General features: G+C 38.5%; 1 protein-coding gene and 2 long non-coding RNA genes across 5 annotated transcripts; 1 reads left to right on the top strand and 2 right to left on the bottom strand.

Moving 5' to 3' along the window:
- Positions 1-20,480: 20,480 nt before the first annotated feature.
- On the bottom strand, positions 20,481-25,272 carry Tmem229a (transmembrane protein 229A). Its single transcript, XM_021231832.2, has one exon. The coding sequence runs from the start codon at positions 25,084-25,086 to the stop codon at positions 23,977-23,979; it is 1,110 nt and encodes a 369-aa protein (XP_021087491.1). The 5' UTR covers positions 25,087-25,272; the 3' UTR covers positions 20,481-23,976.
- Positions 25,273-45,631: 20,359 nt separating this feature from the next.
- LOC121133008 lies at positions 45,632-47,141 on the top strand. Its single transcript, XR_005869728.1, has 2 exons — positions 45,632-45,675; positions 46,802-47,141. It is a non-coding gene; the product is annotated as an uncharacterized LOC121133008 (long non-coding RNA).
- A 7,869-nt stretch (positions 47,142-55,010) lies between these two features.
- On the bottom strand, positions 55,011-94,061 carry LOC121133014. 3 transcript variants are annotated; one of them, XR_005869742.1, is made up of 4 exons: positions 94,022-94,061; positions 92,887-93,047; positions 92,411-92,653; positions 89,251-90,546 (listed from the first exon to the last, which is right to left on the bottom strand). It is a non-coding gene; the product is annotated as an uncharacterized LOC121133014 (long non-coding RNA). The 3 variants fall into 3 exon arrangements; XR_005869741.1 differs by lacking the exons at positions 89,251-90,546; positions 94,022-94,061 and adding an exon at positions 55,011-64,031 and having other exon boundaries at positions 92,887-94,011; XR_005869740.1 differs by lacking the exon at positions 94,022-94,061 and having other exon boundaries at positions 89,249-90,546; positions 92,887-94,011.
- Between the last annotated feature and the right edge of the window lie 50,118 nt (positions 94,062-144,179).

Raw genomic sequence — 144,179 nt, 5'->3', positions numbered from 1 at the left:
ATTATTTTAAGAGTCATGTATTTACTAACAGGTTTTGAATTTGTATTCTCACTGGATGTCATGCCACGCAAAGTCACTGAACGAGACAGAAAAGGATCCTGATGCTCACAGATACTCTCTAGGAGACATAAAGATAGCTGAGGCTGCACAGTCACTCACTTCCGTCTATCTTAATAACACAAAGCTCATTCAAAATGATTAACATTTTCCATAAGATGAACTACATTTGAACTAACTATAATGTAAATTTACAGAGTCTGGGAGATGAAATGAAACTGATACTAAAGATAAAATAATATATAACTAGAATTGTACGTGTGGATCTCTGTATGTCCTATCTATGTATATTACATGTTTCTATACATATAATCAGTTACTTCATTTACCCACTCAGTATAATGAATAGATATTAGTGGCTACTTATGTTAGGTTCTCATTGTATACTTGACATGATCAGTATTTAAGATGAAATAGTTATTTTTAAAAATATTTCTCCCCATGGCCATGGTGACATCCAGGTCTGCCAAAGACCATGTCTGTGTCTGTAACCATATCTATAGCAGCCAGAGTCTGTGTTGATATCTGTGGCTCATGTTATCACCGAGCAAATGCCCAGGGTCTGGGCCTCCACCTGAGACGATGTTTGTATCCAAAAACCATACTGCTTCCAGGGCCATACTGCTCTGGTTGGCCTGTGCTGCCACCCAGGGCTATGGTGACACCTGAACAGGGACATCTGCATGTCTGCATCCATGGTCCTACTGCAGCCAGGTCAATGTTGATATCCATGGCCCATTTTGCCACCAAAGCTCACACTGATGCCCAGGGTCTGGGTTGCCGCTTATGCTGGTTTCCAAAGGTCACACTGCTTCTGGGGGGACACACTGATCTGAGGGGCCTGTGCTGCCACCCAAAACCATGGTGACATCTGGGGCCATGTTGCTGCCAAGGGTCATGTCTGGGTCTGTGATCCTGCTTCAGCTGGGATCTGTGTTGATGTTCATGGCCCATTTTACCACTAGGGGCCATGTGAACTATTTGTGTTGAAATCTGAGAGCCACACGGAGCCAGCCCTAACCCTTGCTGGTTCTGGGAGATCTCGCCCTGCCCCTCACTGGCCACTCCAGCTGAAGAGCTGACCATACGGTCATAGGAGAACTGGCCCTGCACTCAGGAGAGCTGGCTCCACCCCTCAACTGAGGAAGTCTGTCCCAGGCAGGCTTGAACTTACCAACTCAGGTACCACCCAGGCACACATCCAGGGCTTTGAGTTGGCTCACCCCAAAATCTACCCCATCTGGGAGTTGCTGAAGCACACAAAGGGACTGGTCCTGTGGAACCATAGCCACAGGATCGCCATGACTTAGGGTAATAGCAGAGTATTTGAGAGTGGTCCTAGTAAGGGTGTAGTATTGATGCTGTACCAGAAACCAGAGGCCTTGAACCATCCCAACAATTCATTGCAAGTGAAGCCACATACTATGTGACATACTGCAGCTTCCAGTGCCACTAAGATGGATGAAGAGATGATGTAGCAAATAATTTTATACTTTTAAATTTTCTTTTGGGGGGCATTGCAAGGATGAAGAGGGGATAAGGATGGAACAGGAAATGAGTGGGATTGGGGTTCATGATGTAAAGTTCCCAAAGAACCAAAAACAATTGTTTTAAAAATATTTCTTATTTTTATTTTATGAGCATAAGCATGTTGCTTACATATCTGTGTATACATGTTCCCACAGGAGCCAGAACAAAGCATTAGATCCTTTGGAACTGGAGTTCTAGAGCGCTACAAGCTGTCCTGTTGGTTCTGGGAACTGAACCCAGGTCCTCTGCAAAAGCAGCCAGTTCTGAGAAATCTCTCCAGCCCTGAAATGTTTATTTTAGATGACAGTTTGTAAAGTTTCAGTCTGTGGTCTGTTGATCTGGTTGGGTTTTGATCTGTGGTAAGTATGCTCAGTAGAGTGCTGGCGGGGGTAGATAGAGTTTTACAACAAGGACATAGAAAGAAAGCCTCTGGAAGTGGTTAGGGTTCCAATAACTATTTCAAGGGAATGACTCTAACAACTAGAAGATCTTCTGAGAAGCTCTATCCTTTCCCTAGTTCCATCAATCCTAACATCAACCCCCACCAGCTTTTGGGAGACACTTACATCTAGACTATAGCTTACTATAGAAACGGTGTGAGTGTCTCAGTCCTTGACGTCAAGGGGAAGGTAGAGCAGCAGAGAAGGCAGGAAACAATCATCTATTTGTCTTCCCACACACAATGGCATTTATGAATAGCCCATCTGTGGATTGGTCTGTTAGTCTATTAAAAACTACAAAAGAATAACTGAGTTGACCAGGGGAAGGTTTAATGGATGAGTTAGGGTTAATTAGGTGAAGAGACAGCGGTCATGTCAAGCTGGCTGCAGGTATAAGAGTGCCATGAAGATGGTAATGAGATGGGTGGATGGGTGGGAAAGGGAGCTGCTTGTCTACAGTGGGGGAAATTGTTGGGTGAGCCGGTAACAACACTGCCAAGCTCGCCTGATGAACTTTGCCTTCAGCACTAAACCTTCCCCAAACTTCAATTAGTATTTTTATTAGAAGATGTTTAGTAATTATAATAATTTGAAGGCTTTTTCAGTATAAAGATTAAACACAAAGCCTCTGCACATGCTCAGTGAGTGCTGTAATAATAACTCTCAAACTCACCCTACTCTTTCTTGTTCATTCTTTTGAGACAGGTTGTCAGTAGGTTCCTCAACTGATCTTTCAAAAGACAGGATAGCTGGTGGGAAGAAAGTGTCTTCAGGGTCCATATCCTCCCCAGGCACCGTTTAAGACCTGAATAACAACAGGCCAGCTCTGATTGAGACAAAGAGCTTGACCAGTGGCCAGTGATACCCCTGCTAGCAGGAAATCAGAGAACAAAACATTTAGATGGATGCATATTTCAAACATTGTAATGGGAACTCTTCAAGTTGGTTATATTTTACTCTCAAATGCCTGGCTAGATTACAGTTAAACCAGCAAGGATTTCTCCAGAACAGAGAAAGCCCACAGAATGTTTGTGGCTGACTGTGACCTTAAGATGAGCTGCTGACCTGGGCTCAAAACTTGTGTGACTTAACAGTAAACAAAAAATTGTAGATGCTCTGAAATTATTCTTTCCTGGCTACAAAGCTGGGATGGATATGACATGAAGTCTGATTCTCACATATGAAGATATCAAAACACTAATAAACTAAATGTAAATCCTAGAAGAAAATGTAAGCTAAGCACAAGAATTCAATTGGCTCTTCCTTTTTCAACCAAGGCTAACAGGAAGGTTATTTAGTTATCATGCCTTCCTGGTCTGGTTGTCTCCTGAATTCTAGGCCACCAGCAGCAGCTCTCAGTGGACTACAAGGCCAAACCAAGTGCTATTAGGATTAAACATTTCCTCTTTGGTTGGCCCATGGTGGTGGAGCCAAAGGATGAAGACAGGAAATTTTCTGCAAATAAGAAAAGGCCATGGAACCTCATTCTTTTGTCCTAGTGTGCTCAACCTGTCCTACAAAGTGTCCCTTTCGTTTGTACTCTTACACATGTGTATATTTTTGGTGTAATGAAGAGGAGACTACTTGGGAAGAAGAGAGTGAGCACGGGTGTGAGATATAGAAATAGGACACCGTGATGTGGTAATGGGATACATGCATTATATACACTGTTCAAAATAAAAAGTAATTATTTTAAAAAGAATAAAAATGAAGTTCAATTTTTTTCTCTCTTCCCTTCATCTCCCTCACAGGGGTAGATGCTGAGATCTCTAGCTTGTCTACCTTATTGCTGTTCTTTAAGCATACACACACACACACACACACACACACACACACACACACACACAAACACACATGCATGCACGTGCACACACACACAAACACACACACACACACACAGGCACAGTCCTTAATTTCCCTTTACATTTATTTTTCACTTCTTCTGTCAGTGAAACCAAGAACCTGCAGAAGGTATTCTGTGACTTCTATGACAATGTCTACCCTTTTATTTTTGCAAGTAATACTGGCTTTCTTTCCATAGTAGTAATTATTAATTTTTTGTGTCTATTTTAATTTTTAAATTTAAATTAGAAACGAGTTTGCTTCACATGTCAATCCTAGCTCCCTTTCCCTCTCCCTCTCCTCCTCCCATGCCCTCCCACCAACCTCCCATCATCCCTTCCTCAATCTCTACTCCTTTCCCCAGGGAAGGTGTGGCCCTCCATGGGGGTGTCCATAGTCTGTCATTTCATCCAGGGCAGGGCCTAGGCCCTCCCATAAAAGTCCAGGCTGAGAGAGCATCTTTCATTGTGGGATGGGCACCCAAAGTCCATTTGTATGCCAGGGATAAATACTGATCTACTACCCAAGGCTCCATAAATTGCCTAGGCCTCCTCACTGACACCCACATTTAGGAGGTAATTTTTTCTAAGGATTAATTCACTTACAATAAAGTGAATTTTCAGTTTTTATAATAAATGTGATTATACACAGTTATATACTTCATAAAAACCGTGGAGGTGACTATGACATGGCATAAGTCTGAGAAATGTTATACTAAGCCAGTGTTTGGCAAATGATGGCTCTTGGTACACTTTTGCTTTATAAATACAGTCAGTGGAACATACCACACCCAGTCCCTGATGACTATCTATGGCTGCTCTCCCCTACAGTGGCATAGTAGAACAGTCCAGACAGAGATGGAACAGCCCTACAGAGTGACCCTTTTAGAATTATTTTGTGACCTATTTAAAGGGCTGTGCTAACACATCTAAAATGAAACTTTAATATCATTATAATGAGTCTATAAGACATTATTGTATGACTTTTCCTCAAGGACTTGAGGAAATGCCTACTCATTCCAGATAGGGCACTAACAACAGACCAAAGAGAAAATTTCATTTAAATCTAGCTTGGTGAAACTATGAGGTTATTTAGGGTTACAGAAGTGTGTGTGCAGGGTTACTTGCAGGAACATGAATAACTTGTGGTCATCTACACCATGTAATAAACCTCTGTGTGTGTGTGTGTTGTGTGTGTGTGTGTGTGTGTGCGTGTGTATTTGCTGATAGGCCCAGTCTTGTATGCCTAGGTAATCAGAGCTGCTGATGCTGATACTTAAAGAGGGCAAGGGCTGTGTGGTGACCAGAGGACAGAGGTCTCCAACAAGCATGGATACATTCACCTGTCAGACTTGTTCTATACTGTTGCTTTTTCTACTTTCAGAGTGATTGAGTGCCTTCTAAAGCTCGGGAGCATCCCAGGACAGCAAAGGCTTGAGGCTATGTGAGAACACTGGGCCATTATGAGAGTTTCTTTGTTTACTGTTTGACAGGATAGAGTCTGTCTTCTCAAATTCTGTTTGATCATAAACACCAGGCACAGTGAAAGGGACAGATGAGTTACTCAGTCCCCGAAGCTCCACTAAAGAGTAAACCTTGCGCTTCAAAAGATCCTGGAGAAAGAGGGAAAGCCGATAGCCTTCTATTTTCAACAAGAATAGAGAAAGGGCTGCTGGGAATGTTCATCTTATGGGAGCATCTGCATAGGAGGAGCAGGTCTCATCTATTTTTCAAAGTTCTGTCTTACTCATTTTTCCTCTTCCGTTTAACAAATATATTCTGGCCTTATTCTCCACAGTTGGTATTCCCATAGTGAAGCAGGGTTCTACTCACCTGTGTGTGTCCTCTGAACAGATGCTTTCTCATTAGCGTTGAGTCCATGCTGTGACCAAAACACTCTTTCCAAATGTGGCACATTTGTTGTCTTATAATTGAGAAAGGATGCTAGGCAGGAAGAAAGAAAATGAAATGGGCCATTTGGAGCCCTTTGCTTCCCAGGCACATTAGAGACTTATGAATATATGTTTGTATCTTCTGGCACAAATGACTTGATCAATGTTTTGTAGAATCATTTTTGATTTGGATAGGAAGTATCTCCACCTTTTGGGACATATAAATATTAACATGTTGACTTCCTCAGATGAAAATATGGTTGGTAATTGATAATACCCTGTTTACATGGCAGGATCAGTAGCTGATAATTGCCTTTTGATAGAGGCAGCATGCACTTCCGTTCATCAGACAATGCCAGGGACCTACTGCATTAAGGGAATTATGTTTGACAACCTCAAAAGGACGACGGTAAGCTGAAAGGTGAAAAAATGTTATGCTTAAAACAAAACAATTAAATGGAAGGGATAACTGTCATTGTTCTTCTTTACTTTGTTTTCCTTTTATTGAAAAATTTATTCTATGGCTCCCCCTTAACTTCTTCCAGATCCTCCCCACTTCCCCACCTATCCAAATTTACATCCCTTCTTCCTCTCATTAGAACACAAACACACATCTAAAATCACCATCATTGTCATCATCACTATAATTACCACTAATAATAATATAAGGAAAAATAAAAACAAACCAGAATAGGAGAATACATGCAAACAAACAAAATGTAGCTATCCTTTTAATCAGATTTGTACACAAATACCTGCAAATTCTCCCTCAGAGCATGTGCTGGAAGACTTGACTTTGTCTGCTGGCTTCCTAAGTTCTTACTGAGAAACATACCTCCCTTCATGCCTGTCTTCTTTCTCCTGGCATAGGCCAAACTTCTCAGCCACTCATCTCAAGTTCAAGGCACACTCCTCTCTGAAATCCCAGTGGCTGCAGCTACTCACAGTTTTCCACTGCTGAGCCTGCCCACTTTGTCAGAAAGTATACTTTCTTCTCTGTGCATCTCTCTCAGCCTGGAAGCTGTGGAGAATCTCAGCTAACCCACTCTGCCATTTTCTAGCTATGGCCCCAATAGAACAATCCTTGCATTTCCCGTTTTGCCCATTCTTAAATTCTTTTTTTTTGAAACCGACAATCTGCATAAGGGATCCTATATCTTCCAATTACACATGGCCTCTTGAGGTAGGTTCCCTTCTTGTCTCTAGTCTACAAAAGAGGACACTGGGATCACAGAGAAATTTAGTAATGTACTAAAAATCACATCAATAAATAGCAGAATCAAGATTTGAATTCAGAGCTTTTCTATAGCTATTTTTAATTTCTTTCTTTATTTCCTTCCTTCCCCCTCCTCTCCCTCCCTCTCTCTCCCTCCCTCCCCCCTCTCTCTGCCTTTCTCTCTCTTGTTCTTTCTTGCTTCTTTCTTTTTTGATTTGAAATAAAGGAGGCAAGAGAGAGTTAGACAGAAATACAGACAGACCCAGAGAGTGGAACAGAGGGAGAGAGTGTGAACATGCCACAGAATACATGTGAAAGTCAGAAGACCTGCAGTAATCCAGTCTACCATGTGGGCTCTGTGGGTTAAACTCAGGTCAGTCTTAGCAGCAAGCACCTTTACTGAATGAACCATTTCATTGTCCAGAGCTATATTTCAATCAGTCTACTTGCTTGTCTCTTCTGATCTTGATGTCACAGTCAGGTGACAGGGTATATATAACCATATCTTGTGTTTAAGGTCATGCTTGTATGGAGTGAATGTTCTCAGCTCCCATTCCTGGAGAAAACACAGATCTCAGCAGGAACTGCAACTAGAGAGCCTGGCTTCAGATAGGCTGGAGAACTTGGCCTCACATAGGCTGGAAAATGTATTCTTGTCTCACAACTTGACTTCTTTTCTCCAGGCCAGAACATTAGGAAGGAAGAGCTAAGAAGACAGCTATAGACTGAAGTTTCTGTCCCACCTGGTCACCACAGCCGTTCAGTTCCAAAAAAACGCTCAGGAGCTTATATTAATTACAAGCTAGTTGGCCTATTGCTCAGGCTCTTTACTATCTAGCTCTTACAACTTAAATTAACCCATACTTCTTACCTGTGTTTAGCCATGTGGCTTGATACCTTTTTTCAGTGAGGCATTCTCATCTTCCTTATTCTGTGTCTGACTGGTGTCTCACTCTCTGCCTTCTTCCCAGTATTCTCCTAGTCTGGTAGCCCCACCTATACTTCCTGCCAGGTTACTGGCCAATCAGCATGCTATTAACCCAATACCAGTGACAAGTCTTTACAGTGTACAAGAGCGTTATCCCAAATCAGACAGCAATTACCTTTCAAAATTGAAAGACTTGGAAATTTTAATTAAATTATTTTACAATGTGCTTGTCTCTGAACAATGATAAGCATTCAACTGATACAAAGTGATCAGAGGAACCCAAAACTAATACAAAAAAGAGTTATGTATACTAAGCACATATTATTATCAATTAGGTAATATAATGACATATTTTCATATGATAGTATTTTTATTTAAATAAGTATGTCTTTTATCTTTGAGATCACAGGTAAGAGAAACAAAATGTTTATAAACAGCTGTAAGTGTCCGTTCAGTAGAAGATAGTTATACTACTAAAGCCTTCCTTCTTGCTTATTTGCATTTCCATAGGCTATGGCTAGATGAGTTTTTCATACTTGTTTGGTGTGTAGAAGCAGGAAATGTGCCAGGACCCATCTTTGTCAGAACGCCCATGTAGACCAGAAAGTAAAGCACTGGAAGCCAGAGCATTTCAGACAGAAAACTAACAATTTACTAGGGAACTGTGACCATTAAACTTAGATCTTTACTTGGCGCCATTGTACCCACCTAGGAGTGTCCTTAACCTAGCCCTGCTCATAGTATTTTGCTGCAAGCTGCAATTAGAAGTGGTGTCCTACCTTGTTTGCTAAAAATACATACTTTGAAAGCTATCCTCCAGCTTGAGGGAGGTGAAAGGGGTGGGAATAGGGTGGGGGGGAGTGGAGGGAACGGCCTCAGGTTTTGGAAGTTGCTATGACCAGTGACAAATCTACTTATTTCCTCTTGAGGAAAGTTGAAATTGCCCAGAGCTAATTTTGTTTCAAGCTGTTTAATTTGCTATCGCCAATAGTTTCTTTGTGATCTCCATTAGTTTATAAATTGGTGTGATAACATTAGGACTGCAGTGCTAATTAAATTTTTGTTTTTTACACAGCTGCTTTTTCTTTTCAGGAGTGGGCCAAGGAAGGCTCGCTACCCCTAACTCATCTCCTAATGCTATTGATTTGAGGATTAGGATTTTGCCACATTGCTGTTTCAGGGCTGAAGGAAGGCAAACATGCAGACATAGGGAGACACACAGAGGCAAGGGAAGACAGCCATGTGACATAGACACTGGAGTGGCACAGCTCCAAACCAAAGAATATCAAAGGCTGCTGGGTAATACCAGACGCTAGCAAAAGCAGAGAAGAACTGGCCCCTTCAGGCTTTAGAAAGTGTAGAAATGGTTACAATTTGAGGCCAGCACTTCTAGCTTCTTGAACCATAAGATTATAAACATATGCTGCTTTAAGCACACAGTTTATGGCCCTTGGTTAACAGAGCCCTAGAAAGTAAATGCATGGGGTATATAACTGTGTAGATTAGTATAGTAGACACTGGACTGTTCCATTTTAAGTTAGCTAAATTAATATATGTTAGGATGTAGTCAACCAGGCACACTAGCCACAGGGCAGATGTCCAATCACCACATAGGGTCAGTGGATATTAAAGGGTTCAGACATAGAGCATTTCTCATTGCAGTATATTCTATGGACACGACTGGAATGAAGTTGACTTTTAAATTATTTACCAACATCTACCTGGTATGGCGAATGAGCCTGCGTTAGTTACATTTCTGTCATTTGACAGATACTGAAGAAAAATAGAATTGAAGGAGGAAAGATTCATTTTAGTTCATGGTCTCTATGGTTTCAGTTTACACTTGATGGATTCCACTGCTTGGGCACATGACCAAAGCAGAATATCCTTCTGGGAGGAGGCAGGGTTGCTAGGAAACAGAGAATGTAGAAGGAGATGAGGATAGAATACCCCCTTCCAGAAACCACCTCCTTTTACCCACTTCTTCTAACCTCCCAAGTTTGTAGGCTGCTGGCCTGTGAACCTGTAACAGTGATCATACCCCCTTGGGTGTGGCTTCAGGAAGACAAAAGGTAAGCTTGAGGCATGGTTTTTCTTCCCTGGGGCTTTCTGGTGGGTCAGCCAATCTGGTAGGAAGGGAAGGGAAACACCCCTGCAGTTCTTTGTATTTTTCTGTGTAATTGTTCCCCAATAAACATCCTTTTATTTTTGGTTTAGTGAAGTCATTACAACCTTGCCTTCACAAATCTCTGCCTTTGAAGTAGACCATCACATCATCAGTCTATCAATGGATGAGTCCACTGATGATTTAGAGCCTGTGTGAATAGATTACCTTCCAACCCCACTGTAATGCAGTTGCACTGGGACCCAGGACTTCCATGCATGAGCATTTCTGGGGCTTTTAGAATCAAACCATAACAGGTCTCTCCTGGAAACCAAACTCAATTGTTTCAGAGCAGTCATTTCGAATCATTGATTTCCAACCCAGACCTTTCCTATTCCTAGATATTTTTATTTACTTCCTTAAATAATTTTGAAGTAGCAAGTGACCTAACAAAATTCCTTGCAGTGGAGATACCCATCTTACCCAATGATATAATTTAGGTGGCAAAGGTTTTTAATATCGGAAATGTTTATCCTCATAAAATCTCTCTAGCTGCTTCAGTGGAAAATTTGCACTGAAATCATTATTTAGTGTTGGGGGCGTAGTAGCTTTCATACAAACTGTAATCTGTTCCTTTATGGTTGGAGGAGGGAAAGGAACACACTAAATAGTAGTTTCCTACTGATTTAACCTATCTGAATTATTCATAGCTTTTAAGGTAATGTAAAGGAATCTGAATTAAAAAATCTTCCAGGGCCTGTGAGATGGCACACCTGGAGGGGACTTTTGTGCAAGGTCTGACAACTTGACTCTGGTCTTCTAATCCCACAAGGTGGCAGGAGAGAACTGACTCCTGAGAGGTGTTCATAGCACTCTGTGGCATGTGTATGCCTGCACAGACAGGCAGAAAGACAGATACATTAAATAAAAACAAACATTTTTGGCTGGTGATTCCAAAGACCATGCTATCTGTTTTTTGACCCCAAGGTGAAGCCTCACACTGCTAAGTGCATTGGGAATTATTTAGAGATACCTGGACACATCATTAGATATTCATGTTTCTGAAAGGGCAATAAATAGCCTATAAACTTAATGGAAATATAGCAACCCATTTATAATACATTGGGAATTGATTTTGTGCTCTTGAGTACCACTGGTAAAATATTTTGAACCCTTCTGATACTTAATCATTGGGAGGCAACAGAATAGCTCTGACTGCAGTATCCTCAATGCCTGACTCAGCCCTCAGAAAGGCTAGGAGACAGTGTGCCTCTGATCACATTTCCCTGAGAGATAATTTCCTGAGCAACAAAGTACACTTAGAAATAATAATAGAATTAGCAAGGGAGTGGTTTGGAGTCTGTGAAAAAAAGGTTAAAGTTAGGCATGAGCAAAACAAAGCTCATCTATGGAGAGAATTGAAAAATTGGTGACAACTAGGTTATAAAATGATGAAAGGACAGGACAAAGGAATTCTTCTTCTAGGGACACTGCTCTTTTTTATCTAATGACACAGTCTTGAACCTTCTGACAGACAGAGATAATGATGCCTTGAAATATGCTAGAATGAATTGTGGTTCCTGTCCCCTCCTATCTGTGTGATACATAATGTTGCCATTTAGTCATCTATGAGAGTAATTACAATAAGAACTATCATCACGCCTGGTCAACAGCGTAAGTGTTATTGACTAAATATATGAAATCATGAGCTCCAACCGTCAGTGTGACTGAATGTGGAGACAAAATCTTTACAGAAATATTCAAGTTAAGTGAGCTCATGAGGGAAATGGTCTGATATAGAGGGGTTAGTGTTGCTATGAGTTATGACAGAGCATAATCTCATGAACTTTCGAATGAGGTAGTGAGAGGATTGCCATTGGCAAGCCAGGAAACGAGCTCTGCCAGCCACTAGCCCTCTTATCCCTTAATCTGGGGCTTTGAGAAAATCCTTCTCTGTTGTTTCAAGTAACCAGCCCATGGTATTTTGTTATGACAGCATCAGGTAACAAATGCTATAAAGTAAAAGGGAAGTACTGTTATGCTTTGAATATGAGGTATCCTCCCCAGTCTCATGGGTTGGTGTCTTAGTTACCAGATGGGAGTGCAACTGTTAGAGGTTCTTGGAACTAATTATTTTTTTTGTAATTTTTTCGTTCATATACTATATCCTCACAACAGTTTCCCCTACCCTCTCTCCTCCCAGTCCCTCATGCCTACCTTCCCTCTCCCCCATATCCACTCCTTCCCCTTTTCCCTTCAGGAACAGGCCAGCCTCCCAGGGAAATCAAACAAACATGGCATACAGTTTTGGAATAAGACTAGACACTTCCTCTCATATTAAGGCTGGGTGAGGCAACCTAGTAGGATGAAAAGGAGTTGTTAGGGGTTCCACAAGAACATCAAGTAGCACAGCGATAACATACCTTCAGCGGACCTAGGTCAGACCCATACAGGGTCCCTGTCAGTTCAGTCTGTGTGAGCCCTTAAGAACCCTGGCTATTTGATTCTGTGGGTCATGTTCTTATGGTGTCCTTGACCCCTCGGGCTCCTACAATCCTTCTTCTCTGTCTTCCAGAGGGTTCCCTGAGCTCCTCCTAATGGTTGGCTGTGGGTTCCTGCATCTGTTCTCATCAGTTGTTGGATGATGCTTTTCTGATGACGACTGTGCCAGGCTCTGGTCTACAAGTATAGCAGAATATCATTATGAATCATTTCATTCCTTTTTGCTTTTCTGGACATGTTTGGTTTTATTCTGGGTCTCTGAGCTATCCAGCATCTGGTTCCTGCCCTCCAGACAGGGTTGCTCAGGTGTGGGAACCTTCTTAAGTCATGGGTCCTGGAGCTTTTAAGATGCAGAAGAAACTGTAAGAAGCTGTCACTGGATAGGTCCAGGAGTCTAGTTTGACAGTGGACCCATCATGCCCCCTTTTTGCTTCTTGTCCTCTGATTCTGTTTCATATGTTCCTCCTGTCATGACCACAAGGTACCACAATAGTATGTGGTCAAGCCATCATAGACCGAACTTTTGGAAAATATTAGTCTACATATACCTTTCCTGTCTTAATGTTTGGCATTTTGGTGACAGATATACAGAGTAACCAACACAACACCCAACACCTAGGCTTGCTTTTTTTTTCTTTTGCCAAGAACAATCCTATATTGGTTTCATAGTAGGCACTCAATAAATATTTTCTGAATAAGTGATTAAAAAACACAAAAACATCAGTTATTGTGTAAATCTTTAAATTCTTTGTGTGGGTCAAACGTTTCATTGGTTGCTTAATTGAATATAAGTAGGGCAAAATGCAGACTCAGGACAGGGCCAGCTTCTCATTCTTCTGCCTGTGTTCCCTGTGTTCTTTTGACCTTTCCTTTCCCCTCCATCTGATGATGACATTAGAGAACACAGCTTGCAATCCTTATTGCTAGAGTATAAATCCTTGTTTTATCACTGTGGCCTTTGCAGAAATAACTTCTCTGGTGTCCCAGCTTGATACATATAATGGGGTCTTTCTCTTCAGGCAACCAGGAGAATTGAATAAAGAGGCAAGTACCATCCTTGAAAGACAAGCTCTGGGCTCCCATTAGAGCCAGTAGTTATCAGTTGTTCCTGTGTTTTAATCATGAAGCTTTGCATTCTCTTCCTTTTTGAATTTTCAGCTTCTAGGCTTACAAGCAGTTTTTCTCACAAGAATGCATGCTTATGTAGATCTCTCCCTACACTTGAACAATCCTCCCAATTTGGAATATAACAATTCTTTCTTAACTTGATATCAGCTAGTTTCTAATCCCTTCCTTTATACTGAAGGTTACTCATGTTATTGTTGTCACTCACTCAGCTATATTCCTCAAAATATTTAACTCAAACATACTCCCATCTGTTGTGGCTTGGATATAGCATATCCCCACATGCTTATGTGTTTAGCTTTTGGTTGCCAGTGGGTGGACTTTGGAGAGGTGGTTGGATCATGAGGGCTACAAGGTTATAGTTGGACTTTGAAGATCCCCTATGGAAAGGCTCACCCTCCTTGGGGAGCAGAAAGGGGACTGGATAAGGGGCTGGTGGGGACCAGGGGAGGAGGAGAGGGAGAGAGAACTGAGATTGACACATAAAACAAGCTTGTTTCTAATTTAAATAAAAAAAAGAAAAAAGAGAGATAAAGGAGCTTACAGAAGTATGGCCTTGAAAGGTCTTATCCATGGGGTCTCTAAAATCATTGTGGATTCTGACAGCTGTGAAGTGACTATCTTTCTTCTCCTCAGACTCCAGATGCCTTGATGCTCTTTCCATCCTAGGATTGGAGCAATGGAGCCCACTCTCCACCGTCTGAAGCCTCTGAAACCATTAGTAAAAATAAACATGTTCTCCTGGTAAATTATTTTCTCAAATATTTTGTCACAAAAATGAAAAATTGATTAACACACTATCTCTATCTGCAACTTACTTTTCTGAATATCATGAAATAAAATAATGATAGATTCTGTTATTTTATTTTTTAAGATGAACTTTACAATGCTGAGTAAATATCGTTCTCTTCTTCCTGTGGCATTAATGTTTTTATCCTCCTAACTTCATCCTAAGACCAGATTGATGGCTGTGTGGAAAGCATGGGACTGACCCAGACCTCCTGAATGTGGGTGTCAGTGAGGAGGCCTAGGTAATCTATGGCACCTTGGGTAGTATTTATCTCTGGTGTACAAATAGACTTTGAGTGCCCATCCCACAATGAGGGATGTTCTCTTAGCCTGAACTCGTGGAGGGAGGGCCTAGGCCTTGCCCTGAATAAAATGACAGACTCTGGAGATCCACCATGGAGGATCACCCTCCCTGGGGATCAGAGTGGAGATTGGGTGGGGGACTGGGAGGGTTGATGGGGAGGCGGGGAGAGGAGGGAGAGGGAGCTGGAATTGATATGTGAAACAAGATTGTTTCTTACTTAAATTAAAAAAAGGAAAACAACAACAACAGAAAAAGAAGTGAAGATCATTAACGTGTGAGGAAATCACAAGGAAGGAGTTCCCTGAGATATTAGAGTTTGACTCAGAAAGTTTTTACCTCTGTCATTATCTTGAGGTATTTTTCCCTAGTAGTTTTAATGTATCATGTCGCACATTAAGTTATGTGACTCACTCTGAGTGCATTTTTGCTCAGCATGAGAAATATGAATCTAGTTTCATTCTTCTATATTTAGGTCCCAGCACTATTTGTTACAGAGGCTGCCTTTTCTCCAAATTATGTTTTGACACCATTGGCAAGAATCAGTTGACTACAAATGAATGTGTTTACTTCTGAGAACTTTATTCTGTTCCATTTGACTACAAGTGTTTTCATGCCAATAATTACTGTTTTTTTTTGTTGTTATAGCTTTGTTATATGTTTTAAAATTGGATTGAGCAATGCCTCCACTATTGTTCTTTTAGATCAAGATTGCTTTAACTATTCAGAGTCATTAACATTTCCATATAAATTTTAGGATTTCCTTTCCCTAATTTTTCCCAAAATATCATTGGTATTTTTTATGTGGATGACATTGAATCTGTAGACTGATTTTGCTTATAAGGTCATTGTAACAACACCAATTCTGTTAATCTGTGAACATAGGAGCTCTGTCTTCTAGTATTTTTCAATTTCTTCCATTAGTGTTTTGTAAGTTAAGAAGATATTTATGAATATCAACTTGACAACTGCTAGACTTGCGATGTTAATTTTGTGTCTACTTGATTGACAACAAGATGCGTGCATATGTAGCCAACCATTACTCCAGCTCTTTCAGCAAGGCTGTTGGCGAATGATCTTACCATTTAAACTGACCAAATGAGGAGCATGTATTGCAATCTGTAGAGCTGATAGGCCCCATTCAATTAGTGAAAGCCCTGAACACAGTTAAGAGACTGACAACCAGAATGCATTCCTCTTAGTTCTTTCAAACATCGAGGAAATTATTTTCTTGTCTTCAGACTCAAACTGAGACATCAGCTATTCTTGAATTTCAGGCTTGAAGGCCTTTGAGCTATTATCCCGCCATTAGTTCTCCTGATCTTGCTCTGAGACCTTTGGCCAGCTCACTGACTCTGTGATCATAGGATTTGAGTTTTTATAATACATATCCTGCCTACCTCCTGGCCTCTTTTCTCCCTCCTCTCTCCTTCCCTCCCTCACTTCCTCTGTGTGTGCCTCCCTCTGTTTTTGTCTTCCTTTCAGTTTCCATACACACATACATATATATTGCCTACATATTTACACACATTAAAACACCTTGTATGCATGGTTCCCCTCTGTATTTTCTATTGGTTTTGTTTTTCTGGATAGCACTACATAATACAATGTATCAATACTATTTAGAGTTCAAATAGCAAGACATGAATAAAATTCACAAACGAAAACCATATGCCATTCCCAGTACTAAACATTTAATAAATTAAAACATTTTATTTTCATTTCATTTTCAAAATATTCAAAACTTACCAAAATCCAGAAAATCATTTTAAAAAGCAACAATAGTCTAGAGATCTCAAGGAAAAAAAACAATCAAATGGGCTTTTGTGGAAGAGTCATATAGTCAAACACACCAGCCAACTATAATAGTTCCGGTGCACATCATCTTTTAAATCCACAAGTTGGAAAAATATTTTAAAACATAATTTGGATTTCTTGATTATATTATCAATTACAAATGCCTCATGATATAGATAAACTGTATTAGCAAAGTGGCAGAGCCTTGTGCTTAAAAAAGGTACTAAGCAGAAAAGGGAAGAACCCATGAAATTAAGCTACTCTCCTTCCCCCAGGCACAAATGAATTCTTGTGTATATCCATAGATAATGAAATTGAAGCAATATTTTATCATATGGGGATATTCTTAATTCCTGCTATCCAGTATTGAAACAATCAATATCACCCTACCTCCACTGACTGATCGATAGGATTTGAGGTACGCCACCATGAGAGTCCTCTTAGGAACTTTCTAGTAAACAAAGTCATGAGGTTGGGGCAGGTGGTTTGACAACAAAGGTCTGAGTAGATTCAATGATCTCTTTTATTGATTGTGGTCAAGAAGATGGCAGGTGGTCATGTGTCCTAAAGATCTGGGTGAGTTTATGGTATTGGCAGGCAAGCTAGATGATCTCTTGTCTCCTCAAGATTTATAGTTCTATGATGTTTAGTTTATAATTAATTGTGGTTTCTTTACCTGAACATTGTGGAGAAACTTCAAATGCTCTACTATTAAAACTACTGTAGCTTGGCTCAATAACCTGATTACTATACAAAATTAGAAAAATATAACTGGTGGATAGTAACATAATAAAATATTTGTTATACAACAAACCAGGGCATGCAGTGTTTTGTGAATGTAACATAATTTTAGAATGTAAATTTTATATTTTAAATATTTAGACTGATCTTTATGAAAACTTTTTAGCCATAAAAATAACACAGTTGTGTCTCCAAGGCTCTTGAATACCACCCTTTGCAACATTGTCTTCTATTACTGCTCTTACTATTCTGTGTTCCTATTTCATTTGTTGGCTGTGAAAATCACCATGATGAACAAGTACAATGACAGATTTTGTTGAACTCTACATCTTAAGAACTTGAAATATGAATTCTAGTTCTGTTGTACTCCAATTAACTCAGTTAATTTTTCTTCTTGTCTATTCATTGTTTCTAATAAAAAGTTAACAACAAAATAATTTTCCTTGATTAATGTACAAGAGAAAATTTCATTCAATTCTTGTCTCTGAAAGTAATGAGGGTATAAAAAATAGGCTGTGATCTTTATTTTTCACAATCAAACCATTATTGTTCTTTCCCCATAGTGGTTTTTCAAGATACTTGAAATTCAGAATTTCATATTCTAGAGGACTGTTTATCTATACCACAGTATTTAATGAAATGTGGTACAATACAGCATGTGTCTACATTATAAAGTGATCAAATACGTAGTTAGATTTTCTTAATACATAAAGTACATTATTATTATTCTCTCATATATTACATCCTAACCACAGTTTTCCTTCTCTTCCCTCCTCTCAGCCTCTCTCCCTACCTACCCTTCCCCCTAGATCCACCCCTACCCCATTTACCCTCAGAAAAAAGCAGGTCTCCCAAGGACATCAACCAAACGCAGCATAGCAAGTCACAATAAGACCAGGCACATACCAACACATTAAGGCTGGAAGAGGCACTCTAGTATGAGGAAAACAGTCCCATAAGTAGGCAAAAGAGTAAGCAACACACCCTATTCCCACTGTTAGGAGTCCCACAAGAACACCAAGCTACTCAGTCATAATATATATACAGGGGACCTAGGGCAGCCTCTATAGGCTCCTTGATCTCTGTGGGCTCCCATGGGTCCCTGTCAATTGATTCTGTGGACCGTGTTCTCTTGGTGTCCCTGACCATTCTGGTCCTCAATTTTTAGGTGGTCATATTGGTTTATGGCATATTTCAACAGTATTTGGCTAGCCACTTGTTACTTTGATATCTCTGGTCTCTTTATCCCTGTGTTTGTTTGGGGCAGGGGATGCATACATAGGGGTAAGCATAAGTTTAGAAGAGAAGGCCAGGGAAGGATATCGAGTGTCTTGGTCAATCATTTTCTACCTTATTCCTGTGAGACAAGGTCTATGACTAAATCTGAGCCTGAGTCTGGGGCCCAGCAAGTCCCAGTGAGTGAGCTTGCAGGAGGACATGGCCATACCCAACTTTGTATGTGGGTACTGGGATCCACACTGAAGTCCTCATTCTTGCCTGGAAAGAACTCTTACTTACTGACCTACATCTCTGTCTAGTTAAATTCCTTTCTATAGTACAGCTTGGTAAGTTAACAGAATTTCACCAGGTGATATCCTGTGGTCCAGTACAGTACCTAGTCAAATCTTTCCCTAGTTTTAACCATGTAGAGACTTCAGGGACTCAGGCCGGGTTCCTGAATTTAAGCTACTATCATACTTGTAGCCATGGTGTTTTTAATTTCTGAAATAATTATGATCCTGAAAGACCTCTGTCATTTAAAATAGTAAAGTCATAAGAACAGGAAGAAAATTAAGCAGGAAATATTCAAAGAAGAAAAAGGAATTCCATGATTACCTCCCCCAAAACAAAACAACAACAACAAATAAAACCACCCCCAAACAAACAAACCAAAAACCCCCAAAACAAAAACAACAACAACAAAATTCAAAACCAAAGAACTCTGTGGAATGGATGGCAAGCTACCTACTGTCTCCTAATGGCTTGGAAGCCTGGTGCCTTTAATGTCTGAGCATGCACTTGGTGACTGTGTGGGTAGCAGTGCTCCCTTCCATTTAGTCTTTGTGACACAATACAATGAAAACTGGAGTAGTAAGTTAAGGAATCATCCCTCAGAATCCATAATTCCTGCTGGGGTGAAAGACCCAATGCTCTAAGTGGTATAGTTCATGCAAAGTGTAAATGTCCTTGGTCATAGTAAACATGTGCTCATTTCCAGCTCGGGAAACTGTTTCAACAGAAGTTTTACAGTTTTAGGAAACTTTAGAGGTATGAAGAAAATTAACCATTTCTGTATATGAAGGACGAGTCCTCCCTACTCACCTCCCTCTCTGGTAATCTTGAAAAGATCATTTTAAAATTAGGGAAAATATTATCCATGTCTTTTATTTTCCCTACATTGTGAGAAAGTGTTTTCACCCGAAAGCTTTCTCTTTGCACATCACAGAGTGTTTTGCAATCTGGGTTGCTTGTGACTGGAATCAACTGCCTGTGTGATGACTTGTAGCCGCAGTGTAAAAACTAGAATGATGCCAAGTCTAATGAATGGATTCATTAGACACAGAGACAATTGCTACTTTTGTTCCTTCCTCTGCCACCAACTCTGAGTAGGGAAAACAAAAGGTCCTGAGAACACAACCGAAAGCATCCTTTACTGTCTTATGGCATGACAAAATAGGTGTTTATGTGTTTGAAGGAGAGAGATAAGGGGATGATAGACAATGTTTCTTCGGTTGTCCTTGTTTTTTTTAAATTCCCTTTGGTAAAGGACTTAGCTCTAGTAAGCACTGTTAGAGTTAGTGTTTTCAAAATTAATTGAAATGGTAGAGTTGTAATGCTTTTTAACATACCTAAACACTGGCTTTATTACAGTGTCAGATATTTTGGTACCATGGCTTACCACTAAGTGTGTCATGAATACAGCCTGTGTTCAGATATATAGATGCTTTATGAACCTCCTTCAAAATGGAAGTCAAAGTTGTCCACCAAATTTCTTCAACATCCTTCCTAAACAGAACCAGGTCTGCCAAACTGACAGCCTATTTCAAAACAATAAAAAATTGTTTTTTAAATATGTGTTGGGACTATCCAATTAACAGTTTTTCTGAAAGAACAAAAAGAAAAAAACCCTTATCTTCCTATACTTAGTATGTTGCTTGGTTGCAGTATGAACTGTCAATTAACGGAACAGAAATAATCAAGAACACCAAATGATGGAAATGTTTGAACTAACACAATGTTAGCAACTTTATTGGCAGTTTTTCTTCGATATTTGGACTTCTGTATTCATTGTTCACATGAAAATTCAAGAGCTTATACTCCTCTTTAGATTCACAGAAATCAATAGAACTCACTTAAGATTTCAAGTACTTCTAAAAAGAAATCTCAGCATTGCATATGTTAAGCACACTTGCTACTTTTAGGCTTTTCTACAAGAACATCTTTTCTTCAGTAGAACTCAGAATACATGTCTTTGTAAGAACAGTGTTATTTTTTTTAAAACAAGATATCATTATGTGCTCTAGGGTGACTTCAAATTTGCAATCCTCCTGCCTCAGCATCTTTAGTATTAGGATTACAGTTGTGTGCCAGCACACTGGGCTACAAACTTTCTTTCTTTGGGGCTGGTTAGTCCTCACAACAACACCTGCTCTAAATATAATGTTTAGTGTATAGTGGTGATTAATGTATCTGCACATTCATAGCTTGTGATAATGATATACCTTGCATATTAGCCTATTATTCTTACATTTTTTGTTGCAAAATTATCTTATAGGAGTCTATAGGAAGAACTTCCTTTCAGAGCACTGCTTAAATATAAAGGCATTATCTACGGAGTAAAAGAAGGCTGATTGTCAGTTATATATCCTGCTTATATTCATTCGCTATGTCTGTGCATCTCTAACAGTCGAGTGAAGAACAGTCCAGACAATATTCCTACCATGGAGTCCAGTAGACTGAGGCATAATCAAGCTGCTTTTAAGAACAGCCTGGAGTCCTGTATCCACCAACTCAAATATAAACGCTCAAAAGCTGTATAACTCCGGTAGTTATTGAATTCATTTGGGCTTTAGTTTTATTGTCTTCATCTAGAAAAGCAAGGGTTGTTGCAAGTTAAGCAAATATATGCACATATATAAATACACACTTAAAATATATACTGAATGTATATTCACTTAAGGCATAGTATGTAAGAATGTGTTCTTAATTTGTTATCTGTATAATAAATATACATAAACACTTTAGAGAAGTTTTGTCAGAGAGAAAATGCTACTTAAAATATTAACTACCATACTGTCTTAGAATTTCTGCCCCTAAACTACTACTAATAACAAAGTTAAATGATTTGGTGGTTCTTTTATCCTGAAGGGTCAAAGATCACAGCAAAATGCCTCCTTTAAGAAGTGGGGCAAACGCAAATCGAGAAGCCCTGAATTACCAGCCAGGCTAATCACTTCCTGTATACACAGCTAGCACTTTGTAGAATTAACAGGGAGACTGGTTATTTTATTTTATTTTTTTGGAATGATGGGCTGTTACGTGCTAGGGACAGGACTGATGATAGTTATAGCTCCTGCTGCTCATCATCTATTACTGAAACAATGACCTTGAAGAAACAACTAAGCAAGCAAGCAGAGTACAGTTTCATAGAATCAAAACAGTCAATTTCCAGCTCTGTAAGGACACAGATTTGTCTATGGGTTCATACCATGTATACACAGTTCTGGGTAGTGCCTACTAATTCCTGGAGGCTGGGTAACTATTTGTTGGATAAGTCTAATGAGTGAAAAACCTTACTCTATTCCCTTAATGAGGATAGTATTAAAAGGAGAATGAAATGGTATTTGTTCCAGGACTTTGAAACTGGAGATTAGGCTCCTCCATGGCTCTGATACATCATATACTGGAGGTGAGTGGCGACAATTTATGAAGCATTTCAGAAGCCACAGAGCTGACTGGACATTCACAGGAATGTCAGCTGTGTGGTGGTGCCACAATTAACTCAGAGTCCCGTGCATGTGTCACAGATACATTACAGGCACCTTGTCTTGCATCTTTCTAGCTTTTCTATCTTTGCTTACATATTTTCCCCTCAAGCACAGTTCGGGAGCCTTTGAGCTGTTACAGAATGTCACCAAGAACTTAAGAGAAACCTTTGGCAAACATAGAGCTTCCTTCCAAGCCTTTAGTGATGCAAATAATTAGTTTGTCCACATCCATGTTACAGTGGAGCTGACTATATGACATTATTTATAATTTAGCTCACAACTCCAGGTGATGGAGGATGGATGCATGGATAGTGTTACTAGGATTGTGACAGACATCAAGTCTAACTACACATTCTTTTCTATTCTCCTAGCAAACTTTTTTTTGAAATAGAAAACATCGCCCTTTTACAGCACAGGCAATTGGACCATTCAAACTCATTAATACGCATTCTAAGTTTTCCTACTCTTCTTTTAAGCTGAGAGGTTATTAGTCATCGTTGGCCGAGCCACACTCCATTCTACTCTCACTTCTAAATACAATAAACCAGCAACCACCCTCAGAGTACATTATTAATCAATTAGATATAATTTCTTAGAATGGCTTCCATCATCTCATTTAACTTTGGAGCTTTTAGACATTAATTAATCATAAGCTGTCAAAAAGCTACCATGCATTTATATGGTGCATTACTACATCGGGCCTGACCCCAGATTCTGAGCCTGAAAGAAAAAAAGAAAAGAAAAGAAAAGGGAAGTGAGAGAAATATGGTGAAAACACATCCGTAAATAGAGAAAACAATTAGGCCTAATGTACTTGGAGGGAGAATTCAGATTCAATTTATTCCAAGGTACTGTTTCTATATTTGAAGCTCTATGTAGAAAAGGGTTCCTTAGACTTAGAACACCATTGAAGGTGATAAAGTTTCACTAGATCCTGGGACATATGGAGTAAACATTTAAGTTATTGCACAGTTACTAAGGTGTGGATAACACAAGTTCTGGTTAACGTTAACACAAATAGTGTTTAAGGCTAGTCAACTCTGGAAAGCAATCGTTTCCAAGATGATGACCAAATGTCTTAATACAGTGCCACCTGCTGGAGTTGACAAAAAAGACTCCTCGTGTCAAAACATGTTCCTGGGACGTTTCACACTTGCCAGCTTCCTCTCACGTGTATACAAACTAGACAGAGGCACTTTAAGAGCGTGAACTGGCGTTTCTAATGTACACACAAGACATGGAGTTTCAGCTGCCATTGAAAAAAATGGCAAGAACGTAAAATGAAATTGCATTCAAAGGAAAGTAAACAGCTCATTAAGTCAGGAACTTATAAAAATCACTGTTCTCCGATCTGAAAACTTTCATAGAAGAAAAGAAAAATAAGTAGTTCTTGCTCTTCGAGGTTCAGTTGAGTATTACCGGTTTCTGATATAGTACAGTTAAGGTACAGTGGTTTAGTGGTTTGACCTCGAAAAGGTTTAAGTTATTGATGAGTTAAATATTTTGAGTTAGTTTTGAGTAACATTTCAAACTATTCAACTTTGCAGATAGTTTCCAAGAGGTCTGGAAAAACTAAAACGTCAAGTAAAACAAATTGGAAGAGTTTAGTAAAGTGTATAAAAATTAAAAAGGCTGAAAACAAAACCACTTCGTTTTAAATGTGTAAAAATAAATTGCATCCATTTGTCAGGTTCTTTCTTTCCTCCCCCCGCCCCCCCCCCAGTCTTAGTTCGTTGGGACATACTGCACCCGCCACAACACGTTGGAAAGTAGGTCTTGGTACACACTAAGGAATAGCCAACCAGGCAAATACATCAAAGTGATGAGGCCCATGAAATTGAGGGGATAGTGAGAATAGTCCCAAGAACAGGCCCCACACATGCGAAGTCCCAGACCCCAGGACAACTCCCAAGCATAGATAAAGATCACATAGATGGGCACCCGCTTCCAGGTGCCCCAGCCGCGTCTGTAGTGCAGGTGAAAGTAGAGTTTTTCCACCACAAAACTACAACTGCCGTACATGAAGAAGGACCAGAGCGACGTGTGCCCACTGCTGGTCCCGTCCCCCTGCCCCAGAACATTGAAGAAGAAGGTGAAGAAGATCTCATCTAAGAAACCATGCATTCCGAAGAAAAGGAAGCGGAAGAGGTCTGGCAGTCCCTGGCTAGGGACTCCTTCTTTGCCCCTGGGGCCGCAGGGTCCTTGTCGCCGTCCACCAGCCTCTAAAAGGACTGGGGCGTCCGGGGCTGCCGGTAGCGTGTCCCTGGTTTGCTGCTGACGCTGCCGCGGGTACCGCAGACGCAGGAAGCGCTTCAGGAACACTTGGCCGTGGTAGAGCGCCAGGACGTACTGCAGCGCTAGGTCGAGCGCCCCCGGCGCCACTGCGCCCCCCGGCCCGCCACCGAGGCCGAGCAGCAGCGCCTGGCCCGCCAGGGTCTGCAGCCCCACGTGTGCCCAGGGGTAGAGCAGGAAGTTGAAAAGGAAGGCGCTGGGGCAGCGTGGCCGCTGCTTGTAGAGCTGCTCCAGGGCGAAGTGGGTGAGCGAGTGCAAGAGGCAGCGGTAGGGGGACGAGAAGCCCAGCATCCGCAGATCCAGGCTGCGGGCGAAGCGCCTGGCGGAGGACACCAGCACGTCCAGGGTGATGCCGTGCATCCCGTAGAAGTAGAGGCGCATCCAGGCGGGCAGTGCGCCGCGCTCGGCCGGAGCTTCAGCAGCGGACAGCGGCTCGGGGCAGCTCGTCGCTGCCTCGCTGCCCAACCCGCCGGGAGCCCCGGGGCTCTGGGTCGCGCCGCCCCTCCGCGATGGCCCCTCACAAGTCACATCGCTGCCCGCCATGGGCTACTCGGGCTCCCGGGGCCGAGCGGCCGAGCTCCGCACCTTCTTCCCGGCCGCCGATCGTTCCCCGGGGGCGCGCAGGTAGCTCGGTCCGGATCAAGGTCTCCTGGCGCTTGGGGGACTCGCGGGTCGCCGGGGACACTAAAAGTCACCCTGTTGTGACCCTACCGCGCCCTTCTTTCCAGTCCAGGGCGAGGTGCTGCCCTCCCGTTCCCGCGATCACCGTGCGCGGCCTAAGGAGTGGCACGGCCAGCCAAGGGGAGGCGACGCCGCCGGTGCTGCGGAGAAGAGATCCGAGGTTGGTGGCAGCCCCATCCCCTCCAGGGCTCAGCCCCGCCGCCTCTGCCGCAGGCTCCGGCAGCGTTACGCGAGCGGAGAAGGCCCTTCCCCCGGCCCTTCCCATACCCCTCTCCGCCCTGCTCGACCTCTCCCGCCTCCCAGGGCCCCCGCCCCGCCCAGCCTTCCGTGCCAGGGTTTACAGGGGTCGGTTCCGAAAGGCCCTGCGCGCATCCAGGTCCGCCCAGGCCATCTCTGCACGCCCCCGGCGAATGCTGCAAGGGGGCTCCAGCTGGGTTGGTGGCGGGAGTGGAGAACCCCCTAACAGGTGTGAAGGCGAACTCTGAGGCATTCCCGGTATCGTGGAAACCAGGGCCAGGCCTTGGCTGGCGGAGACAAATGGCCAGGTGCCACCAGTCGGAGGCCGGGCCCAGGACCAAACTGTGGTGCTGTATATTTAATGTCCTTATGCAAAGCCAGCTGCGTCCTGGTCACAGCGTGTTAACAGGAGACTCCAAGCCTGCCAGCTCCCAGCAGCCTGCATCTGAATGCTGCCCCCAGGCTGGATCCTCTTTGCCTCAATTACTCAGGTTCAAACCCAGCAGAATAAGAGTAAAATAAAATAAAATAAAAATAAAGAAGAAGAAGAAGAAGAAGAAGAAGAAGAAGAAGAAGAAGAAGAAGAAGAAGAAGAAGAAGAAGAAGAAGAAGAAGAAGAAGACTTAAGGTCAGTGCTGCTGAGTTGTGCTCTCTGGCTACAGCAGGATGGAGGTCCCCTCAACAGTGTGCTTGGTGCCACAGGCACAGACAGACCAGGGTTGGGTTTTTCTTCTAAAAGAACGAGGTCATCTCAGAAATACATAGTGAAATAGAGAGCCAACCATTTTCTTTTTCTGATTTTATTTTTCTGACCCTCCCTTCCTGCTTCTTCCTTCTGAACTCCTACCCTCCCTCATCCCCCTCCCTGGCTGCTCTCCCTCTTCTCTCCTCCTACTCTGTCCCCTCTCTGTCTTCTCTCGGGTAGGGAGGGATCTTTGAAGTAAATTATTGCATTAACGACCCCCTCTCCCATTTCATGTCTAAGCAGAAAGTAATTTTGTTCCGTCAGGAGTTCAGGTCTTTCCTGGATAAAACACTTCATGGAACTGTTTTTCGTCTGGAGAACACGCACCCTCTGGTAGGTCGTTTGCTTGGGAAGCAATCCTGTTCTTGTCCTTTCCTGCTGCTCATTTCAACCATTTAAGCTACTGTCTGTGACAGCCACCATGCCTGTGAGTTAGCTAAGAGAGCCAGATGAGAACAAATACTGCTCTAGCGATGACAATCAGCCCTTGTCCATAGCTAAAGGAAGGCATTTTCTCCCAGCATGGCTAGCGAGTTGTTTCTTCTGCTGACTTTGAAATCACAATAAGGACAAAAGCCTGAGGCAGGAGACTCAAGGCTGCTGTGGGCCTGGAACAGAACTACTAGGTACCCAAATTCCTGAACACCCAGAGGGAGAGGAAAAGTGCCTTAAGAAGCACTTTCTCTTTAAAAGATGGATAATCTGGTTGGAAGGCTAGAAAAGAACCTGCCAGGCATGATGGTACATGCCATCCAAGCACCCAGGAAGCTGAAGAAGTTCATGCCAACTGGGACTACATAGTGAGAACCCCTCCACTGAAAAGAAAAACAGAAACAAGCAAAACACAGCAAAAGCAACAGCAACAACAAAAGCAAACAAAAAGACTGAAGTGTTGTGAGTCTGTTATACTTATGATAAATATTAATGATAAATACTATGATTGCCTAGTACTACATACAAAGGTAAAATTGCTTTTGACTTACTTTTTTCAATATATTTTTTATTTAAATTAGAAACATGCATGCTTCACAAGTTGATCCCAGCTCCCTCTCCCTCCCCTCCTCCCTGCCCCTCTGTCAGGCCCCCAACCCCACACCATTCCCCATGGAGGGTGAGGCCCTCCGTGGGGGATCTCCAGAGTCTGTCACTTCATCAGGGGAGGGCGTAGGCCAAGAGAGCATCCCTCCATGTGGAATGGGCTTCCTACACAATGGTAAACACTGCTCTACTACCCAAGGCCCCAGATATTGCCAAGGCCTCCTCACTGACACCACATTCAGGAGGTCTGGATCAGTCCCATGTTGGCCTCTCAGCTATTAGACTTGGGTCTAAGAGCTCCCCCTTGTCATTGTACCTCCAAACAATCTCTCCTTAACATCACCATTGCTATCCAGTCAAGAGAAAGAACTCCATCCCAACAACAATATATCTCCACCCATTCAGGTGTGGTAGGTTAAACTTAGATTGTTTTAAAATAGTAAATTAAACTTCAGAGGTGTATGTCTTCTCTTCTAGCATTTCCAAAGACTGCAAAGAGAACGTGCAAAATATGTAGGGAAGTCTTTTGTAATAAAAACCTGAACATCTAAGAGTGCATATGTTTTAGAGACAGGGTCTGACTTTGACCTCGTAATCCTGGGTCAGCCTTCTAAATGCTGAGATTACTGTCATGTGACAGCAATTCTCATTCTAATATTTTGTTTCTACCATATAAAAATAATCTCGTTTTGTATGCTATTTGTATTCAGTAGAGTATCAGTATAATAAGGTATATGTAAACTTTACATGCATATATGTACATATAGTTTATGCTAATTTTTAAATGAAAAGTATATAGTAAAAAGCTGGGAGCTCACTATCGTCCAGTAGTGTGGCATTCTGACAAGTGAGTGAGAATTCTGAAAAATCTCATTATTCTCAGCCTCTCTCTGAAACTTTCCCATTTTCCTTAAAGTGATACAACACACCCAAAAGCAGATGCACATGTTTCTTTCATATTTTCATTGTGGTCTCTATTGTGATACCTTAGAACATACTCACTTTAAAACTGAAAAAAGAAGCCAATATGCATGGGAGAAAGTACAAGAAAATTAAAAGTATACTGCTTTTAGCTCTTTTAATTCAGTGTCTCCTTAAAAAAATAAGTTTTGAATAATCAGCTCAGAGTATTATTCCCTGTAATACAAGACTGGGCAATTTTATTCTACTTTATTTTCTTTTTTTAAATTTAAATTAAAAACAATATTATTTTATATACCAATCCTAGTTCCTTCTCCCTCTTGTCCTCCCATGCCTCCCACCAACTCTCCATCCATGTCCCAGGAAGGTTGAGGCCTCCCATGGGGATCACCAAAGTCTGTCACATCATCTGGTACTGGGCCTAGGCCCTCCCCCATGTATCCAGGCTGAGGGAGTATCCCTCCATAGGGAATGGGCTCCCAAAATCCATTTGTGCACTAGGGATAAATACTTGTTTCACTGGAGACTGGGTAGTTTTAAAGAAAAGAAGTTTATGTAACTCACGGGTCTTGAGGTTCAAGACCTGTGCACTGGATTTTGCTGGTCTCTGTCAATGTCTTATGACCGGGAACATAACAATGGTAGAAGTGTATGCGGAAGAGATCCTACAGTGAGACATGAAGCCGGAGGGACTGATGGGTCAGGCTTTCTTATAATGATTACTCCTTTAAGGAAAGCCCCTGGGAAGAGCCGAGGACCTTCTGATGAGATGCTCTCCCCTCACCATTCCATCACCCTGTAATCCGCGTACACTGGGGAGCAGTCCCCCAGTGTGAAACTTCGACCACCACAGCGATGATGGCAACTTCTGTTTCTGCTTTATTTTCTTGTTTAGTTGTTTTAAACATCTCATTGCTATATTTGCAAAAACATTTCTTCTTATTTTGAAACCACAGAATGAATTTAATGACCCATGACAATTTTATAATTAAAATCCGCACATCAGTGTCTCTATGAATGTAAAATGCTTCAAAGCACGTACGTACGTGCGTGCGTGCCTGCGTGCATGCATGTGTGTGTGTGTGTGTGTGTGTGTGTGTGTGTGTGTGTGTGTGTGTGTGTGTGTGGTGTTTCAGCCTTTCTTCATGCCAGGAGACAAAGCTGCCAAATAAAATTGTAAACTCAACATGTTCTTGGAGATGGTGACATGTTTATGAAGGGAATGCAATGGAAGAATCAGAAAGCTACAATGAAATAACATCAGCTTGAAATTGCTTGGGTGCAGGGACAGCTGCTCAAAGAACACTTTAAGGGGCTCAACTCCTTGAAAAGGCATTCATGCCAGAGACTGGATATCCCAGAAACCTGGGAAAGAATCAAACACAACTGGTCTAAAAAAATTAATGAAATGATTCCTAATGCTATTCTGCTATACTCACAGGTCAGTGCCTTGTCCAGTTGCAGTTAGAGAGGCTTTCTCCGGCAGCAGATGGGAATTAGTGCATAGACCCATGGCCAGACGAGAGAGAGAGAGAGAGAGAGAGAGAGAGAGAGAGAGAGAGAGAGAGAGAGAGAGAGAGAGAGACAGAGAGAGAGACAGAGAGAGACAAAGACAGAGACACAGAGAGAGATGGAGAGAGACAGAGAGAGAGAGAGAGAGAGAGAGAGAGACAGAGAGAGAGAGAGACAGAGACAGAGACAGGGAGAGAGAGTCTAAATTGGAGATCTCCTTTGGGTCCCCTCAGCTTGGGGAATCCTGTGGAAGAGGAAGAGGAAAGACTGTAGGAGTCAGAGAGGATGGAGGACACCAGGAGAACATAGCCCACTAAATCAAATAAGCAGGGCGCATGTTGACTCACAGAGACTAAAGCAGAGCGCAGGTCTGCATGGGTCTGAACCAGGTCCTCTGAGCATGTGATGTGTTGCAGCTATTGACTTGCTGTTTTTTATGGGCTCCTTACAGTGGGAGAATATGTCTCTGACTGTTTTTGCCTGCTCTTGGGACTCTTTTCCTACTTTTGGTTGCCTTGTCCAGCTTCAGTGTGAGAAGGCGTTTGCCTTGTCTGAACGTATTTTGTTTTGCCATGTTTGATTGTTGTCTCTTGAAGGCCTGCTCTTTTCTGATGGAAGATGGAGGAGAAGTAGATATGCGGTAGGGGGCAGTGGTGGGGAGCTGAGAGGAGTAGAGGGAGGGGAAACTGTCCTTGAGATATATTACATGATGGAAGAAAATTTAATAATAACACTAATAATGATAATAATAATGAATGCTTCAATGTATTGCTCTTTGGTAGCTGGTACTGGCTTCTTTGAATTTAAGGGTTAAGAAAGTATCTGAGTAAGCATGTCTGTGCAAGTATAATAGTTGGGACTGGTCAGCTTGACTATAAAATTATGCAAACCCTATAACTAGATTAGTCAATGTGACCAAAAAGCAAAATGAGAATAAATAGAAGGCCTTGATACTTCAGAGGCTGTGATCTCTGGTGATTTGCTGCCCAATGGCCACAGGTTTCAAGGCTATTGTCATCTTTCAGATTACCATGCAGGGTTTCATTGCACTTTGGGAGATCCAAAGGAGAGTGCTTCAAGAACAAACAGTTGAAGAAAGTCCAAAGGAAGTCGAATATGCTAAAATACGCTGAAGGATATTTGGCTTACAGCTAACTCTCTCTATAACTATAGGCTCCCTATCCACAGTGAATTGTGACATCATCTGACCTATACATGTTTTGTAAGTTACTCTTGTAACACGTACCTGAGTCTCAGCCAACTACACAAGTGTGTGAGTTCTGCCAAGCCTCCTGACTTTGGTTTCTTTCCTTCCTTCCTTCCTTCCTTCCTTCCTTCCTTCCTTCCTTCCTTCCTTCCTATCTTCTTTCCTCTTCCTCCTCATTCCTCTTTTTCTTCTGTGCTGGGGATTGAACTCAGGAACTCAAACATATTGGGAAAACATGACCGCTGAGCCTCATCCCAGTCTCATGGTTCCATTTTTATTATCCATGTCATTATTGATTTAATAAAACATTTCCTTTTATTTGGATACTGTCCTTTGTGTTCTGCCCTGAGAGCCACAACTGGTACTAAAGTCAAGGAACAAGATGAGCCATGTTCCTTGTACTAGGTCCCCTGTGGGTGCTGAGACCCAGTGAATCTGGAAGGATCTTTGGGAAGATCATCTTAAGACATCTCAGAGGTCTAGTGAAAATAAAAATTTTATTCTGCTTTAAAAAATATAATTTATAATAACTAGTTTTGCTTTTCATTAGCAATTCAAGGTAATTGCTAAAAAGTAAGCAAAATAATTAAATATAAATACATAGGCAATGATATTGAGCACTTGAAGTTTACAAATCCTTTTCGGTAACTTAGAATATTAAAGAAAAGAAATTAGTTAAAAGCACTAAAACAATAATCCTCAATCATAAGTTTTACCTGCTTCAGATTCTGAATATGATATTGGGAAGGTAAATACATTTAGATCTGTTAATAAGTGTTAAAGTTATTATTAAAAACTTTATGTCTAGAAATGTTGTACACACAATGTTAGGGCACAATTGCTTAGGGTTGAAATTGTTATCAGTGAATAGTAATGAAATGAAAAACAGAGGAACTGTCATGTAAGAGAAACAAAGCATGTTTTATAGAAGCTTATGAATATCAGGATATTCTTTTTTTGTTTTTGTTGTGGGAACTAAAATGAGGTTTTGCTCTGAAGTAGAAAAAATCACATGCTCTCATGTGACTGAGAAGGACATCAATGGATGGCAGCTGAAGGCTGTGAAGCCCTTTGAGCAACCTGTAGGGAATGATTCCTACAAATTATTTATGTTGTGACTGTAAAAATTGAGTCTTGATAATGGATGTCAGATGATACATAGAGTTTTATCCTGTGTTGAAATGAGGCTAACATTTTCCTGGAAAATAATTGATTTGGTCTTAATACTTCTCAGTTCCTTTCATAAAAAACAAACAAACAAACAAACAAACAAAAAACCAAAAAACAACACATTTCTGAGTAGTTGGTCTATAGAACTTCTTTCTGTGTTTTATCTATTTTTTGTGTGTTTTATGCTCTTATGCTTTCTTACATAGGAAAACTTACCTGTCTCATTAAAAGAGATGGTTTTCCAACTTTATGACTTATCTGGGATTTCGTCTTAAATATTGGGTTTTATTTCATAGTCTGTGATATTACTTTTATAGACTTGATAAACCTTCTAAATTGAAATCCTTCTGAACTTTAAATTTAGAACTTCAGAGAGTTCAAGGAAGTCCAAAAGATATATATTATTTTATTTTTTACATAGTAAAGATTACCAAATGAAATATTATATTGGAATTTTATCTTCAGTCATATTTGTATAGATATGTTATTAATTTAGGGACCAAAATTTTCATGAGATTCCTAGAAGATTAAGGTATATTGGCATAATACTACTCATCATAACTCTGGCTGTTAAATTATATGTGCCATAGAAATAAAGAAAATGCTCACTGATCTTTAACTATGACTGTGTTAAGTCTTCTCTACAGTTAAATTCCTTTATTTTAATGCTTTTCTGGAAGTTTTGGAAACATTATTATCACAAACCATGGTGTCTTAAAGGAGGCTTATGAAAAGAATGTAAGAACCATAACAGGTGTAGGTTTGTGGTAAACTAGAATGGGTAAGAATTTCTGCAAACTCTAATGGAGAGAAAGAATTCAAGAACACTAGAAGGACTAACAGGGAAGAAGTATGTGTTTCTGTTTGTTGTTTATGGTTACTGTTGCTTGCCTTTTTTGGGCTCTGGCTCACACCCAGGTCTTTGTTCATGATTAATGAATGTTCTGCTATTGAGTTAAATTCCTGGCTCCTTTCACAGGTTTTTCTTTACCTGAGATGTTCCTAACTGTTTTAAGATTTTTCTAGGATTAGAGAAACATTTAAAAAATTTTTAAGTTATCCATAGTTCATTAGATTGTGGTTTTGATGAGTGTTTTTTGTTTTTTTGTTTTTGTTTAGTTTTACGGGCCACACTGAACAGGATTCTGAACCTCTTCTGGTCCTCTCTAATTCATTCCTTTCATCTTTCTAAGTATAAGTAGGACAAACTGCTCTATTTCTGAAGCCATACAGACCAAAGCTGGGCAGCTTCAATATCAAGACAGGTGCATAGGCTCCACAGAGTTCAAGAAAATGACTGATTCGCTAAACAATGCAAAGGCTGTTTGCATTGAAATATGAAAATGAAGCAACTTGTGTCAGCCATATCAAAGGAATATAAAAGCTGCCAAGTCATCAAGAAAGGGCTCACAAAAGTCTTTTTATTATATTTATTTTATTCAAGAATCATATCCTGGTACAAAGGGCAATGTAACCATAACAAATAATACTTATGCAAGGACATCTGCCCAACAACTGTCTGTTTGCCTTCAGACTGGTACCACCCTTGCAAAATACCCTTTTTGAAATAGTTCTTGTGATCCTACACATTTCTGACTTCAATATCTCCATATCTCAATATCTTTGGAAATACCCCTTATTTACTATGAAACTAACATCCCCATTTTTAATTGCATTCTATACACAAGTATATTTACTTCAAGAAAAATCTCAGTTGTTATTTATATGGTCATCAAAGACATTTCATTCTGTAGCTTGGGATGTGACATTTCTGGGTTCATGGTGTGAGCAGCTTGTCCTAAAGCCACACAGCCGAGACTCTATCAGATGAGACCTTTTCACTTGCTCCCTGTACTTGGCCGATGGCTTGCTCTTCTTGGCAGTTGCTGCCTTAGCTGTAGAATTTCAGCATCAGTAGCTTCTGCAGACAATGAGCCAACTGTCACTCCCTGCTTTAGATCAAGCTTTTAAGTCATGACCCATCTGGGATTATCTAACTGCATGGGGATGGGGCACAGAATGTCAACAGTGAAAGGTTTCTGAAACATGCCACAGCCAAAAATAAATTCAAGCTCAGACGTGAAATGAATCCAAGTTATTTCTGGCAATGCTTTCCCATGTTGTATCACAACATCACAACAGCTCTGCAGCCTTTGTTCTGGAGACATAACATGCTCTTGACACTGTGCTTGTCACCATGTCACATAAGATCAACAAATGCTACCTGAAATGCCGTGACATCCTGGAGTCTTTGGATGTTATTGGTAACAGTTTGTTTTTCTGTACATTCAGGGTGTTATTATGCTTAGTTATGGAAAATGAGGGCTTTCGATATTTTCCTGCCCCCATGTAATTACTTAGCATGTAATTGCTATGCCTTTGGACTGTGATATGTTAGAACTTTTGATTTTAAAGTTGGTGTTTGAACTGCTGGTTCGAGTTCCATAAAAGAAAGAAAAAGGAATCATTAAATTAGTTTGGATTTGAAATTAGGATAGAATTTTAAAATACTTCTGAAATGTCTATACACTCACTTTTGCATGTTGTGCTATGTATTTATGGGTTCCATTATTGATGACTATAAAATCAAAATATCAATCAATTATGAAAAATGTGAAGAAACTCAATGTCTTACAGTAGCAAATATTCACCCAAGTTTTAACTTTTTACATAAAATAAATGAGAATATTTTCACAAGTATGATTTCTTCTTTAATAATTATATTTATTCCAGAAATTATTTTCAAACAAATTTTCCATTGATTCACTGTCACTAGATACCTGATTTCTATACCTACTTTATATACTTGTATACCCTGGGTCACAAAATAATTCCTCAGGTGGGAAGGGATTAATAAGTTCTGTTTTATATAGCCTGCAATCTTGTCTGGACCAAAAAGCAGTGGCTTCTGCCACTTTACATTGATAAATATATTAGGTATCTATATTAGGAGTAAAGTTGCAAAATAACATAGTATATTTAGTTAAATAAAGTTGTTTGGCCCATTCTTCAATTTATTCAATTTTAGTTCACTAGGGGACCATGGGTAAGGAACATAGTCCAAACTCTCAGTATTAGATTTGATCACCGTTATAACAGTGTTTCTCTCATTTACCATATACTCAAAATCAGCGTTAGTGTCTGCATGCAGCCCTCGGGTGATCTCTCTGACTGTAAAGATAAAAACTCAAAGCTAGAAATGGAATGAAATTTTTTCTATTTTGGCTTTAACTTTTTACCCTTTCTACACTGACTGATTTTGGATTGCTTACCTAAAGTTAAGCCATTGACTAATTTTTTCCCCAAAAAGCTAATATCAAAGACATGCAGTATTATGAGAAACTATACACCTGTGAGTGACATTTTAGATTGGAAACTCTAAAGGAGAGGAGCTGAGAGCAGTGTTAAGTCTTCATCTTGAGTCTATCCAAAAGGGAAGGCAATGTCCAACAAATTATGGGAGACAATGCTTTAGACTATGTTTCTGCACTGGGATCCAACAGATCAGAATTAAAATAGAGTCACACATGCCCAGTAGTGCATAATCAAACTGAAAATTTTAGGAAGCAAGTAGAGTCCCAAAAGAAAGTTCTATCTGCTTTAAGCCACTACTAAAACAACAACTACTACTACTAATACTACTACTACTACCGCCACTATTACCGCTACCATCACCACCAACAACAATAACAACAATAACAATAACCTGGAGAAACCTGGTGCCCAGCAGTGGCTTTAGCTGTTGTTTCCACCTACGCCTTGTTCCCTTGGAGCAGTCTTACAAATCCCACTATTAAACTATTACTGCTCAGAGCTGGGACCAAGTAAGTTCATTAATGATGTGGGATATGAATTTTGCTGGGAGTGTCCCCAAATGGAAAGAGAGCCCTAAAAAACCATGACCCAACGTGTAAGGCCTACCAAAAGGTGGTGTTGGTGACATAAAGGCTGGTTGGGGTTAGTCAAGGTTGCTCAAAAGCTGCCATTGAACATATTTTTAAGCTTGCCCTAAAGGTGTATGTGGTGAACTGTAACCCACTTTTGTAACAAGTAGGCAGTTCTTAGCTCATCACAAGTGGCCATTTGTTCAAACCATGCTCAAATCGAAGAGACCCAAGCAGTAACCATCCTCCCTGTCCCTGTAGCCCATTTCCATTTTCTCTATGTCACTTCCCCTTTTCTCTGGCTATAAATATAACATGGCCATGTGGTGGGACAGGATTCTATACCATTTTTGGTCTGGACAGTTTCCAAATCTCAAATTGCTACAAAACCCAATTAAGATCTACAGAAGTTAAACTTGTTGGAAATTTGTTTTTAAACAGTTCTGGCAATCTTAAAAAGACACTGAGTCAGTGGTGACTCTTTAGGTCCCTTCAAGGACAAAGAGGTGTCCTCTCAGCCCTTAAGGTTTCTGAGTTCCTCTGGGACTACACTGAACTCTTTTTGCATTGAACCTACCAATTATTGCTTTTTTTTCTCCGTTTAAATTCTATTTATTTACTTAATTTTTGCATGTATATTGTGTGTGTATGCATATTCATGTGTTTAGGCACGTGTGGTGGCAGAGGTTGATGCCAGGAGTTTCTCACAGTTGCACTTACTTTATTTATTGAGACATGACCTCTTACTTGAATACAGCGTTAACTGATTCAGCCAGTCTAGCTAGCTGTCCAGCATTGCTTATTAATTACAAGAGGGTTGACAAGTCCTACAGGCTTGTAATACAGGTTTGGGGATCAGAAGTTTGGTCCTCAGTCCTAAAATTCCTGTGTTTTACCCACTGAACCCTCTTCTCAGCTTATGTTACTGGTTTCCTAGTTAGTTTGTATTGGACTGGGACAGCTGACTTGAGACTGATGTGTTAGTTTATGTTGTAAGGGGATGTTAATCTACTGGTTTGGTAGTGGCGGACAGTTCATTGACAAAACCATAGATTAAAGGGAAATGGAGAGGAACTGCGATCAGAGGTTGTTGTTGTGAGACATCAGGCCACAGAGGCAAAAGTATGTGGCTCTTTTCTTTTTTTGTAACTCTCGGAGAAGGAAGGCCTCAAGCTCTGTCTGAGTCAAAGCCCAGCAGTCAATGGTGATTCACTGTATGAAACAACATCAGCTATGCTGCTTAAGAGGACCTCACAGCCAAAGCGACAGCTTGTGGGCAGAGGATAGCTTGAGGAAGCCATGTATATCCCCGAGATTGCACCCAGGTCCTCAGGCGTGGCAGCAAGTGCCTTTCCCCACTGAACCGTTTCACTGACTCCTACACCTCCTTCTAATGTCATGCTTAGTGCAGAGTCACACTGATACATGTATTGCCTCAGTTTCTCTGGTCTCACGCTTCCTCTATGAGCTTCTTATGTCTTTCTATTGTCAGTGTCAATTTCCAGCCTTTTCTCCTGTTTTGGGAAGTTTTTAGAGCATCCTTTCCTCCCTACGAGATGCTGTCTCAGCTGAAGTTATTTGCTCAGCTCTCACGGTAGGTTTCTATCTACTCAGAAAGCACTTTTGATTTTGTTTTTAAAGGTAGGAAAGTGCTCTGGGAGAAGTTCCTTAATCAGCTTCTTCTTGAGTGCTATACTATCCAGATTAGCATCTTTCTTTTTCCAAATCTATGTCTGTCAGCCCCTGGCCTTGAGTTGCTAGGACCACTTGGCCCTCCCAGCTTATCCACTGTAAGTTTCTAGGGAAGCATACAATTTTGAACAACACTTCTTTTCCTAAGTCAATAAACGATTTACCTGCTAACAGAAATTTATCAAAGACAAACCACACCATGCATTAAATGACACTACTTACTGAATATTTACCATTTATATATTTCATACTTCCTTCTCTCTGGAACCCAATGTCAAAATAAGTCATTCATAAACACCTTATAGCCAATAAGCTAAATAAAGTTGTGAGCCACTTCCAAGCAGACAAAACTCATTTGTGCTGTCCTGTACTTCATATTCAAGCCACCCTGAATAAGCTGTGGTTTGCAGATTCAATTTAAAAAGTTACCAGCTCTGTTTCTTGTTCCTCTGTGGGGTAATAATGTAACAACTCATCACCCCTCCCACATTACTTCCATTAATTAACACTCAGTTCATTTTAATCAACAGTCTTTATAGTCATTTCGAGTATTTTCATTACACATTTAGGATTTATTTACAATTTTGTAAATGACTATGTATTGATTGGGGATGTCACTGTTTAGGCCCAAATAAATACACTGGGCCTTATATTAGTTGTAAACTGTTTGGCCGATGGCTTAGGCTTCATATTGCCTAGCTCTGTCTTAATTATTAACTCATAACTACTAATCTATGCATCTTTACAATGTTTTGTTCTATACATTTCTGCTGCTGTGACTAAACAAAGACCTGAGTTAATAATTGAAAAGAGGTTTGATTGTGCTCATGGCATCAATGATTTTGGTCCACAGTCATTTGCTGGGCTTGTGGGAAAGTAGAACGTTATGGCCAGGAGAAATTTCCCTTCTGTCCTTTGAACATTCACTGGAGTAAATGACCAAAGAAAGATTGCATAGGAAAAGCCATGCAAATATATTACATGTAAGAAAACAATGAGTCTGACCATTGTAAAGCAATTTAAAAACTCACATTTTTGCTAGGAATAGGGCAGAGTGGGGAATGTAGATTTTGATGGATTGCAGATGAAGAGAGAGTGGTGGGGGTGAACGCTTCTAGAGACTGAAAACAGCCTGTAAAAGCATTCTCTTTGAAATCGAATCCAAGAATCAGACATTATCTTACAACGGAGTCCACCCAAATCCGGTAACATGCTTCTTTTCTGAAACAGATGATGATATGTCATGGTGAGGATGGAAGACACTTGTGTGGTCTGCGGCATTCTGGCCAGAATGTGAATAAAAGAAGTCCGGAGAAAGCCTCTCTCTTCCCTGGGGTGGGCAGAAGCAACGAGTACTTTCAGGGACCCTAACTCTGTTGTTGCTTTAAAAATCATTTAACTTCATTTAAGTAAAGTTCTGCTCTGAGCTGAAGGTGAATCTGGGTCCAGCATGGATCTCTTTCTCACTAGGATTGTAGTTTAAGCTGAAGTGTTCATTTTTAATCATTGAAAACAAGATGATACATTTTGGCTGCTGATATGTATAGTGCTGTAGGCGTGGAGAGCTGGAGAGATCTGATTTGATGCCAGCACATGAGGATTGCCAGGTCTTCTCCACATAAATAAGAACCCAACAGCCAACTTCCCTGATATACACAGTAAGCCAGGATATGGACTGGCTGATGTTCATCTTTATTTGGTCCCTTGTCTCTTGTCACTTCTGCTATGGAGATGAATAGGGAGTCTGTGGGGATGAGTAAAGATCTACTTGTTCCTTCCGATAGAGCTGAACTGACAAACTGAACATCTGTGCTCTCTTGCACAACTGTGTCTCGTCTACTCTGAAGGTTGACTTTATGGCAAAATGCAAGGGCTTTAGCTTGACAGTGACATTCAGAAGATGACCCACTTTCCCATGTTCACTTCTTCTATTTTCACAACCCTTTTTTTGGATTTCTCCTGCTTCGGAAACTCTAATCCGTTCTCTACAACATATTCACCTTGCCCTGACCCGCCTGACTTGCTCCATTTGCCTAAAGTTGTTGATGCGTCACTTTTGTGAGTTCCCCACTTGCTCCTTTTTAAATTTTTTATGTTTTTGTTTTTTTTTTGAGGCAGAGTTTCTCTGTATTGTTTTGGAGGCTGTCCTGGAACTCGCTCTGTAGACTGGGCTGGCCTCAAACTCACAGAGATCGGCCTGCCTCTGCCTCCCAAGTGCTGGGATTAAAGGCATGTGCCACCAAAGCTCCCACTTGCTCCTTTTATGCTACTCTGGACTTTTCAAAAGAGAGAGCCATATTGGGGCCTCATTTGAATCACAAGTATAAACATAGGATGTCATCTTTGGAAGCTCATATTAATTTAAATGAGCTGCTGATAGGATAGTTCTTGGATTTCTTTCATATGTAAATACAATATAATATTGACATGAAAAATATCTCATATATTTTTTTTACCCTCCACATTTTACTTTAATAATCAGGCTGCAGATGGACTTTCATTTCTTCACACTGTCCTCTAGGGGAAAAAGTACGTCTTTCCTTCTCAGACCAGGAATACACCTTTCATATAGAAACCTTACTCCTACACATGATTTTGTGTAAGAAAACTGTGAGTCCCATAGAAAGGAAGGAGGGAAAGGAAACGTGTGTGTGTGTGTGTGTGTGTGTGTGTGTGTGTTTATGTAATGCATATATAAGCAGAACTGGACGCTTGCTCCTTTCTTCCTAACCACGTTTGTGGCAAGCACAGTGTGGAGTCTTTCTCACTAAGTCTGGACTTTATAATAGAATTCTATTCATCGAAGTGATCCAGACACTGCTGATCAAAATGAATCCTCATTTGAGTATGTGTATGGGCAGGTAAATGTAAAGCATGAAAATTTGCATATAAACATTTTCTTATGATTGGGATAAATGTTTAAGAAATTCTTTTATTTGTGAATAGATCCACACAGTAGAGTTCTCTGAGATCACGATTCTGCTAATAAATTAAATGTATGCTTTGCGTTACACACACCTGCCTGTGAAGAATATGCATGATGGTATGGTAGGTAATTTGATTAACCTTGTTGGATTAAGAAGTACCTAGGGGATTAAGTAGCCACACCTTTGGGTGTGTCTGTGAAGTTGTTTCTAGATGGATTTGCATGAAGAAAGAAGACCCACCCTGAATGTGACTGACTGCATCCTATGGGCTTTGTTCCTGAACAAAATACAAATAGGAAGCCAATGAAGCAACAGTATTTTGTTTCTCTGCATCCAGATCTGCCCATGTGTGAGGAAACCCCCAATCCCCACCCCTTCCCTACTGTGGTGGACACCTTCCCTATGATGGTGGATTGTATTCCTTTAAACTGGGAACCAAAATAAATCTTACTTCCTTTAAGTTAGTCTGTTTCAAATATTTGGTCATGGCACTAAGACAGTTAACTAATCCATTATGCGACACAAATTTTGTTCCTTTTTGGGTTTATGATTAAACACTACAGAATCAGAATAATTGGCAAATGAGCAGGTTAGAATTTATGTGGCATTCATGAGTTTTGGGACTTCAATATTGAGTTTCAGTAAAAATGTCAGCCTAAAAACCATATACTTCATGTCAAGGATCCAAGACTCGTTAATACTTCTTCTATGTGGATCCAGCTTATTTTTTATATTATTTATATTATTTATAGTTGACAAAATGCTTCCACGTTCATTATTCCATTAGTTCCAAATCTGCCTCTGATATGTCTCTCATCTACAATCTGTCCCTTCTGACAATATTATTTGTATTAGCATTGTTATTCTTAGAATTATTATCTCCAATTTAGTCCTATACATAATCCCACCTCTTCCAATTTCATGTACAAGTTTATTTGTACCTTGTTTCACTTAATTTATGTAGAAATCATCCCAGATATGAACATAAAGACCTCACCTTTGCTTAAAAACCGGTATTGCACCATTTGTATGAATTATTATTTGTCCAAATAGGCTCCTACTAATGAAGACTTACATAGTTTTGAATCTTTTGGCATAGTAAAAAAAAGTTACAATTAGAAATCCTTGAACATAAATCACTCACCTGTATGGAAATATATCTTCAGGGTAAATGTCAAGACTGTTAGGTAAAAGGGTGTATATACTTGAAAGTTGTCCTCATAGCGTATTGCTTGTACCTACTTGCATTCTCATCAGCAATTCTGAAGTGACCTGCTTCAGTACACCTTTCCAATGGCAGTTCCTTAGACTTTTTCATATTTATGAATATGATACTATGAAACACAATCTTTCACTATAGTTTTAATCTCCAATTATTGTTTTAGGAGTGAAGTGGTAGGATGAGATGGGACATTGTATCTTACAGAGAGCTATTTCCTTCTCATACTCTGGGAAGTATTTGCATCTATTCCTTTCCAATGAACCAACAATCTTTTATAACATACTGGGAGTAGTTCCTATTTGTTACAGAAAATTGTTCTTTGTGTGTGTTGCTTTTGAATCTTAACTTCATGACCCTGCCACTCTACCAAACAAATAAAACATCATTTCCAATTGATTTATGGATCACTTACATTATTTATTAGCATGTAAAGATACTTCTTTTTGTTTTTCTTTCTTCTAATTAGTTTATAATATTGATGAACTCAATATCCCATTATCTTTCCTTTTCTTTTTAAAGAATTGCAACGTGTTCACCAAAAATAAACCAGTCTCTCTGAGTGACCTGCCTTTCAAAAGGCATTTCCTTTTCTTGGAACATTTTTCCAGACTATCTGGGAAGAAATGAGCATGTCCTGATATACCTTCTAGATTTTCAGTGGCTCCAATCTCTTGAATCTAAGCTCTTTGGACCCCAGATTTCTTTTTTCTTTTTGAGTGCTTGTGACAGCCAGTTGTATTCCTTACGTTTGTTCTCTTCAACCTTAACCCGAAGCAATTTCTTGCTCTGAACTCATTTCTTGGGTTGGTGTGCCCATGCCTGTTTGCTAGTTTTCTAGGACTGTCCTTTTAAAAGCAAAAACTAGAAACCACCACTCTTTCCCCTCTTTCCCATGACCTCCTGTCCACAGATGAATTTTGGTGGATTATGGAAAACCAAACACAAATTCCAAACCCATAAAGGACAGATTGTAATTGAGAAACTCTTTGTTTTCATGCTATTCATCTGGCTTTTGAGCAATAGCACAAAACTTTCTTTGTCTCTTGAAAACAGAAAGAACCTCTTAACTCACCATGTATTTAAATCTGCAGAAATGCAATGGGTGAGCTAAATCATGAATCCTTGCTTGGGATAAAGGTGATGCTCCGAGCAACTCTTTCTCAAGGCACGTACACTGCTAAATTTGCAACTATGAATGGACTCAGGTAAAAGTTTGAGAGGAAGTTTTACAAGTTCAAAGATTTACGGTGAGAATAATAATGTAAGGAGCTGGAAATAAAAGGGCTATAGATCTGAGATTAGATTTAGCCTGCAAAAGAAAAATTGCCAGAGTAATTTCAAGGTAACAAAATAAGGAACCCTGTGAAAGAAGCCTGTACAGGATAAGGACAAATTCAGGTTAGAAAGAAGAAGGCATTTCACTTGAATATGCTCCCCATTCAAAAGTAAAACTGTAGAGTTTTTCTTATTTTAATAATAAATTAGGAAAACTCAGACTGGTGTTTCAAATGTGAAGGATTGCTTTGGGGCTAGCAGAGGGTTAGATGGTGAGGTGGTTTTAAAAGATAATGGCCCCCAAAGTGAGTGGCAGTATTAGGAGGTGTGGCCTTGTTAGAGAAAGTGTGTCATTGTGAGGGCGGCCTTTGAGGTCTCTTTTCTCAAGCTTCTCTCAGTGTCACAGTCAGTCTACTTCCTGTTGCTTCTCAGTATCACAGTCAGTCTACTTCCTGTTGCTTCTCAGTATCACAGTCAGTCTACTTCCTGTTGCTTCTCAGTATCACAGTCAGTCTACTTCCTGTTGCTTCTCAGTATCACAGTCAGTCTACTTCCTGTTGCTTCTAAGTCAAGATGTAAGGACCCTCAGCTTTGGCACCACATCGGCCTGCATGCTCCCATGCCCCCTGCCATGATGATAATGGACTGAACCTCTGAAACTCTAAGAGAGCCTCCTCAATGAACTGTTTTCTTTATAGAATTGCCTGGTTATGGTGTTCCTTCACGGCAATAAAAACCTAACTAAGACAGTTGCTTTCTTAGAGTCTAGCCATCCTATGGCCGGGTGCATCAGACTGCATCCCAACATCATTGATTTCTGCGGATAGTTTAGCAGAGGGTTAGATAGATGACTATGGATAGTATTTCCTCCTGGTTGCCAGACTCGTATCTCCACAAACCAGACACTAGGAGAGGAAAGCTGACAAAATTTTGTGGGCATGACAATAGAGAGAAAAGTAGCTTACCATGACACCCAGTTGAGGCTTCTGAGAAATACAGAATCAAGAACTCCAGCTAGAGAATCCCAGCACAGTTAACAACTGCTTAAGTCCTTTCTCCTTAGGAGCTACAAGCCTGCAGTTTTCTAGGAATCTCAATAAAAACCTCATTTAGTGGGGGAGTAGGAAGTGTGCTAAATCCACCATGCAACCATATTGATTTTGGTTTTTCCCTTATTGGATTGTATTTTATTCCAGGCATCTTTGGAATTTACCTTGCACAATTTCTTATCAAGAATGAGATAGCAAAGGACGCAGTCAACAAGACAAAAAGGCAGTCCACAGAATGGGAAAAGATATCCACTAACCCCACATCTGACTGAGGGCTAATCTCTAAAATTTACAAAGAACTCAAGAAGCAAGTCTCCAAAACACCAAAGGATACAATTAAAAGGTGGAGTACAGAACTAAATAGAGAATTCTCAATAGAGGAGGCTAAAATGGCCAAGAGACACTTAAGAAAGTGCTCAACATCCTTAGCCATCTGGGAAATGCAAATCAAAACAACTCTGAGATACCATCTTATTCCTGTCAGAATGGCTAAAACCAAAAACAATGAAGACAATTTATGCTGGAGAGGATGTGGAGAGAGGGGACCACTCCTCCACTGCTGGTGGGAGTGCCAACTCATACAGCCACTTTGGAAAGCAGTATGGAGATTCCTCAGGAAAATGGGAATTAATCTACCACAAGACCCAGCAATTCCACTCTTAGGCATATATCCAAATGAGGCAAATTCATACAACAAGGGCATCTGCTCCACTATGTTCATAGCAGCATTATTTGTAATAGCCAGAACCTGGAAGCAACCTAGATGCCCCTCAACTGAAGAGTGGATAGAGAAAATGTGGTACATTTACACAATGGAGTATTACTCAGCAGAAAAAACATTGGAATCTTGAAATTCGCAGGTAAATGGATAGCACTGGAAGAAACCATCCTGCGTGAGGTAACCCAGTCACAAAAAGACAAACATGGTATGTACTCACTCATATATGGATTTTAGACATGGATCAGGATAGTGCCAGTCTGCACTTCCACTGATAGAGAGTCTGGGAAACAGCAAAAGCCCTAAAAGTTATGCATAGTACCCAAGACAAGAGGAATGAGGCTAGATCCTCTGAACAGATGGGGAACATGGCGAGTGGTGTGGGTAGTGGGAGCTGGGAAGAAGAGAGGGGGAGAAGACGAAGAGAGAGTAGGTCATGGGGAAACAGGAAGGTTGAGTGGGGGGGGTAAAATAGGGGGATGAGGGAATCATAGGTTAGAAGACAGATCAGGCACCAGTGTGACCTCTAGTGATCTAAAGGGGATGACACCAATTGGCAAGCTAAGCAATAGTGGAGGATCACCTCGAATGCCCATTCCTGATAATGAACTTGATGTCTGTAACCATCTGGGAGCCTTCATCCAGTGACTGATGGAAGCAGAGGCAAACACCCACAGTTAAGCATTGAACTGAACCCAAGGAACCCAGTGACAGAGAGAGAGGAGTGATGAGCAAATTGGCAAAGAATGGGCTGGCAAAACCAGCAGAGACAGCTGATCTGAACAGGGGAGAGCTCTTGGACCCCAGATCGACAGCGGGGAGGCCAGCATGGGGCTGATCCAGAACCCCTGAATGTGAGTGTCAGTGAGAAGGCCTGGGAAACCTATGGGGCCCTGAGCAGTGGATCAGTGTTTATCCCTGGAATACAAACAGTCATCGTGTGCCCATAGCACAAAGAGGGATGCTCTTTCAACCTGGACTCTTAGGGGAGTGCCGGGACCCTATCCTGAGTGAAATGACAGACTCTAGATATCACCTATGTGGAAGGAATTGGCAATAGGGTGAGAGGCTGGAGGGGGCATGGGGGGTGCGGGAGGAGGGGAGGGAAAGGGAACTGGGATTGACATGTAAAACAAGCTATTTAAAATAAAAATAAAAAAATTAAAAAAGAGTGAGATATATATATAGATAGATAGAGGGAGGGAGGGAGGGGGTATTTCTTAATTGCTACACATTTTATGAGACACATATCCACTAGGTTGGGCCTTACCTTATTCTGAGGTAAGTGTCTTTAATATAGGTTTAAGCCTATATTAAAGTGTTTAATAAAACCATCAACTTTGTTTCAATATGCTGACTAGTCCTGAAATTCTTCACATTGAAATCAGGAATCCTAGTTTGGCCTGAGGTTCCCTAAAAGTCTAGGGAAACTTTGTAGGACCAATCTGGGAGCATTTAGTTTCTGGAATTCATGTCTTATCTGGGTTTGCTATAGCATACTACTTACACTTTAGAGTATAGGACTAAGGTCAATTGTGTCTTTTTCTTTCTTTCTTTTTCTTGAGACCACATTTTGGAAATCGCACTTCCTCTCCTAGCCTGTTGGAGCTAGCAACTTCTGCTACTGCATGGAAAGTGCTTTGCATAGAACTGTCATTAAATGACAACTCTCATGACTATTAACAATGCAAAATCAGATTCATATACCTAGTGCCATGGCAGCTGTTTTCCTCTGTGTCTTTCACAGACTGTGTCAACACAACAGTTTTAAGACACAAATCAATCATTTTTCATTTCATGTCTTTCATTTACCTGTTCACAGAGCACAGGCTTGGCCTTCTGCATTCGTACGCAACAGCTTCACTAGAGCTTTTTTCTCATATGCCATTTTATTTTCATTTCTAAATTTATTTTAAGTCTTTTATTATTTTGAGAATTTCATGAATAACCATTGTATTTATATCATTTTTACTCTGTCAGAACATGGTTCAGGAACGGACTTGCGTGAGATTTCTGAGTGCTTGGAAGAAAACTCCCAAGAAACGAAGACAAAGAGTCTTGTGACATCATTTTCTTCAAAAGAATGGATTTGTTCTTGCATAATACTTTCATAATCTTCCCAGATATAGCAGATAGCAGTGAGTTTCCTTCTGACTATTCGTTACAGCTATCTACTGTTATCTGTTAATATGCCTCAGTGGAATAATGCGTCTGCCACATACAGCTTGCCCTTGTGATTGCATACTTTACTCAGGTGATCTTTCTTAACTCTTAGAGTGTGAATTGTCTGATGCTCTGAATAAAGTTGGCTATTGCATGAGACTTTGGTCCCCTTCATTTACAGGCTCCATTCTGCCAGGTCCCACCCCCTCTAAAGCAGGAAACATGACTTCTCTCTCTCTCTTAACACTGCAACTCCTCCCATGTCTTGTCTCAAATCTCTGTCAAATTAATGACTTCATCATTATTATTATTACAGACACACACACACACACACACACCTCATACCACATTTACTTACATTCATACACACAGAGATATGTAACCTACTGAGTCCATTTAGTGTTGGTCACATGTACAGTTACTCAGGGCTGACCACTTGGGATTGTAAATGCCTTTGGGTTTGGCTATCGAGAAAACTGTTTCTCCCTCTCACAACAGCCATGCATTAATAGCTAATGGTGGGTCTTTGTGGTATTTCCTCTTTCTACTTTTGCCTGTCAACTGGTGGAGTCATTATGCAGGTCTTATTTAGGTAACCACATTGTTATGATTTCAGCGGTGTAACTTCCCTGGCATTGTCTCCATCAGACATCCAAGTTCTCTGGCTCTTACAATTTTTCCATTCCCCCTTCAATTACTTTCCTTGAATCTTAGGTGAGGGCTTGTAGAATTACCATTTGGGATTGGACACCAATGATTAGTTGTTCTATACATTTTCTTCTACAAATGAAGGAATTCTGAAGAGGTGTGGAAGCTGCCCTTATCTGTGTGTACAAGGGTAAATGTTTACAATAAAGTTAGGGATTATATTAGCTGATGAAAATGGCTATAGTAGGCTCTCCTCTAGGGTCTATGACTCCTCCAGTCACATGTACCTGGCTTGTCTTCTAGTATTGGTCATAAATTCTCACCTATTAAGCAAGTCTTACGTCTAATTACACAGCTGTTGGTTACTCCCAACTATAAAACTACTATTATTGCACCATTGGGAATTTCTTGCCAGGCTGGTCTTTGCATTTCATAAGCTTTTTACAGCAGGGTGGGACATTTGTTTGCCTTTCTCCCTCGGAGATTTGCCCAGAAATGTCAGATATCATGAGGACTAGTTCTCAGGGAGGAGGCTTCTATGTCAGATTCAGCTAGATTCGTTCAAGTTCTGTGTCTGAAATGTGCAGTGTCTTCAACAAAAGGGACTTACCTCCAAGTTCTGGGAGACAACCAAGAGAAAGGAGATAGCCTGTATTGGGTAGTCTTTTGAACTATCTGGCCAACACTTGGAAGGGAGATTTTCTATGTATTACACTAGAGTCTATGAGTCTATAGATCTTTGGGTGGCGCCTTTGTTATTATCCCATGTGATATAATCATATTTAAACTGTGTGTGTGTGTGTGTGCATATCTTTTATGTAAGCTTATTCGATTCCCTATGGCTTTGTCAAATGTCCTTAGTGTTAGTTATCTCTCCTTCCTCCCATCCTCTGTATATGACCCTCCCATTTTAATATTTAGTTGAAGCCCACCCCACCACGTTCCCCTTCATAGAATCTGTGTCTTATCATCTTCCTCTCCAGAGATCCTTCTCTACCTCTCTACCCGTGGTCCCTATCCATTTTCCTGGCTTCTTTATTCTGTTGGAGTAATGTCCTTCCATTGATGCTTTTGCTCTTCATTATTTCTCATCAGTTTATTTACACTTCAATATGTCTTTCACTGTAATACTCCATGTTAAAAAGCTAACATGGAAGAAGGAAAAGCTCAGGGGGCTTCAGCTCCACACAAAGAACTACAGGAGACTGAGGAATGCTGAGAGCTAGAGAAATTGTCTCTCCTAGGGAGGAGCATATCAACTGGTTATCCAATAACAGATAGTCCTGAAATTTACATACAAGTAACATTAGACAGGCTAACCTGGTTGTATTTACATATTTAGGAACATGTAGGCACACATACACACACACACGTTTGTAACAACAATTAACAAAAAAGGAGGCCATGAATTTGAAAGATAAAGAGTACATGGGAGAGTTTGGAGGGAGGAAAGGGGAAATGATGCGATCTATTATAGTCTCAAAAGTAAAAATAAAAATTAAAAAGATGACTTAGTCACCATAGTGTTGGAAATTGTTTTTCTGATAAATTTGATTTATTTTAATTTTTATTTAAATTAAAATAATCTTATGTTACATACCAATCCCAGTTTCCTTTCCCTCCAGTCCTCCCACTCCCCTCAGCATCTCCTTCATTTCACCCCCTCCATGCACTCCTCAGAGAGGATGAGGCTTCCTATGAGGTAATCATCAAAGTCTGATACATCATTTGCTGAAGGATCAAGGCCCTCCCCCCTGCATCTAGGCTGAGAAAGTATACCTCTGTAGGAAATGGGCTTCAAAAAGCTAGTTCATGTACTAGGGATAAATACTGGTTCCACTGCCAGTGACCCCATAGACTGCCCAAGCACCACAACTGACACCCATGTTCAGGCAGCCTGGTTCAGTCTTATGCAGGTTCCCCAGATGTCAGAATGGAGTTCATGAGCTCCCACTTGCTCAGGTCAGCTGTTTCTGTGGGTTTCTCCAGCATGGTCTTGACCCCTTTACTCATCACTCCTCCCTCTCTGCAACTGGATGCCAGGAGTTCAACAACTCAGTGCTTGGCTGTGAATCTCTGCTTCTGCTTCCATAACCTATTAGATGAAGGCTCTATGATGGCATTTAAGGTAGTCATCAATCTCATTATAGGGGAAGGGCATTTAAGGTACCCTCATCACTTTTGCTCAGATTCTTAGTTGGGGTCATCCTTATGGATTCCTGGACATTTCCCTAGTGCCAGGTTTCTTGTTAACCACATAATGGCTCCTTCTATAAAGGTATCTCTTTCCTTGCTCTCCTTCTCTGTCTTTTCCCTAACTGGACATTCCTGATGCCTCATATTCTCCTCCCCTTCTCCCTTCCTTCCTCTCCCATGTTCCCAATTTACTCAGGAGGTCTTGTCCCTTTCCCATTCTTTGGGGTACCATGTATGTCTCTCTAAGGGTCCTCCTTGATTCTTAGCTTCTCTGTGGTGTGGATTGTAGGCTGGTAATCCTTTGCTCTATGTCTAATATCCATATATGAGTGAGTAATACCATGTTTGTCTTTCTGTGTCAGGGTTATCTCACTCAGGATAGTTTCCTCTAGTTCCATCCATCTGCCTTCGAATTTCAAGATGTCATTGTTTTTTGCCGCTGAGTAGTACTTCATATGTTAGCCATCAAGGGGCTGCAAATCAAAACAACTCTGAGATACCATCTTACACCTGACAGAATGGCTAAAATCAAAAACACTAATGAAAGATTATGCTGGAGAGGATGTGGAATAGGGAGCAATCCTCCATTGTTGGTCGGAATGCAAACTTGTGTAACAACTTTGGATATCAGTATGGAGGCTTCTTAGGAAAATGAGAATCAATCTGCCTCAAGAGCCAGCAATTCCACTTTTGGGCATATACCCAAAGCATGCACACTTGTGCCACAAGGATGTCTGTTCCAAGCAGCATTATTTGTAATAGCCAGAACCTGGAAGTAACCAAGATGACCCTCAACTGAAGAATGGAAAGAGAAAAATATAGTGTTGTGATTTGTAAGTCAAAATTCTTCTATTTCCTGTTGTTATATGATGTCAGCTGAATTCCAGTCCAGGGAAAGTCTTAAATAGACACATGCTTTGTTGGGAAGGATAAATGGTGTTATATATGTTGACAGGAAGGAAGAAAAAGAAAAGGAATAGGAGAAGTGAGGAAAAGATTTCATAATATTAATGTGATAGATAGCCCATTTAATATCAGCTCAATTGTTTATTCTTCTAGTTGACAATGAGAACCTGGGAGAGTAGAGTCTAAAAATAAGGCATACTAAAATCTCATTCACTAGCTAACTTTCTTCAGAGTATCAGAATATTTATACCCTGAGAGCTACTAAATGTCAAAATTCTCATGAGTTCAAGCTGAATATATTCATAAAGATGGCTGCACATGGCAAAAACATGTTTTCCCATAGAGGCAACATAAACAAATAACAATAATCAATTGTAATGAATAACTCAAATTCACTCCTATCAGCTATACCTGAGTGGAGCACGCAAACACACTTTAAGAATAATTTCATATTTTGAAGAAGATTATGGCATAAGACTCTTGTCTTGTTTTTTGGAGTTTTCTCACAGGCACCAGGAACTCCCCTTGCAGGACTGTGTTCTTGGACTGTGTTCAGATGCTCAATGTTGAAGGAAGTCTGTTAGCAGTAGCTGAAGCAATTCTGTTGGGTGATATTTTGATTGCACTCTGGCACTCCTGAGACTGACACTAATATTTACTTTGAATTAGAGGTCTGAGCTAGCAAGTGGCTGACCAAAGTCAGACATAGATGTTTTGGAGGACCACGGACATACAGAGAGATACAGGAAGTAGTTGCAGAGGCTTTATGAAGATTGTTGACCCTTTATGAAGATTGTTGACCCTTTTGAATGGAGGAAGGAGAGAGGAGATCACTAGTTGCTTCTCTGTCACTTCTCTGATCATTCATGTTTTTATCCCGATATCTGACCCCCAAATTTTTATTGATAGAGAATAATTAGATAAATGTTTCACAATTCTATTGTCAGCCCTTATTGTGGAGGTAAGTGTCAGAGCAGTCACCCAGGAAGGAAATAGCAGAAGCTAAGTTTCAATATTCAGAAGACTATGTCTCTAGAGCTTGGTATATGAAATTATTTTGCCTCTGTATTTTCTCTTTCTTAATGCAACAATTTAATAGTGAGGGCAGTTTAAATCCATGTCTAACGGTAGACATGAAATCACAGAATATGTATATCTCAGGCAGAAAGATGGTGAGCTCAACTGCCAGTCTGGGCTATATAGGGAGATGCTGTGATGCTGTTTCAAGAAAAGGGGGAAAGAAGAGAGAGAGAGAGAGAGAGAGAGAGAGAGAGAGAGAGAGAGAGAGAGAGAGAGAGAGAGAGAGGAGGGAGGGAGGGAGGGAGGGAGGGAGGAAGAAAACAAGAAAAGCCATCATCACAAGCCAGAGGACTGCCTCATAGCTCTAGTTTCATCAGCCTCTGATTATGTGAAGTGGGCCAGAACTCTGGTGGTTGCTTAAAGTGGGAATTTGATTAGCTGTGTACCATTTTCACAGTTTTTAAAATCTGTCTTAGCTTTGTTGTTGTTTGCTTTTCAACATTAAAAGAACCATACTTTCAGATTGATGAGTGGCTCATAGCAGGTAGATAGACAGTAACTCTTACCAATGCAACTGGTCAATGGCTGCATTCTGTTTCTTCTGTTTACATCTCCACCCTTGGTGAGAAATCAGACACTCATAAAACATCACCCACTGACATTTTTATTGTCATTCCTTAACAGGCAGGTGAGAAAACAAAATCCAAGTGATGGTAAACTTTCCTAAGTTCCTGGATCAACCAATGACAGAACTGTGGTTTTTAACTCAGATCTGTCTAACTATGCTGAACCTTTTCTACATCATCAACTGTTGGAAGCATAGCACTAAGGCCTTTTCACCCACCAATCTCCAGAGAAAGCAGAAATGTTAACTACACAAGATTGACTTTCTAGTGGGAAAGGTAAAAAACCTGTTCTGCTACCCAGAAAACAGAAAATTGGGAGTGATAAATGGGCTGGTGATCTGTGTTATCTGTTGGGGCAGGCCACATTAAGCTCATACAACCAAGACGAGAGGTGGCTTAGTAATCTAAATGACCCTTATTAGACAGAGGCTTCTTCTACAAGCTCCCACAACCAGACTAGAGTTGAATAATAGCCCAAATGACCCTTAGGGTCTTAAGCAAGCACAGATAGTGTTTCTCTAGAACCTATTTTCTTGGAAGAAATGACGTGCACCCTGAGGTGAGTTTCTATGTAATTATGTGTCCTTGTGCAACAGGGTTTGTGTAACACCAGGAAACATTTTTTTCCAAATTGTTCTGGGCTCTGACAGATTCAGAATAACTGATTAGACTGTGGGAAGTCTGTTCCAGGTTGATGAACTCAGTCAGCACTGACTTTTCATTCAGTCACTAGAAACCAGTCTTGCATTTAGTTTCAAGTGTACATGGCTGCCTTTTCATGAAACCAAAAGATAAAATGCCAATCAGTGTTGAAACTGATACTTGCTGAAGTAATGTATGGCTTGAGTTATTGTGGTTTTACCTGTCCTAAAATAAACATAAATAAATGCTTACAATTGCAATCAAATTAACACTAAATTACATGCCTCTTAAATAATGACTACAGCTTTTACATAATTAAGGCTTTTTTGTTGTTCTTGGTGATTCTTTTTTTTCTTTTCTTTTATTACAGGAAAACAGTTAGCCTTTATTTATTAAACATACCATCAGTTTTAAGAAAAACATTATACATGGGACTTCATTAATTCAATGAAAAGTTCAGTTATTTTTATGCCGTGCTGTCCCCGTCACCATGAAAATGCAATTGAGTCAACCAAAAATTACAAAGTAGAAAAGAATAAACACAGAAGGAATTCAATTCAAGGAGCTTTAAAGGTTGTTCAAAGTTACCCAGGCAACTAAGATGAAACTCATGGCTAAACCTTGTTTCTCCAGATTCTATATAGAGGAATTTGGTTGCAATTATGCTGTACATTGATTATCATGCTTTAATAGATAATCTGAGTGTTTTCTTCTTTTTTATTTTTGACAGGTTTATTTTTTAAATTTAAATTAATTTTAATTTAATTTAAACAAGGTTGCTTCACATGCCAATCTGAGGTCCCTCTCCCTTTCCCTCCCCTCCTCTCCCATGCCCTCCCACCAAGTCCGCATGCCCTCCCCCAATCCCCACTCCTTTCCCCAGGGAGGGTGAGGCCTTCTGTGGGGGTGTCCATAGTCTGTCATTTCATCCAGGGCAGGGCCTAGATCCTATCCCAAGAGTCCAGGCTGAGAGTGCATCTGTCATTGTGGGATGGGCACCCAAAGTCCATTTGTATGCCAGGGATACTGATCTACTACCCAAGGCCCCATAGATTGCCTAGGCCTCCTCCCTGACACCCACATTCAAGGGGTCTGGATCAGTCCCATGCTGGATTCCCAGGCTGATGCCTGGGATTCAAGAGTTAACCTTTGTCAGGTCAGCTGTTTCTGGGGGTTAAAAAAAAGCCCAGTCTTGACCCCTATGCTCATAAGTCCTCCCTCTCTGTCACTGGGTTCCTTGGGTTCATCTCAGTGTTTAGCTGTGGCTGTCTGCCTCTGCTACCATCAGTCATTGGTTGAAGGTTCTGTTTCCAAGACTCTCTGGCAGTGGGATTGTAGGATGGTACTCCCCTGATCCATATCTAAAATCCATATATGAGTGAGTACATACCATGTTTGTCTTTTTGTGACTGGGTTACCTCACTCAGAATGGTTTCCTCTAGTGCCATCCATTTGCCTGCAAATTTCAAGATTCCATTGTTTTCTGCTGAATAGTATTCCATTGTGTAAATGTACCACATTTTCTCTATCCACTCTTCAGTTGATGGACATTTAGGTTACTTCCAGGTTCTGGCTATTACAAATAATGCTGCTATGAACACAGTGGAACAGATGTCCTTGTATGAATGGGCATCTTTTGGATATATGCCTAAGAGTGGAATTGCTGGGTCTTGTGGTAGGCTAATTCCCATTTTTCTGAGGAATCTCCATACTGATTTCCAAAGTGGCTGTACGAGTTGGCACTCCCACCAGCAGTGTAGGGGTGTTCCCCTTTCTCCACATCCTCTCCAGCATAAACTATCATTGGTGTTTTTGATTTTAGTCATTCTGACAGGAGTAAGATGGTATCTCAGAGTTGTTTTAATTTGCATTTCCCTCATAGCTAGAGACATTGAGCACCTTCTCAAGTACCTCTCAGCGATTTTAGACTTCTCTATTGAGAAATCTCTATTTAGTTCTGTAGTCCACTTTTTAATTGGATCCTTTGGTATTTTGGAGACTTGCTTCTTGAGTTCTTGGTGATTTCTTGTTCTTTGTTTCTATACCATATGGTGGTGCTTTGCTCTTGTGATTCCAGATCTATTAATAGGATGATTAATTTTATTATGCTTATGGTTTGCATGTGAATGGTTTCCCACAGGCTTATGTACACTTGATTCCCAGCAGGGGAAAGAACAATGCCATTTCTTGAGGGTTGAAGTCTTTCTTGCTTTCTGCAATGGCTCTCTGTTTCTTCAATACAGCAGTGATATGAAAGCTCCAAGCTCTCACCACCACAGACCAATCTGCTTCAGATGCTATGCCATCTCTGCTCTCCTGGACTGCTACCCTCTCAATCCTTGAATCTTTCCTTTTTTCCTCTCAGATATTTGATTACAGAGACTAGGAAGGTAATACAGTGTGAAGAAGTACTAGATTAAGCATGGGAATAAGGCTTGGTGTTTTGATTTATTTCAAGTGTATGATGTGTTTTGCATGTATGTATGTTTTTGAACCACATGTATGCCTATGGCAATCAGAAGGGGACATCAGATCCACTGGAACCAGAATTACAGATGGCTGTGAGCTACCATGTGGGTGCTGGGAATTGAGCTTGCGCCCTCTGCAAGAGTGACAAATGTTTTTAACTACTGAGCCATCTCTCCAACCCTTCAGTGTTTAAAGCTCTTGCTATACAGTATGAGGCTGAGAGCAAGGATCCCCAGAGCTAGCTGAACAACTAGTTTAATAGAATCTGAGATCATTGGCTTCAGTGATAGATCTTGACTGCCTCAGTATATGAGGCAGAGAGCCAGTGAGAAAGACGCTTGATATCAATGCCTAACAAGCACATCCATATACATACATATTCAAGAATACATTTACACAATCACACACACATACACACACAACATTCTAGAAAATGACTTATACTTAATGCATATCAATGTTTAATTGTTTATTATACTTTGGCAAGAGCAACCAATAGTTTTATGAAACACTAGTTCTCAGTCATCATTTGTTAACATTTGGAGAGGTTTTAGTGTTCATGATCGAAAGATGTAGTACCCTCAAGTGAGAATATCCAATGATAACGTATTTACAATAAGGAATTATGTGGTATAGGGCTGAGGATGTATCTTATTTGGTAGAGTACTTCCTTAGCTTGTACAGTGCCTTACATTTTATCCTAAGACCCACATTCAAAAAACAGATATTGTAATCCCAGAACAGGAGGTTGAAGGCATGGGGATTAAAAGTTCAAAGTCATAATCAGTTATGTATGGTATTAAAGGTTGGCCTGAAACCATTATTTCAAAAATATATGTAGTATAAAATGTTAATAGCACCTAAGTAAGAAGCCCTGATATTTTTTGCCGAATGTTGTTACGTCTATAGAGATTTCAGTGAGTTTAGGCAGCTTGCTCAACTGTTCATAGCCTACAAGTTAAGACCAATGCCAGGAATAGAAGTTATATCTAGATCCAAGCCCATACTTTCCATCAAGAGGAGGGTTATAATTTTAGTTCAAGGTAGATGAAAATTAATACACATATAACATAACTTTTCAAGGGATGATGAACTGAGAATAAGTCATTTTCGAGTGGAATATTTAACCAAAGTTTCTGGCAGTGCTATGACAGCCAAAGTTACTGCCTAACATATCAAGTGAGAATAAAGCTGTAAAGATGATACAAAAATTGGAATAATTTTTCTTTCACTTAATTACACCACAAACACACACACACACACACACACACACACACACACACACACACATCTTCAAGAATGTTGTGACGGCATGTTGGAGCTTTAAACGACACAGGCAGCCAGACGAGATTATTCATGTTTCTAGAAAAGAGGGTAATCAAAAAGAATCCATCAAGACTTCATTAAAAATAGAGACATAATGGAACAAAATTGATACCAAGGAAAGAATTGATGTATCGGTAAACTGCCTGCATGCTAAACAACCTTTTAAATGAGTTAATTGCAGCTTAGAAATATAAATAGATCATTTGGCTCACTAAAAAAAAAAGACTGGCTGCTTACTAGGCTTATTTTACAGAAACCTCTTTGCATTTTATTCTCTATTCAGCTAAATATAATGCACTGGGATTTATATTTGTAAACACACACACACACACTTATGTAAGCAATTTACAGGGACTGAGCCTATATATTTTAGACTTCCATTTGGGAGAAGGATATATTCCTCCCCTGAGTCCTTTTCCTAGTAATTCTATATAGGGTTTCCTCAGGGGGAAGTAACAGTTGATAGAGGCAGATACTTGAAAAATGAAGACAATTAGTTCTTACTCATACCCTGAAAATTGGAGGATGTGTAGAAAGGTGATGTTGCTGATAATGGGATGGGATGCTACTTTGAAGATGGCACATTTGCATGGAGAAGACATCCTCCAGTCTTTACCTCTGGTCAGCTGATGGTAAGATTGCCAACTGCTTCTAAAACTACTGAGAACTGACTTTGTAACATGTTTCCAGAACAAAAAAATCATTTGCATTCCTTGCCTGTTTTTCTAGAGTCTAGTACATGTTTACAGGGTAAAATTCCAAATTTTGTTTGTTTGGTATTAGGTATTTCCTTAATTAGTAATTGGGTGTATAAGAAAATTGTTTACAGGTGAAATGAGTCTATGTAGTTAGAAGAAAGAGATCTGTAGATAATGTGAGTGAGTACTCACTTGGGAAACAAGTGGGTGAATAAGCAATTGGCATGCCTAGTTTAGACACTGACAATGTCACTTGAAAACTGAAATCTGAAGTGAATTAAGAAGCTAAATATGGATGGATTCCTGGGAAATGTTTCTGAACAGAGCATTAGAAAGGAAAAGGCCTTATCTGATGCTATGTTAAATCTACCCAAGTCTGTTGTGTAAGAGATGAAAAACAAGCTCACTGCTTTTCTTTCCCTCTGCCATGGTCATGTTGTATTACCTCCATTAGTTGTGGTGTAGCCAACAGAAAGGCGATACTTCATTGAAGTTTTGATTTTCATTTTGATTCTGTCTCCATTTTTGGAATGAATACATTCAAGTTTTGGAGGGTATTTTTGGGTAGACTGTGACAGCTTTTCATATTTTTCATCTTTAGTTTTCAAACTATTTTTGTCCTAAAGAAAATTTTTGCTTAAATAAGTGTTAGATGTTTCTCTGCTTATTGAAAAACACATTAAGCATATCTCATGAGAACTTGATAATGTATTTGCAGTGTTGTTAAAAAAACAGTATATCCAAAAATGCCTAAGGAACACAAGTTAAATAATAAGATATCCTGCATTAGAGTTCACTGGCAAAATAAAGTCAATAGAGAAACATTTCTGGGGATTTCCAAAAAACGTGAGACGGTGAAGTGACTGGATACTAAACTATAATGGATAAACAACTCGACTACGCCCTTCTTAGACTCCTGATCATATTAGAGATGCTTCCTGACTCTTGTCTGGTTTTTGAGGAAATCATAGATGTCTGAGTAAAATTAGGGAAGCAAAAATCTTTCTAAAAAAGAAAAGTTAGGGCTTGAACACATTGTTGCTGAGTTATGGATGATACCAGGATTTGGTGACTGGTTAGCTGTCCTGGATTAGCTTTGGTGTGACTAAGGGTATTCTCCTTGATGAGTATAGACTTGTCTTGGTCATCATAGACCTTGGATCTGGAGAGCACTAGTCTTGCCAATCCTCTTATTTCTTAACGAATATTCATGTTATATCCTCATGAAGTTACTTTCCTAAAGCTGGTTACTCAGGTAGGTCTTAGACTCAGGTATTTTGAGTCTCAGTTTGTTTTCTCCCTTCTACATGGTGTGATGTCTGTCTGACAATGAATAATTGGCAGAAAGAGAAACGCCCCAGTTCTTTTGGGGGCTAAGGAGATTGAATACAGACTGTCCTATTAAAGATTTAAAATCCAAAGAACCTTGTTGATAACAACACAGTAATATCCTAAAGTAACAGAGCCAATGTGGTTTATATCATAGTACAGCAGAGGTGATAAAAATTAAAAAATAAAAAATGCTTGTTATTGGCCTAGCTAAGAAACTTTTTGCATTTTGTGTGCTTTACACATATAAACGATGGCAGCATAACACTAACTACGTGTAGAAAAATAATTCCTGGAAATATTCTAAGGTATTAAATCATGGCATTTTCTGTTATTGAGAGCAGGTGTAAGACTTCGAAAGGAACCCTGTGAATTAGGAAGAAAGGAAAGCCCATGTACCGATCCTTCTTCACCCTTCAAAACAGAAGGAGCACAGGTTCAAAAAACTGCTTTTCTTAACACTTAAAATTTTGATTATAAAAATGGAAATGAAAACAATACACATTAATATAAGAGAATATCATAAAGAGTTCATTTTTGTTTAAGTGTGTTTTCTTTCTGCAATAAGGCATTGCAAATTTGTGATTTAAAACCCTTTATCATGTAATTCTAGAACATAGACTTTTAATAGAGGATAAAGTCATAGTGTCAATGCAATGTCATTTCTGCTTGCAGTCTCCAGGAAGAATCCATTTTCCCGTGTTTCTCATTTTCTAGAACCTGTTGCATTTAGTGAGCATCCTCCGTCCTCAGAGCTATCAATGTTTCATCATTTTGGTCATTGTTAGAGTGACATGTCTTCTGGCTCTCTCCCTTTACACTTTCTTCATCTCTTAGAGAACTTATGATTACACAAGGTCCATCTGCATCAGCCAGAATAAACATGTCTTAGTATCAACTGTACATACAAAATCTAGTTTGCTATTTGAGATAACATTCACTAGATGTGGACTTCATTAGAGGGATCATTCTTCTGCCTACTGCACACTGCAAGTTTTGTACAAAAAATGTCCCAAAAGTCTACTGTATCTCCAGTCCTCCCTGATTCCCAGACTCTCTGACTGTGGGATTGTAGGCTGGCACTCTATTTTTACTTTTTGAAGAGGTCTTTTGCACCATCTTTAAAGCTTCCAAATGATGTTTTGATTCATCAAATCATGCAGTTTCCAAGAGCCACTGTTATTTTCTGGTTTGTGCTTTGCAGAAACCTGTGTCCTTTGTCTTTAGTTACAATATATTTTGCCTAGAAACAGTAAAATTGTGTTTAACCATCTATTCTGTACATGAATACTCTTTCTCTTCTGAGAGTCAAGTCTTTCTTCTGCTTACCTTGGTCATTCCCCCTTGTGCTGTAGTCTTCATTCTGTTATCTGGAGATCATTAACTGTATTCTTATATTTAACATTAAGGAAATCATGTAGCTGATGTTGTACTCTCTGTGAAAGAGGCTTGTGGACTAGAGCTTTTATGTCATAGTGAGTAGAACCTAAGCCTTTGGGTGAATGTTGGAAGTAAGAGGGCTTTGCTTTCTGCCACCAATGTGAGATGCTAGACTATAGTTTAATCTGCATGAGAAGCCTGTTGTATACCTGCCCCCAATGAATCCTGGTTTCCAGCTCCTCTATGCTCTTGCTGTTTGCTCTTCTGCTGTCTCTGATCTGTAATATTTACAGAGTCCTGCTGGACATGTTCTTTTTCATACCCATCCTCTTTGCTTTTATACCCAGCTATTAAATCACAATATAGACTTCTCTAAGTTGATGTTTGGAGATTATTCTACTCATTCTTTTAATTGATATCCCCTTTGTTACTTTAGTATTTATTATAATCTCATTGAAGTATGCAGAAGAAGAGAAGATGAGTTAATAGATGGATATTAATATTTTTTAGTTAAAAACACTACACTGGCCAGGTGGTGTTGGCCCATGCCGTAAATCCCAGCACTTGGGAGGCAGAGGCAGGTGCATGTCTATGAGGTCAAACCCAGCTTGGTTTGCAGAGTGAATTCTAGGACAAGCCAGTATTATTCACAGAGAAATCCTGTCTTGAACTACTCCTTACTCCAAAATCCCATATGGTGGGGGATAAGAGATGACTTATTAGGTAAAGTGTTTACTTTGTTTTCATGAGGACTTAAGTTCAGATTCCTAACACTCAAGTAAAATCTGGGAATAGTAGCATGTGTCTGTTACCCCAGTGCAAAGGAGGTGGAGACAGAAGGATGACAGGTGCTTGGTGGCTGATCTGTCAAGTGGAAAAATTGAGCTCCAAGTGCAGTGACACCATGTCTCAAAAGGAAAGTGAAGAGCAATTGTGGGTAATACTTGGCATTGACCTCTGGACTCACATGCATCCATATGGGGAAGACATGCATACACACACGCGCATGTGCGCTCACACATGCACACACACACACACATATATATATATATATATATATATATATACATATAGAAACAAAATCTCATGAAATGTTTAGCAAAAAGTAAGAAGGCTAAGGCTAAGCCCAGGAGTAGGTCGGCAAAACATACTTACAAGCCTCTTTATTCCCTACATATTTCAGTTATAGTAGGTTATTGTCTATTGGAGTTTAATTGGGAAGAGTAAGAAGGCAGACAAATTGCATAATTATATGATGTCAGCCACTGAAGCCATTTGAGAATGGAAACTTTTTGTTCCTGAAGATCTTCTCACTTCAAATCTGCCCACAACTCTTTAAACTATATAAGCATATAAAAATCTGCTATGATTATTGTTTTGATTTTATTATCTTTTATCTTTCTACTAAACTTTATAGAACTTTTGAATAATTTCAAATCTGGCATTTGATCATAATACTATAATAATGTATAATATTGTAGATTTTGGGGTTGCAAAAACAGTGATGAAATTGGGTGATAAAAACACCCAAAATGTGATTTTTGGAGGTCGGGGAAATGTTCCAGTCATCATAAAGAGAAACTGATGAGTTTGTCTTGGACTTTCTGGCTATGGTGATAGGCCTAGATTCTAGGTGAAGAAATCCAAATATGGGTTAAAACAAGTACAGACTGGAACCTGTGGTGCCATTTTATTGAGATAGGATATAACTGTATTTTAAGTTTCATAAATACCAACATAAGCATATTTGTAGAATGGTCTTCTGGAGTCCAGTGGAAGTGGTTAGAAAGGAGAGAACAGTAGAAACTTTGGCTGAAATTGGATTAACAAGTAAATAGAGCCTTAAGAAAGGCTGGGTGATAGATGCAGTAAGGAAAGGAAAGGGTCACAGAGCTGCTCCTCAGCCATGACTGGTGGCATAGGCCTGGCATCTCTGTCCCTTGAGAGTCACAGGGACGAGCATCAAGGTCAGCAAGAGATGGAAGGAAAGATACCATAGTTAGCAACTAGCTGATTATAGTTCACCAATAAGCTATGGGCCACTTGAGGCAAAGAATTTGGATTCATTCTGGAAATTCAAGAAAGGGAAATGGATGCTTAACAAAAATTACCTTCCTGTGGTAGGCATTGATTTCAACTCTATAACTGATGACAGGCATCCTAACAAACTCAGAAAAAGTTTGAGGGTGATATAGTAGATGTCACTGAGTCACAGAGCCAAAGGAAATTGTAATGGAAAAGATTATTTAAGGTATATTGACATTTTTTGGTGAGAATTTGGGTGTTTATAAGATACTATATTTTCGTGCTAGAAACTGGAAAAACAGTTCCAAAATGTTCTTTAGCATAAACAAATAAGTGATAATTCTGATTTTGGCTTGGATTCATTAAAAAAAAAACAAACCTGGAGCCTATTGCCAAAGTTGATGTTTGTTACAATTAACAACAAACCAAAGCAAGACAAATACTAGTAAATAACATGTATTAGTAAAAATATTATATTCTAAATGTGGAAGCAATAATTTTGAATTTGTCTTTTGCATTTGAATCCATAGCTGTTCTGTTAATACATTGTAAATTTAATATAAAATCAAAAGCTTTCAAGCAGTTTTAATGTGACATTTTTAAAGTTCCCATGAAGTTAGGAAAATTGCATTGTAATTGTAAGTGCTTGATGAGATATTTTAATGTAGGCTTCCTTGATGTGTATGAGACAGGAAGCCATCCTGGACTCTGAAAGATGCACCATACTTAAGTTTAATCTTATTTTGTAGATATGCCAATTGGCTGAAGGACAGAGCTTTCATACTTAACAGAATAACACAGTAGCACCTTGCCAGTAACTCAAACCCTTTGGAAAAAATCCTGAATCAGATTCATTTTGGAAAATGATTCTAAGTCCTCTAAACAGCTGTCATGAAGCCTTAGCTATAAAGTTATTCCCTCAAAAATTGGTGGCTGGATATCACTGACCCTAGTGACTATTGATGCAATGTGTGTCTCTATGAATATAGAGAACATCATTTGTTGACTCTACAAATACTAATTATGAGTTTAAAAAACTAATAAAAGTGCTAGAATTCATCAGTGGTTACAGGATTCAATCTACATGAGTGTATCTTTTAATACTTAAATGGTATCCTGTTTTATTATTATGGAAGTATACATGCCCTTATAATTAAAATTTCATAATGAAGACATAGAATCAACAAAGAAAACTTAGAGAATATCTATTTGCTAGTCTTTCATAACTGTAGCATGCCATTTCTTTTAAAAATGACTCCACAAATAATCATTATGTAATTCTTAAGTTGTTGTATTTAAAAGGATAGGCTAGGTGTTCTGTTAAAATTCACTGGCACTCTTGTAAAACTAAGGCCAGTGTTTTAATAATGTAGGATAGTGAAAGAAAGATGAAACTACTCCTAGCGCATGGTGTAGATATGTAAAATATCTATCTTGACATAATTTACTCTCAGAGAAAGCTTCTAGATTTCAGAATTTGGGCCTGAGTTTGGTGGACATACGGAAAGAGCACGGCATCTGCTCTTATTGGCCCCTTTTCATGTGACTGCTTCCAGCTGCTGCTTTTTTGTTGTGACTTCATGTCATTTGATGTTACTGACTTCCAGAAGTGCTCTTCTACATCAAGTCCAAGTCCATTTCTTCAGGAAATGATGAGACTCAACTGGAGAACAGCTGTGAGTCTTCGGAGGCAATGGTGGCCTAGTTGTTCAAGCATTACTCCATTTGCCTCCGACTTCCCACTCACCCATTTTCAGGGGGAAAATGTTTACCATTGAAACCCTGGGAAAAGAACAAGACAGTAATGAAATAACTTCAGCCTGGGACAATTGCTGCTAGTATTCTTCCGTTTATGCCAAGCGTATTCTGATTGACAAATGTATTTTCCTACCCAAATTATGAATGAATCATTGGATTGTTAGTACAACCTCTGAGCTATTTGCTAGCATAGAAACCTAATTTATTGAGTTGAAACCATCTCTCTGTTTCTTTTGAAGAAGAGGGAAGTTAGATCAGATTGTGGAAGAGTCTATGGCTAAAGGGATTCATTTCTCTTTTACTAGAATTACAATTTGGTTTCATTGCTATTCAAATGTTAAGAACTGACCTACCTAGCCAGGAGTTTGTGGGTAATGGACACCACCCACACCAATGAGGAAATATCAGGTGCAGTAGACCCTAGGGACTTGTGTGTGAATTGCGCTTCAGATTTCAGTCTGTGATGCTGAGATTCTGGTAATCCACTGACCTACTAACAGCTTCTGTATTTTCTATCTGGTCTCAGGTTACAGAGTAGGTGTGGACAGTTATCTGTCCTGTCTGGGTGTGAATCTTACCATCATTTCTCTTGTAGGTACAGGACACATGAATAGAAAAGAGAGGAGGAGCTTCTGGTAGAGGTGGGAAAAGGTTGGAGGATACTTCTTTCTTTTCATATTATTCAGAACATTAATATGATAGGGATGAATCGATCTTAGACACCAGTTGTTGGGGATGTTTTTAAATGAAAATTTACTACTTGTGTTTTATAGAATAAAGTACTACTTTGTAGATACTTCACTTTGTATTTGGTGAAGCACAGGGCATTACTGTTGATAAGAACCTCCTTCAAATTTCAATTTCATTTCTTTAATTTTTTTTTGAGTGGCGAGTAAAGGAGTATAGTTAGTGTACTGGGAATTTCATGTATTTTCTCTGCCTGATTCCAGAACTACATGACTGCCTGTTATAGAACTCCACCTGAGTTCTCTTCATTCTTTCTTTCTTGGCTGGAAGAGGAAATATATACTTTATTTTTACAAACTTCTTATTTTTGATACTAAAATATAATTCCAATATTCCCCCTTGGTTTTCTCTACCTTCACATCCTCCTATATGCCTTCCTCTTTCAAATTAATGACATTTTTATTAATTGTTGTTACATGCCCACTTAAGATGTCATTTGTGACTTCCTTTGTAGAGCCTGCCCTCTCTTCTGTGTCCTTTAACACAGTATCAGTTTGCTCTTTGTGCTCTTTGGAGCATATGGAACAGCCAGCATATTACTTATCATAGTCCATCTTAGTTCCTTATTGTGATCAGCTAGGGTTCAGTCAGGCTATTTGTTTCACAAGTAACTCATGCACTGAATAAAAATAATTAGGACTTATTACATGCCAAAACATTGTGTGAATATTGAGGAACTATCTGGGAGCTGGGTTTTGGGATATAGAGCTTTTATTATAATGTTGAAGATAAAATAAACAATTAGACAAAGAAGATAATCATAGACTTAGAGCATCATCATAAAGCCAGTAATTAAAAGATGAGAGGTTCAGTATCCAGTGTGCAATGGAGACTTCAGGGAGAGTTGTAGAGAAGTTCATTGTTGACCACAGCTCAGGAATTTAAAAATGAATGGGTTCTACTATGGGAAAATAATTATTGTCAAGAATAGTCTCAAAAGGACTAATGAATAGCAAGGTAGCAAAAAAGAGCATGGTATATTTGGGATAAAAGATGAGAGTAAATGAGTCCCCTAGAGCCACACAGCTGTTTAGTATAAGCAGTTAGTCTTTGTAGAACACAGCACATCGCATCTAGTAGAATGAGAGGAATTCATCGTTCCTTTACTCCTATATTTATTTATTCTTCCCTAGAAATATGAAATCAGAACAGCAAAATCACTTCTTCAACAAATAGTGTCTTCACTAGCTAAATTTATTGTTACAGCTTATATTTTTAATATTTGCTTTATATTAATAAACTTCACAAATAATAATACCCAAAATACACTATTTGTCTTTTAACTAGTATTACATCTGAGACCAGCATGATATTATTGTCAACTGTGTATCAACTCTGAAAAAAGATATATATACAAATTTGATATTATATGGTAGATTGCTTTACTATCTCAGATGAATCCGAGACAGACATCTCATTTAATCTGGGTCAAATTTCCCTCAGAAATTTAGAGGAAGAATCCAAGAGACTGATTGCCTTACACTGACAATAGATGTGGAAACTGAGAGATTTAGTAGAGTTAGAGCCATTCATTTCAGAGCAATGAGTTTCAGCAATTTGGTAGTAGAAGAGAAACTATGAAAAGCAGAAGAATTAAACTAACAGAAATAAGAAAATAGATAGAGTAAATACAGTGGGAAATAAAATTAAGGCCATGCAGCTCATCAAATAAGAGTGTGTTCTGGCAGACTCCCCAAGTCACTAGTGAATCACAGGAAGTCCAGGCAAGTTCTGTTCTGGTCCCTTTAAAATGTGTATAATGCACATATCCCCAAAACACAGACTCATAGACACACAGAAACCCAGACACACATACAGACACACACACACACACATACACACACACACACACACACACTCACTCACCCACTCAATTTTTTGAGGTACAAGTACACATGTGTGCATCAGAAAACATCATGATACAAAGACATACAAGACCCTTAATTATTAGCAGCTTTTCTTGTGAGCAAAATGACTCATTTCTAAAGGAACTGTACCCCAACATCTCTTGCCCCATAGCCTCTAAACAAAACACAGGTGGGTCAATTAAGGCTTTGGTTCTTTGATGTGAGAAATGAGTGTTGCTTCAGGGTACAAGGCCAGTATAGGCAAGTAGTAGCTGTTGGATAAGAGACAAACTCAGTGTACTAGTTAAGCCTTTCGCTCAGCCAGCATAAATGGAACAATCTTGCACAATAAGTGTGGGATGTTTATTTCATGTTTCTTTTCAATGCTTCAATTTGTGATTCCAGCAGTATTCACAGACAAGAATAGTATTTACATTTGTTTTACAGGATAACAAAGAATAATTTTATAATATTAAAACTATTTACATTAATAATAAGTTCATGCAAATGTAAGTTATAAGATGCATGATATTGTTTCTTTATATGACTGAAGACTCCTTTTGTTATCTTAAGAAATTTAAAAATAGAATAAAAATATTATGGATTGATATTATAAATTAGTATATATTATAATACATAAAATGACATGGAATTATTTTTCGCATTCAAAATTATGATTCATAAATTTATTATTTTATTTCTGAGTTATCGTTACTTCCTTTTATGTTTTTTTTGTTGTTGTTTTGAGACAGGCTCTCTTTATGTAGCACTGACTGTCCTATTTGCTCTATAGACTAGAGTTTAAATTAAGAAATTCAACTGCCTTGGCCTCCTGAGTGCTGGGATTAAAGGCATGTGCCACCACTGCCTGACACTTCCTGTTTTTATTAATTCAAATGAATATGTTTTATCTAAATTGAAACATACATCATAGTAAGTGCCAGATGATCAGGATGCCTGCTGCAAGATAGTATCTTCTACACATCTATGCATGTCATAGCAACATTATTTGTAATAGCCAGAACCTGGAAGCAACCTAGATGCCCCTCAACTGAAGAATGGATAAAGAAAACGTGGTACATTTACACAATGGAGTACTACTCAGCGGAAAAAAAAAACAATGACATCTTGAAATTCGCAGGCAAATGAATATAACTAGAAGAAACCATTCTGAGTGAGGTAACCCACCTACAAAAAGACAAACATGGTATGTACTTCCTCATAAGTGAATATTAGAGATAGAGCAAAGGATAACTAGCCTACAATCCACAACCCAGAGAATCTAGGAAACAATGGGGACCCTAAGAGAGACATATATGGTACCCTGGAGAAGAAGAAAGGGACAAGTAAATTGTGAGCATGGGGGAAGAGGGATGGAGGGAGGGGAGAAAGGAAGGGGGAAGGGGAGGGGAAGGAGAACATGAGAGATCAGGAAGGTCAAGTTGGGGGAAGAACAGAGAAGGAGAGCAAGGAAAGAGATACCTTGATAGAGGGAGCCGTTATGGGGTTAACAAGAAACCTGGTACTGGGATCTTACAAAAAAAGACATCACAGAGGTTGAAACATTTTCTTGTTTGCTTTTTAAAAAATATTAAGTAAATAATTCTTTTATTACTAGTTTTTGGTTCACATTTTAACTTAAAGGATTGTTGATCTAAAAGGATCTTTGCAGAATTCTCTGTTACTCATTCATCTTACTTATTAGAGAAGTTGAGGCCTTGAGTAGTGTATTGATTTGTCTATATTTCCAGGTCACACGTGTTTTTTTAAAAAAATACTTTTGTGCTTAAATTGAAGTTTATTGCCATCTCTTAAAAGAATAATCTGTCTTGTGGTACTTCGAATAAAAATGCTCAGGATTGGCACTATTTATAAAGATTAGAAGGGTTTGGAGGCATGGCCTTGTTGGAGTGGGTGTGGCTTTTTTGGACTGACTATAAGCCAGTTTCTAATTGAATGCTTTGATTTCTATGAGTTGCCTTGGTCATGGTATCTCTTTACTTAGAACCTTAGAACAGTGTCTAAGTGTCTAGTTCCCTTATCATTCCTTTATTTTCTCTTATCTTGGTTCATCAGACTACAATTCATGGGAGGAAACTGCATTTCTCCTTCCACTACCATGTGAGTCCTAGGGGTAGAACTCAGCCTGTTAGGCCTAAGCACCAGGATCTCTGCCCACTGAGCCATGCCATTGGTCCCCAGAATTGATTCCTTGTTTTGTCATGTATGCAAGTATGACTAAAGGAAGAGAAAGTAGTAACAAAGGAATTTTGCACTAAATTTGGATTTATACATGTCTTTCTTGCACCAAACTCTGAGTTCACTCTCCTGGGACACAGATATCCAAACCCTGATTTGTCTCTGAATGGTTTGGGGACCAACCTGGTTATGGAACAGGGTTTGAAGCTTTGAAATTCTGTGAAGCTGTGTTAATTTACAATGAAGCCATTGTCTCAAGTTCTTTCATTTGCTTCACACAGGAGTTAATCATTGTCCTGAACCATCTCTTTTGTAATTTAAGAAAAGTGGCTCAAGAGAGAAAGATACCATGTGACAGAGTCCAAGCAGAGAGATTTTTTATTAGGGAAAAAGGATTGTAAAAAGGGAAATGGGAGGGCAGGCAAAGACTAGCTTCTTGGGATTGGAGAAGTGAGGAAAGAGAAGCAGAGAGACAGAGAAAGAGAGGGAGAGAGAGACAGACAGAGGGAGAGACAGAAAGAGAGAGAGATAGGAGGTGGGCAGAGCCCTTTTAAAAGGGATCATAGTGAATAGGCACCGGTGGTGTTCTTAGTGGCAGCAGCTGAGGGTGTATCCTGTCAGAACTCCAAAGGCAGGGCAATACAGATTCCTGAATACTAACAGTGTCATCTCTTGCTTCACTCTGAGGAGGATCCTGTTTCTCTGCTCTGAATCCACTTGCTGGTTTCTCCTCATGGATTTCTTGTTTACATTCAACTTCTTTCTCCTTAAAAGCCATCGCCAGCCTTTAAATGTACTCAGGCTTCTTCTACCCCTATATGCAAGGCAATACCCTCCTCTGTGCCACAAAATGGATATTACCTTTCATCGACCCTCATTTCCTCCATAAGGTCTAAACTGTTTTCAGGAAGTTTCCAGGCTCCACCTCTACTTGCTCATTCCCCACTCCTTCCTTATTAGTGTCTTAACTGGGCTCACCCTACTCACCTACCCTCAGTCTGTTCCAAAATTCTTACATGATTACTCTAAAGTTTTCTCTGGCTATTCTCTTGCTATTACAAAGGACAGATTTTAGTTCTGTTATTTCTTGGCATATAGGACACACAGAAACAGTATATCTGGGAAAATGTGCATCATTTATTCAAACCTCCTCAATAGCAGATGTGAAAACTGGAGGCTGGAAAAGGAGAGGTAGAAGGTATCCTTCCTAGCTCATCTTGCCAGTGTTTCCATAGTCAATGAGAAAAATGTGATTTTGGCAAGTGATTCAACACTATTCTTCTGACCATTTCCCTTTTACGATAAACAAATGAAAATTCGTGATGCAAAAATGAAAAGTTTTATTTAAGAGATCAGGGTAAATTATGACATGTTCTGGGTGTCTACTGATCCTCATTGTAAAACTGTTGAGATGGCTAGGTACTTTTGAAAATTATGACAGTAGTTCTAGAACTTTAAGGAAATTGGGGATTTGGTTTTAGTGTTACACGCCCCTGCCTCAGTATTTGTGACCTTCTTAAGAGACCAATGCTGTTACATTTCCCTGAGTGGATCTTAATTATTTGCACAAAGCAGCAGCAGACGGTGTCTCATGCAGCTGGCTGTGTTCTGTCAGTGAATCAGAAAAATCTCTACTGCAGGAGGAAGAAGCTGTCTTCTTTGCTTCCTTCCTCCAAGGAGAGGATTACTATCTGTGATCTTTGCTCCAGCCAGCTTGTATTCCTTCCTGTTAAAAATCAAGCATTTTAAACTTCAAGTCCATCTGGTGTATTTCAGATTCTGGAATTTGGTCAGTGTTTAAAGTCAGAGAACCCTATGATGTAAAACCTCAAGAAGACTTGGAGACATACCAAGCCTCATGTGCGTAGAACAGCCTTCCTAGATTTTACTGATATGGTGTGGCTCATCTTACCTGCGAATTTCCCAGGGCTTGCTTGAGTAACTAGTTACATCACATGCTAAATATCTTCAAGGTGTTTTCTAGTTTATTCTTCCTAGAGTATGTGTCTTTGACTACTCAGGTGGTCATTTCCATGAAACATTTGGAGTCCTTCCAACTACAGTAATGAATGTAGTTAATTTCCTTACCTTCCCTAAGTCTTAATTTCTTTCTCTCTCCAGTGGGACTATAACCTGCCTCCTAGAACTGTGGTGAGAATTTCAGGTTTCCAGCCGGCTGTCTAACACATGGCAGTCGTAAGATGCATAGTATTTCCTTTTCTATCTCCTCAGTCTCCTGCTTTCTTCTGCCTCCCTCCCCCCTCCTTCCTTGCTGAACTAGTGTCTGAGTCACCTTTGATAGATGTTTTATTTAAATTCTCATTGAATGTGTAAGCATGAAACTCATTAAAGCAGACACTTTTTCATAGAGACATTGAACTGTGTGTACAACTGGGGGTAAGCTGCATTTTATGGTTCAGCTGACTAGGTGTATTATGCAATGTTTTCAGATGATACGATGAATTATTAATTCTAATTAGAGTGTGGTAAGCTGGAGACCTGGATTTGTGCCCAGAGAATGGCTTTGCCATATCATAGACCCATGGTCACCTAAATGTTACAATGACATCTTATACATGAGCCAAAGAAAGCTTTACAGTATTTGTTGACAATTCTGTCTTCCCTTTGTTTCTCTATTATTGAACAACTTTGCTGCTCTCTCTGTGTGGTTTTTATTTGGAAAAATTAATATAGATTTTTATCCTCACTTATGCTCAATTGAACATTACTGAGAGGTGCCATGGCAAAAAAAAAAACACCAAAAAAACAGCATGTCCTGTTTCATGGTCTCATTAAGTGCAAGATAAGGCCTTCAGTGGACTGTAGTGCATAGAGCTTTGGAATTCTTTACAGAGAGCCAGATTTGGTGTCTTATCCAGAAAGTGACAAGGCTAGTGAGGCTGACTCTGCCTATCTATTATGTGAATGTTGTCTGTCAGGTTTGGGCAGACTATCTTTCCCCAATGCATAAATTTCAGCTACTATCTTCAGCATTGATCAGTTTTGAAATCCCTGATTCTGAATTATCAGTGGAGTGGATCACTGATTAAAGTAAATTCTGTATGTAGTCCTGTCTGACTTTAACACATAGCTATGGATCTAATTGCAGCATCAAGGATTAAAAAGCTGTATGTCTTTTTTATGTATGGGTAGATATCCACAGACTGTTTAAAAATTTAATGTGCCTCAAAGTATTTCTTATTTCTTAGTAGTGTAGGCAACAAGATCTAAGTTAGAAGGGTGTTTATCAAGATCATTAAAGTTAATTCAGATGTGGTCAGAATAAAAACAGGAGACAGGACTATAAACAGTTTTTAGCTTTGTTTCAAATTGTTCTTTATGCTGATTGCTTGCTTTGAAACTCAATAGTAAAAATCTGGGGTCACTCTAAGATGGGGCACATCTCTTCAGGTTCCTTCCTGTGTATACTGGACTGTTTAAGGGATGGGACTACAAGCTGTGACTTATAAATAGAGCCTCAGACAAAGGACTGGGAGACTTCAGTAGGACTGACTTAACAGGATCACAGCAGGGAAGAGTTGGGTAGCAACAGCCTGGGAGCTACAATAGAAAGACTGGCCAGTCACAGTTAGAGGAAGGACCTGGTTCCACGCTAGAGGTGATTGGGTTATAAGAAATAGGCAGTAATGGTATGCTACAAGGGAATCAAGGAAATCTATGTGAGGCAGCAATTACAGCTTGATTTGGGTTCTGCCTTAGTCATAGTGAGACTGCATAATATGTTGGTTTGAATAAAGGCCTCCATGAGTTGTAGCATAATGGAATCAGGCCATTTAAGCCATCAGCTAAACTGGTTACCTCTTAAGATTCTAATGTAACGTAATGCTTGTACCATGTTCTCCATGAAATGAGAGCATGTTGCTGGCAGTTCTTGTCCTGCCAGGTCCCACAGAAGCTTCAGCCCCAAATAAGCACATAGATGCTATATTAATTATTAAACTGTTTGCCAATGGCTAGGGTTCCTTATTGGCTATCTGTCTTAATTATTAGCCTATTTCTATTAATCTAAGTATTTCCATGTGGTCTTACCTTACCGGAGAAGGATCCAGACCTGTTATTCCTTCCTCCACTACATGGTGACTCCTTGTGGTCACTACATGGTGTCCTTTCTGCCCACCTTTCCCAGAATTCTCCTGGTCCTTACTTCTGCTTATCTTGCTGCCTCTATCAGCTAATGGTCAAAAAGTGTTTTATTCATCAAGCCATAAGACAAACATATATATATATATATATATATATATATATATATATATTAGAACATTCCCCATCAAGATCATTCTTTAAATACTTAAATATAGCTAAGGAAAGATAGACCCAGTGCTGTTTTATGAAAATTCATAAAAGTGATTTCCAATTTCTGTTCTTATAATCCAAAGTTGACTAGTATTTCCATGTCTAGTTTATATTTATACTGCTGCATTTTTGAGGAGCAATGTGAAGGTTTTAACATAATTTATACATAAAGTTTTTTATTTGAGACCATGTTCTTGTTCTTTTGTTCATCTCAATATTCTGGGCTTCAAGTAATCCTTCTGCCTCAGCCTCCCTAGCAGCTGGGGCCATCTGTACACAGCAACATTATTTGTAATTATTTTCAGAAACATGTTACAAAACTTTAAAATCTACAAGCTCTGTGATTAGAATATATGCATTCAGAATGCTATTAAAATTATGGTTTTGTGTGTCTTCTAGGTTTATTTAAAGAATTATGCTAGCTTACTCTTGTCTTGTATTATTTATGTTTTAAAACTATAAATTTCATTTTCATCAAAAGCAATAACAAAAAACAAAGAATATAATAGTATACTGCATACTAGGGAATTTCAATAGAATCTTTTTTTTCCTTATAGATATTGGGTTTTTTTGTTTCTGCTTGGCTGTATTAAATAAATACTGCTTATATTATATCTATATATCATTCTCTGACTGTTCATATGGTAGGATTATACATTAAACATTTATCCAGAATTGAACAAGGATATTCAGAGCACACATGCCCTTAAGTAATAAAATACATTAACTATTTAATTGAATCTAGAGAGATCTGAAATAGCTGTAGAGATCTACATGAAGGGAACATATGGGAGATGCTAGAAGAACATGTGACAGTATCTTAGACTTGAAGAAGCATCAGCAGCTGGCAGAGCTGTTTGCACAGATGGACCAAAATGATGTGTTTTCTAATTGATGGATAAAAATATTCAATGGCCAACAATTCAAAAGAAGGCTTGCCATGTCTGGTATTTAGGTTTTGTTTGGTTGTCTTTGACCCTTGGAGGAAACATCATCATCCCAGATTATAAAAATTCACTAATGCCACAAGTGTATATTTATATATATTGTATGTGTTATAATTTTTCAAGTAGTAGTTCCTAGTAAGATTCCTTGTAACTTTTCGGATTTCCTCATTGTTATTATACCTCTCTCCTCCTTTTTCTGTGTTTACCTCCATCCCCTCCCTAAAGAACCTCTCTTTCCCATTTCCCTGGTCAGATTATTTGTGTTCTATACCCTCCACAACCAAACATAATGCAGGGTTCTAGAGGCCAGTCTCAGTAAATGCATTTACAAACTCTTGCACCTAACATTAGGGGACATTTAAGAAGTAAGAAAGAAAGACTTTTAAGAGCCAAAGGATCAAGGAGTTTGCTGTGGGATTGTGTCTCCTAGTAATATCACAAGCTATACCCATAAAATTTCACCATCATCACTGTCCAATGTGAGCTGAACAAGGATGATGATGAACTTGGAAAAAGTAGACAGGAAAAGCCCATGAGGCCTCAACTCTACACAAAGAACTACAGGCAACTGAGAGAAGCTGAGAGTGGGAGATATGATCTTCCCTAGGTATGAGCACACCAACTAGTTGTCCAGTTTCAAATGTTCAGCTCTGAAAACATACATACATATAACATTATGCATACTGAACAGGTTATATGTAGGAGCATATGTGAAATAAAGCATATACACTCATGCTTTAATAATTATAAAAAAAGAGGCTGTGAATTTGATGGAAAGTTGGGTGGGCTATATGGGAGGGCTTAGAAGTAGGCAAGGGAAGAGGGAAATGTTATAATTTTATCTCAAATATAAAATAAAAAATTAAAAACAATTCAATGACCTGGAACATTCCAATATATTAAAGGGGATGTGTAACTCATTCTTTCTGCTGATTAGAAATTTTACAATGCATTGAGATAGAAAAATGAAAAATGGACTGGTCATAAAGAATGTGTTTAATATTTAGAGTGTTCAGACTCCTTCTGGCTAATCTTTTGAATACAAATCTATCTGGTTAATTTAATTTGAATGCTACTGAAAGAGTGTGAGTAAGAGTTGGTTAGAGTTCTTTGGAGTTTGGTCCTTTTATTATTCTCTAGAATTAAGAAAAAGGAATGGCAAGTGACCTGAAATTCAATGAGGCAGTCTCAATGAAAAGATTCAATTAGTTCACTGTTTAAAGAAAATGGAAAGGGGGTTTTCTGCTGAAATACACATTTAGGACTACAAAGGTATTAGCAAATACAATAATTATATCTCATACCTTGTATGTTAATTAAAAATACAACTACAAGACAACAACAAAAAAGAAATCCAGAAGTTAAAAGTAAAAAATGCTAAAGCATTCTAAATAATTCCAAAGAAACAGGCACAGTGAGTAAACCTCAGTGAGTCTTACAGTGCTCTCCTCACCATCAGGAAGCTGTGTGCAGTGGAGAAGCTGACTGAGAACTGTTGGAGACTCCAGGAGTGGCTGAGTCATGGAACTCCTCCAGCCCTCCTCACTTAGCCTGCCAGCCATGTGAGGAATGGCTAGCCAGAGTGATACTTGTTTGCAAGGACAGAAAGCAGGAGAGAAGTGTTAATCCAGAATAGGAACTCTGTTTTAAAGAAAATAAGAAAGAGTTTGTTCTGGGTCAAAAATGGGTAACCACGGCCTGGGAGAACAGACCCTTTGCTCTAAGGAGTATGCCCCACCCTGCAAAAGGGCACATGGCCTTTTATGAATGAAGCGGAATGAGAGTCATAAATGAATACCCTTCACAAATGTGTCGTCAGACATTAGGTCAGGAGGCCACGTCAAAGCCAGATCTGTCTTAATGTTACTGCGTGTGAACCTCCTGGCTTTGGAGATGATACAGGTCTTAATAGCACACTGGAAAGTTTTACCAAACACCCGGAGGACTTAGGGCAAAAACAAAGATTAAAAATATATGACTGTTTTTCAAAGGCTTAAGAGAGTACAAGATAATTTTGTCTTTTCCACCATTTTTCATCTCTCCATATTAAAATTAATTCCACCCAGCTAACATTAGATAGTCCTTGGGATCTTGACATAAATGTGACTGCCTCAAAGACTTTATATTCAAAACAGGCACAATGATAGTGGACCACTTTAAATAAACTTCTCCCCGTCATAAAGTTTTACCTGGCTGGATAATAGTTTGAATTGCTTGGGAGTTGTGGTTAGAGAGGTTATAACTAAGCAGAAATTATAGTAGGTATTTAGCATAATGGAGTTATATGCAAACAAATTTTAATATAATCATATGCAGTAACTCAAGTGTTAGCTCCATTAGGGTGAAACACTGAGCTGCAAGTGAGAGCTTTGTCTCCAAAGACTACACTCATTACATTGCTACCTTCTACATGCTGTAAGTCATGAGCTTCAATAGTAATCTCTCTTGTAGATGGAACCTTTTGAGCAGTAAATAGTTTCTTATAAAAGGGTGTAAAGAAACACACTTAGGGCTCCCTCTTTGTCTTCTGCAACACAATACTCTCTTTGTCTGAAGGATGCACAGAGACCACTTTGAAGGTAGATATAGGTCTTTATTAGATATCAAACTTGTTGGCACCTAGATCTGGACTTCTAGCCTCTAGAACTGTAAGAAATCAATTTCTACTACAGTTGTGAGAAGGATACATTTCATCACAGAGAGGAAGGCATGGTAGCAGGAACACGAGGCAGCTGCTCACACTGCAACTATAACCAGGAAACCAAATGGACAAAGAAGTTGGACCATTGTATTGAGCTTCAGGGTCCCACCTAGGGATTTACCTTCACCAAGGCTGCACTTCATAAAGTTTTCACAGTATCTTAAATTGAATCTCCATCTGGAGACCTACTGTTCAAACACAGGACCCTGTGGGATAGTCTATGTTCAAACCAGAACATCAGGTATTGTGTGATAGCCACACAAATGGACCGGGGCACTGGTGGCCCACCCTCCCAGTGGTTATTCCTCGGGGCACTGTACCGAGTCTCTAGTTCTCCTTCTCTCCCACACTCTAGGCTGCCCCATGAGACCTACTACTTCAGTGTCCAGATGCTGACCACTGTCACATCTGCATCTCTGCCGCTTCTTCTCCATGAGCATTAATCTCATATACCCAGCTGCATACTCCTTAGTTCTTCACAGACGTCTAAGAGGCAAGTCAAACTCAACATAAAACCCCCAAACCATAATTTAACCCTTTCCACCTCCTTACCAACATTATAACGCCTTCTTTGCTGCTTGGTGAGACCTTTGCTTATTATTTCACACATTGTCCTTATTCCACACCTGCTTTTTGCATTTATTTGTGGTTGTCGTGCTTTTAAGTTTAGTAATTTCTACTGTCTATTCATCTTAGAAGCAGCTTTCACCCTACTGTGGGAACATCAGGAACAAGTATATAACTGTAGAGAAGAGCTTAGCATTGTGCAAGGGACTTAGAGGAAGTTGGTCTTTCTAAGCGGTCAAAGCTCCGTCCAGAAGATGGCGCTCACAGTGCACTTTCACTGTTAGTTTTTAACACTGAGAAAATAGTTAACATAAATGTGTCCTCTCACACAGATGATTTAATAGTGATAAACGTTTTCGTGTTTTGCCATTTTTTGATAACCCTCTGTGTTATTAAGACTTTACCACTTGACTATGCATTGTTTTCCAAATGAAGTAGGTGTCAGAAAAAAAAGTATCTAGAAGGAACAAAAGTTATGATGGGGCACGAATTTGTAGTGTGAGATGAGAGGAATTATTTTACCTTAAATTTCTTGATAGTAGCCCCCTCTAGAACGTAACAATATCGTCAAAGTTAGTGAAGTTAGCCGGAAAGCACAAAGGAGAAATAATGAAAAATGGTTTTGGGACTCTGCTCACTGAACACATATCATGGGTTATTTGCAAACTACATCATAAAGATTACCATAGTGTAGTTTTATATATTATACTGGGCAGGGTCTTGAGGCTTAATACCATGGTGTAAGTGTGTGATATAGGGTAATCACTTTTTCTAAGAATGACAAAATTGAGCTAAACGAACTCAAATATTTTGTGCTTGCCGTAATCACTTTTTCTTAGAATGACAAAATTCAGCTACATGAACTGAAATATTTTGTGCTTGCCAAACACAGCTGCAGAGTAAACAGTTTGAGTGGGTTATCAATAAGCACAGATTGACTGTCCTACGGTAAGTTCGCTTACAGGCCCCTTCCATAAACTAATTCATGGAGAGAGAGTTTCTTTGGGCTTCCCTTACCAATTCTGAGCGACTCTGAGGATCAGATCACACGGAAGAATTTGAAGGTACCTGTGACTGCGCCACTCAGAACAACTAGTCAGGGTCTGTAAGGAAGCTAACGGGGGATGCAGAGCACAACACTGGGGTGCATGGGAAACGAGAGAATCACGTAGAGAAGTTACCTAATTTGGTGTGTTATTTATTGCCTTTGAGAAACTTTAAAGTTGCAGATAATTGTCACAAGGAGGAAATGGAGGGCAGCAGGGAGGAGTAAATGCTGATTACAGCTGGCATAGAGGTTGGGGGAGAAGAGAGAGCAGGAAAGGGAGGAGAAGGAAGTTAAGGAAATAATCTTGTGGGATGGCTCAGCAGGGAAAATCACTCGCTGTTCCTATGTGATGACTTATAATACTCAGGACTCATCGATGGAAGAGAGGACCCACCCCTAAAAGCCAGCTCCGTACTTGATGTGACATGGGCCAACACTCAAATAAAATATCAGGTCCACACATGCAAACTCACATGCAATAATAATAATAGTGATAATAATGATAATAATAATAAACAAACCACATAGTTAAAAGAAAGAGGATACTTTTGACCTAGTTTTACATTGCTTTCATTGTCATTATTAGGAATTTCATTTTTTAAGTATGAGAACCATTGAAAGTAAAAAAATAACATAATTGAGTCACTATGGTGGCTCAGCTGGTAAAGATATTTGCCATCAAACATGATGAGACCTATGATAGAAAGAGAGAAATGATTTCTAGAAGTTTTACTCCGATCTCCTGACACCACACACACACACACACACACACACACACACACACACACACACTCCTCCTTCTCCTCTCTGGCTCGCTTATGCACATACACACAAATAAATAAATGGTAATTGTAACTTACAATATAACAATTATATTTTATAACTTAGATCACCATAACTGGAGGCCCTTCAATGTTGACAGTTGGAAAAGCTACATTTATGGAACCTTTATGGAAAAATGATGGTCTGATAATTTATAGTCTCCTTCTTAATTGAATTTGTAGTTAACAGGTGACACCTGTGGTTGTTACTTATATTTAGGATACAGAAAATTTAGGATGAGAAAAGCAACTAAAGGATTATTTTCCTATTTTTTGGCTTTTTGAGACCAGCTTTCTGTGTATTGCTGTGGAGCCTGTCCTGGAGCTCGCTCTGTAGACCAGGCTGGCCTCGAACTCACAGAGATCTGCCTGCCTCTGCCTCCCGAGTGCAGGGATTAAAGTTGCTAGCCACAGACGCCTGGCTAAATGATTATTTTTACATTATTTCTATCATATTTCCTTTTGTAGTATCTCACACACTATAAAGTTTATGTCTGGATGAGTATGAAGAGACAAACTAATGATCTGTCAAAGAAAGCATGACAAAATAAAAGCCAGCTCATGCCATACACATGTAGAAATGCATCAAGTTTCATACATAATTTAAAGGTTCAATTAATCTTGAATCCCATCCATGAATTTCTAATAAGCCTTGGCTCTCAAGATATATCTGAAAGGAATCTTAATTAGACAACATTCATGAATTTATCTGATATCTTTTTTAAAACCTTATTTTCAAGATCATAATAATTATAGCACTTTTCCCTTTCCTTTCCTCCCTCCAAACCCTCCAATATAGCCCTCCCTGTTTTCCTTCAGATCATGACCTCTTTTTTTTTTTGGTTTTACGAGACAGGGTTTCTCTGTATTGTTTTGGAGGCTGTCGGTCCAGCCTGGCCTCGAGCTCACAGAGATCTGCCTGCCTCTGCCTCCCGAGTGCTGGGATTAAAGGCATGCACCACCACCGCCCGGCTGACCTCTTTTTTTTTACTAATTATTATTGCTTACATATTTGTATATGCATATGCATATATATTCCCAAAATATAACCTGATCAGTCCTTATGATGTTACTTTGTTTCTATGATCCATCATTTGAACCTGGAAATCCATATTAAGTCAGTATGGTCTAGGATCATGGACAGAGTAATGATAGATAAGAGGAGTAAGACATGGAAAGGAAGTAAAAAAACGATAGCACATACAGAAATCTATGGTAAGATAGAAGTGACATCGTAAATAGGTGGTAAGACAACTGTTTCTGAAGACATCACACACTTTTTTTATAAGAATGAGAAATCGAGCAGGAACTGAGCTCAAGCTTCCTATGTGTTTCCTTGGTTTCATCATACTGAACGGTGCTACGCAGCTCAGTAATAGAGAAAAGTCATATGGGCCTTAACAACTGGATCCTGTGCACCACAATACTGGAGCAATAGTGGCATAACTATTTTGGGAGTAACCAATCATTTTTTATCACATTTGAGACCTGCTCTACAGGAGGGAATTGATTTCTGATATTATAAACTTAGTCAAAAGTCCTTAATTTTGGAGGTCATAGACTGTAGGTGTGACTTACTACAAGTATTTTGCTGAATGGCCAGCAAGGACTGCTTCCCAATGTGACAGGAAAATAGTAATAAAGTAAGGGATAGTTTGATTGGCTACTGTTGATCATTTGCCTTATTTGAGCGCAATTTGCATGAATGACTGAAGATTGGTGGTTGTGCTGGTTAGACATCTATTTCTAAGTATTATAAATTAAGCTTGCAGGTGTCTATATATATTATGCTGTTGTTTGTAACATTTGGTCTCAAGGTTGGGAGGCATTATCAGGTCAAATTTATTTGACATTTCCTCTCTCTCTCTCTCTCTCTCTCTCTCTCTCTATGTATCTTCTATCTGTCTGTCTATTAACTATCTATCATCAACTAATTTTATTTATCTGGAGAACTTTAATATTAGAATACAGTGAATATATGTATATATATATCTACATAGATATATAGTAGTTTTATTCAAGGGCAACCTTATAAGAACTGATATACTAGTACTAACTAGCATAATTATTAAAACATATATTATCTTTCTTTTAAAAACTTTTTATTGATTCTTTGTTAAGTTTACATCATTCATCCCATGCCCACTCACTTCTACCCTCTGCCTTTGCATCCTCCCCCCAAAACAAGACAAAATTTAAAAGTAAAACATGAAAACAAAGCAAACAAAAATCAAAACCAAACAAACAAAAAGTCTAAGCATGGAAGCTATAGTGGCCCAGTGAATCGTACTGTATACCCCTTAGTCCATACATCTTTACTTACAAGAATTCTTTGCAAGTCACGATGTAGGACTCAGGAGAAGCAACACATGGCCCCTTCCTCTAGTAAGTGAAGACCACATGGAAATACTGAGATTAGCAATTATGGGTTAAATACTTAAGTCAGAGCTAGCCACTAAGAAACAAAGCAAACAGCCAACAGCTTATAATTAATACAGCGTCCTGTGTGTTATTTGGGGGGTTCAGACAGCTTGGCAGGGCCCAGGCAGTTGGTGGGAAGACAACACATTACATATGGTAGCAGAAGTGGGTCATGAATTTCCATGTAGAATGACAAAAGCTTAAAAGGGATTTTAGAAACAACAGAGCAGAGAGAAGCATGGCTTCTTGGTAGTAGCATTTTTATTGGGTGGGATCTGTTTTGCTAGAGACAAGCAGAGACTCATGCAGCTTGCTTAAGGGAGTCTTCCTGACTCAGCATAAGCAGCAAAAAAATAAAAATACAAAAACAAAAAACTGAACAACAAAAAAACCTGCAAGGATATTTTAAGAGGACCTGCTAACAATTGAATGGTGTGTCTTCACAGCTGGAAGTGGCAGTGACCACATCTCCAAGCCAGCAGCATTTGGTTGATGTTGGCATAGACTAGGTGGAGCGCATAGCTCCCAGTGAGCTGGTGGCAAACTTATGCCGACCATGTTGGAAAGCCAGTGGCTGTTTCTGCTTTAATTATTGCAATGTTCTTTAGCCTATATAAGACACGTGGCCAGAAAAACATAAGATTTATGTTAATGTCAGATTCAGATGAAGTAAAATCTCGAAAAGGCTTATATTGTGTTAAAAAATATAGGTCGACTTGGGAGAGTAAAAGAAACAAGATACTGAAAACAAAACAAAACAAAACAATAGAGTAGGTGTGGTGGCATATGCCTTTAATCCCAGCAGTCGGGAAGCATGCAGATCTCTATGATTTCAAGGCCAGCCTGGTATACAGAGGGATTTCAAGTACACAGAGAAATCATGTCTCAAAAAAGTGAAAAGTAAAAGTAAAAGATATAGAGGAATAAAAGCCATGTAAAGATGGAAAATACACAGAGAGCCTGGATACTGTATGCTATTATGTTTTTCAGTTGTTCAATTGCTAAGAAAAACAGCTGCTGAAATGTACTTGATTATAAATGCTGCTGAATTAATTCAACTTATATCTTTTGAAAATGCTTTGACTTCTAAATTTAAATATAATGACAGGTTACTTGGGAAAAGAGTTTTTGCTTATGTTTCCACAGAAAATAGAAAGCTGTGGATTCCTTCCAGGCTTCTGTGGTTTAATGAACCAAGACTCCTGGAAGCAGTGGCCCCGGTGATCCAGCCTCTGAAACAGCTGAGATGATGCAGCCTTGCAGACTATAAAAACAAGGATTTATACAGGTCTCTGTGTTTTATCATGATCCCCATGGTGTGGACAGAGCCACCTACTAGCAGGAAGCAGTTTGGAATGAATAATGCCCAATTTCCCAAATATTGTTTATAAATTTTTGTTTTCACTTAAATGGGGTTGCTTATAAATGGTTAATGATCACAACCAATCTCTTTTTAAAGGTAAAGGGGAGACTATGGCATGGAAATGAATGCTTTGTACTGGTATGGTTTTTTATTTATTAATACAAATTTAAGGTCAATTTTGTGAATGTATATTTCTCCTCTTGTTTAAGTATTGTGTTTCTACTAATCTTTTAAGAATGTAATATATAATTAAATACAGATTATAGATAATTACCTATGACAGTCAGAACTTATAGTTAAGTAAGTTAGGCTTTCTAGATATACAGAGATATATTTTAGATAGGTAGTCTTAAAACCTTTCAAAGACCTTCAGAAAATGGCATGTAAAAAGGTTTAGGGTTTTTCTTGACAATGATAAATGTATGCTCCTGGCACATCTTTTATGTCTGAGAGGAAGATGGGCATCAAAAAACTCATTATGGAGTTGGCTGTCAACATGGCAAGTTTAGCCATTTGGGCAAGAAACTGCTCTTGCCTGGACTGTCTTACTGTTGGTGTATAATATGGACATGCAGGACACACAGAAAAGTGAATACTGAATTTGGACAGTCCTTCAGGGTTCCTGATTCATGGATGAGTCTGCTGAACTTTCTGCAGGACACAGAAAAATGACTGACAGACTGCCAATGCAGATAGACATTTTGAAATTTCCTGCTTTGCTGAGAAGTCTTCCAGACACACTGTGACCTGTCGGCTGAAGATGGATGTCCCAATGTTACAGAGGAACTTTGGGTGATTGTCCAGGTAACAACATGTCTCTGTCCATTCTAGTGTTTATATATTATCCTTCTGTGGTCTTTGATGGAGTTGAAGACAGATAGTTGTAGTTCTAGTTTTCCTTAGTTATGATAAAAGATAAGCTACATATAAAACTTTAGACTCACAAAGATAGGATAGAAAATACTTTCTTTAAACCTTACTAAATGTTAATGGACTAAATGTTGTAACTGTACTTCTTACTTGATAACTGTTCTGTTACATAAAATTTGACTATGTTAAAGTTAAAACCTTTCTTTTTATTTAGACAGAAAGGAGGAGATGATGGGAGATGTCATTCTGTAAATCTGTCTCTCTTATTGGTTGTTGAATAAAGCACTGTTGGCCAATAAGAAAGCAAGATACGTGGGACTAAGAGTGGAGGAGGATTCTGGGAAACAGAGGCAGAGTCAGTCACAATGTAGAACACGGGAGAAGCAACATGTGGACCCTTCCTCTGGTAAGCGAAGACCACATGGGAATACTCAGATTAGCAATTATGGGTTAAATACCTAAGTCAGAGCTAGCTAGCCAGTAACAAACAAAGCAAATGGCCAACAGCTTATAATAAAAAAAGACTTCCCTGTAATTAGTCATTAGTCTTGAGGCCTCTGACTTCTGCTACACTATCGATAATGGGTGCTCACTGGAACTCTTCTTGGATATCCTATTGTTTCCTAATGTCATGGCAATCCTATAGCTTTTAATTTGTAGATCTGTCCCTTTCACATGCTCAAGAAATTCATAGATTAGGTGCATACTGGGGGCTGGGGGTGGGGAACGTGACAGCAAGTTGTAACCCTGGTTATGTGGTTCTGCCACTGGGTGGTATCTGGGTTGGTCAGCCTGCCAGCTTTCCCTCATCCTCATACACATGTGAGCTTTCCAGCACTGCCCTAGCTAGCTCACCCAATGCAAGAGGCAACAAGAAGCAGGGCCAGTTCTTTTGCTCTCATACCCTCTGGCCTGCTCACTCACATGTGTACCACCATTGCCACCTCTTCTGTTTTGCTCAGCTAAATACAACTTTCAAATAGTAGCAATCAGAATCCTCTAGAAAAGTAACAGGCTGACGTATTGTGTCAGGTGACTTCAAGGTATCTTCTAGACTTGGTGACTTGATATAAATATTCAAGAGATTACCTTAGAGTCATACTCATGTTATGTATTTTTTTGCAAACAAAGACATCATCAGAAGAAAACAGACATCAGGCAAAGTTAAGATGAAACCAAGTATGAGATTCCAAGAACCTTCTAGAAGAATTACTCATAGTAGGCTCAATTTAGCAGAAAACTGTAATAGCATAGACTCAGTGTCTATCAGGAAAGATTGTTAATGATTCTACATTGTGTTTGTATTGAGATCTGGTCACACTGGGAACATTTTCTAGTGTACTTCCTACTGCTGTATAGCAGGTTACCACTAACTGTATCAGGAATAAACAACAGAAGTTTGTGTCAGGGGGAAGTCTGGGATCCAGAACACTATCTGGTAAGTCTTCAAGTGCTGCATCACAAGACAAGAGAAGAACAAGTAAACATGTCCAAGGCAGAAGAATTGTACCAAATTCACCTTCAAAACATCACTTTCATAATAACTATTATGTTTCTGTAGAAACATTAATCCATTTAGTTGACAATATATCTCCTGCTTAAAGACTGTCAATGACTCCGTTACCATCTAGAAGGCCTCATTACCCAACATTATTATAGTGGCTACTCAGCTAAGGAAAACAGACAAATCCACAAACAGAAATATGCACCCCCAAATCGAAAAACAACAACTAAGAAATGAATGGCTCTAGTAAAGCTCAGATACACACCTGTGAGATGCAATGTGTTTTTCATTAGAAGATCTCCAGACTGGGACAAATTAAACATTACACACTAGCTGTATGCTAGTACGCCAGTTAACGTTCTTTACTTTAACAAAGCACTTGAAATAATTAATGAATGAAAGAGAAAGCTTAATTTTATTCATAATTTTAGAGGTATGTAGTCCATTGGTAGTTGGTCCTACTACTTTGGGCCTATTATGAATAGTGCTCAGACTGTGTGATAAAGAAAAATTACTCACATGGTGAAGAAACCAAAGAAAGAATGAGAAAGGGTTTGGTTTTATGCTGTCTTTTCTCAGGATATGATACCAATCACTTAAAGACCTCCTAGTAGACTCTGCTTCTTAGAGGCTAAGGGCTTTTATCACACTGGTCCCTGGAAGACATTTAAGATCTCAACTACAACAAATAGAACTGTATTAATTTTAGTTTCCTGATTTTTATAGTCATAGTACATATTATTCAAGATGCGAAAACATGGGAAATTTAGTTTAGAGTATCTTTAAATGCAAGGTAGAGTTTTAGCAATTTTTCTTATTTTTAATATTCATGTGCTAAAGATTGACCCCAGGGCCCCAAGCACATCAGATAAGTGATGTTACCACTAAGCTGTACCCCCTATACTTCTTATAAGTACAAACTTAGTACAAGTTGAAAAATTGTAAGAAAATGGCTTGGAGAGGTAGGTCAGTGTTAAGAGCTTTACCTGGCGAGCACCACATTCCTAACTTGATCATCAGCACTATATACTCTCCAGAAGGTAGAAGTTAAGAATGATGAAACATCAATTTAAATGCATCTGCATGCCATGAAAAATGTAGTATATTGCCTTTTAAAATTTATTGAACTGTGTTAAAATTTGAATTCAGTTTTATAGTACTCTAAGTTATACAATATGAGAGTTACAGCAGATGAGACAAAAGTCAATTTTTGATACATACTTCTTGGTTAGTAAAGTTAGCAAGTTGAGGATATAGAATACCTAATGTTCAGGAAGAAACCTGATGAACTCAGTAAATTTCAGGAAAAACAAAGCCATTGTCTTTCAAAAGTATTCTTGTGAAATCAATAAATTATGTGACTATAAATAAATATTTTAAAAGCATGATTTTTCTTATGGACAGAAGATAAATGTTTCATGACATATTTAGATGTCATTTCAAACACCTCTATTTAAAGTGTTTCAAAGGCTTTTTTCAATTGAGGATGTTCAAAGCATCCTGATTTAGGAAAGAAATGCAGATGGAACAAGGCAATTTATCTCTAACCAATTATATCTTCAGACGTGACATCCAGTTAAAGTGTTAAATGTTAATATTAAATGACAAATTCGTGCAACGACTTCATCACTACAATCTACTTTACAAAACAAAAGCTAGTATAGTTGCTGAAAGATTCCTTCTGAAACCTGTCAGACAAAAATGTTCATTTTAGTACAGGATAACATTTGGATTTTCTTGAATTATCAGGTATATTACTTTGACTTTAACCAGAAATGATGATATCTGTTTTGACATTTTGTTTATTTTTGAAACCATGTTTCATGTAGCCCATGCTGACCTTAAACTCTCTATATAGTCAAGGATGACCTTGATTTTTCTGACCCTTCTGCCCTTATATTCCAAGCACTAAGATTACAAATATACACTGTCAAGATCAGTCTACAAGGTAGGGGTGATGGGACCCAGGGCTTCCTGTGTGCTTTGAAAACTTTACCAATTTAGCACATCCCCAGGCTATCTTTTGCTTTCTGTTCTTTAACGTGGATTACTTGTAGAATCAACATTCTATAATATTTAATAGTTTGTTCTTCGTTGTTTAGTTATATAAGCTATTATAATTAGGGTTGAGTGTTGGGTGTTTATGAAAAAGTGGTTCTATTTACCCATGATTCAAATCTGTCAGCATCTCTGTACATTCAGTAGTCCTAAAAGTGAATATCCATGGGTATTTACTTCTCTCCTTTGATAGTCAATTATTACTGCTCTAACCTAAGATTCCTTTATGTATCATTGGATTTAAAATCATTCTTCATGGTAGAATTTCACTTTCTTCTGTCTTTGGACCAGTAAGTACACTAGTATCCTGCCATTATTATTTGATTCCACCCAGGTTTGGATTCTTGGCCAATGGCTATTTTATAATTTATTCAAATTACATATCTATACGTTTCAGTCTGGCTTGTTACAAACCAAGTCAGTCAACCTCAACAAGGGTAAAGAGAAGAGTCAGACAAGTGGGTCAGTATAGAACACCAAATAGCACTTTCTAGAACATGGATAACAAGTTACAAATACATTTATTACTATTGTGAGACTCTTCACAGGGCAATGTTTGATTACTAAATCAATTTAAAGTACAGTGTTTATCAGCCCATACCTAGCCTGTAGCAGCTCTGTGAAAATTGAGATATTGACACAGCAGAAGCTAGAAGGCTCAATGTTTCAAGGGTGAAAGTTCATCAGATAGACCTTTTGAGGTGAAGAGTCATAGTATGTTCAATGTAGACCATAGTGTGTACTGAGGCATTGACTCTCGCTTTGAAGGCTGTGGCATGACCTTCACTTCAGATATGTTTTATGGGAGTCTATATCACACTTAATGTTGTCACTAGGTCAACACATTTATAACTCTGGAAGATCCAGGCATTGAAGATAACCCTGTTATATTTTTGACTCATATCACTATGTGATATTTTTGTGTTTATTTATAATCTATAGGGTAGTTTTACTGTTTAAAATACTAGTACTAAAATCCTTGGTGGTCGAGAATGTCAGAAAGAATCAAGCATTCATGTTTGTAATTGATATATTACTTGGTCTATGTACAACTGATTTCCTTACCTGTAATTTGCAAACAACAACTATTGGGATTATATAAATCACTTGTTATTTTTGGAATCCCACTTTTATTTAGAATTTTTGACTCATTTTGTTAGCAGAAAAACTGTATTATGATTTGTAGTTCTTCTTACCATTACCAGCCTGTGAGTGTATTCATTTTTCCATAATAACATGGTGGCATTTATAATTACTATTCCTTCAAAAATGTTTAAGTTTAGGAAATTTCACAGGTATCTTTATATTTTAGCTTCCTTATTAGAGGTGGTGGTTTTCATATTAATGCATATTAATTGGTTCTTTGAATTCCTTGCTTTGCATATCATTTGTATGCTCTGTGCTCCACCTAGTGTTCTGTAGTGGTTCAGGTCTTTTATTTTGATGTGACAATAAATACTCTGTGGTTAGTAATACTGGGACTTCATGTCATTTGGTTACCAATATCATTCACTACCTTTTGCCACTTACAGTGTTTTTTTTTTACTATTAAACAGATTGTGATGTCACCACATAATTTTGACTTTATTAAGTAGTAAAATCCTTAAATGTTTTAACTTTTAAAAAATGTTTGAGTTTCTTTTCATTAGATCTAAGCCATGTAGACTTTCCTCTTAATTCTTTAACCTTTTATTTTGAAATAATTTTGACTCATAGAAAGTAATAAAAAAGATGTGAAAAGTTTCTATTTTCCCCACATGCTGCCAAATTTATTATACTTGATTAATTTTTCTCTCTTACATGTGATTTTCAATGCTTTAACTATATGAGGTTTACATAATAAACTTTTATCTATATTCAATTTATTTGATTATTGGGATAAATTAGAAAGCTTAACTTAATTTCCCCTTTTCATTTATTAGCTGCTTTCTTGAAACAATTGAATACTCTATCCATGTCAGTATTTGCAAACCACATTTACCAAACATTGAAATATTATATATTTGCAGGTTTTCTTTTACTTATTCAGTAATTCCACATTGTTAATTATTTTAGTTTGATAATAGTTTATCACTTGATGCCATGTGTTGACTATGAAATACTTTTCTGAAATTTAGGATTGAGTTTGATAATCACTAGGGGGCATAGACAGAGTGAAATTTAATCCAACTATATTGTGTAGAAATGAGGACTTGGGAAGTGATTAGGGTTAGATAAAGACATCAGGATAAGACCTCCATGTGTGGATGCTTGTGGGTTATTGTGAAAAGGAAGAGGAACCAGGGTAGCTCATACACAGAACCTTGTACTTCCTCTTAGGATGCTCTACATTATCTCTTAACTCTATCTAGAAAACGGTTTGTCAAATGTTGTCCCTTGATTTTGCACCAGAACTCTGAACCAAAATAAACTTCTTTAACTGGTAATTTATCACTCTATGGGAATGTGCTACCAACATTAGAACAGGCACCAATATACAAAAATTGATTTTAATCAATTTAATTAACTTCAAATATTGTTCTGTTGCAATAAATGTGTTAAAAATTCAACTTCTTTTGCCATCAATAAAATATATACCAAAAGTACATTGATATTTTAGTCATCTAAGTCATAATATCAAGAAGAAAAAAATCAAATACCATTACAGGAAAATATTTACTCTTTTATACTGTTATTTAAGATGCAAATTAACCTAGTACTAGAAATAGAAAAATTAGGAATATAATAACTATATGAATATGATCCAGCATATATATGTACACACACACACAGACACACGAACCAGTTCCTGTAGAGTTGCTCATATTATGCACATAGCTAAATGACAGAACATCAAAACCAGATAAAGCGCAATAACTAAATAACCAAAAGAACTGTAGGCCTTCTCAGGGATGTAGAAGGATCCAATTTTTTCAGTAGAATACTTGCAAACTGAATTTGACTGCACATATGAAAATTCAAACACCATGACCAAGTTGACATCATTCCAGGGACTCCAAAATGATTCCACACATGTGAATTAGCAGCTATAGTCCGTCACATTAATATACTCAAGGCAGAAATCCCTTGATTATCTCAATAGATGCAGAAAAGGCTTTTGACAGAATACAAAGCTTTTTCACGTTAAAGATCCTGGAAAAGTTAGAGAAGAGGTATAATTCAATAAAACAGAGGTTACATGTGACAAACCTATATCTGACATTTCAAAAAACTGGGAAAAAACAAAATATTAGTGAACAGGAAAAGGATTCCCATTTTCTTCACTCGCATTCAAAACTGTCTTTGAAGTATTAGAGTAATAATAAAGAGAAAGAAGTTAAAGTAACATTAAAGGAAAGGATGAAGTTACATTATCCCTATTTTAAGGCAATGGTATTATAAAAGATGCTAAAGACTATCTGAAAAGTCTTATTTTATTTTATTAAAATTAGAAACAGGCTTTTTTTATATGTCAATCCCAGCTCCCTCTCTCCCCCTCTCCTCTGCCCCCCACCAACCCCATATCCCATTCAGTTTCTGAAAAGTCTTAGAAGGAGAAAAGAAAAACACTTTAATCAAAGTATCAGATATAAAATCTACAGACAAAAATCAGCAGATTTTCTATATACTAATCTTATACATTTGTTGAAGAAGAAGTCAGGCAAATAATCCCATTAACAACAGAAAAAAGGAGAAGGGAAGAGAAGAGAAAAGAAGAAGGAATCCAGCAATCAAGAAAAACCAAGAAATTCTGGGAATAAATTAAACCAAGGTTTTGAAATGTCTTTACTAATAAAATTTGAGACTCTGAAGAAAAAAAATTAGACATTAGAAAATGGAAAGTTCTTCCTTGATCATGTATTGGCAGACTAAACATAGTGAGAATGTCTATGTCACTATAATCTATATAATCAGCATCAAATACTTCAAAAACATTCTCCACAGAGACAGAAAAAGTATCCTAGTATATGTATGAAGACATGAAAGACTCTAGCTATCCTAAAATAACAATAAAATTCACAATACCAGATTTGAATTAGACTGGAGAACCATATTACAAAACTAAAATGATGCTTAAACAAACAGACACACAGAGCCATGGACTGGAATGCAGAACCTAGAATTAAACTACAACTGCACCTACCTGATGTTTGACAAGGAAGCCAGAAGCATACTGCATAAACAACTGCATTTTAAATAAACAATGTTGGAAAAACTGGATAGGCACATTAAGAAGAATGAAACCATGCCACCATTTCTTATCCTGACTAGACACCAAGTCAAAATGGGGCCAACACCACAGCATAATATACAAACTCTGAAATGCCTAGAAAAGGTATTAGGCCTACACAAAGGTCTTTCTGGAAAGGACTCAGATGACAGTTTCAATGGGATTGAATGAAACGTTTCAGAGAAGTTTTGTCTTCTTAGCATTTAGATACAGTCTTATATAGGAGGATGACTATTCCTCTCAGACAGTGATTCTCAACCTGTGAGTCAAGACTCTTTTGGGGTCAAATGACCCTTTCACATGGGCTGCACCTCAGACATATTTACGTTACAGTTCAAGTTCATAGCAGTAGCAAACTTACAATTATGTTATGTTATATGAAAAAAATTACGGTTGGGGGTCACCACAGCCTGAGGAACCATATTAAAGGGTCACAGCATTAGCAAGGTTGAGAAGCACTGCTCTAGGGACTTACTGTCCCAGTGATTCCTTTGGTTCTGATTAAGTCACTCATATGCTTGTGAATAGACATCCTGACATATGGGGGAGGGGTCGGTGAGAAGGAATGATGTGATTGTGTCCTACTTTCCTCATCACATAATTTAGCATTTATTCCTTTCATTTTGGTATAGCCTCGTTCTCTGGATTCTGAGTGTCTCTCACTTTCTACTCTCTGTCTTCCACACTCAGAATATCCCTTTCCTTTTTTGGTGCCTCCCCTTTCAAAACACGGAAGAGTCAGAATCACTGTTTCTTTCTTTCATATGACTCAACTTAATTTCTTACCTCATGATTTTCAGGCCTTTCAAATGATGTTTAGCTTGCTTTGCTTAAAATGCAAGTGCCATAGCAAGAGATAAAATAGGCAGATATTTTAGGACATATTTATGTAATCTTGAATTATCTGTGAAAGCCAGATGAGTGCTGGGGACATTGATATGCAAGAACATGGTCTTGGGACTATTTGGTTTCCAAAGTTCCTTCAGCGCATCCAGTTCTGAAACAACAAGCATCCTTTTGCTCTTGAAGCTGGCTCAGGCAGAACAGAATGGACAAAGAACAATGTCAGCTAGATGAAGCATTGGCGGTAAGCCCATCATTTGCTTAACAAAGTAAAGCAAAAGTCCACCTCTCCAGGGCCCTTTCATCTAGAAACTGGGTTTGGAACCAGTTAGACACAAGCTGTGCCCCATGGGACTCATCACTTCCTGCGTTTAGATAGGCACAAAGAATAGGCTCTTTTGTGTTTCCCTACCACTCACCTTTTTAGTCAGGGCTGAAGCTGGAGGTGTGCTTAAAAAATGAAGGCTGTACACATTTCCATTTTTTTGTTTGTTTTGGCTTTGTTTCCAACTGGGGATTCAAATCCTCATTTTCCCTGAGCAAGGTGAAAATGCTTTTCAATTCGGCCCACTTTCCAAAACTAGTGTAAAATAATACGAAGTGAAAGTCTGTCCTAATGAGACAGTTAATTAGAAGGATAGAGTTTCCGATGCCCCTTCCAATGCCCTTATTATTATGGTTTCTCTTATCCTTAAATAGCTACGACATTCTTTTCTGAAAGCAAAGAGCAATGTGAGCACTCTTTAGCTATCTAGACACTGTAAAAATCAAACAAGCTGGCCCTTATATCTTCTAGCAAGCCACTTATGTCCCTGTTCTAATTTTTGCATAATTACAAAGAACTTTGTATTGATGTATGTGTGTACACATCATCAGTCTGAATTCGGCATTAATCAGCATGAACACAGCTTTGTCTCTCCTGTCTGCTGGAACAGGTCCTTCTCTTTGAAATGGAAATTTACAAAACACATGACATGATTGAAATCAAGCCACAATCTTGCACTGTGGCGCAAATGAGTGTAAAACTCCCCTTGTAAATATGACTCATTTTAATAATTTGTGGACATTTCAACCATGTGGTTCTTGCTTATGTAGCATCTTGTCAACTGTCTCTTCTTCACCCATCTATCTGATGGGGAAGATGTCTGCAGAAAACAAGCTAAAAACATCCAATCACTGCTTTTGTCCAGCTTATGCAAGAGAACTGTTAAATGCTGTCAAATTTCACCTTTTTTGTAAGGTAGGAGTAGGTGAGATGACTTTCCTCCATCACTGAAATGATATTCTCCATCATCATTATTAAGAAAACAATTGTTGGAAAGAGGCAACAACCGTTGCTGGTGGTGGATATTAACTTCCTTGTCAAAACCTACAGGAACCTGCAGTTAAGTTTTTGAGTCAGAAAACAACCCAGAGATAAAAATACTGACTGATCAAGACTATTAAGCAGGTTTAAGCCTAAATATTTACCTAGTAAGTGTAGCTCCAAATGACACTGTAACGATAAGCAACACATGAAAGTAAAACTAAGTATTTATTGTAGAAATTACTCACAAGATACCAAACAAGTAACCCAGATGAGCCAAGTAGTTTTCTGCTGCCGAACCGGAAGCTGAACTCCGGGAAAGAGACCGAGACTTCCTGTGTGCTGTCTTTTATGCCTTCCCCCCGTAACGCCCCCTAGCCATGCCCAAAAGTGGGCCTGGCTAGTGACGTAGTTCACCGCCTACGTACGTATACGTCTTTACATCCAGCCGTATACGTCTTTAGTCATGCCTAAAGTGGGTGTGGTTAGCGGTGTGGTAAACCGCCCTTTTATTACCTCATCTGTATGCACCTCTAGTAAGTCACATGTTTAATGGCGGCATACAGGCTTCCTCCTACAAGTAAGCATTTTATTTAATGGCACACAGGACAGTTCCCAACCAAAAGAAGTGTCTTCTGTCTATGAGACTCTTGTCTCTCATATAGAACACTACAACTGAAGGCATGACCTTATTTAATAGTCTTTAAATGCAGGTGGAGGGTAAATTAGAATCATGTATTCTCTCTGCCATTTTCCACATTCAATCTTGGCATGACCCATTTCTCTTCTTACTCTGTATAAAAAATGTATAAGGTCTTATATTGACCAATAAACTTTGGAATGCATAAAAAGGCTTTTATTAAAAAAATCATGTAACATTTTTAGGAGAGGACAAACATTCATTAAATGGGATAGGGCTTTCTTTCTGAGAAAACTAAGAATCATATTAACTTGAAAAATTAATAATGATGAACGCAATTGCTTACAATGATGAGAAGATGGAGTGAACATCATTGTCAGTTTTTATTGGTGTCCAAGAGACCTAATACAGTTGGAGAAAGTCCAAAGCAAAACTTATCCGTAAAGAGGCTCATGGCTCCAATAGGTATAGTACAACTTTCTTTACTTAAATTTTCTATTCTTCTCTATAGATTCTTCTCTAAATAAGTATCAAGAATGCACAGTATTTGCAAAATGAATATTGTAATTTAATATTCTTCATTTTGTTATTGTATGACATTTCATTTGTGACTGCTACGGAGAAATATACTTAAGCCTGAATATTGATAGTTTTTATTAAACTAAAATTATTTTAATTCTTGTAATTTATATTATTTGGCATTTTCACCATACATAATCATATGTACTCTATGTACAAAACAGCAATTTAATTTTATGTTGTCTTGTTCTTTCTTACAGTGCAACTAGGTTTGACAGCACAAATTGGAATGAAAATGGGAGGAATAATGTCATTAACTCATACATGATGCTAGAAAACAAGTTTTTTAACATTTTGTCATCAAGTATGATAGGTGCTTTTTAATCTACTATTACAATTTGGAAAGGCCTTTGTGATGCTGTGTCAAAATGAGCCAGTATTCTCTGGTTCTTGGCTGTATACAGAAGAGAAAGAGGTGCGCACAAACATGCATACTGATTCTCTTTTTTCTTGACTATGGATGTGACTAGATGTTTTGTGCTCCTGTGTTTACTGTCCCACAGTGATGGGAACACTTTCTCCTTTAAGGTGCTTTTATCAGGGTATTTTATCACAACAACTAATCGCCTATTGCTGAAGACACTATATCCATGTTCCCAAAGCCTGGAGAAATTAAGCTGGAACTAAGCTAGAAGCTTCCTCCCTTCAGGGAAGCTTTAATCGTGCCAGAAAGTGTAGTGTAGGCTACCAAGGAGAAGAAAATTTATCAACAGTCTTACCTGGCTATTAACCCTGTCAGCTACAACAGAAAGTAGTATGGCAAGATGTGACAAGTGGTACAATGATGCCATAAATGTAATGAGGATAAACAACCAATTTCTGATTGTATTCAAGACCTGATCCCCAGGCTTGGTACTGTAAACTTGGACAAGGACTGGTACCAGGCTGGGGCGATCATAGGTCCAATGCTTTTTTAAATGGACTTGTGACAAATTGCCTTATAAATACTCATGTTCATATCCAGTCATTAGCACTGATCTTCAACTTGTTCAAGGAAGTTTTTTGTTCAGTAGGCAGAGATTAATATGGATTCATAGCTGGTTGATTAGAATAAAGGACTGATCATGTTTAAATTTGCATTTCTTATAATAAACACATTTAAATCTAGATATATTATGTTTTTACATTTTGATAAATTTGACTTATTCACTATTCTTTTTGTAAATTTTAAGTTTTGAGAAATTCCCTCTTTTCCCTCCAACACCTTCCACCCAACACCCTCACAAATTCATGGCATCTTTTTCTTTAGTTCTTATTGTTTCATATAAATATAGTATATGTGTGTATGCATACATATATGCATGTAAATACAACCTGGTGAGTTCATTTAGCATTGCTTCTATGTACAGGGTTTTAAGGCTGACCAATTCGATATTAGATAACCGATTGGGGTCTCATCCCTGGAAAAGATTAGTTCTCCCTCTCAGCAATTGTTTGTAATTCTTTGTATTGGGGGGAGGCTTGTGAGAATTTCATCATCCATATTGCCATGTCAACTAGTGTTGTCATTGTTTAGGTCTTATTTAGGTAACCATACTGTTGAGATTTCATGGTTACAGCTTCTCTGTTGTGTACAATAGGCAAGATATCTCAGCAGACATCCAGGTCCTCTGGCTCAAATACTCTTTCTGGCCATTCTTCCGCAATGTTCCCTGAATGTTAGGTATAGGGATTGTGTGGTTGACATGGCAGTTGGGACTGGGAACCCTACACTCAGTTATTCTCTGCATTTGAACCAAATAGGACTCATCAGTTCCTTGTTGTTGTAAACCCGTCTTTCAGTCTTTTATTGTAAATATGCCTTAGACCTAATGACCCTGTAAAAACATTCAAGTATCAATCCAAGATAGTCCTTATTGTAACTAACAGGAAAATATATTTGTTATTTTAGAGGAATAAATATTAGTGAGACTCTGCTGAGGTGTTAAAATGTAAGCTCTGTATCCATAGGCTGGTAATTATGGTCTTATACCTGGTTCTCAGCTATAAAGTCTCAGGAAAACATTCTTATGAAAAAACAATAGCTGGACCAATCTTTTGTAATATCAAGATTCTTAAAAATGGCATCTCTAAGGATGATAAGCATGGAACTTTTTTAGCAAATGAATTGGATAATAACATTACCCATGAAAATGTTAAAAATGAAATGATTTTTAAAAGACTACTGATTATTTTTATATTCAAAGATATTTCTTGGACAGATTTGGACATTGACTTTGGTATAAAAATGACTCATGCATACATCTTAAAACTATTAGAAAGAAAGAGTAATAAAAAGTTATGGTCCTTCATCTACCCTGGTACTCTCAATAACATTATCTATCTATCTATCTATCTATCTATCTATCTATCTATCTATCTATCTATCTATCTATCATCTATCTATCTATCTAGTTTTAGTTCTTTCTTTATAATATCATTTCCCTTCTATATTTTTAGTTTCTACATTAATCACTACAATACCATTGTTGTTTTATATATTCTGAAGGAAACAGACTAGAAATCACTTTTGAAAACCAATGATGACTCCAATCCTGGGACTATGACCAGGTGTGTTTCTGTTATTTTAAGGCATTAAATAACGTAGAGTTTAATTGATTAAGCTGTGGCCTTGGAAATGCTGCTATTTTGTTTAGAACTATATGACTTAGTGTGTTGGCTCCTACCAGAGGGTTGTGCCCCTAGGCAGAGAGTAATTCAGATTTGTTTTAGAGAGTTATTATTTTAGGATCTAAAAATCCATTGATAACATTCACGATTCCTTCAAGAAGTTCTAGTCAGCTGACTTTTTATGTTATCATTTTCAGTATGCTGGGCAAAGTTCACCTGATGAATATTCCAATATGTGCTTTTACAACTATATTTTAGAATAATGTAATCTTCACACCATCACTCCTGTTATGCATGTAATCACTCAGTGTGCCAGAGGTTATTTAAAGGGAGAGCTAATGAGTGAAAAATAGGGTTAGCTGACTGACTTCACTAACTTTTGGATTTTATTTAGATTGATTACAGTGACCACTTTTGTGTCTATCCAAATGCTCAGAGTTTGTTCTATGAGAACTTACTATATTCCATCACAGTGACCTCATGTTTATTAGAACAGTTTCGGCTTAAGGAGAAACTAAGATCCCGAGACATCCCATGTAAGTCCCAGTCTATAGATGAATGCTCTGTCCCGCCCAGTCCTGCAGTCTTTCAGTTCCAAATAAACACACAGAGACTTGTATCAATTATAGTCTGCTTGGCTTGTTGCTCAGGCTTATTACTAACAAACTCCTACAACTTAAATTATTTCATAATTCTTATCTGTGTTTAGCAGCTTTTCTCAGTACTGCATTCACACATTCACCTTTTGCTTCCTCTGCGTCTGACTGGTGACTGCTTCTCTGCTTTTCTTCTTCCCAAAATTCTCCTAGTTTGGTAGCCATGCCTATCCTTCCTGCCTGGCTACTGGCCAATCAGCATTTCACTTAACTGATATGAGTGACCAATATTTAGAGAGCAAGAATATTATCCCACATCAGCAGTCTCTCTCTCTCTCTCTCTCTCTCTCTCTCTCTCTCTCTCTCTCTCTCTCTCTCTCTCTCTCTCTCTCTCTCTCCCTCCCTCCCTCCCTCTCTCTCTCTCTCTCTCTCTCTCTCTCTCTCTCTCTCTCTCACACACACAACCTCCCTGACAATATCCTCTAGCATGTATGTATGTCATAGTTGATGACCCTAACTACTACATTATAATGCCCAATATGCTAACAGCACTTTAATTCCATAGTTTGTATTAGGGTTTTTTCTTTGTGTTGTGCAATTTGTGGGCTTAGATAAATTGTATATTGATATCTAATTCATATTCTAGTATTATACACATAATTTTTACTTTTCTGTTCTGCTTATTCTCTTCCAAAATTTTCTCTTGGTTTATGACTTATTTTTTTAGCATTCTTTTGATTTTCTTTCAGCTAGAAGACACTTATAAAACTTTTAATCAATCGGAGTTTATGCAGCTATGAACTATTTCTTTGGGGGTATACTTATGTCATCCTGTACCCAAGGTGTGCTAAGTGTTTACATATGTTGCAAATTTTTTAGAATTTTATGTTTTATATTTAGGTCAATTATCCATTTTTGAATAAACTTTTGTGGCAAGTATTAATTCTATTAATTACTTATTTACCCAAAGACACTCAGTTGCTCTAGCACAATGTTTACAAGAGTATCTTTGTTGCACTGAATTGCAATGATAACAGTAGCTTTATTAAGTTTCAAAGTCAGTTAGTGCTTCCTTCACTTTTAGAATTATATTTGTTCAGTTGTGAAACTAAATTATCGCAGCAAAGTATTTTTTATTTATTTTTCAGTTTAAATTTAGATAAGAAACAAGGTTGCTTCACAAGTCAGTTCCAGGGCCCTCTCCCTTTCCCTCCCCTCCTGCCATGCCCTCCCCCAGCCCCCCCCATTATCCCCTCATTTCTCCAGGGAGGGTGAGGCCCTCCATGGGGGTGTCCATAGTCTGTCATGTCATATAGGGCAGGGCCTAGACCCTTCCCCAAGAGTTCAGTGTGAGAGTGCACCTCACATTGTTGGATGGGAGTCCAAAGTCCGTGTGTATACTCGGGATGGGTACTGATCTGCTGCCCAAGGCTGCCCTAGGCCTCCTCACTGACACTCATATTCTGGGGTTCTTGATCAGTCCCATGCAGGATTCCCAGGCTGATGCCTGGGATTCAAGAGTTAACCTTTGTCAGGTCAGCTGTTTCTGGGGGTTAAACCAGCCCAGTCTTAATCCCTTTGGTCATCAGTCCTCCCTCTCTGTTACTGGCTTTCTTGAGTTCAGCTCAGTACTTAATCGAGGGAGTCTGCCTCTTCTTCGATCAGCCACTGAATGAAGTTTTTGTTTCCCAGACTCTCTGGCCATGGGATTGTAGGCTGGCACTCCCCAGATCTATGTCTAAAATCCATATATGAGAGAGTACATGCCATGTTTCCCTTTTTGTGACTGGGTTTCCTCACTCAGGATGGTTTCTTCTATTGTCATCCATTTGCCTGTGAATCTCAGGATTCCATTGTTTTTTTTTTTCTGCTGAATAGTACTCCATTGTGTAAATTTACCACATTTTCTCTATCCACTCTTCGGTTGAGGGACATCTAGGTTGCTTCCAAGTTCTGGCTATTACAAATAATGCTGCTATGAACATAGTGGAACAGACATCTTTGTTGTATGAATGGGCATCTTTTGGATATAGCAGCAAAGTATTTTTATGTCAAGTAATAAAATTAGATGGAATAATGAGTTGGAGGGAGTGAGTGAGGAGGAGGGAGAGTTATATCCAATTAAATCTACCTGAAGTTTCTTTTGCAATTTATACTTACAGCAAATATTCCCCAGAAAATATCCATTTTGGTTCTTTTATCAGACTAACATCTTCAGGAACAGATGTGTCCTTGCTGGAAACAAAATGTGATGATAGTTAAATGGAATGGTTGACTATCAGGATGTTTCTGGTTTAATCTTTGCTCAGCAAAGATGGCCATATTTCTCTGTCTTCTGGGACACTTTGGTCAGCAATGCAATAATCTCATTGAACTGATACTTGCCTTTCCAGTAAAAGATGTCCAACAGATTCAAACAACAGTTATTTAGATTCTAGAAGCTGCTAGATTGATGCTTGAAGGTAGCAAGATAGCAGTGATCAGAGTGCCATTGTCTTATTATTCCACCAACAAAGTGACTTGCTGTTCAATGGATAGGAGAGCTGTAGCTAAGCAGATGTTACAAGGAGCAAAAACTACACCAACCAAGGTGGACTTAATGAAAAGCAATTCAAATTATGGGACTTGCACAAAATATGGCTTTAAGTTCAGCTTCAACTCATGGAAGCTACAAAGAAAAATGTAATCAAATATCTGTGTATTTCTCACCCATTTTCTCTATATCACACACACACACACACACACACACACGCACACACACATACACACACACAAACAGATACACACAACTTTTCAGTTTATTCTTTTATACTTTTCTGTTTTATTCTGTTCTTTTTAGAAATGGGCTCCTTGTATTCAATGTCTGAGTCCAATCTGGTCTTTTACTTCAAGTTTTCATACTGGCTAATGAAATCTCCCTGGCTCTATTTTAGATTCCAAGAAGAGGGGACTATTCTGGTCCCAGCCTCTTGGAATGAATTTCCATCTTTCCATCTCTCAACCCACTCAGAGCTTTTTGGAAGCTTCATTTCCAGTATAGTTTTCATAGACTTTACTAGATACACACAAAAGCAATGATATTTTCTCTGTTATCTTTTCCTACTCCCTGACCTTTCTTATTTCATTTAGTTTGTTTTCTCTTGCTCTTTCCTTTGCCTGCCCTTCAAGCAACAGTTTGAAGAATTCCAAAGATAGACTCTGGTGTATGTATCTGAGACCATGGGAAAGCATGGGGCCAGAAGGAGGGGTTAGGAGGCCAGTTCACTCTGGAAGTCTGTCCCACAGCATACAGGGAAACAGTTTTGTTGTTCTTTTGTCCACATCAATTAAAATTAGTCTTATGGAAATCAACAACTGTCAGTTTGATTAACTCTGCATTATTATTGCAGTAAATAGTGTAACTCTACCTAATTTCTAAATTATCCAAATACATGCTTCTAAAAGAGCCAGTCTAAACTACTCATTAAAAATAAATATTAAAAGAAATGCCTCTTTGCTGCCCTTTCAGCCTTCCTTTTAGGTTATTGCTACTCCTTTGTGACTCCCACCAATCCACAGAACCATTCTCTAAAATGGACCCACAAACACCACACTAGGAGGAGACACTGTAGGTAGTCTTTATCCTTCTTCTTGTCCTCCATTCACTCTCTGGTCTTACTCTTAGTCCAGCTGCTGCCTTCCTACCTAAGCTCCTCCCCCAAGTGTGCTTCCATCCTACAGACTCAGCTTGATGGTTCAGACCCAGAGTCCCCTAGTTCTTCCATACCACTCTTTTCAACCTTTACCTCTAGCCCATTTCCATTACTTTGTAAATCCCCACCAACCTGTAGAACATCTGTCTACTGGGGACTCTGAACCCACCACATTTGGCTGGGATCCTGATAAACTGGCCTAACTCTATCTTCAGATCAGAAGTCATCTTGTTATAAGGTAAAAATAAGTTTATTTCTGTTTACTATAAACCTTAAGTTTCTGGAATTTGACATGTTCCACACCCTATACCCTGGCCATACCTGGACTTTGCTCTTATAAGATGCTCTGCGAAATAATTTATACATGTTCTGCAAAGTTCCCACACAACCAAAATTTCTCTGTAATCACCCTGATACTTGTAAACCTTCCAGTCTTTCAGTTTTGGGGGCATAAAAACCCAACTTGTCCCATGTTTGGGCTTGTCCTCTCATCCTGCATTTAGGGAGAGGCAGTCACTTGGCCAGCTTTATTGTGCATAGATAATAAAGCTTGCTATAAATTTAGCTAATTTAGGTGGTGGTCTTTACTCTTGTTTGGTGGGATAAACAATTCAGGGAACCCACAACTGCCACACTCAGCTAAGAAGGAAATTAAAAACTAGAATTAAATGAAAGTGAAAACACAACATATCTAAACCTATGGGACAAAATGAGGGCAGTTGTAAGAGGCAAGTTCATTGCACTAAGTGTCTTTATCAAAAATTAGGGAGACCTCATATTACTTACTTAACAGCACATGTTTGAAAGGTCTATAAAAATAAGAAGAAACAATACCTCAACAGAATAGACATGAAGAAATAATCAAGCTTAGGTCTTAAATCAATGAAACAGAAACAACCTGGGACAACAGCACAAAGAACCAATGAAATGAAAAGTTAGCTCTTGGAGAAAATCAACACAAGTTGCCAACGTTTAGTCAAATTAACAAAAAAGATGAAGAGAGAAGATTCAGATTAATACAATTAGAGATGAAAAAGGAAATATTACAGCAGACACTGAGAAAATTCTGACAATTAAAGGGCTTTAAAAATCTGCATTCCACCAAACTGGGAAAGCTTAAAAAATGGCTGTATTGGCTGTATTTCTCTCTCTCTCTCTCTCTCTCTCTCTCTCTCTCTCTCTATATATATATATATATATATATATATATATACATACATATATATATATATATATGACTGACCAAAGCTAAAGCAGATGAAATAAACAAGCTGAAAAGACACATAACCCCTGGTGAACTAAAAACAATAACTAAAAGTCTCTCAACAACAACAATGAAAAGCCCAGGGCATGAGAGATTCAGTGCAGCATTTTAGCAGAACTTCAAAGAATAGCTTGAACCAATACTCCTTAATTTTTCCCACAAAATAGAAACTGAAGGAACATTTTCTATTTCTTTTTACAAAAGTGGCCACTATCATCCTGATACCAAAATCACACAAAGACCCAATCAAAAAACCCTAAATAAATAAATAAAAGAAAGAAAGAAAAAAGGAAATCATAGATCATTTTCCTTTATGAACATGGATGTAAACGTTTTTGAGAACAACATTCAATAACACATCAAAAGATTATCTACCAAGTTTAAATTAGCTAAATCCCTGAGATGTAGAGACAATTCAACACATAGAAATAAATAAACATACTAAATTATGAAAACCACATGATTATCTCATTAGATGTAGAAAAGGTTTATGACAAAATCCAACATGGCTTCATGATAAAAATCCTAGAGAAACTATGTATACAGGAGTCATATCTCAACAAAATCAAGGCAATTTACAGTAAGTCCTTGGACAACATCATCCTAAATGGAGAGAAACTGAGAGCATGTCCATTAAAATCAGGATCAAGAAAAGCTGTCTATGTTCCCCATCCCTGTTCAATAAAGCACTTGAAGTCTTAAGTAGAGCAATAAGACAACTGGAGGAGTACAAGAGGATACAAATTGGGAAGGAGGATATCCAAGTATCCTTATTTGCAGATTGATCATTTTTATATATTAAAGACCCTAAAGACTCCCCTAGGAAAACTGTACAGCACATAAACACCCTTAGCAAAGCAGCAGGATACAAAATTAATAAAGAAAAATGAATCGTCTTCCTGTATACAAATATATTGAGAAAGAAATAAAGGAAACTACTTTTCAGAATAGCATCAAAAATAACTTGTGACACTTCTGAACACAGTGGAATGCACACACACACATACACTGGAACACACACACTGGAACACACACACTGGAACACATACATACATACACACACACACACACACACACACAAGTTGATGCTGTTGCATTTCTTTGGCCATAACTCTCCTCTTTGGTTATAATGCTTTGTTTTCTCCTCTGGTATTTTAAAATGTAATAATCTCACCTACAGATATACTGACCACAAATATATCTTTTTATTCTTCATGAGCTATAGTTTTTTTAATGAGACAGGGTTTCTCTGTATTGTTTTGGAGGCTATCGGTCCAGCCTGGCCTCGAACGCACAGAGATCCGCCTGCCTCTGCCTCCCGAGTGCTGGGATTAAAGGCGTGTGCCACCACCGCCCGGCTATGAGCTATAGTTTTAAAATTTAGGATTATGATTTAAATTTTACTACTTATCTTCTAGCTTAGCATGACACAAACTAACCCCTGAATTTGCCACTAAAGGAGTGATGTTGGACATATTCCTTCAGTTGCTATAATCTTACTATCTACCATGAGGCAAAATGAAATTACAAGTAATATCATAAGGTCTGTATGTAGTTATCTTTTCCCTCCCCAAACACGTACTTCAAATTTTCTCATTATTAGAAGACATATCTATTCACCAAATCATTTTTCAGTTGGTTTCTAACTTTGCTTCTTGCATTATATTTGCTTCTTAGTTTCTTTGATTCTATTTTTGGGGTCACTTCCAGATGGTATTTACTATTCCTTCCTGATCCATCGATCTAGGTTCCTTAATTTTTATGTGTAGTAATAGCATACCCTACCTTTAATAATAAGTTCTGGGGTATTTACCAATACCTGCAAAATAATGCACAGTGTACTGATTTTAGATTTGGAATCCTCAGCACATGCAGAGGTGCAGATCTCCATCGTTATTGCGTTCCTCTGTGCTTCCCTTTGTAGCCGCCACACTCTGTGATACTTTACTGGCACTATACTTTCTCCTCTCAAGGTCTTTCCTTCTGCTACTTCTTGCCTTGGAGCCTGGGGAAGTCATCTTTTTTATTTCCTCCCACCTCGCCATACTCAAGACCATACTTAAAAAAGGACCTTGTGAGAATGTTAACCAAGCAAGTGAAGACACCATAGGTAGAAATCCATACTCGTAGGATTAATGTTGCAAATGGCCATCCTACCAAAAGCAACTGAGCCCAATTCCACCAAAGTTTGAACACAATTCTTCACAGAAAAGAAAAGCAAATATAAGAACCAAACCTTAAACTTCATATGGAAACTGGAAAAACTCACGTTAGTTTGAACCATCCTGAATAATAAAAGAACTGATTAAAGTATCATCATCTCAGATCTCGAGTTTCACTACAGAGCCATAGTAATGAAAACAACATGGTACTGTCATAAAAACAGACACGGTGGTCAATGGAATAAAAACTGAAGACCCAGACATAATTTCACACACCTATCAATACCTGATTTTTGACAAAGAAGCAAAGAAACAAAAACAAAAACAACAACAAAAACCCCAAACTCAAACCAAACCAAACTAAAAGAAAACAAACAAATGAAGAAACAAACAAAAAACCCCCACAAAACCACACCAGAGAAAAGACAACATCAACAAATGGTTCTGGTCAAACCCTCTACCTCAAGACTCAGAGCTTTATGTGTGAGAAGGAGCAGAAAGATTGTAAGAGCCAGAAGTAGGAGATAGCACCAAGGAACAGTGTCTGCCAGAACAGTACTAATACCCATGTAATTTCACAGAGAACTGTCCGCACACACAGGACCGGCACATTCCACTGACAGACAAAACACTGAGAAGAGACAGTGAACACCAAGTCCACCGCCAACCAAGATGCTATTTGAGACTGATACTCGCTAAAGATGAGAAAACAATTTTCTACATCGGAGTATCATTCCTCACATCAACCACATCCCAGGGCAAGCACCACAGCAAACACAAAATAGATTCCGTCTTTGCTTGTGCACTCTAAGCTTTGCTTCTTTTGGGGGGATTTGGTTGTTTGTGTCATATTCATTTCTTTTGTTTGGATTTATTTTTTGGGAGAAAACAAATTTGGGTGGGTAGGGAGGTAGAGAGGTGGGGGAGGCTCTGTGAGGGGCTCGGGAGAGAATACGATAGTAAGCTGTAAGAAAAATATTGTTTAACAAAAATTGTGCTTGTTTTTAGAATAAGGCAGTGGAAAGTAATAAAATGGTATTTCTCACCAAGTGCTGTTGATATTAGCTAGAAGAAAACAAATCATCAAGAAACAACAGCTACCTGTAGTGGACACAAACCATTCATTCATGTGATCTTTTATAATTTTTGCTTGAAATAATCCAACTAGTTCTTTTGCAATCAAATTTTACTCCTGTTTCCCCTGGGGGAATTAACCTCAGAGGTCCAAGCTTTGTATCTAGAAGACATTGCTTATAGCACAGATTTTCTAGCGTCTCAGGGACCACGGGTGTTTGTATTCATGCGGTGCCTCCTGAAAGTCTACACCCGTAGGTGGAGCTGTTACCTGCCTTTTCACAAGTGTTCTACACTGTGTTCAATTATACTTGGATGAGCTTTCTGTTTTATTCCTTTTCTTCTGGCCCCAGGCCCTGTTCAAAATATCTGGGCAAAAAGAAAAAGTGAACATTATAAACGGTTAAGTGGGTAAACAGTTCTTACCAGCATCATCCTTTTTCAGTGGACACAAGATTAGAGACCCTCCCCCAAAAAACATCCCCATTCTTGTTTCTAGAACCTGAGGCTTGAGACTTCTGTTTCTTCTCTACACCTGGGTCTGGTTTTACCTGCCTCATTCCACCTCTGCTTCTCCTTTCTTCTTCTCTCCACCTTGTCTCCATTTCTGAGTTATGTACCTGATCCGCAATAGCTGCAATGGCCCAGCTGTCTTTGACAATGCATCCCATACACCCTGGTTTCAGGCAGCTCCTAGGATCTAGCTGGGTTTTGTAGTTGCACATTATATTTCTTGTGCTTTTGTTTCTCTTACTTTTCACTTGTACTGTGGCCTTCAGCTTATCTATGAAATGGAAATGATTGACAAACTTATTGGATTCCATTTAATCTCACATTCTTGGTTGTACAGGGTAATAGAAAGTATATCACAGAGCAGAAATGGGTGTTGATGCCTTCTCCGCTGGCATTAGCTGGAGCGACATCATATAAACACGTATTTTGTCCTCATTAAAATGGAACATCAGTGATATCTTTCCTAAACTGATAGCTTAGTAGAATGATATTCAATTATCAACAAGAAAAGGTCATTCATTATGTCTTTATAATATGATTTCAAGATAGATTTATATTTTTGTTCCATGATGGTAAGATTTATGTATGCTATTCTATTAAGGCCGTACATTTCCTTCACATTAAGCCTTTATATTTCCAAATCGGCATTTATACTACAGTGGTTGGAGTCCAGTAAACAGGACAATAAGGCTCACACTCGTGTCTAAGGTGCTGCATGCGTATTAGTATTTGGCATTATATCCAGCTTTAAGAGCAGACACTTGTGAAAACGTCATCATGAAAGTCACCCAATGCCTATTGTTTATTGCATTCATCCGTGTAGAATATGAAAAATGTTTTAGAGTCTCTGTGTATTCATTTATTTAAAAATGTGGCACAGAAAAACCTTGCCCAAGGACAGAAACAAGTTTCTTCCTGGCAAGGGCTAGTTTACAACAATAGAGTTCATTATACATCACCTGTCCTGGGTCCAGATCCTACACAGCTTTGATTGTAGAATAGTTACAGTGATTTGAACATTTCTGTGGCTAGAATGCAAGCCTTCTCTTTGTGACACTAGAAGATGGTGTTTGGAAAGCCACTTAAAACTGTGGGATATACTAAGTTGATTTATTTTCTGAGATTATTTATTTAAATTATCTTTGTATAGAAAGAAAGCAAATACAAGTTTTCTTTTTAAATTGAGACTAGAGGCAGTAAAATGTAAGAGCAATAAATCTGAGTTTTAAAAAAGGCTCTACTTGTATATACAGAATTTTATTTCCAGAAGGAATGCAGCATTTTTTGAGACAGGGTCAGGATGGTGTTGAACTTGTTTCAGCCACCTGCGAGCTAGAATTTTCGTTATATATCAGCACACCTGTAAAAGAAAATGGTCTTTATTTCAATCATTTGTAATAAGAACAAAATCTCAACACTGGTTGTAAATAATATTGCAAATTGGTTAAGATGGCATTCAATGTAAATTTCTTATTGTTTCAATATATCAAAAAGACTGAGGGAGGGTTAGGAATGTTTTGTATTCATCCAGTGGGAAATGAATCTAGAGCAGCTGACAGTCCTGAATTTCTTACAAGCTGTCATATCTTCCTGTGCAAGGGTCTGCAAACACAACCATGCCTGAGGGGTATCAGCAGTGGTCTTCTGTTAGTGGGCAGGAAAATGACCCCAAGAGAGATAGAAAAATATGAGTCTGACTCTACACACAAGGCCTGCATTTGTTTTTCCTTTGCTTGGCAATTTGATGTGATGGGTTTTGGCTTACAGGAAGGCAAGTTTGTTCTTCACTGGAGAAGTTTGGACACATTTACTTTCTGAAGTTTGCTTTCAGTACAGCAGTACAAGTAGCAATCCAATTACTGAACAAATAGAGGCAATTTCCTAAGGGAGCTAGTTGCCTCTTCTCTGACCGCTGCCCTAGAAGAAATGAGCAAGTAAAATCATGTATCGAATACCACCAGAGAAAAGGAATTAAGAAACTGCTGATCATAAAGTAGAGGCCATTGAGATTATACTTAAAATGCTGAAATATACCAGAACCACTTTGCTTTTTAACCTTTACAAATAATTTAAAAGATATTGACTAAATTTAACAGGGTTTTGTGTTGTTGTTTTTAGCTAGACAAGATATGGATTTCAGATTTTATTAGTGCTGAAATACCGTGAAGCCATTCCTGACTCTAGTTTTTTTCTCCCTCCATGTTAGAGCTTTCTTAGATACAGTTCTTCAGTATTGCATGTTGCTTTGCAGGTCTGCCACCAAAGACAGGCTCACAATGACTACAAAGCATTTCTCAAATATGGATGTTCTCCAAAGGTTCAATAGAATTCTATAGCAGGGAAACATAACAAAGGCTCTACCTCAAACAATAGAGATACTTTTTAAAAATAATTCAATTAAAATATAGCCAATAAGTATTCATATGGCTTCTGTAATTTATTGATGGTAGATAATAGCTACTGTAGCAAAGGATGATGTACATGATGTACAAATTCATGAATTATTCCACAGCTCAGCCTATAATTGCTGAAATTAAATGTTTAAGTTGTGTTTCAGGCTTTCATTGCCAGTGATTTATGAAACAACCCTTTATCCTATCCTGAAAAACTTAAATGGAATTTTTTGGGGGTGCATACTTTCATTATTCATTGATTTAGTTTATGTGAGATAAAAGTATGGGCTGGAGAGATGGCTCAGTGGTTAGGAGAACTTGCTACTCTTCTAGGGGAACCAAAGTTTTGTTTCCAGCACCCATATGTTGCCTTACAACCATCTGTATGTAACTCTAGGTCCGAAGGCTCTGATGCCCTCTTTCCATTTTAGAGGGAAAGTGGTATGCATGTGGTGCATACATAGACATGTAGGTAGACAGTCATACACATTAAATGAAAATAATAAACCCCTCAAAAAAGGTACAACTCTTTTAAACATATAATAAAACATGCAAAGCCCTTTTGTGGAAGTGATTCAGATTACTAAGAGGAAACTACATCTGAATTTAAATTGACGCAATTTCATCTTTCTTACAAATGTGTTTTTCTGTTTGTGTGTTTTGTGACTGTTTTAATACAATGATTTTATCTGGCGTACACTGATCTTGCAGTGACTTAAGTTTTGTACATGTAGTTCACACATCAGACATGCTTAGCAAGCTTCTTTACTACTGTGAAATGAAACATTCAGGGATTTTACCAGTCTGTTGTGAACTAAATGGCATTTCCTACAAATTTATATGTTAAAGCACCATAAGGATTAATCTTGTCAGAGTGATGTGATTTAGCATCACCATGGCAACGAATCTTTGGGCAAATCTATGAGGCATTATCTAGATTGCGTTAGGAGAGACGGAAAGAGTTATTCAATGGAGTTGTGGTATTATTCCACAGGTTAGGTCCCAGGCCAAATAAAAATGAGAACACATGTTAGCACACTATCTATTGGTCTCGGCTTCCTGATTGTGGATGTTCTATGGCCAGCCGCCTCAAGTTCCTGCTTCTACAGCTTCTACAGCATGATGGAGTGTATCTCTCAACTGTGAGCCAACATTAAACTTTCCTGCTTTAAGTTGCTCTTGACACGTATTTAGCCAGAGCAATGAGAAAGTACCTGACATGACCTTCAATGTAACTTTTCCCTCACCCTCAACAACTGACACCAATTAAACATGCTAGGTTCATAACTGACCTGTAAGTTTACACACTAAATTGATGTGTGCCACGTGGTACGTGCTGAACCTCAGATACACTTATTAGCAGTACAGCAGGTGGTTTATCTATTTCTCTCACCAGGTCATTTCTTCTCTACCAAGGGATAATTTTAGTTGTCTTCACCACTGGATCAGTTATTATATTGAGCCAAACACAATTCATTTATAAAATAGTGTACTCATTTGTTCTTGCTGCCATAACAATGATAACTGTGGGTGTTAAAGAACAGAAATGTGTTTTCCCACAATCCTGGAAGCCAGAATTTTGCAATCACTGTGTTCACTTTATATTTCATTCTGATGCCTTTCTTCTTGGCATCTAGATGACTTCTATTTTCTTCATGTTGTATGTATTCTAATATTTTTTATTTCTTATTTTTAAAGGAAATAAACAACAAACAAAAAATCAGGGTCCCTTGTAGCCCAGGATTTCATCAAACTTACTATGCAGCCTGGAAGGACCTTTAAATCCCCATCTCTCTATCTTTACCACCAACCTTTTAGGGTTACAGGTGTGAGTTAACTTACCCATGTCTGAACCTTCTTATAAGGACATATTCACATATGATTAGGGCCTATTCATGATCCTTCTTTCGTTTGTTCTTTCTTCACTAATTTATTTAAAATTTTAAATGTATGTCTATATGCAAATTTGCATACGTGTGCCTATATTTGCACTGTGTCCATTCAAAAGCTCGAAGAGGCCAGAAGAGGGTGTCAGATCCCCTGGGAGTGGAGCTACTGGTGGTTATGAGCTGCCACGTGGGCTCTGGGCCCTGAAATAAGATGCTTTGCAAGAGCAGTAAGAATTCTTATCCACTGACCATCACTAGAGTCATTGTTTCCTTTCTGCTAATGCAGTGCTCATGATTGGACCTAGGACCTCACAAATGCTAAAGTGAGTGCTGCACTGTTGACCTACTTCTCCAGACCTAGGAACCATCCATGAGATTTACTTATTTTAACTACTCGTTTAATTATTTTAATTATTCGCAGTCACACTTTGGGAAGGTATAGTTAGAATTTTACCATATAAATATTGGAGAAATTCAATTCAATTACAAAATTGACTATATATTTTTTATATAATGTTCTCCAAGTTTTATGCTATAAATTAGTTTTGGGAAGTATTGTTGACATTTTAATAAAATTTCATTTTATGTTTATTTTTACTCTGAGATAGCTTGATGGGGAGAAATATACACACAGACTTGATCGGTCTTGTTTTATAGATTTTGTTTGATGAATCTGGGCTCCTGTATGACTAACAAAACTCATGAAACAAATGAGAACAGAGCTTTTACACATTGTGATCCTTAAGAACAAATTGTTAATCCCACCGAGTAGCACATTTGAGCAGTCTTAGCAGTGAACAGTCCTCTCAGGGAACTAAAAGCAGGAGAGTAGAATCTGACTCGGTAGATTTTACTCTGCAGACTGTACCCAGTTTAAATGAGGTCAGAGCCTTAGCTCTGTTTCTTTGATTCTGCTACCCCTCCTTCTTGTCTTCAATACTTTTCCTTTATTTCTAAGACTCTTAGATATTTCTCAGCTGACTTTGCTGAAGCTAATATTGCAATTATTTTTTCCGTAAAAAACAGTCTTTCAATTTTTACCATCATCATTGTTTTTTTGTAATTGGTATTTTAAATGCCATATAACTTATTTTGCCTTATTCTTCTAAAAACTCCTTAAAAATAGTTTTTTAAGGAATCAATGGAAGCTCTAGAATTGATAATAGTTGTAAAAGGTGATACTTTCTGGAATTCAGACCCATACACAAAAATTCTGAGTTTCAAACCAGGCTTTCCAATTAAAAAATCAGTAAGGTTTAAAAAAGTTATCTAACGTTGCTGTCTTGATTCCTTGTTTGTAAAATAGGGGATACAAGAGAATGTTGTTACAATGGGAAAATTGTCTTGTTAAAGTGTTTGCTTAGAGCATTGATTAGAACACAGATACACTCAGTAGATGGTGGCCACTGTCTTTGTGACTTGCATTGGGTAGCTGTGACTGTCCCTGACATTCAGGTCATGAATTCCATGTTTCCTGTCCTCACTGTTCAGAACCAGAAACGAGAAGAGCTCATGCCACACCCTAAGGTGGGGTACGGATTTGCATTAATTAATATGGACTCCTTTAAAGTAGGGGCACGAGACTGAGATACTTAAGAAAGTGTTCAACATCCTTAGTCATCAGGGAAATTTAAATCAAAACAACTCTGAGATACCATCTCACTACTGTCAGAATGGCTAAAATAAAGAACACCAATGATAATTTACGCTAGAAAGGATGTAGAGAAAGGGGAACACTCCTCCACTGCTGGTGGGAGTGCCAACTCATACAGCCACTTTGGAAATCAGAATGGAGATTCCTCAGGAAAATGGAAAGCAATCTACCACAAGACACAGCAACTCCACTCTTAGGCATATATCCAAAAGATGCACATTCATACAACAAGGACATCTGTTCCATTATGTTCATAGCAGCATTATTTGTAATAGCCAGAACCTGGAAGCAACCTAGATGCCCCTCAGCTGAAGAGTGGATAGAGAAAATGTGGTACATTTACACAATGGAGTACTATTCAGTGGAAAAAAAACCAATGGAATCTTGAAATTTGCAGGCAAATGGATGGCACTAGAAGAAACCATCCTGAGTGAGGTAACCGAGTCACAAGAAGACAAACATGGCATATACTCACTCATATATGGATTTTAGGCATGAATCAGGGGAGTGCCAGCCTATAATCCCACCACCAGAGAGTCTGAGAAACAGGAAGGACCCTAAGAGAGATATGCATGGTACCCCAGAGAAGGTGAATGGGCCAGCATCTCCTGAGTGAACTGGGAGCATGGGGGTAGGGGAGAGGAAGCTGGGGAAAAGTGAGGGGGAGAAGAGAAGGGGAGTAGAGGGAAGTAAGAATAGAGGAGAGCAGGATGAGAGATACCATAATAGAGGGAGTCATTATAGGTTTGAGGAGAGATGTCGTTAGTGAGATTTCCAGATATATACAAGGATGACACCAACTAACAATCTAAGCAACAGTGGAGAGGCTACCTTAATTGCCCTTACCTGATAATGAGATTGATGACTACCTTGTAAGCCATCCTAGAGCCTTCATCCAGTGACAGATGGAAGCAGAGGCAGACACCCACAGCTAAACACTGAACTTAACTCCTGGAAACAGAGAGGGAGGGATGATGAGCAAAGGGGCAAAGACCGGATGGGTGAAACCCAGAGAAACAGCTTCCTTGAACAAGGGGGAGCTCATGGACCCCAGACTGATGGCTGAGAGGCCAGCATGGGACTGATCCAGACCCATGTGGGTGTCAGCGAGAAGGCCTGGGCAATGTTTGGGGCCTCAGGTACTAGATCAGTATTTATCCCTGGCATCCAAATGGACTTTTGGAGCCCATTCCACATGGAGGGATGCTCTCTCAGCCTGGACACATGAGGGAGGGCCTGGGCCCTGCCCGGGATGATATGACAGACTCTGGAGATCTCTCATGAAGTGCCTCACCCTCCTTGGACAGTGGAATGGGGATTGGCTGTGGGGTTGGGGAGGGATGGTGGAGGTTCGGGGGAGGAGGAGAGGGAGAGGGAGCTGGGATTGATATGTGAGCAAGCTTGTTTCTAATTTAAATTAAAAAACAAAACAAAAATAAATGAAGTAGGGTCATGGCTTAAGTGGGAGTCAGATGAGTGTTCAAGCCCCTCTCCATCTTAACTACTTTCTTTTCCTACTAACTTGTGATGGTTTAAAACAACAAGTTTGTAAGTTTTATCTTTTGTTATATACATGAACTTGAGCTCTCTTCTAAGCACTGGTAAGCCAATAAGATTTATTTTAGCTCTTCTCTTTTGCTATTTTCCATCACAGTTCTGCTTACTACCAGAAAATTTCTCCTGAATCCCTTTGGTCCTTTAGGTTTCAGGATCTGTTTTGGTGAAACTCCTTGGAGTGGTCTCCACAATGGCCTTCTGAAACCGTAGCATGAATTAAACTCAAAAACCCGAAAATGATGGTGAGATGAGTAAACAAAACTAGGGACAAAGTTAAAGAAGGAGGGCCAGGCATGAGGAAGTGACTATGTGAGCCAGCGAGGTTCTAGGGAGCTAGACGTGTGGGGCAGGGGTGGTGACAACACACACTTTGAGATAGATAAGAAAAATTTGCACCACTGAGCATGCTTGCCGACTTTGTTAAGCCCCAGGGAAAGAGAGGTGCTGAGTCCCAACAAGGTAGAAAACAAAACCATAAATTGTCCCTTTTTCTGCCTTTTGCTTGTATTGTTCAGGCATTCAAAGGGTTGGATGATGTTCATCCATACTGGCAAAGGGCATCTGTTTTATTTAGTCCTCCAATTTACATGCTAATACCGTGTGGAAACACACCTAGGAATAATGTTTGGCCAAATATTAGGGTGTCCAACACCCTACCACTTTAGCCTGAGGTTAAACAAATGGAAACCAAGTCATAGACATGTATCTTAAATATATATATATATATATATTTGATGATTTCAAGTGGATTGTAATAGCCCATTTGCATTCTTATTAAACATCATGATTGAGAAAAGCTCTATTCAAAGCAGACATTTCCCAGTGGTGTGATCTGGTATTGCTCTGACAGCATCTATACCTGCTGTCTTGAATGTGTCATCATCCCTATTTATAACTTTTCCCATTGTCTAACCCATGAGCATCTTCTCTGCTTTAACCACTGCTCACCTGTGGTATCTCATTTGCTGTGTTTCAGTTGGAATGAGCTTCGTGTTATGTTACTGCATTCTGGCAGTGTCTGTGACTAGATGCAGAAGTCAGGCCTTTCCTTCATACTTTTCCTTGAGCAAAACAGAAAAAAAAATCGGCATGAGTTCAAAACAACTGTAGAAAATATCCAGTTATCAAATATTCCTTCTTTGGTTTGGTGACAAGGGACCTTGCGAATTGGGAGAAGGTAGCAAGAACAGTTTCAGAAAGTCATTAGTTTGTGCTTTTTCTTTCCTCCAGAGACAACCTTTGCCTTCATTTTGTATGCTACCTGATTTTTTTTACTTTTTATCTGACATCCTTGTGCTCTGGAAACATTCCCCTTCAAAAATACAAAAGAATATTGCTTTTGAGTGTAAGCTCAGCTGTTCATCTAGTTGTCTAATTGTTGTAGAGAAAACATCCTGCAGGGTGGGGCTCACCTCAGTACACTGATGTCATAGGTTGACTGGGAATTTGGCGAATGTACCTAGATCACTTTTTTCAATGGGTTAGACTATTATGTATCAAAGAAACGTCAAAGTATAAAATAGAATTTTAGGTTGCACTAAGGAGGCTGAGTATATCACAGAAGTGAACAAAGAACTTGGTGCATCCTGTGTGGCATCGTGGGAGGGAAGACATCTATATAAAACTGAGCACCATTTCTGTTTTGTTCATCACTGGATCAAACGTCCATTTTGTTAATAGTATATTAACTATTGTATATTGTATAGTATATTGGCAGTTCATTTGCATAAATGCAACAAATTGTGTAGGATTTTTCTTACAATAGAAATTGGGTTAATTACTGCTAAAATAATAGGCTAGGAGTGCATTCAACTATTTACTGACCACATGAGTTCCCTTTTATCAAACATATATTCAACTTTATTTTCTGTATATGGAAATAGTATAAAGGGTATTGTATACTGAGTACCCTCTCCCACTTTCTAGAAAGGGTTTGAAACAGACACTTTTTGAAAGTAGAATATCATAAACAAGTGTTGATCCCAGAAATCTTGACTGGGGATCTTTCTGCCTTTGTGAAAATTTCAAAGAGTCATAGAAATGTGTAACAGTCTTTGTTGTGGCCTCATGCTCTTCTCCAGGGCAGTAGATAAAAGAAGACATACCAAATGCCAAAGCCTTCCCCATTCCAGTGTGTTATCTGGTTGTCTTCCTTTCTATTTTATTTATTCTGTTTATACTGACTCTGTGCCATGACTACTGGGAAAAGAAATCCACCCTACTAAAAGATACCTTTGATTTGAGCCTCAAGCCTGTTTATAGATGGCTATATTTATAGGCAGATAAGATGTGGTTGAAATTATTTACACAAACATTACTGTATCTGAAGCCTTTCCTTGATCACTTGTTCTAAAACAGGACCACATTTTTCATGACCTTACTACAGTTCCTCATTCTGCTTTATTTTTCTTCAGACAGTTTCAGTACTATCAGGTATATAGTTACTTGTTCATTTTTGTTAACATCAGTGTCTAGAATAATACTGGTGAGATAGGCACTGAGTAGATATGAAATGGATGATGGAATTAAAGAAATAATCTACAAAAAAGTGAAATTTAAATGATTGGCATATATTCAAGAAACTCATTTTGCAAATAAAGAGCACATTGTACCACAATGTAATTATTGAAGACAATAAATTTCAGAACCATGGGACCTACGTGTAACTATTGAATCTACTCTTTATTCCTCATCCTATTAATCCTATCCTTGCTGAAAAGTGGTACTAATGATATAAGACTTCTAAATGGGACTTAAACATTAGAAGCATTGTGCTTGGAATATCTATCAAAGATTTCCCAGCTTATGAAAATAATATGGGTAATAGTAATTAAGAGAGACAAGATTTCAGCAACAATGACAATTAGGATATTATCATAACTATAGGAAGTTCTTAGGATTTCATGACATTATTTGTCAAGTAGTTTCAGGTTGCTGTTGGCAAGTGGATGATTTTTTTCCTGCTATAAAATGACTGTTTTACCTTAAAAATTGGTGCTGTTAAATAGACTGGCAATAATGTCTTCAGGATTATGCCATATGTGAATATGGGAAACCAAGCATCAACAATGAACCTCTTTTTACTTTCCTTTCTCTCTTTTTAAAACTGTACATAGACATGGTTAGACTAGTTATATCATCCTTGAGCTATAGATTTAGATAGAAATTTAAAACTAAAATACTGACTTTTGCAATAACTTGAGAAACAGACTAACAAGCCATTGGAAGATAAGTTGCTAAGAGGATTGCTGGTGAGAACATCCTAAGATCAGCACTGAAGTCTGGAATGGCATGAATCTCTCCAGGTGGTCAACTAACAAAAGCTCAGATGAAACCATTTCCAAAGGTCATGAAGGAGACCAAGGATCACCTCTGAAATAGAGGTTGAAGAACTTCCAGATTATCTTTCCTCTTTGCAATCATAAGGGGTCATAAATCTGTGTGAGTCACCACTGCATTGTACTTTCCCCTCAATGGTCAATGTTATTCTTGCACATGTGTCAGACACGCAGATTCACAGAGAGATACTGTGAACATGTTTGTGCTTTTGTAACCAGCAGCTGCTGCTAAGGATCTACATTCATTTGTAGTGGTCTAAGGCAACTGGCAGAACATTAACGAGACTGGGAATCTCAACTTCCTAGACTGTATTTAATGAGCCACTGTGGCTGCTGCCAGGGAAACTTTCCTACACCATGCAAAGACTTGTCATTGTATACTATGTGTATATACTTTAAATTATAAAAATGTGCATGGATTCTAGGAAGTATTGGTGGCATATGATTTTATATCTGACAAATGGAGATATTTCTAAAACCTATTAGATGTCTAAGATGAGATATAGTACACATGGTGTAAGATTTATGGCAAACTTAAGACTATTTTTGGCATTCACCTTAGTGCCTAAGCATGGCTGAATAGAGTACTGGTGTGGATATATTTTCTTCCTACTTCCTATTGCTTCATGCTCTGCAGATTGCCAGGTGGCACTCTCCCATTTTATATCAGCATGGTATCTGAAAGAAGAGCTTAGTTCTTCCAGAACACATTAAAATTCTCTTTAAACTCCACCATATCAGCTGCTTTGGAATTTGTTGTGCAGACACACACTGCGCGATTACTAACGTCATGCTTCCTCCAGATGTTGTTGGTATCTTCCCTAGTTCCCTCTCCGCACACTTACTTTTACTATCTTCTGTGGCTTGGTTCACTGTCACCTCTGTCTACAGACTCAACTTACCTCCACTTCAAGTCCAATTCTGACTGGGAACATTAACACCTAGTTGCTTCTGTCTTTTGTTTTCATCTATATTGGGGCGCAATGCCTCAATGCCTGCCCACCTTCTAAAATGTTGCCTTTGATTCATTCTATTAACACTCGGAATTATTGCTTAGCATCCAGTACTGAAATTCCACTCTCTGCTATTTTCTCCATGTTGACACTCTGGGTTTCCATCTCTTAGGCTTCATAGGGTGTCATTAGACACAGACTAGTTATTCAACAAAAGCTTTAGTATTAGCATCTATGAAACAATGCAATCATGCATTTCTCTAGGTGAATGTTTGCCATAAGTGAATGTCTGCTAAGTTGGGTTTCACTAATATTATAATAGGGATGAAGACACAAGTTTTTCTAAATTCCCTACCCTTTGCTGTTACTGAGATATTACATGTATTATATTGGATAACTAGATGCATGGTATGTCTTGGGTCCATCTTTGTTTGGATTCTGTGTCCTTTGTGATATATTCTTGCTTGATTGTGTATATAGGCATGTTAACTGTGGAAGGAGGCATAATCTAAGGTTGGCAATTATCTTCACCTTGAAGGCTGACAACACTAAAATAAGAACAACCAAGGGTTGGTTATTTATTTATTTATTTATTTATTTATTTATTTATTTATTTATCTATTTATTGTGGCCTGCTATTACAGAGTTATTCCCATACACTTACAAAGGTATTTCGAAGGCTCTGTAGTGCCCTAAATATGAAGTCAGCTTGAGGCTTGGGAAGAAGTTTGTAGGAAGATCAACCCATGATGAGAAGCCCCTCTCAAAAGCCAGAGTCATGACTCCACTACAGGAACTGGGACAGTCCCCCGAGGAGAAAAATCATTACAGCATTAGAGCAACACTGGTCCATCAGAGCTCTGCAGATCCAGACCTGAGATAATCATCAGCCAGAGCAGTCTGACCAATACTGCTTGACTGTGTGTACATCTTGTCCTCCTTTCCAGTACAACCAGCGTTGGCCCTCCTGTTAGTACCGCCAAAGCCGGAGGGTGATGATCCTCTTTATATTTCTGATACAGCTGCTGCAACAAAATTTCTTCCTTGTCTTTCAGTGTTAGTTTCCCTACGCGATGTCTGAGGAGAGTGCCTCAACATAATTTTTTAGGACTTGCCAAACTCAGGCTTCCTATAAACCAGGACTGGCATAATAGTCTCATTATCACTCCTTGATGAGCTCTTACCTTCTTTCCAGTAATGTCATTTATTTGCCAGGGGTTCATCCTGTCAACACTTCACCAGACTAAAGATTGAGGTGCCAGACTTTTAAGTCATGCAATCACTGTCCCTTTAGTGAGTGGATCAACTTCTAGGCCTGAACCATTTTCCCTGATCACTCCACCTTTGGGCCCCAGATCTGAAAGTAACTGCAACATGACTTACCTCCAGGTTCGTTACATAAAATATTGCCTCAAAATTCACAAAAGTCTTTTGAAGCTTTTCAAGCAAAAAACTGAAAAATTAAGAATTTTTGCCCATCCAGTATAATGACATAGGTCTATTCTGTTTTGTTATATTAAGCCACAGTAAGTCCCTCCTTATTAGCAGTTCATTAACAGCTAGAGGAGCTGTGAGCCCATTTTGTTAAATACTTAAAAGTTACAGATGAGAACATGTGAGATTGTAATAATGTGGCTTGTCTAAAATCATGCAGAGAATTCCAGGCTTATTGTGCCTTCTCTTAGAAAAAGTTTAACTGTCTGATTCAGGTTTAGAACTGTGAATTATTGGCAAGAGAGTACCAGTAGTTGTTGGGTACTGATGGATTCCAGCAATGTTTAAAAATCAGAGACTGGTCATTTAACTATATCAATTCTGGAAAAATTTCAATTTTTAGATGTACTTTACTTAAAAACCAAAATAATCCTTAAAACTGAGCATCTATCCATTAGTAGTGACTGACCATGTCAGCAGGGGGCACCCAGCTGCTAACTTTGGAAAGGTATTTTCCCTTGGTTTCTGTTTTTGTCTTAGATTTCTGTTAAGTTTTATAAAATGGGATACCATAAACTGCTTTACAAACTATTTGATAATCTTTGATTAAATGTAACAGGGCTGTTTTGTTTAATCTTATTTTAGGGACAGTTAGTTCTAGTGATAACCACTTGAAGTTATTGTCAGATTCTAAAAATTTAAGGGCTCAGTTTCCTCGAAGATCTGCTGCCCTTACTAGATGGCCACCCACATGTTTGGGAGGGCGTGTAATCTGTTTACAGTTCCAGCTGACTAAGTATCACCTCAGTGTCTCCCGCAGGCACTTGAAGTATAGATGATTCACTAGAATGAATGGCAAGAAACTCAGGAAGCTCTACACATAGATTTAATTTCATACACCTGATTGCTTATTGGCAAATTCTTGAACTCAATCTCTAGTCCTATTTTCCCAATGTTGAAAAGTTGGACTAATATACATGGCACACAGACCATTGTTATGATCACATATTTGATTACAGTATTCTGAAGATATCCTGATACTCTCCATGAAGTTCCTTATTACTACAGTGAAGATTCTTCGATAATCTACCCTCAACTCCAAGGACTGAAATTTCGCTTCCCAAGAATTCAGAAGCAAAGTTTAGGCAAATTTATTATTTTATAAAATCATACACATATGCATATGCTCACCAGTGCCAAGGGATATTAGCATTTAACAATAACATGATTATCATAATTTTATTACTTTGTACTGTAACTAAAGAACTACAATAATAGTATTTTGGTGATACACTGTTGATTTCACCTTGAAAAACATTCTGGGCCTGATTAAATATTGTTTGAAGCTAATAAATATTGAGAGAGCATGTTCTGATGCTGAAGCTTGTACTTATCTTGTATTGACAGTGGATGCTATAGATTTGGATGTGTTTTATGCCCCAAAAGTTTATATTAGAAGCTCTTACTGAGTGCGGCCACATTGGGTTTTAGTGTAAACTCTTGAGAGGAGGGATACTGTTCAAGAGTTATTTCCTTCAGGGGACTTTAAGGTAGTTTTAATGGGACTCTTTGACCTAAATCTACTAAGGGACAAGCAGAAGGCTTGAGTCTCCCTGACTTAGTATTTTGAGATATGATCTCTTCCTCTTACATGTTCTCTATTGCGCTACTCCACTAGCTCCTCAGCAGAGGCAAGCCAATGAAAACTCACAATCTCAGACTTACACTCCAGAACTGGAAACTAAATAAGACCCCTTCATTTATAAAGTTAGCATGCCTCAGATCTTTTAACAGTAGTGGAAAATAGAGTAATACAATAAGCATTAGAAAAGTAAGCAAATTATAGAATAAAAACAATAAACTGCAAAAGGAAAATAACTGTTAAGTAGGTAATCAGGTATATTTAATCAGGCATAAGAAAACATGGGCCATGGTTTCTTGACTCCATTCCTACTAGCAATGCTGCCTTAAAGATCTGGCTGTTCTTAAATTTCCTCTCTATTTCCAACACATACAACTCACATAAAATGATTATAAAATCAAAGTTGCATACCTTATTTAAAAATGTAAATATCTATAAAGAGTAGCTAAGCCTTTGGTGTCAGAGAGAGACTAGAGACAAAACCTTATGACAAACTGGTGCATAAAATTGATAGTGAGATTCCAGATGTCAGGGCTTGAGGACAAAATGCATTTCATGGGAGACAGAAGGCGGGAGACTCTATTCTCCTATTCATTCCTGGAAGCTGTAAAACAACTATTTTCTTGTGGAAGGTTACACTTCAAATCAATATGGAGGGAGGCAAAGGAAACTAGATGATTAAAAACTAGACAAATAGGGAATTAGCTTTCATTCTGTAAACGTGCAAGCCCTGAAAAGATTTTTTTAAAAACATAACTGATCTGTAGACCCCTGAGAGGGAAGCTAAACTTATTTTAGCTCTGCACAAAAGGAAAGGAGAAATAGGAAAGAAGAAAATGAATCTAGGAAAAATAAACACACTAACAAGAATTAAAAAGCAAAAAAAATCACCTGATGTTATGACTTCTTACTCATTGCAAAACAAATCTGATCACAGAAATAACAGACATGCTTATGTCACTAGGTGAGTTTTCTTCAAGTCTTTCAAGGAAAGTGACTTTCAGTTGGTGAACATTAATAATAATGCAATTATGTTTGTAAAGCACTAGATGCAATTCCATAACTCTCCTATTTTATTATGGAGGCTATTTAAATTTATACAGCATCGTAAGATTGACACATATTAACTCTTGTTCTAAAACAGCAACAAAAGGAGGAATAGAGTAATATTCTTTCAAGTTCTTGTGGCTCACAAGGCAAAGCTGTGATTTGAACACTGTTCATGGTTCTAGATGTCTGTTTTTCACTATAACTTGCATCCAGATCTTTAGAATATTTCTAAAATTTTATCTTCAAATCCATGCTTGTTAGGTCAATATATTTCTCTTTAGTTTCCTACACATTCTATAATTTGTGAAGAATAAACTACTAAACTGCTACTGAATACAGCTTTTGGAATTTCCCCCTTCAATACCTTCACTGGTGTTTTCTTAGGATAAAATAGCTGTCTTCTGTGATCTGCACACCTTTAATATTCAGCTTAGGAAATACTTTTCTTTGAAGATTATTGATATTATGGATGAGTAGCAAAGCATTTAACATCAAGTAGGATAAAGTACCATGTTTAACAGAGTGAATGCAACGACAAATTTTAATAGGGACCAAAAGTGCTATAACTACATTGGCATATACAGAATATCACTCCAGCATGGTACCCTACATCTCAGTTGAGGCAAAGCCTGTCAGTTATCCAGACTTCTGTTGTCTCACACAATAAGTGTTGAAAAGGTAGCAAATATTAGTCTTCTCTTGGATGCTATGAATATTGCCAAGTATCATCCAATAGTGTCTTGTTTGTCAAATGTAAAAGAAAGTACAGTAAAAATAGGAAAATATTTGTCTCCTATTTCATGGACCAAGGTTATTCTATGTTGGTACATTTTCAGAAATTATTTAAGAGCATAGTAGAGCAACAGATGCTTAAAACTGAGTTTTTTCTATCTGTAGTAGAAGACTCAAGAAAACAGTTTCTTCCTTTGTTCTCTTGAGAATCACTTATATTGCAGTTTTATGAGAATGTCATTTAATTATTAAGTTTCTAGTACTGCCAAGAGTAAAAGTTAAGAAAATGGGACAAGAGTTACATAGAGAAACCTAAAATCATAAACAAGAAGGAGAGTCAAAGATTTATGGGCAACCCAGGAAACAGTAGGATACATGGTCTTGCCCAAAGAGGATCACACCAATTACTTGTTCAGTGCCAAATGATCATAAATACAAGTAATATTAAACAAATTGAAGAGGTAGTATTTAGGAATGAATATGTATACGAATATATGAATGCAATAACAATTAGTAAAAAAAGAGGCCAAGAATTTGAAGGAAAAGTGGGAGGAGGTATATTTGAAGGCTTTGATGTAGAAAAGGGCAAGGAAAATATTACAATTATATTATAATATCAACATAAAAATTTTAAAAAGTGAATTAAAAGATTCCCAGGAATCTTCATCTGGACTGACCCATACAATTAGCATTAATTAGTTAATACAATTAATAGGTGAAGAAAAAAACATTAGTGACAGACATCTAAGTCTGTCACTTTGAAGATTACAAGTGAGGTACAGAGAAATTGAATGACTTAGATAAGTTAGTCTATGGGAGCACAATAAAAATAAGAATTTTCCAAAGCACCTCTAGTATGTGCTTCTAAGATTGACTTCCAAACATGAATAGATGCCTCAATTCTACTGTCTCAATTGATTTGGAGAAACAAAAAGTAAGAAAGAAGACTCTTGTGTAGAAAAGAAATTGCTTTTCTCTCAGATTTGACAACAAAAGTTTAAAAAGGGAATTGTGGATAAAGTATTAGTGTACTTGAGTTGGATCTCAGTTTTCATAAGCCTTTTTGATAGTTGACAGGAGTTTTGCTATGATTTACCATGAAGTTAGTAGAATTCACACATCAATAGTTTTGTGTCCACATTATATTTAAAGAAGAGTCTTAGCAAGAATATGAACACGCTTACATAACCTATATAGATCAAATATTTGAATACAGTCAGTGAGTAAAACAAAGCATCTTCTAGCCTTCTCTTGGTCATGCTTCCCTCTATTCCTCCACTCTCAGCTTTTTTTTTAGGTACCTGTAGTTCTTTGTGTAGACTTGAGCCTTTATGAGCCTTCCCCTTTGACTCACCATGGCCATTGTTTTTGTCCTTGTTCAGCTCATGTTTAGGCAGTCATGTGAATAACACTTCATGTGTATAACTTCTGACATTATGAGATGCAGTCTTACAGCTAGCTGTTCCTCTGACTCTTGCACTCTTTCTGCCCTCTCTTCTGCAATGTTCCCCAAACTTCAGAGTCAGGAGTTGTTTTGTAGATGTATGAATTGGGACTGAGTTCCACAGTGGCACATATACCTTGACAGTAACTAAGAGCTCTGTAATTGGACTTGAGACCTAATCAACAAGAAGGACATTATACCTGGCACTGGAAACCTCACCAACTACTGAGGACTAGAGAAGTTTTGGTTTTGAAGAGGAACCTATAACTTACACTTTATTTAAACAAGCTACCACATTTTTGTCATCATCTTAAGGAAAAGTTAGTTGGTAATAATTTGGGGTTGGGTGCGATACATAGTACTTAGTGTACGGGTGACTCAGCTGTTCATGTCTGATTTCTACACATTCTTCTACACCTTTTCTGAGCCAACAGACACAATGACTTAAGAAACAAATATGGGTGCCATCAATTCAGAGTAGTCACAGTACAGCAAATTTTCATGCCCTCAAGCAATTTAGTTTATCTATATTTAAAATCCTATTGATCATCTATGAAACCTAGAAGATGTTTCTCCATGTTTGATAACAGTTCAAAAAAGTATAGGGTATAAGTAATTATGGAAGTAAACTCTCAATAATAAATAAAAAAATTTATCAACCATTCTAGAGGCAAAGCTGAATTGCCTTTATATTTTCCTTCAATTACCCTAAAGTTGTATAATCACTTAAAAATTCAATTTAGATAAAGAGACATAAGAAAGGGAGACAGTGATATGTTGCTTTTTTAAAACTCTCACTTCTTTCAGAAATATCAGCAAAGGCGAGTGTGAACTGGAAAATGCATTTAACGTTATACAGAAATGAAATATGTCAGTGTCAATCTACAGTTTCTTTAAAAACTAATTTCCTCATGTAGCTCTATACTGACATAATTTTGCAAAGATTTAATGTCATAGTTTTACAGTTATTGTTTTTCCTTTTTTGTGTCAGTTTCCTTGTAGCTATAGTTATAGAAATATTTGATTAGGGAAACAGATAGATGATAAGGACAGCAGGGTTTACTATGTTATTGACTCAGTGCATTTGTGGGAGCCAATGAAGTCAGTTGAAACCTCTGCCTACTGTGTGAGCCTGAGGCTCTTATCAGAAGATCCAGCAGTTAGGACGATGCTATAAATGAAGCATGAGCACATCTGGAAAACGGTGTTAACTAGAGCAAAGAACCAGAATCCTGAGATTAAATGGAACTCAGTCTTGCCTTTGTTGTCTCTCCCCTTTGGTATATGCTGAGCTGTGTCGAAAAGCTGATCCTCTATCATATAGCTGGGTAAGTGCCCATGGTGGGAACCAAAGAGGGTAATGGTGAGATTTCCTGTGAATGGAAGTGAAGCTCACAGGGTAAAGCAGCAGATTAGCCTGTTTGTGTGCAGTTTCAATGGCAGGGTCCGCCTCAGCTACACAGAGACTAAAGATACCTATAAGAAACTCTATCTCACATGAAAAACAGGGCCTGGGAGGATAGCTAAGTGAGCTATGGGACTTGTAATACAAGCATGAAACCCTGCATTTGGATTATCAACAACCACATAAAAAGCCAGGTGTGGTAGTGAACACCTATGGCTCTTGAACTGGGTGTGTCCTGAAACAGAAGGATTTCTGGGACTTGCTAGCCAGGCAGCATAGCTTAACTGGTGAGTTTCAGGTTCAGTAAGAGCCCCTATCTCAAAAAATAATGTGGTAGAGAGGGATCAAGAAAGATACATCATAGAAACCTCCGGTCTCCACATATATACGTATATGTGTGCCTGGACACACTTGCACACACACACACACACACACACACACACACACACACATACACACATAGAGCAAGACATATATCTAATGGGAAGATATTATTTTTCCTTTCTCTATTTACTAGAAAATTTAACTATTTACAATTCAGAAGTTAAGTATATTCAGAATATGCTGGCCATCAGGTAAGTACTTTTGTTTATTGTCAATATATATTTTTGGATTTTTTCAATTATTTTGCTTTTACTATTATTTTGCTTTTACTGTCAAAGTATTCCATGGCAATTATTATTATGGGTGTAAAATTGCTGTGTACACAATTACAGCTCATTATGATGTCTCCCACCAGAGGAAATCAGTGTTGTTTCTTCTAGATTGGTTCTTCCTGGGGTCTCTTACAACATTGAATCACTTCAATTTTATTTTAAGAACTGGAATAATTTGAGTCTCAGCACAATCCATACAAAGGCTAACAGCCTTCAGGTTTACACTTCCTCCCAGGATAAAGTATATACTTTCCTCCTAGGAATCCTTACAGCTTTCAATTTTATTTTGGAAGTCCTGTTCTGAGTGCTCTCATGAGGTATGGCTGAATATCTGTTCTCTCTGATATTTCTTTTGGGATCTGTGGAAAAGCAGTATTTCTTATGACTGGACTTGATTTCACAAGCCTCTGCATAGTTCTTCACTGCTTCGTTAAATCTAAGAGACATTCAAAGACATGTATGTTTGTGTGTATATGGATGTACTCATATTTTAAATTTCTAATCAACATTTGAGTTGAATTACCATTAACCAAGCTACCATTGATCTACCATTAGTACAACCTGGTATTTTCTTTGTTTTTATTTAAATTATAAACAAGCTTATTTTACATGTCAATCCCAGTTCTTTCTCCCTCCCCTAGTCCTCACCGACTCCCTATCCCATCCCCTTCCTATTCCCCAGGGACAGTGAGGCCTTCCATGGGAGACCTTCAAAGTCTGTCATATCATTTGGAACAGAGCTTAGACTGTCTCCCAAGTGTCTAGGCTGAGAGAGTATCCCTCTATGTGGAATGGGCTCCAAAAGTCCGTTCCAGTACTAAAGATGAATACTGATCCACTACCAGAGACCCCATAGATTGCCCAGACCTCCAAACTGATACCCACGTTCAGGGGGTCTGGAACAGTCCTATGCTGGATTCCCAGCTATCAGTCTGGGGTCCATGTACTTCCACTTGTTCAGGTCAGCTGTTTGTGTGGGTCTCTCCAGCCTGGTTTTGATTGACCCCTTTGCTCATCACTTCGGTCTCTCTGCGACTGGATTCCAGGAGTTCAGTTAAATGTTTAGCTGTGCGTGTCTATTTCTGCTTCCTTCAGTTACTGAATGAAGGCTCTAGTATAAGGTAGTTGTCAAACGCATTATTACGGAATGGCATTTAAAGTAACCTCTCCACTATTGCTTAGATTGTTAGTTGGAGTTATCCTTATAGATCTCTGGACATTTTCCTAGAGTCAGATTTCTCTTTAAACTTATAATGGCTCCCTCCATTATGTATCTCTTTTCTTGCTCTCCTCTATTCTTCCTGACTCAATCTTTCTGTTCCTGCATGTCCTTCTCTCCCCTCCTCTTCTCCACTTCTCTTTCTCCTAAGTCCCTCTCCCCTCCCCCAATACTCCCTATTAGCTCAGGAGATCTTGTCCCTTTCCCCTTCTCTGAGGCACCATGTATGTCTGTCTCTCTTAGAGTCCTCCTTGTTTCCTAGCTACTCTGAGTGGTGTGGATTGTAGACTGGTAATCCTTTTCTCTATGTCTGAAATCCATATATGCTTCTCTTTTTGTGACTGGGTTACCTCACTCAGGGTGGTTTCTTCTGGTTCCATCAATTTGCATGCAAATTTCAAGATTCCATTCTTTTTATTCCATTGAGTAGTACCCCTGTGTAAATGTACCACATTTTCTGTTTCCATTCTTCAGTTGAGGGGCATCTAGGTTGCTTCCAGGTTCTGGCTATTACAAATAATTCTTCTGTGAACATGGTTGAACAGATGTTCATGTTGTATGAATGTGCATCCTTTGGGTATATGCCTAAGAGTGGAATTGCTGGATCTTGTGGTAGATTGATTCCCATTTTCCTAAGGATCTGCCATACTGATTTCCAAAGTAGCTGTATGAGTTTGCACTCCCACCAGCAGTTGGAGTAGTGTTCCCACATCTCCACATCCTCTCCAACATAAACTATCATTGGTGTTTTTTATTTTAGCCATTCTGACAGGAACAAGATGGTACCTCAGAGTTGTTTTGATTTTCATTTCCCTGATGGCTAAGGATGCTGAGCACTTTCTTAAGTGTCTTTCAGCCATTTTAGATTCCTCTATTGAGAATTTTCTATTTAATTCTATTCCCTACTTTTTAATTGGATTATTTAGTATGTTGGTGACTAGCTTCTTCAGTTCTTTGTATAATTTGGAAATCAGCCCTCAGTCAGATATAGGGTTGGTGAGTATCTTTTCCCACTCTGTAGGCTGTCTTTTTTTCTTGTTGTCTATGTCCTTTGCCTTACAGAAGCTTCTCAGTTTCAGGAGGTCCCACTTATGAATTGTCGATCTTATTGTCTGTGCTATTGGTGTTATGTTCAGGAAGCAGTCTCCTGTACCAATTTATTTGAGGGTACCTCCTACTTTCTCTTCTAAGAGGTTCATTGTGTCTGTATTTATGTAGAATTCTTTGATCTATTTCGACTTAAGTTTTGTGCATGGTGACAGATATGAATCTATCTGCTGTCTTCTACATGCCATCATCCAGTTATGCCAGCATCATTTGTTGAAGATGCTTTGTTTTTCACATTATATAATTTTAGTTTCTTTGTCAAAATTCAGTTGTTTGTAGGTGTGTGGGTCCATATCAATGTTTTCAATTTGATTCCATTGGTCTACCTGTCTATTTTTGTGCCAATACCAAACTGTTTTCAGGACTATAGCCCTATAATAGAGCTTGAAGTCAGGGATAGTGATGCCTCCGGAAGTTCGTTTATTGTTCAGGGTTGTTTTGTTTTTTTCATATAAAGTTGATCATTGTTCTTTCAAGGTCTGTAAAGAATTGTGCCAGTATTTTGATGGGCATTGCATTGAATCTGTAGGTTGCTTTTGGCAAGATTGCTATTTTTACTATGTTAATATTAGAATCCAAGAACATGGGAGGTCTTTTCATTTTCTGGTGTCTTCTTTAATTTCTTTCTTTAGAGACTCAAAGTTCTTGATATACAGGTCTTTCACTTCTTTGGTTAACGTTATCCCCAGATATGTGATGCTGTTTACAACTATTGTAAAGGGTGATGTTACTCTGATTTCTTTCTCAGCCAATTTATTATCTGTATATAATTGGGCTACTGATTTTTTTGTATCTTGCCACTTTGCTGAAGGTGTTAATCAGCTGAAGGAGTTCCCTGGTAGAGTTTTCTGGGTCACTTATGTAAACTATCATATCATCTGCAAATAATGAAAGTTTTATCTCTTCTTTTCCAATTTGTATCCCCTTGATCTCCTTTTGTTGTCTTATTGCTCTAGCTAGAACTTCAAGTACAATACTAAAGGGGTATGGAGAGAGAGGACAGCCTTGTCTTGTTTCTGTTATTAGAGGAATTACGTTAAGTTTCTGTGCATTTAGTCTGTTGGTTTGCTGTATATACCTTTTATTATGTAAAGGTAAGTTCCTGTTATCCCAGATCTCTCCATGACTTTTATCATGAAGGGGTGTTGGATTTTGTCAAAGGCTTTTTCTGCATCTAGTGACATGATCATGTGATTTTTGTTTATATGGTAGATTACATTGATGGATTTTTGTATGTTGAACCATCCCTGCATCCCTGGAATGAAGCCTACTTGATCATGGTGGATGAGTTTTCTGATGTGTTCTTGGATCTGCTTTGCCACTATTTTATTGAGTATTTTTGCATCAATGTTCATGAAGGATATTGGTCTGAAGTTCTCTTTCTTAGATGTGTCTTCGTATGGCTTGGGTATCAAGGTTATTGAAGCCATGTAGAAAGAGTTTGGCAAAGACCCTTCTGCTTCTATTGCACAGAATACTTTGGTAGAAGCTGTTCTTTGAATTTCTGGTAGAATTCTGCACTGAGGCCATCTGGCCCTGGGCTTTTTTTTCGTTTGGAAAACTTTGTTGACTGCTTCTATTTCCTTAGAGTTTATAGGTCTATTTAAATTGCTTATCTGTTCTTGATTTAATTTGGCAAGTGACATCTATGCAGAAAATTGTCCATTTTCTTTAAATTTTCGAATTTTGTGGAGTACACGTTTTCAAAGTATGACCTCAGGATTCTCTGGATTTCCTCAGTGTCCATTGCTATGTCTCCCTTTCCATTTCTGATTTTGTTAATTTGCATGTTCACACTTTCTTTTGTTAAGTCTGGATAAAGGTTTGCCTCTTGTTGATTTTCTCAAAGAACTAACACTTTGTTACATTGATTCTTTGTATTGGTTTCCTAGTTTCAACTTTATTGATTTTAGCTCTCAATTTGGTTATTTCCTGCAGTCTACTCCTTCAGGGTGAGTTTACTTCTTTGTGTTCTAGAGCTTTCAGTTTTGCTGTTAATTCTCTAGTGTGACTATTCTCTAGTTTCTTCATGTGGGCACTTAGTGCTATGAACTTTTCTCTTAGGACTGATTTCAAAGTGCCCATTAAGTTTGGGTATGTTGTGTCTTTGTTCTCATTGAATTCCATTGAGTGTTTAATTTCTTTTTCTTTTTATTTCTTCCTTCACCCAGGAATGGTGCAATTGTGGGTTGTTTCATTTCCATGAGTTTGTAGTGTTTCTGTGATTTGTGTTGTTGTCAAATTCTAATTTTAAAACTTGGTGGTCTGATGTGGGAAGTCCTGTGATTATGTCATTAAGCACTGTTGGGCCAATAGGAATATAGATAGGTGGGACTAGGAGTCCAGGAGGACTCTGGGAAGGAGAAACACAGAGAGTCGAGATGCAATGCCATGGGGTAGGAAGCCCGGAAACTTCTCCGGTAAGAGACATACTTAGATTAACAATTATGGGGTAATTACTTAAGTCAGTGCTAGCCAGTAAGAAGCAAGCAAGGCCAACAGCTTCATAATTAACATAGCCTCCTGTGTGTTTATTTGGGACTGATGCGGCTCTAGAACCAGGCTGGCGGGAAGGCTTCTCTCAAGGAAAAGACTGATAAGATACAGGGGGTTATTCCAATTTTTTGTACCTGTTGAGGTTTGCTATGTTGCCAAGTATGTGGTTGATTTTACACAAGGTTCTATGTAGTGATGAGAAGAAGGTATATTGTTTTGTGATTGGATGGAATGTTTTATAAATGTCTGTTAGATCCAATTGTTTAATAACTTCTATTAGTTTCTTTGCTTCTTTGTTAAGTTTCTGTCTGGTGCTCCTGTCTAGTGGTGAGAGTGGGGTTTTGAAGTCTCCCACTATAAGTGTGCGAGGTTTTATGTGTGATTTGTCTTTTAATAATGTTTGTTTTATGAATGTGGATGCCTTTGTATTTGGTGCATAGATGTTCAGAATTGAGACTTCATTTTAATGGGTTTCTCCTGTGATGAATATAAAATGACCTCCTTCATTTCCTTTGATTGTTTTTTGCTAAAGTCTAATTTTTTAGATATTAGGATTGCTACACACATGTTTCTTGAGTTCATTTGATTGGAAAATCTTATCCCAACCCTTAACTCTGAGGTGCCATTTTCCTTTGAAGTTGAGGTGTGCTTCTTGTATGCAGCCGAAGGATGGACTCCGTCTTTGTATCCATTCTGTTAGCCTGTGTCTATTTATAGGCAAGTTAAGACCATTAATATTGAGGGATATTAATGACCATTGATTTCTTTGTTCGTGTTTGTTTTGGATTCTTTGGTGGTGGAGGTATTGTGTTTGAATTTCTAATCCTTTTTTTCTTTTGGCTGTTGATAAAGTGGGATTTTCTATTTCCTATATTTTTGTCAACCTGGTGTTTTCATCAGAGATTTTAATAGGAATGAGGCTGCATGTCAACCTTCTTGTTTCTGAGTGGTGCTTCAAAGAATGTTGACACTTTGAGGGACTGGGCAAAGAGTAATAATGGATATTTACCTTGGTGGTGATAGAGTTAGAATTTCAGAGGTAGCATAGCATGAGAGTCGTTTGACCTGGAATTCAAACCCACATAAGGCAGATATTCTGAAGTACCAGTCAGTGACAGTTTGTGTGGTGTGAAATAGACCCTGTGGGTAGCTTTTTCTGACTGAGTGACTGAAAAAAATATTACTGCTTCCTATACTTGGATTTTCTTTCTATTCCGCTGTCTGTCACTCACTGTAGAGTAAGCAAAGTGGTAACAGAAACACTTAGGTGCTTAATTCAAGGTGCTTAGGGGAAATCTCTTACAAAGTCATTGCTCCTACAGAGGTAATTGCAGCAACTTAATTTTCTAACAAAGAAAGAGCCTCTGTAGTGCTACTATTTGAGATATGAAAGTTCATGCATGCACACACATGCACACGCACACACATACACACACACTATATACAAAGAAATATATGTGTTTGCAGTGGAAGCTATTTTACATACTAAATATATTAATAGTTGGTAGTTCAGCAGTCTTAAAACTTAAAGGTGTTTAAAATGCTGTGCACATACAAGGCTCTTGGTTTCAGTGTGTGCTATTTCCAAGGCATTCTGAGGTGACCTCCTGGTGTGCAGTTTCTTATTAGGAAGCTTCCTGATCTGCCCTCTGCCCTGCTGTGGATGCTGAGGGTCCTCCTGCATCTGTCCCTTCTGCCTCTGTATCAGAGTCTCCATGCAGCACGGCTCTCCCGCCTTTATTACCTAGCGTCTTACATTTCCCCCACGCGCACATGAATGGCAGGTGGTACAGATCTTTGCAAGCTTAATATTATTTTTCTGGAAAAACATATTTTTCTCTGTGAAATATTTTTTCTTCTAAAGCCTGTAGTTTACTTTCTTCTATCAAAATCTTTCCTTTAGTTCTCTAGTATGCCAGCTTATTAAATCCCTGGACAGCTTCAGGGGCTTCAGGGAATGGTCACATGCAGTGTTTATGTTCTCCAGCAGTGTGTAGCAGGCTCTGACCAAAATAAAAGCAGAGAAGAGAGACTAAGGCCAACATTTTACCACCTCTCTGCCCTGTATCCTACCCATGAGATGTTCGCTCTTTGTGCTTCTGTTGAACTTTCAACCTGTAATTAAGATTACTACTATGTCAAATCTAGGAGTTTTCTCTTCCATCCAGAGAAATCATTTTGTCAATTACAATTTGTGATATTAGTAGGAAGATTTTATGTTATCCGGCTTCACTGATAGTTTAAAGACATAAAATATTGAATATGTAACTTTGCATTTTTAAAAAAGAAATTGTTCTATCCCAATTTAAAATGTTACACCTGAAATTAGCATGCTAAATTCAGTTCTATTATTAATCTTGGCTTGTGGGGTATTTTTAAAGGGTGCCTGTGAAATGGATATGCAAAATATTAGGTTTTGTTCCTTGGGGTCTAGTAAGTGTCCTCTTAAGACTCTAGTTCTGGAAGCCATCCACCATGCAGTCCATCCAGGCCACTGTTAACTTTAAACCTTTTCTTCAGTTGCTGTCCGACATTGCTACCCTCTCCCATCTGTCTTTGGATGGAGGCCATTTTCCATCATGTTAGTATACCATCATCCCAATCCATTTAGCATTCTGTCTGCTCCCCTCCCCCACCCACTGGAGGCACATCTTACCTTAGCCTCTCTCTGAGTATCTCTCAGAAGTCCCTATGTCCTGATTGACAAACTGAGTCTCTGACCTTGGGTTAAAGAGCCATTATAATTACTCTGCCTAGAGGAAGTACTCTTTTATGAGTCTGTTAAATTGAGGTTACCAGGGTTTTTTTTTGCCCCTGCTGGTCAGTATATATTTTTTCTGTCAAATATCTCAAATATTCCCTTATTTTTTAATCTTGGAAATATTTGCTTTTCATAGGTTGAGTCTGAATGGTACCAAAATACCATGGCTGTCTGTAGTGTAAATGTCATTTGGACAATGCTTTTGCCAATTATGCAGAAAACAGGGAAAACACCAACAGCCATGTCACACTGTTGACATGTGGCAGGAAATGTCAGTTTAATATCTTTATGCTTATGCCTTAAAACTATGGCCTTTTATTCCAAAGATATATGGTCACCTCTGTGGTCAATGCCTTACTTACTGCCTTCCATGAATACTGTGGTCACAAATGTCTTTTACCCTCAATACTTCAGCCTAAGACCAAACTACTGTTCTGATATAGCAGTTTGTGACCATGTATATACTCAGAGCATACACAAGCTTAGCAGCAACAGGGCCAAACAGGCTTGTATTTTAAAAGTAATGCTGCAGACTTCAAAGGTTATATATTTTTTGTTGTTGTTGTCACTTGTTCCAGAGTCAACTTATCTAGAGAACAATGTGGCAGAGGGCTCACAATAATCCCTGAATTGTTCCTTCTACAGCGTCACCTCTGTCCTAGATGGGCCCTTTAAGGTTAAAAGCATTAATCCAGGCTTTCTGTTGTTACTTATAATGTACGTGGTCATGGAAACCCATAGCTGAGTGCTTGCTAAGTACCAAGATGGTCCAGGAGCTTGGTCCTAGCTAGCAGAGGGCAGGAGTTGATGTGCTCCGGAATAACACTGGCTAAGACACGTGTGCCATTTCATAGCTTCAGAATACTTATTTACTCTAAAAAGGCAAAAATTGTGAAAATGGAGGCTATAGTGGCTAGGCAAGATTGCTGTAAATGAGAGCATAAAGAGCAAAAGCAGCCCTCAGAGAGGTCTGCAGCTCTCACTGTCTGAAACTGAAGCATTCATTCCTCCTGAATCCCCAGGGTCTTAGATGCTTTGGAGTGGCTGCAAGTGCCTGACTGAATTATTAAAATTTCTTTTGAACCATCTTAAAAATTTAATAAAAGCACTCATTTTCTAAAATAGGTCAGGTACCTCTTTTTGCATTCTGGAAACCACTAAGTTTACAGCTCGAGCTTGAGGGCTAACTGGTCTTAGGGGGCTGGATTTGGAAAGGCTTTCTCTGCCATCAGTGAATTCTGAACTTTATGGGTGTAGTACAAATCACATTCAAATGACTTTGTAACAAGTATGTCAGATGGGCTTTCCCTGCATAATAGTGATTTTGCCCCTCGAGCACAGTTCAAGGGGCATCTAGGCATGAAGACTGTGGCCGTGGTGGAGAGCTGCATAGAGCACCAAGCAGGAGCTGGCATTGTCTAGCCTTGTCTGTACTGGTAGAGGCATGCAAGAAGAAACCTTACATGGCAGATTTGGGGAATCTCTGCCCTACTCCCTTCTCTTCTGCACATGGAATGTTAATGTAATTAGCTGTCACCAGTGTTGCTCAGCTAATAGCTGAGGAGCATTCTCATAGAGCTTGAGAATACACACTAAGAAACTTGGGTGACTTGCACAAGATCAGAACCATATTTGATGTAATTATTTCATATGAAGAAATATAAGTTTCTGTTTTATCACATTACTATTACTTTGCTTTCCAGTCATATTCAAATATATAAAGACCTAAGATATATATATATGTGTGAACATAGAAACAATGTAATACTTTTTAAAAACAATCTAGTAATAGCAAATCAAAACCATCAATTATTGTATTAAACTTGTTTTTTTGCCATTTACTCATTGGATTAATATGAGAAAAAGATTTGCTAGTGAGGCTTAGGAGATATGGCCTTCTTTGAGTGGGTGTGGCTTTGTTGGAGGTGTGTCATCCATGGTCGACTTTGAGGTTTAAAAAGTCCATTCTATGCCCATCCTTCCTCTTTGCCTGAAGATCAGGATGTAAGCTCTTAGCTACTAATCCAGTGCCATGCCTGCCTGCATGGTGACACACTCCCTGCCATGATGGCCATAAAATAGTGCTGTGGGAATTCATTCTGCAGGAAGTGGCCAAATAAGGAAATAAACCTTAATGGCTTGCTTTAGGAATGCAATCTAAATATGACCTGAGGAACCACTCTCTGCTTAGAAGTAGACACAATCAGGGCTTTGTGCACAGCAGTGACCAAGCATTCTGGTGCACAAATGTCCTCTCAGAGATGCCGAATTGCCCTGGAAATTCCAAGAAGAGCTTTGTGCCAGCCACTTCCCTAAGCTGTCTTTAAAACTGACCTTATTAAATTTCTGCTGTGGTAATTTGCTTTGGGATCTCCTGAGTTACTTCACTGGATTGAAATAAGCTCCCTGTCTTTGACCTGGGTCTGGTTAGAAGAGCAGTGTTCGAAGGAGGTTAGTAGGGCTTCTGTTTCAGGTTATACGGAAAACTCCTGGTAAGTTTATTAAAGACTAAAATGTTCTAGTTCCTTCTACTTGAGTTATGGACTTCTTACCTGCCCCCTCTTATCTCCTATCCTCATCCAAATATATAAAAGTTATATTCATATTGGTAAAGACAATGGCTATCTCTACTCAAGAAGCAAATATTATACCGAATCAAGACTAGGAATAGTACATTTTCAGAACTTAGAGTTGTGGATGTTTCCTTTTCTCGTTTGAACCCAGAACCACCTTAGTCATGTTAGTGACTGGTGCCTGGAAAAAATGAAGGATATACCTTAATGAAAGTCACCAATGTCACTGGTATTTTCCTGAGATCTTCTTTACCTGTGAATGCCAACTGTTAGACACACTACATAGAGCCAGGTGACCTCTGGCTTTAGGCACAGATATTAAATTGCACATAGGTAATAGAAATAAACTGATAGAATGATGATTTAGAAAATACCCAATGGGATATCAAATAAATTTTAAACTATCAAAATAAAGGGCTGACATCTGATAGGGTCAGATGAGGACCACTGATTAAAAGGTACAGTGACTCATGTCTCCTATCAGGAGGACACATAGCTCTTGGTATCTGGTAAAGAATTCAGATAAAGTCACACAAATACAGGACGAAGTAGAGAGTTTAAGGACAATAGGATTCTCACTAGGTTCATTTTTTTTTCTTTTTTTGGTCAGCCTTTGAAAGTTGAGTGGAAATAGAGAAACAATATTCCTCCATAAGGTTCCAAGCTTTCCCCCATAATTTTTCACTGGGTAATGAACTGATGCTTCTAAATATCTAAATCTGCTGATTACGGATATGCCTAGGTGATGTCAGTTGTTTACTGTGCAACTTAGGCAAGGACTTCAGGAAGCTGATCCAAAGCTTCTGCTGTGGACAAGAGAATTTGTGAAGTGTGGTACCAGAAAACTACTGGTAGAGGCTAGGGATGTAGCTCAATAGTCAAGAATTGGTTTAATACGTGCAAAGCACTACGTTAGATTGGTAGTACGGGGAGTAAAATAAAAGGTGACTCACAAGTGCACTGTTGTCTTTAAGGAATATGCATCTAGAGAAAACAGAGAATGAAGGTAGATGAGAATGTATGGCAATACTCGTCTCTTGAATTTATGCATATCTTGCCAGAAACGCTGATCACAGGCTGCCTTTGTTCTGAACTGTCCTTCCAAATACGCTTCCATGGTGAAAAACTTCAGAAGACATTTTTCCCACAAAGAGTAAAAACAGGTGCCCACTCGCTCTCTGTCTCTCTCCCCCCTCCGTCCCGTCTGTCTTTTTTCTTATACCTGTTCCCATATATGTGTATATACAAACATATCTAACTACTTACCTACCTACCTACCTACCTACCTACCTACCTATCTATCTATCTATCTATCTATCTATCTATCTATCTATCTATCTATCTATCTATCTGAAACAGACACCTCAGTTTCCTTGTGCTCAGAACTTCTTTTCAGAGGGAAACCCAGTGTATGTACTGACTTTGAATGACTTTGAACACTCCTGAGGTAATTGAGGGAACTGACATTGCTACTTGCTTTGTAATTTTCTTCATTACTTTGTGGGCAATGAAGTCCTTCGTGACCCAACATCTTTGTGATTTCTGCCAGACATCTCAGGAAACCATGGCAAGCTAACTTGTTGTTTGAAGTGGTAGAGAGTCCCATACACTTATTAATTTTTACTAGCTATACTTTGAATTTGAATTTTATTTGTTTGATTTTATTACATTTGGTTCTTTGAGAAGGCTGCTTACTAAAATCACCCAAGCTAGCTTCAAACTTGTAATCCTTCTGCATCCAGCTTCCCCAGTGCTGAAATTACAGAGTATGTCATTGAGCCTGGAACATTATAGTTTCTGGTTGCATTTTTTTCAGAGCTGTGATTCAAAGGGTATGACATTAAAAATGATTTCTATAATTCAATAATTGTGGCTTGCTTTGCAGGAGAGACAATATGTTCTTTCATTTATTTATTTATTTAGTATCTAGGAATCTGACATTTATCATGTGATCATTGTTTATTACTAGAAGATGGTGTGTATTCTCCAATGGTACCTTGGACAATAGAAACTCTGTTTAAAGCCCATCTAATATCTTCAGTTTGCCCACAGCTTAAGCTTTGAGCTTTCCTCACTGGAGTTTCAGAGAAGTATGGTTTCAAGGCAGAATATGGATTTCCAGGATTCCTCCAACAATCCTAACCCTTTCACACTGTGCTTTCTCTTTCCATCTGCCTAAGTAAAAACAAAACAGGTATCTCAAAATATCTTTTTTTACTGCAGCTATGCAGATGTCCCACATCAGACTAGCACACAGTAGAAACCACTAACTGCTTAGTGCCCAAGAAACAACTGAAGCAGAATAATTTAGATCTAGAATTAAGACTAGTTGGATCATTCTTGTTTTTACTTACCTACCAAAATTTGAAAGTTAGAATTCTGTTTAAAGTTTTCTGTTTCATCAGCTTTATATAGTATAGTGAATGCTGGCCACTTTGGAGAAGTTGCCACATATTTTTTTGGCCCTGAATTTTTTTGAATTTTGGTTCTCTTACCATCAACTTAAATGGTTGGTTTTCATCGTTTTTTAGGCATTTTCCAGCACTCACTTCCAAGAGGTCTAATTCATTGAGTTAAGTGACCATTTTCTTTCCTTTCAAAAGCATAGCAGACAGTATGCTTTAATTGGTAGTAAGGAAAAATGAGAAATGAGTATCTAAACATATGACTATGTTCAATAAACAGAAGCCATATTTTCCATTTTTTGTTAATAATTGGTTTGTCGACACTCTCTACATTTTGTATAACAACTGGTTGAAGGGATTGCAATTTTCTTTTTAACTTTTCCATAGGTTCATAATATTTTTTAGTTTCTTCCAAGGAGTGTAGTTTAATGAGACATTGTGATGGTCAAATCAGTTTCAGAATTTAGAAACTGTTGGTGCTAAGGCTTCATTTGGCATCCCTCTAATTTACATCTAGTGATGGGATTCCTATGTTTTCTAAAAGTGGTTACACAAACACAAAGACACTCCATGGTACCGTTTCTCTGACAAGCATCAAGATGACCATATGTCTGGGTAAGCTCAATTGATTACCATTTCCTTAAAGAGACTGAGGTCGTTGGTAAGCCCAATTGCAGCTGTCAGTTCAGTTCTCTTCTGCCACACCGAAAATCTTACACACAGGAACGTAAATGGAAGCCAGACCCTCTCCAAGTGTTATCAATTACTATTATTTGTGTGAGAAATGATGAGATGGATTAAGTCCACACTGTTTTGTATACTTTGTGTTCATAATGGTCATATGTTTAAGAATAACTTCATCCAAAAAATGTAATTATCTATAATTATGTCTTAGGCAAAGAGAATGTGGCTTGGTAGATACAATACTCATTATAGAGTTTTACAATTTAAATAAAAAAGAGGAACTCATGAACAATGGACCAAGTCAAATCAAATTAAGTTAAACTAAAAACCGTACAGAGCACAGAAGTCTTAGGGCGGTCCTTACACCATTATCTTCTAGAACTAATATTATTCAAATTATTTCTATGCATGTTCAGCATCAGTGACCTGGGAGCTATCTTTGAAACAACTCTTTATAGCAAATTATCTTCTCCCCAACTAAGCTGCTTGCGATGTTAGCCTAAAGTAAAACTGCTGTGTGGGTTGTGGTCTCTGTAAAAGCCATAGTGAGCATGGAGACTTGTTTATGTGATGCTTTGTCACTTTCCCTTAGTCCTTCAGCTTGTTCGTATAATTTTTGTCTTCAACATGCACTTATGACGTTGGGTCTTAAAAGGAATGTCAGTGTACTCATCTGGATCCCAGTGAAGGTGTGCTACTTGCTTAAATACTACTGAGATTAGCCACCTGTCCAAAGCTATTTTGAGAGCAATCAGTAATAGATCATTATATAACTGACAGATATATATTAAAAACATATATTTAATAGATATATAACATTATATATCTGTTTCCCTTTGAAAATTGCATCTGATAACTTGAATGGGAAAATAGTTAAGTAAAAATATTACATTTTTCCTTTGAATTTATCAGTGTTTAGGGTGGAATAAAATATTAGGGTTTTCTTTGCCGTGATCTGAGAGTATTTGTTATGGTACCAGATGGCTCTTCTGTTACACTCGAGGATTCTACCATCTGACAGACTTTGTCAGGGCAAGTGTCAGTAATGTCATTCATGAGGAAAGTCTTCCAAATGACATGCCTGTCTCTGAGGGTGTTTATCTAGAGCATGTGTTATGTCTTTAGAAACCTCAAGTTCACACATTAAAGACATTAGTTTAGTCATAAATTGTTGCAGGTTCACCTGCTCAATGCCTGGAAGAAATTGCATCTAGCAAATTCACAGTGTTTATCTTTTTCCTCTTTTCTGTTTAGGCACTAAAATGTATTTTCAAATGGTTGTGGAGATGGGACAATTCTATTTTCTTTTTAAAAAGTATTCCACTTGCATTGGCTTTTTTTCGTGTGCTGACAACCAATCAAAATTTATTGGAGATTTTAACATCTGCTAAGAACTGTGCCTGGAAGAACACCCTGGCTATCTTTACCCTCACTCTGCCCTGCGCTCAGTAATTGATAATCCTTTAAAACACTAGGCTGTGCTTTTATGATATGCTGTTGTCTCCTGTAGAGGCAACACTGTCACCACACTCTGCTCTATATTTAACAATGACAATGAATTGAGTCAAGCCACTTTCTCGTTCTACCTCCCATGACAACTGGAAGTCATTAGACAGTGAAATGTCTGGAGGGAGCAGCAAGGATTCCGGAACAGGTTGGTGAGCTCTTTGTAGCTGTGATAATACTTCATCAGCACTGTGCCTAGCTCTTATAAACATGATCATTTCAGTGTTAGTAAGAACACCAGACATTTGTGGTGGAGTTGAATGGCCCCTTTGGCTCATTTCTGCATATCATGCAATAGTATAAAAATGATGGTGGTCAAGTTTTAGTAAGAAATTATGTGTCAGGTGTGCTTCTCAGCAACTTAAGGACTTTGAGTTAATTTTTTAGATAATCCTGTGGAGAAGATAATTTCAGTGTTAAACATGGCTTTGTGTATTTGGGGAATGTCAGCTGTGGAAGATTAAATGAATTCCCCAAAGTCCACAGAACATGGTTCTTTAAGGTCCGCAGTAAGCAAGTGGTAAAGAGATACATTCAAGCTTCAGAGACTGTATTCTGAAACCATTACTCCAAAGAGAGCCACAGTACCTCACTGGAAGTTTCCAAGTTGCCATTACCTTTTATTTACTCCGTAGCTCAGAACAGTGCTATATCTTCCATAGGGAAAACATAGCTTTCATCTTTCCCTTAAGTATTTGTGTTTTCAGCTGGACAAGTCACACATATGTGAAGCCTAATAAGGTACTTTTGTAGCTAGCTAGTCAATCCCAAGAGTGAAACCGTTAGTTTGTAGAGTTTGGGGAGATAATCCAAGCCCACGTTATGTTCACCATGGGACTATCACACTTCCTACTGTTTCTTATGATAAAATTTGTTGGGAATTCACAAGGATTCTTAGGAACCACCAGTATGAAATTTAACTCAGTAAGGGTCATGTCAAAAGAATTTATAAAAAGCAGCATGTTACGTGGGAAGAGGCAGAAGCATTTTTTAACCAAAGTTAGTAAAAAGACAAAGATGTCAACAGTTTCCACTGGCTATTCACCATTGCAGGGACCTGTTGCAATGCAATAAGGAGACATTGAGTAATGTAACAGGTAGAAAAGAAAAAAAAATGGGATTTAAAAAAGGTCATGAAGTATGTTTTCAGGCCTGATTATATGTCATTGGATAGAGCAGGTTACATTTATGAATTTAAGAATACATACACATATATATGTATGTATGTATATGCATATACACTCACACACACACATACACACACCACTAATTCTCCAGAATGATCAGCAGTTGAGTTTCTGTGGTTCGAGTCACTTAGCCCAGGGCACTTTGTTTTGGTAGCTGTCTTAAACTAATACAACAATTGTATTAATGCTACCAGGATATATTACATTACTGTACTGCTATGTGAAGATCAACTGTAATGAAAAATATTCAATGACTTCTTATTAATGCATAGATAAACTATTATGAAGATATCCTTAGTAAAAGAGAACATTGAATAAAGTTGAAAAGTTTGATTTATTTGAAAATGTTTGTAGAAAACCAAATTGTTAAAATAGTCTAAATATATCAAGAAAAAGATAATTACTTTTCCATATATGAAGATTTATTATAAAAGTGTAATAATTTAGAAAAAGCATAGGGAGATACTACTTAACATTCTTTTAGTTACCCAAAATTGAGAAATATAAAGTTGTTGAGTATTAGAAGTGATATGGATCAATGACAGCTTTGACATATTAAACACAGCAATATTTTCAGCAGCTTTGTTTATAACAAACACAAGAAACAAGACAAATATCAATAATATAAAAACACACAGTTATATAGTGCAATGTTCTCTGTTCACAAAAATGAGTGATCTGTTTTTGTACAACTATGAGTGATTTCTAGAAACTCAAAGAATGTAGACACAATTCAGAAGATGTTTCAATGTGGTAGCATTTTTGAAACCAAACAAAACTACTAAGTTCTAAGGTTTGTACTCCAACCACAAAAAGGGCATTTCTTAACTTTGCTTCATGCCATAAAACCATTTTTCTTTGGAGAAACTAGGCAATCAGGCAGGCAGAGGACAGAATTGGGTAGTTTGCAAATCCCCATTTACAGATAAGTCTCAATTTAGAAATATCTGTCAGCATCATATTTTAACCAGATACACAGAGGTATTATTGTTCAGGCCTAGAACTGTGAATTTGTTTCTGTTCTCAGTACATTATTAATACTATTTCCACTCTCCTGAACATGCCTTAATGATTGATGTGTTATATTTTCTCACCTGCTATCTTTGGGCAGGGATGGAATGTATAAGAACTATTTCCTATCATGTCTCACAAATAATTGTCATGCAGTGCCTCAAGTCAAATTGCTATCAC

The sequence above is a fragment of the Mesocricetus auratus genome, unplaced genomic scaffold (genome assembly GCF_017639785.1).
Source record: "Mesocricetus auratus isolate SY011 unplaced genomic scaffold, BCM_Maur_2.0 Super-Scaffold_100019, whole genome shotgun sequence".
Classification (NCBI taxonomy): Eukaryota; Metazoa; Chordata; class Mammalia; order Rodentia; family Cricetidae; genus Mesocricetus; species Mesocricetus auratus.
Note: the sequence above shows the minus strand (reverse complement) of the source record. Positions and strands in the feature narration are given on the sequence as shown.

What these genes read in the sequence shown, in the direction of transcription:
- Tmem229a (XM_021231832.2), bottom strand. Translation starts at nt 25,086, where the DNA reads ATGGCGGGCAGCGATGTGACTTGTGAGGGGCCATCGCGGAGGGGCGGC.